General features: G+C 47.4%; 14 protein-coding genes across 38 annotated transcripts; 11 read left to right on the forward strand and 3 right to left on the reverse strand.

The window, feature by feature from the left end:
• The first annotated feature begins 623 nt into the window (after positions 1-623).
• On the forward strand, positions 624-11,657 carry adcy9b (adenylate cyclase 9b). Of its 3 annotated transcripts, none has more exons than XM_085934118.1 (10): positions 624-3,728; positions 4,909-5,030; positions 5,408-5,509; positions 5,586-5,797; positions 5,871-5,973; positions 6,236-6,444; positions 6,545-6,698; positions 6,785-6,918; positions 7,222-7,245; positions 7,480-11,657. In XM_085934118.1, the coding sequence occupies exons 1-10, from the start codon at positions 1,958-1,960 to the stop codon at positions 8,690-8,692; spliced, it is 4,044 nt and encodes a 1,347-aa protein (XP_085790244.1). In that variant the 5' UTR covers positions 624-1,957; the 3' UTR covers positions 8,693-11,657. The 3 variants fall into 3 exon arrangements, with proteins under 3 accessions (XP_085790244.1, XP_085790245.1, XP_085790246.1); XM_085934119.1 differs by having other exon boundaries at positions 5,895-5,973; XM_085934120.1 differs by lacking the exon at positions 5,408-5,509 and having other exon boundaries at positions 5,664-5,797.
• A 798-nt stretch (positions 11,658-12,455) lies between these two features.
• crebbpb (CREB binding lysine acetyltransferase b) lies at positions 12,456-29,437 on the forward strand. Its single transcript, XM_085934888.1, has 31 exons — positions 12,456-13,318; positions 14,157-14,749; positions 16,218-16,373; positions 16,487-16,751; positions 17,133-17,246; positions 17,744-17,983; positions 18,057-18,153; positions 18,242-18,379; positions 18,722-18,839; positions 18,919-19,057; positions 19,136-19,189; positions 19,291-19,406; positions 20,241-20,420; positions 21,222-21,554; positions 21,627-21,803; positions 21,967-22,132; positions 22,611-22,729; positions 22,815-23,054; positions 23,322-23,410; positions 23,496-23,576; positions 23,661-23,717; positions 23,791-23,868; positions 23,940-24,007; positions 24,076-24,226; positions 24,341-24,487; positions 24,567-24,680; positions 24,774-24,939; positions 26,027-26,194; positions 26,308-26,469; positions 26,693-26,974; positions 27,110-29,437. Exons 1-31 carry the CDS (start codon positions 13,234-13,236, stop codon positions 29,246-29,248), a joined length of 7,032 nt encoding a protein of 2,343 aa, XP_085791014.1. The 5' UTR covers positions 12,456-13,233; the 3' UTR covers positions 29,249-29,437.
• Positions 29,438-30,539: 1,102 nt separating this feature from the next.
• trap1 (TNF receptor-associated protein 1) lies at positions 30,540-48,595 on the forward strand. 3 transcript variants are annotated; one of them, XM_085934890.1, is made up of 20 exons: positions 30,540-30,646; positions 30,683-30,794; positions 30,991-31,161; positions 31,246-31,328; positions 36,242-36,382; positions 36,559-36,630; positions 36,902-37,062; positions 37,321-37,430; positions 37,512-37,585; positions 39,299-39,454; positions 39,545-39,665; positions 39,742-39,811; positions 39,997-40,144; positions 40,220-40,405; positions 40,822-40,960; positions 41,064-41,149; positions 41,224-41,369; positions 41,687-41,759; positions 47,628-47,731; positions 48,093-48,595. In XM_085934890.1, the coding sequence occupies exons 1-19, from the start codon at positions 30,638-30,640 to the stop codon at positions 47,727-47,729; spliced, it is 2,160 nt and encodes a 719-aa protein (XP_085791016.1). In that variant the 5' UTR covers positions 30,540-30,637; the 3' UTR covers positions 47,730-47,731; positions 48,093-48,595. The 3 variants fall into 3 exon arrangements, with proteins under 3 accessions (XP_085791016.1, XP_085791015.1, XP_085791017.1); XM_085934889.1 differs by lacking the exon at positions 30,540-30,646 and having other exon boundaries at positions 30,652-30,794; XM_085934891.1 differs by lacking the exon at positions 30,540-30,646 and having other exon boundaries at positions 30,652-30,794; positions 47,628-48,595.
• On the reverse strand, positions 47,389-50,914 carry LOC147044773 (MAPK regulated corepressor interacting protein 2-like). Its single transcript, XM_085934892.1, has 5 exons — positions 50,469-50,914; positions 50,336-50,405; positions 49,652-49,791; positions 48,405-48,524; positions 47,389-48,217 (listed from the first exon to the last, which is right to left on the reverse strand). Exons 1-5 carry the CDS (start codon positions 50,521-50,523, stop codon positions 48,147-48,149), a joined length of 456 nt encoding a protein of 151 aa, XP_085791018.1. The 5' UTR covers positions 50,524-50,914; the 3' UTR covers positions 47,389-48,146.
• A 5,487-nt stretch (positions 50,915-56,401) lies between these two features.
• Positions 56,402-63,359, forward strand: epn3a (epsin 3a). 7 transcript variants are annotated; one of them, XM_085934290.1, is made up of 11 exons: positions 56,402-56,810; positions 57,613-58,292; positions 59,455-59,573; positions 60,400-60,477; positions 60,869-60,958; positions 61,094-61,177; positions 61,326-61,434; positions 61,608-61,751; positions 61,875-61,937; positions 62,000-62,227; positions 62,488-63,359. In XM_085934290.1, the coding sequence occupies exons 2-11, from the start codon at positions 57,725-57,727 to the stop codon at positions 62,754-62,756; spliced, it is 1,752 nt and encodes a 583-aa protein (XP_085790416.1). In that variant the 5' UTR covers positions 56,402-56,810; positions 57,613-57,724; the 3' UTR covers positions 62,757-63,359. The 7 variants fall into 7 exon arrangements, with proteins under 7 accessions (XP_085790416.1, XP_085790415.1, XP_085790420.1 ...); XM_085934289.1 differs by having other exon boundaries at positions 56,402-56,746; XM_085934294.1 differs by having other exon boundaries at positions 56,402-56,746; positions 60,400-60,450.
• Positions 63,360-64,233: 874 nt separating this feature from the next.
• Positions 64,234-66,749, reverse strand: arl16 (ADP-ribosylation factor-like 16). Its single transcript, XM_085933066.1, has 5 exons — positions 66,571-66,749; positions 66,313-66,367; positions 65,898-66,014; positions 65,703-65,818; positions 64,234-65,280 (listed from the first exon to the last, which is right to left on the reverse strand). Exons 1-5 carry the CDS (start codon positions 66,645-66,647, stop codon positions 65,115-65,117), a joined length of 531 nt encoding a protein of 176 aa, XP_085789192.1. The 5' UTR covers positions 66,648-66,749; the 3' UTR covers positions 64,234-65,114.
• A 66-nt stretch (positions 66,750-66,815) lies between these two features.
• On the forward strand, positions 66,816-70,233 carry fn3krp (fructosamine 3 kinase related protein). The gene is made up of 6 exons (XM_085933065.1): positions 66,816-67,258; positions 67,347-67,498; positions 67,580-67,671; positions 69,230-69,312; positions 69,413-69,535; positions 69,889-70,233. Exons 1-6 carry the CDS (start codon positions 67,118-67,120, stop codon positions 70,225-70,227), a joined length of 930 nt encoding a protein of 309 aa, XP_085789191.1. The 5' UTR covers positions 66,816-67,117; the 3' UTR covers positions 70,228-70,233.
• A 394-nt stretch (positions 70,234-70,627) lies between these two features.
• On the forward strand, positions 70,628-89,375 carry tbcd (tubulin folding cofactor D). 4 transcript variants are annotated; one of them, XM_085933060.1, is made up of 40 exons: positions 70,628-70,784; positions 72,270-72,320; positions 72,402-72,499; positions 72,608-72,709; positions 72,780-72,926; positions 74,800-74,855; positions 75,014-75,146; positions 75,694-75,739; positions 76,360-76,492; positions 76,558-76,682; positions 76,828-76,888; positions 76,970-77,044; positions 78,090-78,181; positions 81,784-81,940; positions 82,110-82,247; positions 82,637-82,694; positions 82,763-82,792; positions 82,995-83,080; positions 83,160-83,240; positions 83,342-83,415; positions 83,505-83,622; positions 84,018-84,078; positions 84,149-84,171; positions 84,253-84,284; positions 84,374-84,436; positions 84,507-84,583; positions 84,651-84,732; positions 84,895-85,013; positions 85,097-85,188; positions 85,822-85,962; positions 86,716-86,799; positions 87,031-87,189; positions 87,266-87,404; positions 88,042-88,166; positions 88,384-88,461; positions 88,525-88,611; positions 88,682-88,769; positions 88,837-88,946; positions 89,057-89,141; positions 89,277-89,375. In XM_085933060.1, the coding sequence occupies exons 1-40, from the start codon at positions 70,628-70,630 to the stop codon at positions 89,310-89,312; spliced, it is 3,699 nt and encodes a 1,232-aa protein (XP_085789186.1). In that variant the 3' UTR covers positions 89,313-89,375. The 4 variants fall into 4 exon arrangements, with proteins under 4 accessions (XP_085789186.1, XP_085789184.1, XP_085789185.1 ...); XM_085933058.1 differs by lacking the exon at positions 70,628-70,784 and adding an exon at positions 70,791-71,415; XM_085933059.1 differs by lacking the exon at positions 70,628-70,784 and adding an exon at positions 70,791-71,415 and having other exon boundaries at positions 89,280-89,375.
• Positions 78,194-81,506, reverse strand: znf750 (zinc finger protein 750). Of its 2 annotated transcripts, none has more exons than XM_085933062.1 (3): positions 81,416-81,506; positions 79,267-80,319; positions 78,194-79,167 (listed from the first exon to the last, which is right to left on the reverse strand). In XM_085933062.1, exons 1-3 carry the CDS (start codon positions 81,487-81,489, stop codon positions 78,726-78,728), a joined length of 1,569 nt encoding a protein of 522 aa, XP_085789188.1. In that variant the 5' UTR covers positions 81,490-81,506; the 3' UTR covers positions 78,194-78,725. The 2 variants fall into 2 exon arrangements, with proteins under 2 accessions (XP_085789188.1, XP_085789189.1); XM_085933063.1 differs by having other exon boundaries at positions 81,096-81,431.
• A 13,077-nt stretch (positions 89,376-102,452) lies between the features above and the next one.
• On the forward strand, positions 102,453-108,324 carry metrnla (meteorin like, glial cell differentiation regulator a). Of its 2 annotated transcripts, none has more exons than XM_085934682.1 (4): positions 102,453-102,955; positions 106,006-106,391; positions 107,490-107,549; positions 107,669-108,324. In XM_085934682.1, exons 1-4 carry the CDS (start codon positions 102,906-102,908, stop codon positions 107,986-107,988), a joined length of 816 nt encoding a protein of 271 aa, XP_085790808.1. In that variant the 5' UTR covers positions 102,453-102,905; the 3' UTR covers positions 107,989-108,324. The 2 variants fall into 2 exon arrangements, with proteins under 2 accessions (XP_085790808.1, XP_085790807.1); XM_085934681.1 differs by having other exon boundaries at positions 102,471-102,959.
• Positions 108,325-112,134: 3,810 nt separating this feature from the next.
• LOC147044780 (GTPase IMAP family member 7-like) lies at positions 112,135-113,541 on the forward strand. Its single transcript, XM_085934406.1, has 2 exons — positions 112,135-112,153; positions 112,414-113,541. Exons 1-2 carry the CDS (start codon positions 112,135-112,137, stop codon positions 113,421-113,423), a joined length of 1,029 nt encoding a protein of 342 aa, XP_085790532.1. The 3' UTR covers positions 113,424-113,541.
• A 134-nt stretch (positions 113,542-113,675) lies between these two features.
• Positions 113,676-116,163, forward strand: btr02 (bloodthirsty-related gene family, member 2). Its single transcript, XM_085934005.1, is given in 8 exon segments — positions 113,676-114,174; positions 114,176-114,373; positions 114,815-114,877; positions 114,947-115,168; positions 115,245-115,392; positions 115,462-115,488; positions 115,626-115,811; positions 115,814-116,163. Coding segments are annotated over 8 exon segments (1,281 nt in total). The 5' UTR covers positions 113,676-114,087.
• cldnk (claudin k) lies at positions 115,053-118,180 on the forward strand. Of its 3 annotated transcripts, none has more exons than XM_085934004.1 (2): positions 115,053-115,168; positions 117,238-118,180. In XM_085934004.1, exon 2 carries the CDS (start codon positions 117,357-117,359, stop codon positions 118,002-118,004), a length of 648 nt encoding a protein of 215 aa, XP_085790130.1. In that variant the 5' UTR covers positions 115,053-115,168; positions 117,238-117,356; the 3' UTR covers positions 118,005-118,180. The 3 variants fall into 3 exon arrangements, with proteins under 3 accessions (XP_085790130.1, XP_085790128.1, XP_085790129.1); XM_085934002.1 differs by lacking the exon at positions 115,053-115,168 and adding an exon at positions 116,029-116,624; XM_085934003.1 differs by lacking the exon at positions 115,053-115,168 and adding an exon at positions 116,546-116,640.
• A 1,867-nt stretch (positions 118,181-120,047) lies between these two features.
• Positions 120,048-130,986, forward strand: hgs (hepatocyte growth factor-regulated tyrosine kinase substrate). Of its 8 annotated transcripts, none has more exons than XM_085933405.1 (20): positions 120,048-120,263; positions 121,370-121,454; positions 121,535-121,610; positions 121,711-121,803; positions 122,248-122,371; positions 122,458-122,510; positions 122,810-122,878; positions 123,024-123,148; positions 126,002-126,113; positions 126,198-126,296; positions 126,357-126,467; positions 126,534-126,572; positions 126,698-126,862; positions 128,185-128,398; positions 128,468-128,640; positions 128,852-128,992; positions 129,157-129,337; positions 129,414-129,550; positions 129,669-129,851; positions 130,095-130,986. In XM_085933405.1, the coding sequence occupies exons 1-20, from the start codon at positions 120,227-120,229 to the stop codon at positions 130,209-130,211; spliced, it is 2,334 nt and encodes a 777-aa protein (XP_085789531.1). In that variant the 5' UTR covers positions 120,048-120,226; the 3' UTR covers positions 130,212-130,986. The 8 variants fall into 8 exon arrangements, with proteins under 8 accessions (XP_085789531.1, XP_085789532.1, XP_085789534.1 ...); XM_085933406.1 differs by having other exon boundaries at positions 128,188-128,398; XM_085933408.1 differs by having other exon boundaries at positions 126,369-126,467.
• The last annotated feature ends 4,237 nt before the right edge of the window (positions 130,987-135,223 follow it).

Genomic DNA, 135,223 nt, shown 5'->3' on the forward strand with positions numbered 1-135,223 from the left:
CAGACCGATGGAGTTATTTGGATCTCGGCCGTCCCTTCCGGGTCCGCTGTCGTCTGCTCTGCAAACCTGGAACCAAAGAACTAGACAATAAGTTGGAGATGTGTGTGTGAGAGCGCTTACCGCCCTCCGAATCCGCAACCGGAAGGGTCGACGCAGGTCCCGGAAAACAGTGTCCGTTCTTATAGGGTCTAATCAACGCAGGCTCCGTCCCCCTCCTTCTTGGGACCTTCAGCCAGAACGTTGGAGTGGTCTGGACCTCGGTCCTTGCTTCCGTATCCGCAGTAGTTTGCTGAGCAAATCTTTTCTGCAACCTTTGCAGTATTTTGAGATGTTTCTTCTGCTCCTCTCATCACTGTGTGTTAAATTCTTACATGTCCTGTTAAGACTCCAAAAACAATTACATTTGACAAAACATTGAATCTTCCATTAGGCAAAATTATTCTACTCCCCCCCCCCCCCCCCCCCTTTTGACACATTCACGTAATGTGTCAATAGAGTTGTTGGGGAGCAGACGGGACCAGCAAGGTGTCCCGGACACATTATCATACTCATCCTGGCTGGACCAGATGGTCCCGTTTCCCATTTCCCATTGTCCCATTTCAAACTGGTCACCGATGCCACGACTGTGAAATAAAGAAGAAGAAAAAGACCCGGACCACGAATGCTAACAGAATATTTTCTTGTCATTTCATAACTTTACGAGCCAGCAAGGCAAAACGAAAGCATAAGTGTTTGAATACAGTACCACCAACTTTGGCTTTCAATGCGTCGTCCACATGGCGCCTTACTGTGTAAAGTTTTAATTTGACGAAAATGATCGGAAGTTAGGTGCAGTTTTGTTTTTGCCTCGACTGAATCACCGTTTTAGCTTGAAAGGCAGAGTCGGAAGTGAAACAAGTTCACGTCCTCTTCTCTGTCTCACAGACAAACGCCGTTAAGTCGAGCGGCCACACACACACACGCACGCACGCACGCACGCACGCACGCACGCACGCACACACACACACACACACACACAGCGCGCGTGCACAGACACGTAACGGCAAGATGAAGATGCTTTCGGCCTGGAAGAAACTCAGCATGTCTCTCGCAGGTGTCGCTGCTGTCATGACGGGTTGGATGTGTGCATCAAGCAGCGGAAAGACTCGCGGCGGAGGAGGGAGGGTTTTGATTTGAAGCTGCCCTCTAATTTCGTGTGGGACTGCAGGTATGAACAGAGCACCTCTTTCAAATTCAATGCAAGTGGGCGGACGAAGGCGGTACCGTGCAGTTTTGACCTGCGGGACTGTGGCGTGGTCGGGAGAGACCGCGGGGACCTTCTTCGTCGTCTGCCATTTCCCAGGAAACCAAATTTAAGGGATGATGGGCCGATCCGATGATGCATTGGATTACGTATTTTGTTTTTCCAAGAAGGACACCGTTGGTATCGTTTTCATGGCATTTGCAGTAGACTGGCAAAAAAGTAAGTATTTTGTCGCCTGTTGACCTTGTGAAAGAGAAATGAGCACACAGGCATAATCTGTATAGTCTCCAAGATCCTGTTGAAATCAATTTGGAAGGGCTAAAACATTGCCTTGCGTTAGCGAACTGGAGCTCAACCAACGTATCAAGTCAATGACTTTCTTCCCCAATACGGGTTTGCACGGTTGCATTTTGGAACCTGACCTCAAATCACGGTTGAAGACGCTTTAAGGATTAATCCAGCCTGCGGAGGATGAAGTGTGCATTGCGTCAAAAGTGACGGACGACCGCGAATACTGATGATGGATGAGTCAGTGGCGGTGGTCCGGTCAGTTGAAGTTTCCCCGAGGTCTCCACTGCTAACTGAGCTTCCCTTTGTTCCCACTCTGCCTTTTGGCCACAAAGACCTGGAACAATCATTAGTTTGGCCATAGCGAGCCTTCCCGGGCTTTGGGTGTTTCCCTCCTCACGAAAGGTGTCATTCGGTGATCGCAACATGGCATCCCCGCAACGTCAACAGCTGCTGCCTCGCAGCACAGAGGCGAGCTGCCACTCGAGTGGCGAGGGCGTCTCGGTGAGGCTCGGTGTCGGCAGACACAAGCACGAAGGCGGGCCGCCGGTTCGAGGCCTTGCGGCAGGATCCAAACGCTGCAAGTACAGCATCTCGTCCAGCTGCAGCAGCTCTGGCGAATCGTCAGTCAAGAGGACGTTGGTCAAGAGCTTCCGGTCGCAGAGGAGAGTGCCCCAGCTCTTTGAGAGGTCTGCCAGTCACTTCTGGGACCCGAAATTCGACTCCTTCATCCTGGAGGAAGCATGCCGAGAACGCTGTTTCCCTCAGACGCGACGGCGCTTCCGCTACGTGCTCTTCTACCTGTCGGCCGCCGCCGCCCTTTGGGGCTTCTACTTTGCTGCCAACCCGTCCCACTGCAACAGGACGGCCTTTCTATTCCCCACTACGTCCTTTCTCCTCTTCTGCCTCCTCCTCCTACTGCTCACCTTCACCAAGTTCTACCCGCGCTGCTACGATGGAGCCTCCCTGCTGCTCATTGTCGTCACCCTGGGGCTGACCCTGGTCCCTCAAATCCAGACGATGGGCTTGGGAGAGCGCTTGGACGCAGTTGGCGTCGGTGGGCCTGTGCACAACCTCTCCTGCCTGGACACGGGTGGTCGCACCCACTCCGCCTGTGTCTCGCCTGTCGGCACCTTCTCGCTCTGTGTTCAGGTTCTGCTGCTGCTCTACAGCGTCCTCCGTGTGCGCCTCTTTGCCTCCGTCCTACTGGGGCTCCTCTACTCCCTCTGTTTTGAGACTCTGGGCTGGTTCCACCTCACCCGCACTCAAGGGGGCGCTTTGAGCTTGGTGCCCGACAAAGACCTGGAAAGCCTTTGTTGGTTGGCACCGGCCAAAGCCCTGCTCCACCTGTGCGCTCACGCCGTGGGCGTTCACCTGTTTGTCATGTCCGAGGTGCGCTCACGCAGCACCTTCCTGAAGGTGGGGCAGTCCATCATGCACGGCAAGGACCTGGAGGTAGAGAAGGCCTTGAAGGAGCGAATGATCCACTCGGTCATGCCCAGAACGGTGGCGGACGAACTGATGAAGCAGGGCGACGAGGACACAGGCGAAGGCAAGCGCTACTCCGCCAGCAGGGCGGCCGTCGTCATTTCCAGTCCCAAGGGCGACAAAGGCAAGAAGGCCTCCATCCCCCGAGGTCAGATCATCTTCAGACCCTTCAACATGAAAAGGATGGAGCCTGTCAGCATCCTCTTTGCCGACATCGTGGGCTTTACGAAAATGTCGGCCAACAAGTCGGCACACGCCCTGGTGGGCCTTCTCAACGACTTGTTTGGACGTTTCGATCAGCTGTGTGAGCTGAGCGGCTGCGAGAAGATCAGCACGCTGGGGGACTGCTACTACTGCGTGGCCGGATGTCCTGAGCCCAGGCCTGACCATGCCTACTGCTGCGTGGAAATGGGCCTAGGCATGATCAGGGCCATCGAAAGCTTCTGCCGGGAGAAGAGGGAGATGGTTAACATGAGGGTGGGCGTCCACACTGGTACCGTCCTCTGCGGCATCCTCGGCATGAAACGCTTCAAGTTTGATGTCTGGTCCAATGACGTCAACCTGGCCAACTTGATGGAGCAGCTGGGCGTGGCCGGCAAGGTCCATCTGTCGCAAGCCACAGCCGACTTTCTGGACGAGCGCTACCCCCGTGAAGACGGACGCGTCGACCAAAGGATCGGAGCGGGCGTGGCGGCAGCTCAGCTGAAAGGTGAGTGCAAAGTTTTTGTCACCCTAAACTGAGGCCCATTTGTGGCACTGTCCCGTCTTGAGCGATTTCCCGGCCGGCCAAGTGTCTGCAATGAGGTTCTCTCAAGACTGGCGGCGTTTTAGTTGGCTGTGCTCACCTGGCGCCCTTAAAGATGCTGGCTGGATATCGCCCAAGCTTTCCTCCTTTTGTGATCGAGGTTGTCGAAAATGTTACTGATGGTGATGGCTAGCCCTCGTTCCCGGGGTGACAGAAGGCCAGAGCCCACTCTCCCATTCTGCATTCCCACCCTGGCGAGAGCAATAATTGTGGCTGCAGTGACTCATTAATGTGCATGGCAGGAAGTGTGCGTGAATTTTAATGAGGGGAGACGACGGGTGCAGCTGGCCCGAGAAGCCCGCCTGTACAACCAGCAAGCATGCTCTTTGCCATGCCTCATTTTGTTGTTTGCCTTTGAAGCCCTTGGCCCTCTCGCTTTTCTTTGTGGCATGTCCCGGGGTTTGTTGGCATTCAGATGACTCAAGCGGGAAAGGCAAATGAGATTTAGTGAGCAAGCGAAGTGACATTTTGCGATGTTGCCTGCCGGCGCACGGCCATACTGAAGCCACGACCTCGTCAGAGCAGGGTGTTTTTTTGTATGCCTCAAACGTATTCTGAGGGGGAAAAAAACACACTCTCACTCGAATTACAATTGTATGCGGCCAGATCTCAAGAATGAAAAAAATCAAGCAATTGAGATCCTGCCAGAAGGTCCGCCCGAAGAGGAGGTCAGGGTGGATGGCTGTACGTGGATAAAAAAGTGAGGCCGCTGTTTGATCCCTGCTTGAAGTGTTTCAAATGCTTGCCAGCGCAGGTTTGCATTCAGCATGAGCGAGGCCGTCAAGCCAAACAATGGCAACGGCAGGGCTCGTCCAACTCCCGCTTTGAGTCCTTGGGACGTAGTTGCTGGAAAAGCAAAGCGCTCGGCACGCCACATCATGGCTTGGTTGGCGTAGAAAGGCTTGCCCAATCTGCCAAATTTCTCTTCCTCCTTTGTAAATCTTGTTGATTGACGCTTGAGTTGGCGTCGTTGCTGCAATGTTGAAGTGCTTACAATCGCGTTTGCGCTTATTTTGAGCTAAATGAGAGCCTAAAGCGGGAGGCCAAACGCTGCCTATGAGCTCTTCCAAATCTCTCTTTCTAGGCCTGAGGACCTACCTGATTTCCGGAAGGAAATGGGACAAGCCCCCTCTTTGTAGCTGCTCCAACTCGAGGTGCAGCTCGCTGGGGGCGCCCCCCTCTGACGGAGTCTCCAGCCTTCCCCCGGTGAGTGGCTCAGAAGGTAGAAGAGCCCATCTGTTATGCTGGATTTTTTGTTTCTGTCTTTGCCTGCTGAAGCCGCGTGCGTGTACACTTGTGAGAGTCATGGATTTGCTTTTGCTCATGTGGGCATTGCCGAGGCTTTCATGGTGCATTTACGCACGCCAGACCCTGATGGCTGCTTGCATCCTGGCTTTGTTTGCCGCGATGGCCGCTTATGTCCTGGCTTTTAAAGTCGTTTTGTGCACTCGGAGATGTTGCGCTTCATTCGACATCGGGTTCATTGCTAACCAAAACGGCAGCGGCGTTTTACCTTACGGTTGGCAGCCCCCCAAATGCAATTAAAAAGATTTGGCACCCACGCTTGCTCCCTTCTCCTGCAGCCCCCGTGCCCATCCTGCAGTTTTGGGGAGGAGTGGGTGCCGGAGGAAGGCGACGTGAAGCCGCCGGGCTGCAGGAAAGAGCGCAAGACCGGCAATGGCAAGGTGATGCCGCCGGTTCCTCGGTCCATTTATTGCGAAGCGGACCTGCCCGCCGTCTCTTACCTGGGGACCTTTGAAGGCTGCCTCAGCGAAAGTTCCCAACGGCCTGCTGGGTCCCCGGCTGGAAGCTCTCAACAGCCAAACGTCGTTGCGCCAGATGCTGCAGGAGGAGAAGAAGACGGGGGCCGGAGGAGCTCTAGGCATGGACCACTCGGCGCTCATCCCGCTACGCTCCAAGAACTTCCGTGAGAGAAGCGACGCCCACTTTGTGGACGTCATCAAAGGGGACAGGTGAGGATGGCCCTCCAGAATCAACAGTTGGCAAACTGCAGATAATTTGCACTGCTTGCTCCTTCTTTGACAGCCTGATGAAGGACTATTTCTACAGACCGCCCATTCACAAGCTGGGCCTGGCTTTCCTGGATAAGAGCCTGGAATCGGCCTACCGGATCAGCTACCGAGAGGAGGTGCGTTTGTTGCGCCACCACGCTCGTCCTGGTGTCACCGGGTTGGGACCGCTGAGCTGTCGGCCCGGGAGTGGCATGCAAACATGCTCTAAAATTGTCGACCGCATATTGAGCTGGTGAGGTTGGTGGGTCGCCACTGGCGGAGGCACTCAACAATTTGGGCGCTGGCAATTTTAGTGTGAGGCTGCGCCACCCTCTGCTGGTTGACGATAGAAGTGCACTTTGAGCATCTTCAGACTCGGTGGCGTTTTGTGTACCGTAGGTGGTGGCCCGAGCGTCGGTGCGGACCTTCGCCAGTTCCACCTTTGGTTCCTTCCTGGACGCGCTGCTGTGCTCGTCTGTGTTTCTGGCTTTGTCGCTGGCCTGCTTCCTTCGCCCCATGGTCACCGGGCTGAGTCTACCCGCGCCGGCTGTGATTGTGACCACCGTGGCTGCCTTGCTGCAGGCCTCGGCTCTCATCTTTGCAGTACGGTGAGTAAAGTGCCCCGGCAAGCGCTCCAAATGCTCGCAGACTGACGGATGAAGACCACAGAGAGTTACTCTGACCATACCCTAACACCCCCACCCCCAGTGTGGCCTTCTGGCCGGTTGGCGCAGCCAAGTGCACGCGAAGGCTGATGGAAGCGGCGTCGGGCTGGATGGCGCGTCACTTCATCGGCGCCGTCACCGTGTCGCTGCCCGCGCTGGCCGTCTTCTCACACGTCACCTGTGACGGCTCCCTTCAGGTGGGGTGCCATATTGGGCCCTTGCGACGATGTTCGATAATCCTTGCCTCTTTTGCTTTGTCGTGTCCCTCTCCCCTCTCTTGCAGTTCATCTGCTGCGCTTTCCTCATTGCCATCGTTCAGTTCTGCAACGCTTGCCCACTCAGCTACTGGATGCGCTCCAGCTTAGCCACCTTAGTTGGACTGGTACTTCTTTCATTGCTCTTCACGTCTCCCTTCAGGTAGGAGCACGATACCGGCTGTTGGTAGAATAAAATCAGACAAGCCCAATCAAAAAAAGCGTATTGAATGAACTGACAAAAGAAATATTTGAATTCCAGATTTTAATTGACTGACTTTATGCTTTAGTACGTATTTGCTCAAATTGACAACGGAGACAAAAATCGGCTGAGGTTTGTGCGGTGTTACTAATATACTGTTACTATATATACTACACGAGGAAAAATGAACATGTTATCGCAGCTCTGCAATAACCAACATTTGACTTTGTGATTTGTATATGTGTTTTATTTTATTTCTTCTAGAGTTGCTGCAAACCTTTTCCCCTGGTAAGTTTTTTTTTCCTCTTCCCAATCCTCCTCTGCTAATACGCGTGTCCTTTGCTGCTCCAAGTTTTGCTGCGAGCTGTCAATCAGAATGGAAACGTACATCACGGGCCAGAGCTGAAATTTGGGCGTGCAAAAATCTAAACTTAGTTTGCCACTTCATATTTTTTCCAGAGGCCAGAAGACTAAGAGCACATTTTCCAATTGAGGTTGCGCGTGGTCTCTCCTACCCTGCAGGTCAGACAGGAAGAACGGCGGCAGCAACAGCTCGGGCCTCCAGTGGAACGCGCACAGCCAGGCCCGGGACCCGTTGGGCCCCGAGGCCTGTGTGGCCCTTTTCCTGCTCCTCCTCCTGGTCTGGTTCCTCAGCCGGGAATCAGAGGTGAGTTACCGTCTGCATTACCACGGCAATGTGGAGGCCGACCAGCACCGCATCAAGATACAGAACATGAGGGACCAGGCTGACTGGCTGCTGCGCAACATCATCCCCGTCCACGTGGCTGAGCAGCTGAAGGTCACGCAGAGCTACTCCAAGAACCATGACAACGTGGGTGTAATCTTCGCGAGCGTCGTCAACTTTGGCGACTTCTACGAGGAGAGCTACGAAGGCGGCAAGGAGTGCTACCGGGTCCTCAACGAGCTGATCGGCGACTTTGACGAGCTGCTGCGGACGCCCGACTTCGCTGACATTGAAAAAATCAAGACCATTGGCGCCACCTACATGGCGGCGGCGGGCCTCAACGCTCAGCGCTGCGCCGGCCACCCTGGCGCTCACCTGCGCACCCTCTTTGAGTTTGCCCTGGAAATGATGCGGGTAGTGGACGACTTCAACAAGAACATGCTGGGCTTCGGCTTCAAGTTGCGCGTGGGCTTCAACCACGGGCCGCTCACCGCCGGGGTCATTGGCACCACCAAGCTCCTCTACGACATCTGGGGGGACACGGTCAACATCGCCTCTCGCATGGACACCACCGGCGTGGAGTGCCGCGTCCAGGTCAGTGAGGAGAGCTACTGCTCACTGAGCGCCATGGGCTTTGACTTTGACTACCGCGGCACCGTCAACGTCAAGGGCAAAGGGCGGATGAAGACCTTCCTCTACCCCAAGTGTGATGGGGGTGGCGGCCCCGTGCCTCAATACCAGCTCTCTGTGTCGACGGAGATCCGGGCGCAGTTGGATGGCAGCATCGGCCGCTCACCCACCGACGAAATCGAAGCCGCGGTGCCGAGCGCGGTGGCCGGCGGCAACAGCATGGTGCCCAGCGCTAGTGCCGGCTCCACCTGCTGGGAGAGGGGCGAGGGGCTTCAGCGACATGCCAGGCGCTCCGTGTCGCACGGCGGCCTGTCCTGCGCGGAGCTCAACAACCTGGAGGCGGCCACCGAGAGCCAGCTCGTGGTCTCGCCGACGCTCCGCCATGCATCTTGGCAGGGCAAACAGCAGGCTCGCAACTGACTTTTCCACCCAGCGGTGGGGGGACCCTTCGTCCATATTAGGAAGCTCGACCTGCTGCCTGCTTTGTTTCATGCTGAAAACTGCAGCCAGCTCCGAGGAAGACGACGACATGAGCAAGTGCACACTTGATCTGCTCTACCTTTCATCCGTCTTCTCTTAGTGCCTTTGGAATCCAGCTGCTCCTTACACTTAAAGGGAAACCAAAATGCTTTGGATGTGTCACTATTTTGCTTTGGAAGCCGCTTGCCTTTGATTCTCAAAAGACGCGCTTCAAATGATCTCCAAGCTCTGTGTGGAAGCAAAGCAATGCAAATCCAATGGATTTTTGGATTCCAGCAACTCTTGAAATGTTCTTGTGACCCGTCGGTCGCCAGTTGTCTTTCTGCCCCAATGGCGAGCGATTGTGAAATTCAAGTTGCCTATTCCTTGGACTGCCGCTCTTTGCCAGTTGTGAAATCCGCATCGAATTGATGTTTATCGAAATGCAAAGCCTCTGCTGAAAACCTCCCCAAAATGCTCTCAGAGGTTGTCCCGCTTGCTTTCAGCCATCATTGGCTTGCTCCCTCAAAACTGAGTTCTTCACTTGCATGATAGTCATTGATTCTGAGATTGGTTTTAGACGACTCACCTCGCAATGGGCGAGCCAGTCTCCGCCCTACGGTTCTGATGCTCCGGGTCGCAATCTCGGCTCGGGCCTTCCTTGGTGTTAGCCCCCATAGCATATAGAAAGAACTCTCTTGCCCATTTGGCTGATTAAATAACGGCATGTGTGATTTGACATTCATTGGCCCGTTTTTGTAATGTCGTGGGTCCCTTTAATTCTACTGTCCGTACCAATGTGAGAACTAGATTGAATTATTGACGGATATTTTCCATGTATGTCAGTCGTGCCTTTTTGAAGCAAAAGTCATTGTAACACGTTCCACCCACAAGGCACATGGTGACTCATTGTCATATTATTTTTTGCCATGTGCTGTTGTTATTCCTGATGTATTCATTTCCTTTGGAGCGGACTCATACAAATGGAGTCAGAGGGATTTTGTGCTTATAAGCCACACAGTTCTCACCGAAATGTGTAAAGTAGGGATGGGAATCTTCTCCATCAAAGCGATACGATACACAGCTCGATACACTGCCAACGATTTGATGCATTGCCAATGATAAGATGCGATACGATTCTCCCTTCTCCTGCGATACGGTGCGATACAGTACGATTTAATTTTAAAACAATGCGATCCAGTGCGATATGATGCAACTGCATCTTACAGGTTGTATCGATTTTCCGATGCATATCGATGAATCTTCCCAACCCTAAGGTAAAGGTACCGTATTTTCCGGACCAAAAGGCGCACCGGATTATAAGGCGCACCTTCAATGAACAACCCATTTTAAAACTTTGTCCATATATATGGTGCACCGGATTATAAGGCACATAAAATAGAAGCTATACTGGAACAAACTGTAGTTGACTAGGGTTGCGATATGCATCCACTAGCCAATAACCAATGGGCCCTCTGTACAATCGCGTTTCTCAAACTCCATCCATCCATTTTCTGAACCGCTTAGTCCCCACGGGGGTCGCGGGCGTGCTGGAGCCTATCCCAGCCGTCATCGGGCAGTAGGCGGGGGACACCCTGAACCGGTTGCCAGCCAATCGCAGGGCACACAGAGACGAACAACCATCCGCACTCGCACTCATACCTGGGGACAATTTAGAGTCTTCAATCGGCCTACCAAGCATGTTTTTGGGATGTGGGAGGAAACCGGAGTGCCCGGAGAAAACCCACGCGGGCTCGGGGAGAACATGCAAACTCCACACAGGGAGGGCCGGAGGTGGAATCGAACCCGCACCCTCCTAACTGTGAGGCGGACGTGCTACCCAGTGCGCCACCGAGCCGCCTCGTTTCTCAAACTATTCTATGAAATTATCAAAACGGACAAAATTTCGATCTAACACCTTGGTACTGCTTACCTATGTTTCCCTTCCATATCGATCCGTAAATTTACTCGAAGCATTAACAGAGCAGCCGATTTTGACATGAAATAGCCTCGTGCGTATAGCAGCTATCACTATAGCATTAGTCACCCGCAAACTCCCATGAGCCTCGGCAATGTGTAAACTATCGCGTTTCTCAAACGAGGGCTTAAAAAATGATCATAACTGACTAAAGTTCGATCTAACACCTTGGTGCTGCTTACCTGTTTCCCTTCCGTATCGATCCGTAAATGTACTCGAAACATTAACAGAGCAGCCTATTTTGACATGAAATAGCATCGTGCGTATAGCAGCTATCACTATAGCATTAGCCACCCGCAAACTCCCATGAGCCTCAGCTCGCAGACTCCCACGAGCCTCAGCAAAGTGTAAACAATCGCGTTTCTCAAACGAGGGCTTAAAAAAATGATCGGAACTGACTAAGGTTTGATCTAACACCTTGGTACTGCTTGCCTATGTTTCCCTTCCGTATCGATCCGTAAATATACTTGAAACATCAACACAGCAGCCTATTTTGACATAAAATAACCTCACGGGTACAACAGCTATTCAGTGACGCCCCCTGACCACGGTTGCCGTAATGCTGGTAAGCGATGCGACCTTGTAATTTCCTAGTTGTACTAAAACGTACTGACAATTTTGGCAGAGCACTGTGTACAACCAGTATAGATCAACAAATTTATAAATTTATCCATATATAAGGCGCGCCGGACTATAAGGCGCACTGTCGGCTTTTGAGAAAATTTTAGGTTTTTAGGTGCGTCTTATAGTCTGAAAAATACGGTATGTTTCAGTAATGAGCCAATGAGTATTTAGTATCATGTAAACTGTATATTCATGTGCTCTTTATGAAATTGACACTGTTTTTTTAAATAAATGTGTTTTGTTAGACTTTAATCTGAATTTCTGTCATGAGCATCATATTTGAATAAGTCTCATAAGTAGACAATTGACGTTCTCAGTCGGTAGAATGGCATGCTGGGAAATCTTGATGCCAAAGTCACTGCTGTCTCGTCTGCATTAAAAAGAAATCTTGCGTGTCTAATTTTGGTGAATGCCTTTATAATAGTTTGTCTGTAATTTCACTGCTTGCACTTGGTACTGTGCTACATGCTCGGTTTTATGAAGAGTATGACGTTGAATTGTGTAATATTTACATATGCACGTGTATTGTATAACAAATAAGTAACTCTATAGTAACTCTATATAATGATGTATAGTGTATAGTTTGCCTGCACGTGTTTTCCCCCTAAATTCCCTTTCCAAAATATTTCCAGTGATTTTTGTTCTAAAGTGCCAACTAGCAAGTAGACACCTCAGAAGGACGTCGCTAGAATCTGAACAAGAAAATTGATCTTCAAGTAATTTCATTTTCATTGTTTTATTTAATTGGAATATGAACACAAAAATGTCCTGCATAATTTTCAAGCAGCAAAATGGTGTATTTTAAAGTTGTTGGTTTTTGCCACACGCTCATGTGACAGGTATTTCCCAAATTCCAAGTACAATGTTGTTTGGCGCGAAAAATGAAAGATTGTCTCAATCTTTTCCTGAGCTGCAAAAGTGCGTTCACGTGGATGATAAATGTGAGCTTGCGTCTTAATTTTAAAAATTTTATTGTTTCAACGAAAATAAATCCCATAATTTCGATTTTTTTTAAAAACGTATGAGGAAATCCAGTATTTTTACGGCAGCAATGGGGCTTACGTCCACGTGACTGGTACAGGTTTACGTCATGACGTCATATACCCCCTCCCCTGACAGTCTCCCTGGGAAGAAAAAAAAACTTTTTGTATCGTAGAAATCAACAGCCGCCGCCATCTTGACGCGGCTCCGAATCGGGATTTCTGGGGGAGAATTAATTGTCGAAAAATCGAGCGCAGCCAGCCCCAGCGGACCATGCACGGCATTTTCTCGGGCCAAATGGAAGTGCGAGCTCTTGCGACGAGGATTAATGCAAATACATAAGGGCGACTGGGCATTTTGTCGTGCCCAAAGCTCGCCGTGTATTTGATTTCCCTTTTAGAGAGCGGCGCTTCTCGCCGTCCGTCCATCCCCAGACGCCGTATTTTCCAGCGCGACAGCCAGCGGAAAAATAATCCGCCTCAAAGGAAATATTTTTCGAATTTTGTTCTTTTTATCGGAGACGGAGGTGGATTTTAAACCGGCTCGTTTGGACGGCGAAAAACAGTGACTCCGCTTGGACACGTCTCCGGCGAACGTCGCCGAAATGTCCTCACGTTGGCTTGGTACAATATTTCCTGATTGCTTTTTACTTATTGCTATGGAGTGGAAATAATTTTGCATGCAGTTTTTGGGGGGAAATTATGTGGGTGTTGGATGTTGGATTGTCATGGGGTGATCTCTGGCGGCGAAGAGGGGCGCTGTTGCCTTTCTTTTGAAACCTCTCACCGGGAAGCATTTTGCCACTCAAGGGAAAAAAAATCAATCCAGTGCCATTGATTCTTTTTGACGTGCTGTCATAAGAGAAGGTTAGCAATTAGAATAAAAGAAGCCCGGGACCACCCCAGACTGAGCCCCCAGAATGGCTGACAATCTGCTTGATGTCGGACCTCCCACTGCGAAGCGACCCAAACTCAATTCATCGCTTTCGGCGTCGGACGGCCCAGGTGAGTGCTGCTGCTTGTCTTTATGTTTGATTTGTCGCCGTTGAGATGGGAGGAAGATGCCACAGTCAAGTTGCTAGGCCATCCTTGTCTCTGTCATACAGAGGGCTCTCCAACATCTTAACTTGCGTCAGCTACTTTTGACACAGGGAAATTGACAAGTATACATTAATGAGCATTGCTCATTTCCATCGCACAAGTGACAGTGCTTGCTTTGCGCACAGCGCATATTCATAAGTGATAACCGAGGACTCACGTGATAGACAAGGATTTATGCGCTTTTACTTTGGGGATACACCAATACGCTCTGCAGTGATTTGAAATTTAAGCGGGATCGTGATTTTTGTCAACCACGATTGAATTAATTGTAGGCGGTACAGTATTTACATTTTAAATGTGGGCTCTGCTGCATATCCAATCAATCACATTCTCGATTAGTCAGCCAACCACTAGGGGGCAGACACTTGGGTATTTCTTAGCAAGGCTGCCTAAATTACAAGTAGGTGTATGTGGACCCTGCAGCGAAAGCTAAAAGTCAGTGGATGTCGAGTGATAGTTGATGTAGACAATTTTGCAGGGAAAAAATGCAAGCGTCTCTTTAATTTGGGTTCTCTGCCCCTTCGAGCCACAGCTGGCATTCGCTCTGTGTGAAAGGGGCCGTTACGGTATGGTGTGGGAAGTGGATCCAGCAGTTTAGCTCAAATCCAAAGGCAGAATCGTCTTTGCAAACAACGTTCTAGCCGCCCCCCCCCCCCTTTGAAAAAGTATGTAAAGATATCCTCGCACCTACCACCTGAATGGTGTACAGAGTCTTAACCCCTTCTCCATTTTTCCTCCTTAGATCTCGTCTCCCTGTTTGACCTGGAAAATGACCTTCCGGACGAGCTCATCCCCAACGGAGACATGTCTCAGATGGGAATGTCGTCGAATGGCGGCGCAGGAGGCCCTGCTCTCAACTCCATCATCCCGGATGCTGCCGCCAAACACAAGCAACTGTCGGAGCTCCTGCGGCCGGGTAGCTCCTCCATCTTGGCTAGTTCTCTCAATTCCACCAGTCCCCTACAAGGCGGCGCGGCGGGAGGCCAGCTCGGAGTCGCGCTGGGGAAAAGTCCGCTCGGGCAGGGCTCCCCTAATCGTCGCTCTCCCCAGGGCCAAAAAGTAGCTGCTGCTATGGGGCAAGGCAACGGAGGCGTGGCCTTCAATCAGGCTCTGTTGAACAGCGACCAAGGACATGGGTTCCCGAACCCAGCTGGGCAGGTGATGAATGGAGCTCTGGGAGCAGCTTGTCGAGGAAGACCCGGCGTGCAGTACCAGAGCCAAGGTGCGGCAGGGGCGCCCGGACCCGGAGCGCTTGCCGAGACGCTCGCCCAAGGAGAGCCGCTGTTGGCCGGACACAACTCGTTGCCTCCTCAGCAAGCGGGACGCGTTAATAAGGTGAGGGTAAAAAAGATTTGGCACTTTCCGACACTGAGTACCGTGCCTTGAAACTTTGGATGCTCGCTCGTTCACACACACTTGCAGCCCTTCTTTGTGGTCAAAGATGTGCAGTTTGCTCATTTAAAGGGGAAGTCAAGTGTGCCATTTTTTCGACAGTGATGTGAATTGAATGCATTATTGTCATGCTTATTATTGTTAATGATCACAATTGCATCACATTAAAAATGTGTTTGTGGAATATGAATGAAGTAGAAAAATGCACTTTGAAAGGGGAAGTCAAGTGTGCTATTTTCTCAACAGTGGTGTGAATTGGATGCATTCTCGTCATTCTTATTATTTTTAATTATCAAGGTTGCATCACATTAAAATTACTTTTGTGGAATATGAATGAAGTAGCAAAATGCACTTTGATTGTAATCATATCATATCAGGGGGTGGCCATTTTGCTTTGGACTGAAAATGACATTGCGGTGCCGGGCGGCCTCGGGTAGTGCCGGTCACCCCTCACCTGTGTTCTGCCTTTGGGCAAGTGACGCTGGCCGGCATTTTGCATCAGCTCGCGGAGCGTTCGTTGAGAGAAGAAGAGCCTTTTTCAACAGACGGAGGCTTGCGGTCACCCACGATGCTGCGAGCATGTGGCGCATGGATGCGTCATCAAATGCCATTAGAAAGTCAAGTGAATTTGAAAGAAACGGCGGCGCACCGATCAACCCTGTTGGCACTGCGCTTTAGTCTTTTGGAACAATTGACACTCAGGCTTTTTCTTTTTTTGCTTCTCCTCCATTTGTCTCTGTCCGGTATAAGCTTCTCTTGCGCCTTTTGGTCTTAAGATAATAGAGCTGTAAATCAAGTTTATTGGGGTTGGTTGGGCACTTGCTGGTGTGGGGGGATGTGATAGAAAACACAAAACAATCCAAGTAGCAGCGTCTCCTTGCATCTCAGTTTTGCCGCATCGACGTGGCTGGCTGACACCCTAGTAAATGAGCATCTTTAAACTGGCAGCAAGATGAAGTGAAAGTTGCGCTACGTGTGAATGGGAGCAAGCGTTCAGGGCGAAGCCCAGAGCTCTGCTCGGCTGTCTTGTGAGCCAGATCTGGTCCGCTTTGGGTCTCCCCTCCCTCGTCTCTGTTTGGAATGGCACGGGCTTGCTTCTTCTGCGTCTGGCCGCTAGGTCGATGCAACGTAGCACACGGTGCCCAAAAGCTAGCAAAAATTATCGCCTTTTTACCTTGCTCGCAAAATCTGCGTGTTGCTCTTCTGTATGAACGGCACCGGCACAGAGTGCTTGACCTTGGTGCCTTTCATGTTTGGACTTGATGAGCCCAACCCTAACAATGATGAAGACCTAACAATCCGTGAACACCAAAAGGGGGACTTTGCAAGGTTTGGCGTCACTGGCTTGAAAGAGAGAAAGCGGCAGACGGATGTTCTGAGCTGCATTTTTTGTACCATCTACCTCTTCCAGATGGGGATATCCGCAGCTCCGTTTGGCCAGCAGTACGCTCAGCAGATCGGGCTTGCGGCTGTCAATGCCCAACAACTCCAGAGGAAGACAGCCCTTCCCAACAGTCTACCCCAGTTTCCATCTGAGCTAAAGGTAGCCCGCAGTGTGGCCAACATGGTGAGACTGTCCCATTCACTTGGTTGCCCAACTGCTCTGGCCGCATTTGATGGATTGTGTCGTCCAGATTGTCCACACTGACTGAGACGAGTGTCACTCTGTCCTAATCCGAGATGCAGCAGCAGGTCACGTCAGCGGGGATCTTACCCGGTGGCGGGATGGGTGGCGGCAGCGGCGGAGCGTCAGCCGGTCCGACGGCCGATCCCGAGAAGCGCAAACTTATTCAGCAGCAGCTGGTTCTGCTGCTCCACGCCCACAAGTGCCAGCGGTGGGAGCAGGCCAACGGCGAGGTGAGGGCCTGTACTCTGCCCCACTGCCGCACCATGAAGAACGTCCTCAACCACATGACCCACTGCCAGGCGGGCAAGTCTTGCCAGGGTGAGTCTTTTGCACAATGGTGTGCTGTTGCTTTTCAAAGCGTGGACAGGGAGCCAGTCCTGCCGCCAGTTGCCAAACCTGCAAGTAACTGATGCCCACTCAAAAAGGCTCAGAATTGTCTCGAGATTTTTTTGTGCTCCGGGCATGAGGATGATGACAAGCAATTCAGTGATGTATTCAAGTTTCTGTGTGCGCTCTGCCATTCATAAAAGCTCTTGTTTATATGCAACACCCACTGCGAAAGCCGGCAAAAGCATTTGGCATTTGAGGCTTCATTTACTGCTTGTCCTCGTCTTAACGGTCAAATTCAAATTGGGAGGAGGGCAAAAGTTCTTTGTCTGCTTGCCAGAGCCACAGCTTATCTGATTTCTCTTCCCGTAGTGACCCACTGCGCGTCGTCCAGACAGATCATCTCCCATTGGAAGAACTGCACGCGGCACGACTGTCCTGTCTGCCTGCCTCTGAAGAATGCAAGTGACAAGAGAAACCAGCAACGTAAGTGCTGGATTTGTGGACATTAAAATGTTGAAACAAACAACAAAAAGGTATCAACTGAAGGGCTGTATGCTTTCTTATTGAGGTGGAAAATGCTCAGTGTCAGCCTCAAGTGAATGTGAAATTATGAGGAGGCGCCACCTGCAGGTGGCCAAGTGCAGAGTGCGAGGGCTGCAACTCATCGCAGGATTCCTCAGGAAAAGCAGGGCTTGTAATGGAATACGCAGGGGAGGGGCTTTGCTGTTTCTTTCTGGTGAGGGGGCGGGGCTTTGTAGGTGAGCCGCTCTCTGATTGGTTCAAAAGAGCCAATGACGAGTTTAAACCCCCCACCGAGACGGCACACTGCCTGAGCGCCGCTGGGACGAGCGCTCGTTGACAACCGTTATTCAACACAAATGGATTTTTTGGTGGACGAATTCAAAGTTTGACCTGGTGTTCTTTTGGAGAATGATTTCAACCTTCCCACCCCAATCCTCTCCCCTCACCTCACACTAAAGCCATGCTAGGTTCCCCTGGGGCCAGCCTGCAGACTGCTATCGGCACAACAGGGGCCAGCCAGCCGAACGCCACGCCCATCAACAGCTCGGCAACACACATCGACCCCAGCTCCATGCAGAGGGCCTACGCCGCGCTGGGGCTCCCCTACGGCAACCAGTCTCCTGCTCAGAACCAGGGCCAGGGTCCTGCTCACCAGAACACCCAGGGGCACCAGCAGCTGCGAAATATCAACGTGCTCGGTAGATGAGGAAGACCAACATTTCTTGTCATCAACAACAACTACGTGCCTCATTTCTGTCTCTTGTTTATCAGGCTCTCATCACATGAAGCAAATGGCAGCAGGCACGGGGGTCCCCTCTTTGGACCAGACCGGCTTGCACGGCGACTCCTTGCCCTCCTCACTCAACAAGTGAGGCGATCCATCATGTTTCCTCTTCTCTTCTGGGTTCGATTGACTTTGTTTGAATCCTGCTGCCTTTCTTCTGTTTGTCCTCCAGTCCACTATTGCTAGATGGGTCGACGGCAGGGGGCCTGGGAAACTTGGCTTCCGCCGCCCCGCTCTCCGCTTCGGGGAGCAGGAAGGCCTGGCATGAGCACGTCACTCAGGACCTGCGCACCCACCTGGTGCACAAACTGTATGTTGTGCGTGTGTGAGTGTGAGAGTGTGAGAGTGTGAGAGTGTGAGAGTGTGAGAGTGAGAGTGTGAGTGTGAGTGTGAGTGTGTGTGTGTGTGAGTGTGTGAGTGTGTGAGTGTGTGAGCGTGTGGGCGAGTGGGCGAGCGAGTTGAGCGAGTTGGGTGAGTTGGGTGAGTGAGTTGAGTGAGTTGAGTGAGTTGAGTGAGTTGAGTGAGTGAGTGAGTGAGTGAGTGAGTGAGTGAGTGAGTGAGTGAGTGAGTGAGTGAGTGAGTGAGACTGCGTCTACTGACACAAGGACATGTGATCATAAAGAGTCTAAACACCCACCTTACTCCACCCCAGAGTACAAGCCATATTCCCAACCCCAGACCCTGCAGCACTGAAGGACCGCAGAATGGACAACCTGGTTGCATACGCGCGCAAAGTTGAGGGCGACATGTACGAGTCGGCCAACAGTAGGGTAAATAATTCACTTGCCGTCTCAATGACAGCCGTGGCAACCTTCTTAAGGCTTTTGTCTCTTCTCTCCCTCTGACTAGGACGAGTATTACCACTTCCTGGCGGAGAAGATCTACAAGATCCAGAAGGAGCTGGAGCTGCGGATCCAGAGGCAGCCTGGCACGGTGCCTTCAGTGACTCAGGCCACGGGCTCGCTGGGACAGCCCGTCCGAATTCCCAGTCAGTCGTCGCATCTAGCACTTTTTCTTTCTGTGGCGCGGCAATCGTTTTTGAGTGACTGATTGTGTTCCACTTCAGATGGACCTGCGCCTATGCCAAATCAGATCATGAACCGTCTGCAGGTGACTCAAGGTATTGGGATTTCTGTTCATGGGAGTACACTCAGTTCAAATGTCACGTCTTGGACTCGTGGCAATGTCATCGACCGACGTATCATTGTTTTCTTTCTTAAGGACTCAACGCGTACAACGCGATGCAAAACGCGCAGTCGTCGCAGGCGGTCTTGGGGCCGCGAGCTCCCTCGCCCATGAATCATCCCTCACAGCTGAACGTGAACTCCATCCCGGCAGTGAGTTTGAGCTCCTTCGTATTCGTTAAGATTTTAAAAGCAACTGCAAGCAGTTGCTTTTAAAATCAACTGCTTCAATCAATCAATTGTTGTCAGAGCCACAACAAGAAATGGTCCAAATTTGAGTCAAAGCAACATTTTCTCAAAACAAAACTTCAGCCATCAGCAAATGTATTGAGCACCCACTGAAATAAAGTCTGGGCTGTTTGTTGACTTTTTTTCTTGTGACGCTGCCATAATACCAGTGGTGACCATGGAGAAAAGTCTGTCGATACCCACGACCATGAACCCCAGCACGGCTTTTTTCTTGTGGCGCCGGCGTAATACTAGTGGTGACCAAGGAGAAAAGTCTGTTGATACCCGCGAACATGAACTAGCTCAGTGCAGTATGCGGAATACAACGTCTTGGAAAACAGACAGCAAATAGGAAACAGATGCGAGTCTCGTTTCATTCAGCACAGTATGCAAGTTAGCACGTCAACTTGGTAGTGGGGAACAAAAAACGTAAACTGTGACATACTGAAGCCAGAATAGGTCGGACCCGCACTACAGTCTGTGGCATGCAAGTAACGCTGCTTCAAAGAGTGAACTCAAGACTGTCATTGTACTTTATTATGCGGCTTTCTACTGAAATGTTAAAATTCTGCTGAAAACGTTGCCTGTTCAGTCACTTAGTTTTATGTTGGGAACAGTTTAAGCCCGCAGAGAATGAGTTCAGTTGACATACCAACAACAACTTGGAAGTCAGTCGGCATGGCGTTCCACTCTACTCAAACCTGGAAGGAAATGAGATGCCTACCAGTACCGCAGTGATGTGTTCTCCCTTTTCCCTAGATGGCCACGTCCCCTTCGAGAACCGCACAGAATTCTGGAATGATGGCTAATCACGCAGGCAACATGCTTCCTCAGCCAGCCAACCAGACTCAGTTCTTGCCACAGGCACAGTTTGCCGCCGCCGGAGCCATGAATGTGAACGTTGGTGTGGGTCGGCCAGCAACGCAACCGGGTACACAGGTGAGATGTTGTCTCTTCTTTGCAATTTCACTCGACGGCAATGGCAGGCTTCCGCCAGGGCCACAAAGCAGAAACTGAGCGAATACGGCATCCTTTGTTCCATTGAGTTGATGTCTGTGGCTTTACAAACCGTTGGGCGTATGGACAAAATTTTGGAGCAGGATTGACCATGGTCAGTCACTATTTTTAGTCTTGGGATTGCAGCAGAAGGCTCAGCTGTGCGTTTGCTGCCCTGGTTTGATTTCATTTAATATTCAGGACTTAGAAAGATGCCACCCAGCACGGACAGAGTGAAAGTTCCGCCTTTGAGCAAGCTATTAGAGCTCCCTGGTGATAGTGTCCGCGAAGCTTTTTATGCCACCATCAACAAATCGGCCTTGTTTGCATTTTCTGTGGTTATCGTTCGCCCAAAATGGCTGCCACATCCCAAAATGCAATGCAGTGTATAGAATGCAATGCAAAATAATGCAATGCAAAATATATAATATAATATATATAATATTTTCTAATTCTAAAGAATAGCGTCAATGGTCTCTGATACAAGCGGTGAATATTTGGATACAAAAGTTACAGTAACACATGTAGACGGAGAATATAAGTACTCGTCAGTTAATTTTTCTCATCCTCTAGAAAAAATAACTGCAGTTTATTGCGTCATATTAATTGAAAGTCTTGCATTCATGAATGTGTTATGTGTTATCGCCCACATCCCCTCCTCCAGTGGCCAAGTCACACATACAAACTCAATGTCCTTTAAATGTCCCATGTCCATTGTAATTTTGTTCATTTCGTCCCAAACAGCCCCAGAACTCCATCCTGCCTCTGAATGGGCCGGGCACCCAGGTGCCCCAGGTGCCGGACACGCCTCCGCCCAACCCTTGCGCCAGCCTCCCAATGCAACAGCATCACCTGCCCTTTCAGGCCCCGCTGCCGCAGCAATCCTCCACTCACGGCTCGATGGGGGGGCCAGCTTCCAACCCGGGCCACCTCGCCGGCGGCCACCTGGGTCCGCCGTCTGTCGTCGGTACGTCACCTGAGCTTTCCCGGCCGCTCACGCCACTACGGTCGCAGCCCGAGCCACCCAGCCAAACGCACCAGCCCACACCGATGCGGGCGCAGTATCCCAGCACACCGGTGAGGCTTTTGACTCCGAATGAAAAAAGGCTTCGATGGTCTGCCGTCACAATGTGCTCTTTCCTCCTTCAGATGTCGCAGGCCGCTGCCAGCGCTGACAGCAGAGCGCCCACTCCGGCCTCTGTGGCCGAGGTCGACTCGCAACAGAACCTGCCAGACGTGACCGCCAATTCGGAAGAGAACGATGATGATGAAGATGATGAAGATGACGGTCATTCGGGGGGCAAGCCAACTGGAATCAAAGTGGAGGTATGTCCTTGAATTGAAGGACCAAGACTGTGTTACCTTGATGTCAGTTCCGTGCATGGTCAAGACTTCAAACAAAGAATCAAAGGCAAACTAGTTCAGTTCGTGACAAATTGCTGAAAAGATTTTGAACCTGACTTATTATTTTTTTCTTGTGTTCTTGTAGCTGGCTGATGAAGCCGAGCCCCCTCTGGTGAAGAAGGAGCCGGATGCAGCTGAGCCAAAGCAGGAACCGATGGACATTGAAGAAAATAAGCCAGCAGTGAAGACGAAACCCATAGAAGAGGCGGAAAGTGGGGGCAATGCCCCCGCTATTCAGAGCCACAAAAAAAGTGAGTTGAGGTGGGGGGACTTGCGTTAGGAGCCGTCTTATTGTCAAAGTTGGTGTTGTATTTTTTTGGGGGGGGTTTTGGTTTTGGGGAAAGCAACTCATGCTATAAAGCTTGAAAGGTTTTTTTTTTGTTTTTTTTGTTTTTTAAAGCAGCTCTTCTTTCTTTCGCTCGGCTGGGTGCTTATTTTGCCCCAGAACCCAATTGTTGAAAAATCTGTCGAAATGGTCTCAAAACAGCAGCCTTTGAAAATAGCTAGCAGTGAATGAGTTCAAATGTAGGCAAAAAATATGTTTTGGGGCAGATGAATGGCATTTCACTCCATTTCAATGGGGAACTTTTTTCATTGGATTCAATTTGCGAGCTTGGCCACAGATTGCAGTGAACCGAGGTAGCATTGTGTTCCAGGGGTCTCTATTGTTGACGCAACCCAAATGTTTTCTTTTTTTGCGTGCTTACGCTGGTGTTGCTGTCTGTGCAGTTTTCAGACCTGAAGAGCTCAGACAAGCTCTAATGCCGACGCTCGAGGCCCTCTACAGGCAAGACCCTGAGTCCCTGCCATTCAGACAGCCCGTGGACCCCCTGCTGCTCGACATTCCGGTCAGTGTCCGGGCACACGTACTAAACGCCCGCGACTTGACCTTTCTTTTCTTTTTTTGTCGCTGAATCTCTGCCTGCTTTTCAGGACTATTTTGACATTGTGAAGAACCCCATCGACCTGTCCACCATCAAGCGGAAACTGGACACGGGCCAGTACCAGGAGCCGTGGCAATACGTGGACGACGTGTGGCTCATGTTCAGCAACGCCTGGCTGTACAACCGCAAGACTTCACGCGTTTACAAAAACTGCAGCAAGCTGGCTGAGGTCTTTGAAATGGAGATCGAGCCCGTCATGAAGTCGCTAGGCTACTGCTGCAGCCGCAAGGTGAGAGCAAGTGAGAGTGCGTGAGCGCTTGCTATAGGGCTGATTCTCCTCTTGCGAGAGAGTGGGCTCTCCTCTCGCGATAGAGCGGGCTCTCCTCTTGCGAGAGAGTGGGCTCTCCTCTCGCGATAGAGCGGGCTCTCCTCTCGCGAGAGAGCAGGCTCTCTGCCGCTTCGGGATGTCCATTGGCTCCACACCTATTGGGCCCTCGCACGGGACACGCCTTAGCAGCCTCACTTGAGCGCCACGCCCTTTGTCTTTGCTCGGCAGTACGAGTTCTCCCCACAAACGCTGTGCTGCTACGGCAAACAACTGTGCACCATCTCAAGGGACGGCGTCTACTACAGCTATCAGAACAGGTGAAGCCGCATCCTGACTGCACGTAACGGTGCCACTGCATTTCCAACCATTTCTTTCCACGCTTTCCCCAATTTTTGCCACCAGGTATCACTTCTGTGAGAAGTGCTTCAATGAGATCCAGGGCAACAGTGTGACGCTGGGAGACGACCCGGCCCAGTCGCAGACGTAAGTTTCACTTTCAAATTGCTGTTCGGATCAATCACTGAAGGCAACTTGAACGCGCACACATATACCTCCTTTGGGTTTCAGCATGATATCCAAAGAGCAGTTTGAGAAGAAGAAAAATGACATGTTGGACTCTGAACCGTGAGTACGGGCCGCTCTTTGGCCACGCTGCGTCTGAATGCGATTGGCGTCAAACGTCCGTCTGTCTTCTCAGGTTTGTTGAATGTCAAGATTGCGGACGCAAGATGCATCAGATCTGCGTACTGCATTACGAGGTCATTTGGCCGTCGGGGTGAGTCTGGGCCATTGGTGTAGCGTCACCGTTGGGGAGTTTCTCTTGATGTGATTGCTTTTGTCCCCTAGCTTCATCTGTGACCACTGTTTGAAGAGGTCTGGCAAAACAAAAAAGGAGAACAGGTTTTCAGCTAAAAGTAAGCCCAACAAATGTCAACATGAAACGTGCGCAGTGTATTCCAAGGAGGTTTGTTTGTGCGCAAAGGGTTGCAGTCAACGAGGTTGGGGACGTACATCGAGGACCGGGTCAATAAGTACTTGAAAAGGCAGAACCACCCAGAGGCAGGCGAAGTGTTTGTGCGAGTAGTGGCCAGCTCTGACAAAAGTGTGGAGGTGAAGCCCGGAATGAAATCCAGGTAAGTGTGGCTGCCGCTTCCACTGCGGCTGCGACCGCTGTGGCTGCGACCGCTGTGGCTGTGACCGCTTTGGGACGTCCAATGGCTCCAAGCATTAGCTTTTGTGCTGCTCAGGTTTGTGGAGTCGGGCGAGATGGTGGAGAGCTTCCCTTACAGAACCAAAGCGCTTTTTGCATTTGAAGAAATTGACGGTGTGGACGTTTGTTTCTTTGGCATGCACGTCCAGGAATATGGGTCGGATTGCCCTTTTCCAAATACCAGGTGTGCAAAGCATCCGAGAAGTTTAAGCTTGTCCTGTTTCTGCTTGAGCACGCAGCCAAAAGCTTTTCTTCCTTCCCAGGCGGGTTTATATATCGTACCTGGACAGTATTCACTTCTTCAAACCACGCATGCTCAGGACTGCCGTTTACCACGAGATCCTCATCGGATACCTGGAGTATGTCAAGAAACTGGGGTACGTGACGTGAGCAAGAACTTGACACTGGAAGCTTTGTCGTGCTTGAAAGTAAACCAAAGTAAAACAAACAAACATGTGGACTTCGTGCAGGTATGTAATGGGTCACATCTGGGCCTGCCCACCCAGCGAAGGAGACGACTACATTTTCCACTGCCACCCTCCCGACCAGAAGATCCCCAAGCCCAAGAGGCTGCAAGAGTGGTACAAGAAGATGCTGGAGAAGGCTTTCGCCGAGAGAATTCTCCATGATTTCAAGGTGGCCGTCTTGTGCTTTTGCAGTCTTTAACCTCGATCGCAAAGATGACGTTTAATAGAAAGATACGCATGAGTGGACTGAATGTTAGTTGACTCACAGATGCTCCCTTGCACTTTATGGCTTTTGGTTTTTTTCACATTTGTGTTTGGCTTTCTCAAAAGCAACAATGACCATGTATAGAACGCATTTGAACTTCACGCATTGGTCCCTCCTTGGCAAGTGTGTCTCAAATTTCAGTTGGGTGAAAAAGATTAATTTCACGAGTTCAGTTCAAAACTTGAAACGCGTACATTTTCAATTCATTACGTGCAGAGTGAAATATTTCATTTGTCCTCTTTTTCCCATCCCTTACTGCAAAGAAAAACCCAATCAAATGAAGTCCAAACTTTAATACATTTCCATTGTTAATTTTCTAATGTGAGTTTCTTTCCAAAGAGAAAAACTAAAGGTGGAGCTTCTCGACCGTATTGGAATTTATCGATACGCATCCGTGCGATGAGTTTAGTTCTTTGTGATATTTTTGCATGCATTTCGTATTGTCCTTGGGACGTTTTTAGAACTAACATGGTTGGTCCCCGATTATGTAAGCTGCTGCTGTTGTCGTTGCAGCTTACGTCAGAAAGATCAGGTGAAATGTTAGTTCACACAATAAGATGACAGATAATCAAGATGTAAAACAAAGTGTTAAGTTGCTACGTGGCATCAGAACATAAGCATAAGCATAAAAATAAGTCGCCCTCATCATCATCATAGCTTGTCACGCCAAACAGCCAACCATTCTAGGGTGTTCTGACCCACTCTCAGCAAGCCAGCGTTGGACATGCTCGAAGGTCTGGGCGCTCCACACTCACACGACTGCTAAAGCATGTTGGTTGGACTGTTTTGGCGTGTAATGTTAGGATTGGTCTCCTTACGGATTAACAGGGTCATGACGAGAACGTTCCTAACTTGTCACCCTTCTTGTGTTTGATGTGTCTGGCCGCACAGTTGTAATGCTTTATTTCCTTGATGTTTCTGTGAACCATTGTTCAACTTGCCAACACTAAAAATGAAGTCACTGTTTTGACTTGGTGTCTTCTTCATTCAGGACATTTTCAAGCAAGCCACAGAAGATAGGCTGACCAGCGCCAATGAGCTGCCGTACTTCGAGGGCGACTTTTGGCCCAACGTGTTGGAGGAGAGCATCAAAGAATTGGAGCAGGAGGAGGAGGAGAGGAAGAAGGAGGAGAACACAGTCTCCTGTGAGACACCAGAGGTGAGCAAATAAGATTGGAATGTATTGTCTGAAAACCTCCAGCAGCTAACGGGGCATCTTTTTGAATCGAGTTGGGTCAATTGTCACATTCTCATTTGTCTTTTAATCCAAAGGGATCCCACGCCGACAGTAAGAATGCCAAGAAGAAGAACAACAAGAAAACCAACAAAAATAAGAGCAGCGTCAGCCGAGCCAACAAGAAGAAGCCCGGGATGCCGAATGTGGCCAACGATCTGTCCCAAAAGCTCTATGCCACCATGGAGAAGCACAAAGAGGTGAGTCATCTCGTTCTCATCTGGCTCTTCACTCAAAAGCCGCCAACAAACAAGCTCGTATTGGTCCCACTAATTATGCAATATCCAAACACACTTGGCACACTTTAGCCGGCTCTCCACTTCTCATTTGTGCACAATGTTTGTTCATTTTGGACTGTATGTTGTTGAGATTGAATGACTCATTTTTCTTGGGCAGCTGATCAGCTGTTTCTTCTCTTTGCAGGTGTTTTTTGTCATCCACCTTCATTCTGGGCCTGTCATCAACACGTTGCCTCCCATCATGGACCCCGACCCTCTGTTGGCATGCGACTTGATGGACGGCCGTGATTCCTTCCTGACCTTGGCCCGAGACAAGCACTGGGAGTTCAGCTCTTTGCGGCGGTGCAAGTGGAGCACCATGTGCATGCTGGTGGAACTGCACAACCAGGGCCAGGACCGCTTTGTGTACACCTGCAACGAATGCAAGCGTCACGTGGAGACTCGCTGGCATTGCACTGTCTGTGAGGTAGGCCACGAAAGAGATGCACATTTGAATTCCTGTCGGGTTGAATGCTTGTACGTTTTTGGTTGCGGTGTCTGTCCCCATCGGCCGTGGATGACCATATGACCGTAACGTCTTTTTTTCCTTTTCCTGCCGCAGGACTACGACCTATGCGCTAACTGCTACAAGACAAAGGGCCATGAACACCAGATGGTGAAGTGGGGATTGGACTTGGATGACGACAGCAACTCCCAGGGCGCAGAGTCCTCCAAGAGCCCCCAGGAGAGCCGACGTCTCAGCATCCAGCGCTGCATTCAGTCCCTGGTCCACGCCTGCCAGTGTCGCAACGCCAACTGCTCCCTGCCATCCTGTCAGAAGATGAAGCGGGTGGTTCAGCACACCAAAGGCTGCAAGCGCAAGACCAACGGCGGCTGCCCCGTCTGCAAGCAGCTCATCGCCCTGTGCTGCTACCACGCCAAACACTGTCAGGAGAACAAGTGCCCCGTGCCCTTCTGCCTCAACATCAAGCATAAACTCCGTCAGCAGCAAATCCAGCACCGCCTCCAGCAGGCTCAGCTGATGCGCCGCCGAATGGCCACCATGGCCGGAAGGGGCGCACCAGTGCCGTCCCCACCTCCTTCGTCCGCTCCTGGCACACCCAACTCTGTGCAGCAGCCTCACACGCCGCAGACCCCGCAGCAGCCGCCGCAGCCGCCCCCCAACGCGGTTCAAGGCTTCCCCAACAACGGCCGCGGCAGCAGCCAACCCCCGACGCCCGTCCCGCAGGGCAAACAGGGCCCCCGGTCGTCCCCACTCCACCAGCAGCAGTCGCCTCTGCCCAGCTTGCCGCAGCAACCTCAGCCCCAGATGACGCCACAGCTGCAACAGCAGCAGCAACAGCAGCTGACAGCCTTGAAAGTGGCCCAACAGATGGAGATGGCCGAGATGGGCACCAAAGCAAAGCAGCAGCAGCAACAAAGTTACGCCATGAACGGGATGCCCATGAACCACCCACGCATGATGGGCCCCATGCAGGGGCAGATGCAGATGATGCGAGGCCCGCCCCAACGGATGCAGGCCATGCAGCAGAGCCAGTGGGGTCCCGGAATGCAGAAAGCTCCTGGCCAGCTGCAACAAGGCGTTGTGGCCCCACAGCAGGCTCAGGGAGCCGCCATGGTGCAGCAAGGTCAGCTCATGCATAGAGCCATGATGACCCAGCCGCAGGGGCTTCAAATGCAGCAGGGCATGACAACTACGCTGCAGCCGCAGCAGAACGTGCCACGAGGGATGCCCAGTAACATTGGGCCCAACGCTTTGCAGGAGCTACTGCGAACTCTCAAGTCTCCCAGCTCGCCGCAGCAGCAGCAGCAGGTCCTGAACATCCTCAAGTCCAACCCGCAGCTTATGGCCGCCTTCATCAAACAGCGGACGGCCAAGTACCAAGCCAGCCAGCCATCGCAACAGCAGAGCCCCCAAAGCATGGCGGCCATGCAGGCCATGATGCAGGTGCAGAGGCCCGGGACCCTGCCTCAGCAGCAGCCTACGCAACAGGTGGGTCTGGCCCCCATGGGACCCCAAGGCCAGATGATCAGTGTGGCTCAGAATGGGAACCCTCAGCTTTACCGCAGACAGCAGTTGTTCCGCATGCAACAGCATCAGGCAGGCATGCCTCAGACGCACGCTCAGTACCAGCAGCAGCAGCAGCCAACGGCGGCGGTAAGCTACTCGCAGCTCCGCATGCAGCAGCATCAAATGGCTATGCAAGGAGGTGTCAAGCCGATGGGCCAGCTCCCTCCCTCATCCCAAATGGGCCAAATGGCCATGGACGGAGCCCAGAAACTCCTACAGCAGCGCATGCTCCAGCAGCAGCAGCTGTTGAAGCAGCAGATGGGCTCTCCGGCGCAGGCCATGAGCCCTCAACCACACATGCTCCAAGGCCAGGCGATGGCGGCGGCAGCTCACCTGTCCGGTGCCCCAGTTATGGGCAACCCTTTGGGCAGCCAGGTGCGCTCGCCGGCCCCGGTCCAGTCTCCTCGGCCGCCCTCGCAGCAGCCCCAGCATTCCAGTCCTTCCCCGCGGATACATCCGCAGCCCTCACCCCAGCATGGCGCCCTTCTCTCCAGCTCCCCTCATCCCATCATCGGGGGCCCCATGGAGCAGGGACATATGGGGACGCAGGAGCAGAGCGCCATGCTACCGCAGCTTAATGCACCCAACCGAGGGGGCTTGAGTACTGACATGGGCATGGTGGGGGACACCACGGGAGACACGCTGGAAAGATTTGTTGAAGGATTATAGCAGAAAGTTGGGAAACTCGAGTTACAAGTTTTGTGACCTTTTGGCTTTTTGTTCCAACACCGGGCCATTTTCTTCATCACTGCTGCAAAGGATGTATTTTGGGTTCAGAGCAGCCATGCAAGAATCGATGCTGTGGTCTTCGTGTTGTTAAAAGTTTATTTTCATTTGTTTATGCTCTGCTATTGACTTTTTAAATTTTGTACCTTTGCAAATAATTGTGTTTCTATTGAGTAAGGCTGCAAAGTTAAAGTGGGATTTAAAAAAAAAAAAAAAATTGTTGCCAGGTTTCACTTCTCAGTTCCAGACTAATTTATTCTAAGATGCCATCATTCAAAAAGGACTGCCTTTTGGGAAAGCCTTAATTTTCTTCCTGCTTGCAGATCCTATGGAGGATTACTGTGTTTGTATAGATTTAGGAACTATTGCACAGGCAGGTGTTCAAAAACCAGAATTATGTTTTTCTACTCGCCTTGGCTCAGTATTTGTCTTGCATATGTGCAAATAATCACTTTGTCTCTTTTTCAGTCCTAATGATTTCTCTGAGTCCTGCTCTTCTTTTGCCTGTGGTGAGAAATGAACATGTTGAAACTGCTGATTTGTGTTCAGAGTTCTGTGCATCATTTTCTATCTTCCATTAAACTTGAATCCACGATGACCTGTCTAATGTAAATCAGGCAGCTCAACAGCACTGTAAATATGCAGATAATAAGAAGAAATCACTGTACAAACCAGTTCAGGATGGCTCATTTCCTACTTATATACCATATTGTTTAATAAACCTGTGAGCCACAGACTCTTGGTCACTTCTCTTTAGACTAACAGTCTTGATCTGTCTTTCTGACATCGTTTTTTTATGTTTTTTTTTATTTTTTATTTCCTGATTGAATTTTCCTTTCAAAATTAATGCTGAATAATTCATACAGTTTTTGGAACCCTAACCCAGTCTTCAAACCATGATTTCAAACCTTAACCAAAGTGCAAAACTCGGTCTTGAAATTCTTCGACTTAAAAAAAAATTAAACCTTGTTTAAGACATTAAATCCATACATTTAAATGTAATAGTAATTTAACAAAAGCTTACATGGTCACATTGACTACTTTGACCTTGAGATGAATGAGGTTAGTCTTTATAATCCGTTTCAAATGCTGTATAAGAATGTGTGAATAAATCGGTATCACTAATACAATTATCAACATTTGAGTAACACAAAAGAACGGCTTAATGTTTTCATATTACAGTTTTTGTTTTTGTTTTTTCTGCATTTTGTGATCAGGCGGTTTGGTAGACACCTTCTCTCATTAGGACTCGAAGGTCTTTCCGCTGTTGTCCGAGGTTAGTGTCCCCTGGTCTTTGGATAGCTGCTATACAGTTTCGTTCTCGCCGTCACCATGGCCCAGCTATACAGTTTCGTTCTCGCCGTCACCATGGCCCACTTCCTCACTTTAACCCGGTTCGGTATCCCGTCTTTATCCGCTCGAACCATTCGGAGGTTTCCACTATGCCAACGAGGCCTGAGCAGTTGGGTCTCGCGCACTTTGACGCGGGGTAAGCATGTGCTAGCCTAGCCTACTTTAGCACTATCGTCTCAACTCAACATGCCATTTCATAACCCTGATATATATGACAGCCAGATTATGCACACGTCAATGTACCGTTAAGAGTAAGCCCCCACGAGTTCTTTTTTTTTTTAAGAAGAAGAATTGTTTGTAGATCTTGACAATGTCCATCCTGTGTTTGTCAGACTCCCAGGTTGAACCGAAGCAGAGATGGAGCAGTCGGCCCAATCTGTGGCGTCCTCAACAGGCGTTCCCTCGGCTCAAGCAGCAGTCTTACTACAGTACGCATGAGGCTGAGAAGGAGCCCGAGGAGGATCCTTTGCACACCATCATCAGCGATGCAGAGACTGTGCAAGGTGCTGAAACGTGTCATTGGATTGTTAGAATTTATTCAACGCTTTTTTTTTTTTTTTTAAAGTAATCTCTTCTGATCTATCCAGGCAGCTTCTCCAAATATGAATTTCAAACTGAGACCAAGAAGCTTCTGGACATTGTTGCCAGGTCTCTGTACTCAGAGAAGGAGGTAAAGATAATTTTTCACAATGACCCCCCCCCCCCGCCCCAAATATTGTAAAGGTCCAGCCGCAACATAGAAATGCTATAAAAACTTTGGGGGGAAAAATGTTGCTGTACATGCTGTAAACACATTTAAAAGTTTTGAAATGTTACGAAACCTATTTAAATAGACATTTTAATGAACACTAATCCTTCGTTCATTACAGATGTAAAAAACCGCAATGTAGTGTCACCCTCTCATTTTTAACATACATAATTTTTTTGTGTATCAAGAAATTTATATTAAACCATATAAGTGCATATGTTATCATGTGCATATGTTATCATTAGAACATTAAGTAATGTTTCAAACATGTAAATACTATATTAATAGTATGAATGACATACTGAAGATAATGTATAAATAATATAAATATAATACGTGTGTGTGTGTGTGTGTGTGTGTGTGTGTGTGTGTGTGTGTGTGTGTGTGTGTGTGTGTGTGTGTGTGTGTGTGTGTGTGTGTGTGTGTGTGTGTGTGTGTGTGTGTGTGTGTGTGTGTGTGTGTGTGTGTGTGTGTGGCGTGAAGGCGCCTTCACTCTTTCTAGAAACATAGATTACTGTTTGAGCCACTCATGACAGGTCACCTTAGAGCAGGCCGGAGCACAGGTGATTAGACCACCTGTCAGGATGGGTTTGGAGTCAGTTAAGTTAAAGTTAACTAGCGCTAGGCTAGACTTCCAGCATGCACATAGCTCCTTGGGTAGACTAAAGCGTAACAGTTTGAATAGTGCTACAGTTCACATGATCGCGCTTTCTACTGAGGTGGCAGACAAATCCAAAAGCTCCACCCCGACCAGTATAGCTGATGATATGGTGACTGTTTCAGATAATATTACGTGTGTACCAAATATTTACTATCAAATTCCTACGGTCGTATCGTCCCACCGCGCGAATAAACAATTGAGAGGTGATGTCAGGCCTAGAGAACACAACCTCACTTTCATTTCGTTCAAAACTCCTCTGATAAATACAAACCCTGACCAACCGATTACACTTAAACTTGGTTTTATGAATATTAGATCGCTTCATACAAAAGCGGTTCTCGTTAATGACCTCATCACGGAACATAATCTAAATATATTTGGTCTTTGCGAGACCTGGTTAAAACCTAATGACTTGCTACCGCTTAATGAGGCCTCGCCTCCAAATTTTGTGAGCTCGCATGTGGCGCGTCCTCGAAAAAAGGGTGGGGGTGTTGCCCTCATCTCAAATTCCGATCTTAGATTTACGCCTCGTTCGATTAACATATTTAAAACATTTGAAGTTCTCACTGTCCGATCCACCGCTTTACCGTCATTTTATCTTGCTGTTATTTACCGTCCACCTGGGGCTTACGCTAGCTTCCTGGATGAATTTTCAGAATTCGTGGCTGATCTAGTGACAAACGCGGATAATATAATAATCATGGGCGATTTTAACGTCCACATGAATTTACCGTCAGAGCCACTTACTTCGGCGTTTCAGACTCTAATTGATACGTTTGGTTTTACGCAAGCCGTACAGGTAGCAACGCATAAGAATGGTAATACCTTAGATTTGGTATTATCCCGAGGACTGGCAACCTCTAATATAACAGTACTGCCTTACACTACTGTTTTGTCTGATCACTACTTAATAAAATTTGAAATTTTAGTTCTTAGTCAAAGACAAGAGAGCAATCAGAATTATAGCAGCCGTAATATTAACTCCATGACTGCGACTGCGCTATCTGGGCTACTGCCACCAGCAACTGCTGTATTGCCTTCATATACCGGCTCTATTGATAATCTTACAAATGAATTCAATGCTACATTGTTAAATGCCATTGACTCTGTGGCGCCGCTACGTCTAAAAACTCGCCGTAGACAGCCTACTCCGTGGTTCACAGATGAAACACGTTCGCTTAAACAATTAAGTAGAAAGCATGAGCGCAAATGGCGTTTAACCAAACTTGAGGTTTTCCATCAGGCATGGCGCGACAGCCTCCTGAAATATAAAGATGCGCTTATTTTAGCAAAAACTCGTTATTTTTCACAGGTCATTAATCTCAATAAGAACAATCCTAAATACCTATTTGATACGGTGGCAAAGCTAACACTACGCCAGCCAACCCCCGATAGCTCCTTTCACTCGGCTGACGAGTTCATGAAATTTTTTGCTCGAAAGATTGAATCCATTAGGGATGAGATCAAGATGACCATTCCGATCACTCAGTCGGGACCGCCGATTACCGGCGCCGACGATCATGCAATAACCCTTTCAAATTTTAAAAGCGTGTCCCTCGAAAGGCTTTCACAATTAGTTAGTGCGGCTAAACAAACAACATGTTTACTTGACCCGCTTCCAACCAAACTATTTAAAGAATTATTTCAAATCTTAGGACCGTCCGTTTCAAATATAATTAATCTGTCTATCTCCTCTGGGATAGTGCCAACAGCCTTTAAAACCGCTATTATTAAACCGCTACTTAAGCGACCAAATCTTGACCCGGACTGTCTCAGTAACTATAGGCCAGTTTCAAATCTCCCATTCATAGCAAAACTGCTTGAAAAAGTAGTAGCGCAGCAGCTTATTGATTACATGGTCGCTAATAATCGATATGAATCTTTTCAGTCTGGGTTTAGAGCTAATCATTCCACTGAGACAGCACTTGCTAAAGTGACTAATGATCTCCTCTTAGCTATGGATTCAAATACTTCATCGGTATTGTTACTACTCGATCTTAGTGCTGCCTTCGACACTGTTGACTTCAATATTTTACTAGAGCGTCTTAAAGGTAGTGTTGGTATTTCGGGGTCAGCACTAGGCTGGTTTCATTCGTATCTATCGGACAGGACGCACCGTGTGGTCCATGGCAATGCGTCCTCTGAGCTCTATAAAGTTACGTGTGGTGTCCCACAGGGATCGGTACTAGGACCAATTCTATTTAATATTTATATGACTCCGCTTGGGAACATAATACGTAAATATAATATTAGCTTTCAATGTTACGCGGATGACACCCAATTATATATGCCTTTATCAATGACAGATCCGTGGGACTGTTGTAATCTTGAGGCATGCCTTGCGGAGATCAAGCAATGGATGTCTCTCAACTTCCTTCGTCTGAACCCAGATAAAACTGAGATGTTGATAATTGGTCCAGCTCGTTATCAACATCTATTTAAGGAAACCGCTATAACTCTAGATAACCGTACTATCACTCAGAGTGATACTGTAACTAATCTCGGGGTAATATTTGACCAAACTCTCTCCTTTCAAAAGCACATTAAGAATATAACCAGAATAGCATTTTTTCACCTTCGTAATATTGCTAAGATTCGCCCAATCCTCTCGACCGGTGATGCCGAAATTATTATACATGCATTTATCACGTCGCGCCTGGACTACTGTAATGCATTATTCTCTGGTCTTCCCAAGTCCAGCATCAAAAGTCTACAGTTAGTACAAAATGCTGCTGCAAGGCTGCTCTCACGGACAAGAAAATTTGATCACATTACCCCAATATTAGCCAATTTACACTGGCTCCCGGTCCATTTAAGATGTGACTTCAAGGTTCTTCTATTAACCTATAAATCATTGCATGGCTTAGCGCCTTCATATCTCGTCGACTTAGTTTTTCCTTATGTTCCGTCTCGTAACCTTCGCGTGTGTGTGTGTGTGTGTGTGTGTGTGTGTGTGTGTGTGTGTGTGTGTGTGTGTGTGTGTGTGTGTGTGTGTGTGTGTGTGTGTGTGTGTGTGTGTGTGTGTGTGTGTGTGTGTGTGTGTGTGTGTGTGTGTGTGTGTGTGTGTGTGTGTGTGTGTGTGTGTGTGTGTGTGTGTGTGTGTGTGTGTGTGTGTGTGTGTGTGTGTGTGTGTGTGTGTGTGTGTGTGTGTGTGTGTGTGTGTGTGTGTGTGTGTGTGTGTGTGTGTGTGTGTGTGTGTGTGTGTGTGTGTGTGTGTGTGTGTGTGTGTGTGTGTGTGTGTGTGTGTGTGTGTGTGTGTGTGTGTGTGTGTGTGTGTGTGTGTGTGTGTGTGTGTGTGTGTGTGTGTGTGTGTGTGTGTGTGTGTGTGTGTGTGTGTGTGTGTGTGTGTGTGTGTGTGTGTGTGTGTGTGTGTGTGTGTGTGTGTGTGTGTGTGTGTGTGTGTGTGTGTGTGTGTGTGTGTGTGTGTGTGTGTGTGTGTGTGTGTGTGTGTGTGTGTGTGTGTGTGTGTGTGTGTGTGTGTGTGTGTGTGTGTGTGTGTGTGTGTGTGTGTGTGTGTAAAACATGCCGATATAGCTAAAGTTTACATACCGTAAATGGTTTTAGAACTCTTATTATTAACTTTTTTATAACAAGGTATAAGTGTACATACTGTAAATATGTTTTTAGAACTCTTGTTATTATAACATTTTTTATAACAAGGTACAGTACTGTAAATATGATTTTATTGTAACAACTTTTTTTTATAGCAAGTTACAAGTGTACGTACTGCAATTGTGTGGGCACTCCCTGCATTTTGCTGGTGTTTGGGCAACTTTCGGGCCATAATTCCTCAATTTAAAAGTTTTATTCTTAATTTTTGAAAAAAAATCTGCGTACTGAAGTTGCAATAAACGAACAAATATCGCGAGGGATTACTGTATTCCTTAGCGCCTGTTGTCTAGTGTGTACAGTTCTCCCAATGAGAGGCAAAGCTTGCTTGACTTGATTTGTCAGTTCAGCTGATTTTTACTCTAAAAACAAAAGAATGTAATATTTTATAAACATTGATTACATTGTATTAATTGTATAACATATGCCAATTATTCACGCAAGGTTTCATATACCCAAAGTCCATTAGCTTAATGCTAACATCCAAAGGGAAACAACGTAGATGTCCCAATGGTTTACCCGCCCACACAAAATGTCTGCATCTGTCTCTTTTTTTCCTTCTTAGGTGTTCATCAGGGAGCTTATCTCCAACAGCAGCGATGCTCTGGAGAAGCTGCGCCACCAACTGATGACCTCGGGCAACCACAAGGCTCCCATGGAGATCCACCTGCAGACAGACGCTGCCAAAGGCACCTTCACCATACAGGTGTCAGCACAACAAATATTCAGCCAATTAACAAATGCCACGTCCAACAAATAACAATGGAGTTTAGCGGGGAAATGTTGCATAAATGTTCCAAAAAAGTATTAAGACAGTTCTGCCACTTAATGGATGAACATCATACAACGTTTTTAGAATTTGTTTTTTTCCATTTTCCACAGGACACAGGAGTTGGAATGAACCAAGCAGAGCTTGTTGCAAATTTGGGAACCATCGCCCGCTCTGGTTCGAAGGTCGGGAGCTGCTCTTTCTATTTTCATTTAGTTAGAGAATTGCACCCGTAGCATTTGACACATCTTAAAGAATTGGCATGTGTTCTCTCTCGCTGCTCTTATATACTGTGGCATGCTTGAGATGATGAAAATGCAAAGAAGAGGACAGAAGTTTGACTGACGATCACTCAGGGTCATCTGTTTGAGACTTGAGATTGATGAGAGGGCAAAGATTTTTCCGATTTGGCTCGCTTTATGTGTGCGTCAGCTGAGTCCTCCGTGCTCTCTGCAGGCCTTCTTGGAGGAGTTGCAGAACCGGGCGGAGGCCAGCAGCGCCATCATCGGACAGTTTGGTGTCGGTTTCTACTCGGCCTTCATGGTGGCCGACTGTGTGGATGTGTACTCTCGCTCTGCCGAGCCCGACTCACCCGGATTCAAGTGGTCCTCAGACGGGTGAGGGCCGCACCCTGTGGACAGTGCCGACTGGTCAGCCTCGGCATCCGACCCGGGGCCACACTTGGCTTGCCAAGTCATTGAAGTTTTGAGCTACTCATGGATTTGCTCTTTTTGTTTCATTTACAAACTCACCTGAACCGCCAAATTAGAAAGTATCCCCTTTTGCCCATGTACTCTGGGATTCTTTCTGTTTTGATTCCGGGGGAAGCGCATTGCCACTCATCCGACATTTCTCCTGATGACACCGCACTTTAGGTCGGGGCTCTTCGAGGTGGCTGAAGCCAGCGGTGTCCAGCCGGGAACGAAGATTGTGCTGCGCCTCAAAGACGACTGCAAGGAGTTTGCCTCAGAGGACAGGGTGAAAGGTGCATGCCTCCTCCGTTCGTGCGTCTCTTCCGTTGTGTGTTTGCCCGGCAAACCAAGAAGCTCTCGTCTCTCCTTTCCAGACGTGGTGACCAAGTACAGCAACTTTGTCAGTTTCCCCATCTTCCTCAACGGTCGCCGGCTCAACACTTTGCAGGTGGGTTGTTAGCTCACAAGCTGCAAGGATGGAAGACGGCATTTGTACAAGCGCTCGCAATGCCGCCTTTTTGATTTTGGCCTTCAAAACAGCACGACAAGTCAGTTTCCCCATCTTCCTTAACGGTTGCCGGCTCAACACTTTGCAGGTGGGTTTTTAGCTCACAAGCTGCGAGGATGGAAGACGGCGTTTGTACAAGCGCTTGCAATGCCGCCTTTTTGATTTTGGCCTTCAAAACAGCACGAAGAGTCAATGAATCTGATTGTACCTGTTGTTGAACCAAACCCTTCATTACTCAATGTATATTAGAATTATGTTTATTACATCATTGTTCTTATGATGATGATAACTTCTCTGCTAGAGCAAAAACAAGCGCAAATCCTGAATCGGTGCCAACCCTCCAGCAAAGGTTACTACTTGCATCTCTCAGGGATGAGAATTTTCCATGGATTCAAGGATTTCTGTTTTTTCATTTTTTATATATACACACACACACACACACACCGTAATTTTAGGACTATAAGTTGATTGGGGGGGGCAACTTATACTCAGGAGTGACTTATATGTGATTTTTTTTTCACAAATTTTCACAATTCAAAAATCCGCGATGTAGTGAAACCACGATAAACGAACCGCGGTGTAGCAAGGGATTACTGTCATTTGAACTGCAAGTGACGTCACCTGTGCCACGCGGGGGTTGTTTACATAAAGGACAAAGGATTCGATCACGGGATGACGAAGGGCCCCACGTTTGAAGGATATAATGATTTGGAGTGACACAAGGTTTGAAAAACGTATTTATGTTATAGTTATTCGATATATTTTATTTCGTGTAGCAACTTGTATATGTTTTTATCGTTACACTTCAGTAGTTGTTGGCTCGTTGAACTCATGTTTTGTTAAATAAAGAGCTGTTTACCATACCCACGTTTTTCTTGTACTTTGTTAACGCTACAATATAGTTATATACTAGATCTGTGCGGCACGCGCGTGGCGATGTTGACATAAAGGATGAGGAATTTGATTGATGGATTTAATTATTAGGAGTGACACAGATGGTTTGATAATATTGTTGTTATATGATAGTTGTTTGAAATATACTTTATATATCGTTATATGGGTCTGTGTAATAATTGGAAATGCAACTTACAACGAGTCCGATGTCAGCGGCGCGGCACAAATTTAATGAATTGGAGTGACACAGATGGTTTGATAAACGTGTTATTTATGTAATACTTATTTGAATAACCCTGAATGTTACGTCAGGCCCGTTCTCAGCTCCTCGTTTGTGTATATGTCACGTTAGCATACTATATCGTTTAGCCTGTTGGTGCTGGTTCATGTCTTTTCTTGGTGTTGGATTTTGACAAATAAATTTGCCCCAAAAGTGCGACTTATACTCCGGTGCGACTTATATGTTTTTTTTCACTTTATTGTGCATTTTATGGCTGATGCGACTTATACTCCGGAGCGACTTATAGTCCGAAAATTACGGTATTTATATTATGATTATATATATATATATATATATATATATATATATATATATATATATATATATATATATATATATATATTTTTATATTCATTTTTATACATTTGCTATTCTCATCCCTGATGAAACAAAATGTTGTACACGCGCTTTCGCTTGATCCAAAAGACCCCAATTGGACTTGCATGGTGAACCAATGTTCTGTACTGCGTCATCCTCAGGCCCTGTGGATGATGGAGCCCAAAGAGATCAGCGAGTGGCAGCATGAGGAGTTTTACCGCTACGTGGCGCAGGCGTATGACAAGCCGCGCTACACGCTGCAGTACCGCGCCGACGCCCCTCTAAACATCCGCAGCATCTTCTACGTCCCGGAAACGGTGAGGGCTTTCACTTCAGATCTGGGTGCCGGCACGACTCACCCACGTGGCTCGCTTGCGCTTTGTCCAACGGTGTCTTTACGGCAACAGAAGCCGTCCATGTTTGACGTGAGCAGGGAGATGGGCTCCAACGTGGCGCTCTACAGCAGGAAGGTCCTTATCCAGACCAAAGCCACCGACATTCTGCCCAAGTGGCTGCGTTTCCTCCACGGTGCGTCACCGCCGCCTGGAGCTACCCGCGCCTACCGTCCTAATTCGGAATCTCATCTCATTTTACCGTTGCACAGGCATGGTGGACAGCGAAGACATCCCGCTCAATCTGAGCAGAGAGCTGCTGCAGGAGAGTGTCCTCATCAGGTACCAGGCAGTCTTTACGCTCACGCACATCGCTATCCGGAGGCGGAGCTACCTCGGCAGCCAGCTGACACGCTCACGTCAGCTTTTCATTGGCAATGTTTATATTTGGAATGAATGAGTTGACTGTGTAAATTCCTCCACGTGTGTGCCCCACTTGCACGTGGCCTTCGATATGTATCTTCCAGGAAGCTGCGTGATGTCCTGCAGCAGAGGGTGATACGCTTCCTACTGGAGCAGAGCAGGAAAGAGCCGGAGAAGTACAGCAGATTCTTTGAGGACTTCGGGCTCTTTGTGCGCGAGGGCATCGTCACCACCCCTGAGCAGGACGTCAAGGTGACTCGGACGTTGCATTAGCGAGCGGCTGCCTAGCGCTCACCGCCCTCTCCGCGTTTGTGCTCGATTGCACAGGAGAACATCGGCAAGTTACTTCGCTACGAGTCGTCGGCGCTGCCCGCTGGTCAACACACCAACCTGAGCGACTACGCCTCCCGCATGAAGGCGGGCACGCGCAACATCTACTACCTGTGCGCCCCCAACCGCCATCTGGCAGAGTGCTCGCCCTACTTTGAGGCCATGAAGCGTAAAGACATGGAGGTCACTTGCCGGTCACCAGGCTGAAATCACTTTCTCAATGTGTACTCTTATCTTCACACAAGAACACTCCAGGGAAAAAATCGACACGTTAATAACCCGCACTGATTCAGGCCCAAAACGAATAACTCACATTCGTCAGGCCAGACGTATGGGTATTACTTTAGCAAATGATTGACTGTCCAGCGTCGCATGTTGAAAATGGCTGGCTCTTTTTCCCCAATGCAATGATAATGGTTGACCAAAGTTGCCATTTTGAACAGCGATGATTTTGGAGATGCCACGCTTCCGCCCAATGCCAGCGACATGGAGGTTTTTGATGAGCTCCCCATGATAGCAATTCTTCTGTCAAGAAGCTTTCATCAAAGGTAAGCGCCCTTGTGACATTTGCCTTGAAAATGTCTGCGTATCCACCTCAGGTGCTGTTCTGCTACGAGCAGTTTGACGAGCTGACCTTGCTCCACCTGAGAGAGTTTGACAAGAAGAAGCTGATCTCGGTGGAGACGGACATTGTGGTGGACCATTACAAGGAGGAAAAGTTTGAGGACAGCAAATCCGGTGTGCTACGCTTCGTTTTCCGTTTGTTGTCTGGCATTCCATGGGATGCACACCTTGACAATCATCTTTTATTTTTATTTTAAACCCCCCCTTTATCGGCCAGCATCAGAGCGCCTGACTCAGGAGCATGCCAACAACCTGATGGCGTGGATGAAGAATGTCCTAGGCCCTCGTGTCACCAATGTCAAGGTAAACAAAAAAAAACTTGTGGTTGTCAGGTCTACGCCACCTCCATTAAAGAAATATCTGACTGTTTTGTCCAGTTGACTCCCCGCCTGGACACGCACCCCGCCATGATCACGGTGCTGGAAATGGGAGCCGCGCGCCACTTCCTGCGTACGCAGCAGCTGGTGCGCAGCACTGAAGAAAGAGCCCAGATACTGCAGCCCACTCTGGAGATCAACTCAGGGTAACTTCACGACTAAACATTTGGTTTTCATACTATCAGGATGGTTGCTGTGAAATGTCACTAGTTTGGGTCCTCCAAAGTCATGTTTCGTTAAAAATCTCAGTTTGGCGCCATCTGCTGGCCAAGCGCGTCTATTGAGCTGAGCAGAGAAGCTCCCTTGCATTGATTCGGAACTGCTTCGGGAGGATGTAGTCCATAGCACACTTTTTGGTCCGGTATTGATGGTCTCTTGAATTTTGACATGTGGTAAGACCCAGATGAGGTCAGAGAAGTCCCACTCTAACAGTGCACAACTTTGGTGTCTTTCTATGTCATAGACACAATCTCATCAAGAAGTTACACGCGCTTAAGGACTCCGACAGGGAACTGGCCGCACTGCTGCTTGAACAGGTAACACTCCCTGCACAAGATTCAACAGGAAACGCACAATGCCGGATGCCTTAAAGATGACTCACTGAGTTTAAGTTGCATTTTGGGGGAAATTTATTTGACAAAATCCAACACCAAGAACAGACATGAAACAGCAACAACAGGCTAAAAGATACGCTATGCTAACGTGACATAAACATAAACGAGGAGCTGAGAACAAGCCTGACGTAACAATAACAGTTATTCAAATAACATAAAAACCCATCTGTGTCACTCCAAATCATTAAATCCAGTGTGTGCGGCGCGCTGCTGACATCAGACTTGTTGTCGTCAGTTGCAGTTAAAATTATTCCACAGGCCCATATCACTAAATATAAACTATATATCAAATAACAATAATGGAAACATTTTATTGAACCATCCGTGTCACTCCAAACCATTGAATCCATTGGAATCTTCGTCCTTTGTGTAAACACTGGCGCCCGGAAGTGTGTGGAGTGCGCCGCTGACGTCAGTTGCAATTCAACTTATTCCACAGGCCCATATAACTATATATAAACTATATATCAAACTATAATACAAACAACAATTTTATCGAACCATTTGTGTCACTCCAATCCATCGAAATCTTCATCCTCTGTGTCACTTGAAAAAAAAACAAAAAAAAACGCTGTTGACTCCGGAACTCCATGCGCCGCTGACGTCAGACTCGTCGTCAGTTGTGGGTCCAATTATTCCACAGATCTACGTATTTAACTACCGTAATTTTCGGACTATTAGTCGCTCCGGAGTATAAGTCGCACCAGCCATAAAATGCACAATAAAGTGAAAAAAAACATATATAAGTCGCTCCGGAGTATAAGTCGCACTTTTAGGGCAAATGTATTTGTCAAAATCCAACACCGAAAACAGACATGAACCAGCAACAACAGGCTAAACGATAGGTATGCTAACGTGACATAAACACAAACGAAGAGCTGAGAACGGGCCTGACGTAACATTCAGAGTTATTCAAGTAAGTATTACATAAATAACACGTTTATCAAACCATCTGTGTCACTCCAATTCATTAAATCCATCGATCGTCCTTTATGTAACAATGCCGCATATGCGCCGCTGACGTTGGACTCGTAAGTTGCATTTCTAATTATTCCACAGACCCATATAACGATATATAAAGTATATTTCAAATAACGATCATATTACAACAATATTATCAAACCATCTGTGTCACTCCAAATAATTAAATCCATCAATCAAATTCCTCGTCCTTTGTCAACAACACCGCGCGTGCGCCCTAACGTCAGCCTTGTCGTTATTCCACAGATCTAGTATAGCTATATAACTATATTGTAGCGTTAACAGGCGGCTCAGTGGCACACTGGGTAGCACACTGGGTAGCACGTCTGCTACCCAGTTAGGAGGGTGCGGGTTCGATTCCACCTCCGGCCCTCCCTGTGTGGAGTTTGCATGTTCTCCCCGAGCCCGGGCACTCCGGTTTCCTCCCACATCCCCAAAAACATGCTTGGTAGGCCGATTGAGCACTCCAAATTGCCCCTAGGTGTGAGTGCGAGTGCGGATGGTTGTTCGTTTCTGTGTGCCCTGCGATTGGCTGGCAACCAGTTCAGAGTGTCCCCCGCCTGCTGCCCGATGACGGCTGGGATAGGCTCCAGCACGCTCGCGACCCCCGTGGGGACCAAGCGGTTCAGAAAATGGATGGATGGATGTATGGATGTAGCGTTAACAAAGTACAAGCCACCGGCGTGGACTTCCATCCCCAGAGGTGGCATTTCCACCCACGGAGGTGGAAGAGAGCTCCATAGAATAGGACCGGTCGTGCGTAGAAGCCATGTCCGAGCCCTATCCACCGTGCCCGGACAGCCATCCGGCTGAGCGCCGGCCCCCGACTTCCATCCACGGAGATAAAAGAGAGCTCCCGTCGAGTAGGACCGGGCGTGCGTAAAAGCCAAAAATAGTTTTTCAAACCTTCTGTGTCACTCCAAATCATTAAATCCTTCAAACTCTTCGTCCTTCGTGTCACTTACAAACAAAGCCGCTAATGATCCCGGTCGTACGTGGGGCCATTCGTCATCTTCGCCATCCCGTGATCGAATCTTTGTCCTTTATGTAAACAACCATCGCGTCACTTGAAATTCAAATTACAGCAATCCCTTGCTACATCGCGGTTCGTTTATCACGGTTGCCCCCCCCTTTTTTCCTTTTTTTTCAATTTTGCAAATTTGTGAAAAAAAATCACATATAAGTCGCTCCTCAGTATAAGTCGCCCCCCCCACCCAAACTAAGAAAAAAAACGTGACTTATAGTCCAAAAATTACGGTATATGAAACCATTTAAGTGCACATTTTATTATTAGAACATTAAATCATTGTTTCAAACATGTAAATTATACATACATCCATTTTCTGAACCGCTTAGTCCCCATAGTATAAATAACATACAGAAGATTTTGCATAAATATTGAAGAAATATAAATATTATACGTGTGTACGTGTAATATGTTAACAAGAAGTACTGGGCAGGCTATCGAGTTAGCGTAAAGATGCTAATTCGCGATCGTGATAACATGCGAAAATGGACCTCTAAAGGAATGTAAACCAACATTTGGAGCAATACTACATTGTTCTAAAGGTTAGACATATGTGATCGTTCATTTCTCTTGTTAGGAGACCCACTTACATACTCAATGACTGCTGTACCACATGTATGTACATGAATGTGAAACTGCAAGGTATCGCCTGAAAACAGCCTTCAAAATAAAACAGCCTCCCTCAAATCAAAGCGCGACTGAATAACATCCTCTTGGCGAATTCTTAACATATACTGTAAATACGTTTTTAGAACAGCTTTTATTATATTCTTTTTTATAACAAGGTACAAGTGTACATACTGTAAAGATGTTTTTAGAACTCTTTTATTATTATAACAATTTTTCTATAACAGGGTACAACACTGTAAATATGTTTTTAGAAGTCTTATTATAACATTTTTTATATAAAAAGGTACAAGTGTACGCACTGCAATTGTGTGGGCACTCCCTGCCTTCTGCTGGTGTGTGGGTAACCTTCATGCCATAGTTCCCCAAATTAGAAGTTTTATTTAGAATTTGAATTTTTTTTTTAATTCTTATACTCAGGAGCGACCTATATGTGAATTTTTTCACAAATTTTCAAAATTCAAAAATCCGCAATGTAGTGAATCCGCGATAAACGAACCCCGATGTAGCAAGGGATTACTGTAATTTGAACCGCAAGTGACGTCAGCGGCGCCGTGCGGCAGTTCTTTACATAAAGGACAAAGGATTCGATCACGGGATGACGAAGATGATGAAGGGCCCCACGTTTGAAGGATTTAATGATTTGGAGTGACGCAAGGTTTGAAAAACTTTTTTCTGTTATAGTTATTTGATATATTTTATTTCGTGTAGCAACTTGTATATGTTTTTATCGTTACAGTTCAGTAACAAAGAGTCGTTAAACCAAACCCACGTCTTTTCTGGTACTTTGTTAACGCTACAATATAATATATACTAGATCTCTGCGGCGCACGCGCGGCGTTGTTGACATAAAGGACGAGGAATTTCATCGATGGATTTAATGATTTGGAGTGACACAGATGGTTTGAAAATATTGTTGTTAGATAAACCCACGTCTTTCCTGGTACTTTGTTAACGCTACAATATAGTTATATACTAGATCTCTGCGGCGCACGCGCGGCGTTGTTGGCATAAAGGAAGAGGAATTTGATTGATGGATTTAATGATTAGGAGTGACACAGATGGTTTGATATTATTGTTATATAAACCCACGCCTTTCCTGGTACTTTAACGCTAAAATATAGTTATATTCTAGATCTCTGCGGCGCACGCGCGGCGTTGTTGACATAAAGGACGAGGAATTTGATCGATGGATTTAATGATTTGGAGTGACACAGATGGTTTGATAATATTGTTATATAAACCCACGTCTTTCCTGGTACTTTGTTAACGCTACAATATAGTTATATACTAGATCTGTGCGGCGCAGGAAGGGTGAGGAATTGGATTTGGAATGACACAGATGGTTTGATAATATTGTTGTAATATGATAGTTATTTGAAATATACTTGTATATTGTTATATGGGTCTGTGGAATAATTAGAAATGCAACTTACGAGTCTGACGTCAGCGGCGCGGCGCATATGCGGCGCACACGCGGCATTGCTTACATAAAGGACGATGATCGATGGATTTATTGAATTGGAGTGACACAGATGGTTTGATAAACGTGTTATTTATGTAATAGTTATTAGAATAACTGAATGTTACGTCAAGCCCGTTCTCAGCTCTTCGTTTGTGTATATGTCACGTTAGCATCACGTATCATTTAGCCTGTTGTTGCTGGTTCATATCTGTTCTTGGTGTTGGATTTTGACAAATAAATTACCTCAAAAGTGCGACTTATACTCCAGTGCGACTTATATATGGGGTTTTTTTTCACTTTATTGTGCATTTTATTGCTGGTGCGACTTATACTCCGGAGCGACTTATAGTCAGAAAAACGGTATCTTGCTGAAATAAGCAGCGGCGTCCATGAAAAATACGTCACTTGGATGACAGCATATGTTGCTCCAAAATCTATATGTACTTTTCAGCATTTATGTTGCCTTCACAGAAATGTAAGTCACCCATGCCATGGGAACCAATGCATCCCCATACCATCACAGATGCTGGCTTTTGAACTTTGCGCTGATAACATGCCACGGGAACTAATGTACCCCCATACCATCACAGATGCTGGCTTTTGAACTTTGCGTTGATAACAGTCCGCATGGTCCACTTCCTCTTTGGTCCGGAGGACACGACGTCCAGTGTTTCCAAAAACAATTTGAAAAGTGGACACAAAACACTTTTCCATTGTGCATCAGTCCATTTTACATGAGCTCGGGCCCAGAGAACCTGGCAGCGTTTCTGGATGTTGTTCATAAACGCCTTTTGCTTTGCATGGTAGAGTTTTAACCCGCACTTACTGATGTAGTGATGAACTGTGTTTACTGACAGTGGTTTTCTTAAGTTTTCCTGAGCCCATTTGGTGATATCCTTTACACTCTCATGTCGGTTTTTAAGGCAGTGCCGTCTGAGGAATCGAGGGTCACGGTCATTCAGTCTTGGTTTCCGGCGGTGGCGCTTACGTGCAGTGATTTCACCAGATTCTCTGAACCTTTTGATGATATTATGGACCGTAGATGTTGAAATCCCTAAATTCCTTGCAATTTTGCTTTGAGAAATGTTGTTCTTAAACTTTTCTACTATTTTCTCACGCAGTTGTGGACAAAGGGGTGAACCTCGCCCCATCCTTGCTTGTGAATGACTGAGCATGTTTGGGGAGGCTCCTTTTATACCCAATCATGGTACCCACCTGTTCCCAATTAGCCTGATCACATGTGGGATGTTCCAAATAGGTGTTTAATCAGCTTTTCTCAGCTTTCTTAGTATTTTTTACCACCTTTCCCAACTTCTACTGGATGTGTTGCAGCCATGAAATTCTAAGTTAATTATTATTTGGCAAAAAACAATTAGGTTTATCAGTTTGAACATTAAATATGTTGTCTTTGTGGTGTATTCAATTAAATAGGGTTTAGAAGGATTTTCAAATCGTTGTATTTTGTTTTTAATCACATTTTACACAATTTCCAAACTTCAACCGAATCATTTGTTCGTGCGTGCTTGTGAGAGAGACAGCTTGAAATCACATCCAAAAACCTCTGAAACAAATGTGGAACTAGAAATTCTCCACAAATTTCAAGGACTGTATGGTCCAAAAGTAGAAACAGTCTAAATTTGACTTGAAGTTTGAAAGTAAGGTTGACCACTTTGATGTGACTTCTGTTTAGATTTACGACAACGCCATGATCACGGCAGGCTTGAGTGACGATCCCCGGCCGATGATTTCCCGCCTCAACGACCTGCTGACAAAAGCACTGGAGAAGCATTGAGGGTCCAAGTACACTTTATCTTACCTTTGCCCTTTGAGGCTCTAAAATGCAAGTGGGTCATTCACGCTTTTCCATGAGCCCTTTTTGTATTTTAATTAACTAATTTGTAAACTCTCATCGTATTTTCGAGGATGGCAAACTGAAGAGGGAATTGTAAATAAGCTGGCAGCGTCTGGAGAACACGGTCCACTTTTTACTCAAAAAGTGACATGACATGTCCTGTATGTTAGACTTCACGTCCAAAGATCGAGTCAAAATGGCCACGGGGAAGTGAGCCTCTGTACTTTGGGGCTCCGGCGTCCCGACTGCCCCTTTCCGTCGCATTTCCAACCTCATCCCAATTTACTCTTCCTGTGTTTCTAGCCGCCGGACCGGTATCAGGATCCGGAAACTCTCTTCAAACCCTCAGGAGAAATGTCAGGAAAGTTTGTCTATGTTAGCGAGGAAGCGCTGCGCCCACCACTCGTCCAGATCTATAGGCACAAAGTCTGAGGAGAAGACAGAAAGGACCATCATCATCGCAAACAGTTTATATATAAACGCCAAGAAAGAAATTCAATATATATAAACGCCAAGAAAGAAATTCAAAGTCTCCATTAAGTTGAGTTTGTGATTGAATAGTTTTTATCGTCAGGCTTAACTGTCATTTTGTCTGCTGCAAACGAGTATACTGACCGTTCATGTGAGTGCTTGGAGTGTCGTCTTTGTAGTGGACTGTAGTGGAGTGTACCGTAGCTGCCACGCTTCCTGTCGTCCGGCCGTTTCCTTGCTCATGCCAAATTGCCTCCTGCCAGGCTGTATATAATACTAAGTCACAAATCCCATCAACCAGAATAATAATAAAGTATATCTTTGATCTTGCTAAATTAGTAGGAGTATTATTCTTTACCGCCAACCCCACTAATCATCATCTTATTGCATAAACGCCGTCAATATGCCATCGTATGATGCAATGATCAAAACCATTGTTTAAAAATGTCCCAAAAACGTAACTTCACAAAATTAAATGTGCAACAAAACCGAATCACACCTCACATCGATGAGGGCGTGCGTTGTTACAAAGTCAGGTTGGTTACATACTAACCAAAATGTCTTTGTTTTGAAATGTCACCCACATATTTCAAAAATCAATGTGCGACGCATCATAACTCCAGGCCATCCAGCTCAGTGGCCTAGTAGTAGAGTGTCCGCCCTGAGACTGGAAGGTTGTGAGTTCAAACCCCGGCCGGGTCATACCAAAGACTTTAAAAATGGAGCCCATTGCCTCCCTGCTTGGCACTCAGCATTAAGGGTTGGAATTGGGCGGTTAGATCACCAAATGATTCCCGAGCGCGGCACCGCTGCTGCTCACTGCTCCCCTCTCCCCCAGGGGATGGATCAAAATCACATGGGGATGGGTTAAATGCAGAGGACAAATTTCACCACACCCAGATGTGTGTGTGACGATGATTATTGGAACTTTGACTTTGGGACTTTGACTTTGAGCCACGCTCTCGATGAGGACTTTGCAGTCATTTTGTCAGAACACCCAAAAAGAAGGAAATAATCACTCCAGATTCGCAAATGATAATGAACGAAGATAGAGACGTGGTTTTCCTCCAAATATACATGGTTGGTTTTCTATCACATCGATTTGGTCTAACAATTTTTATGGTCCAAACACGGGGAAGGTGCCTGATGAAATACAACTGTGTATTTTGTCCAAAGTTTGTTATTTTGAAAGAGGTAGAACGCAAAAGTGCTTGAAGGGGTGGGGGGTTGCCTATCAGAGTAGGAGCAGCTGTGAGGGTGTCGCCCTGTAGTGAGGCAAAGTTGTGCTGATACAAAACACACGAGCGTGTGTGTAGATACCGTGTAGCTCTTGTTACGAGGTCTGACTGGAAAGACTAGAGTGTGCGTGCGTGGCCGGCTGCCTGCCTTACCCTCATACACAAACTTTACGTTGTCCTCGTGTGCCGCCGCTGACTCCCACTCCTGCCGGGGGTCCGTGGGCAGACTCAGGGAGGGCTGGTGGTACTTTTTGCCATTGGGCCAGTTAAAAACAATCTTGGGTGCCGGAAGACTGAAAGAAAGAGCCATGATGGCAAATATGTCGTTTTAGTAGGGAGAAAAAGTCAAAGCAATTTGGTCGACAACAGCTGAGTGGAGGACCATGTGTCACCTTTGCACAAGGTCACACACATTTAAGGCAGGGTGTCAAAGGTTGTGCGACATGCACGTACATACACGAATATAAATATAATTAAAAGACGCCCCCTCTCCCAAAAAAGCAATAGACCTTCATACCATTAACCATAACCATTTTTTAACTGCAGATAAAAGCTTCTTTTTTTGGCATTTGGGAGTTATGTTGTCTGTAGATTGTAAAATGAAACAAGTGTTCTTTTTGCTGTAAGATAGTATATACCACCAAAAGCATGGATCATTTATTTAGCAGTGGTTTCTTATGTTTGTGTTTGTATGAGATTAGTGAATAAGCTGCCAAAGGTTCGTCCAGAGCGAACACCACTTGTTAGTGACTCATTGATAACCCCAGAAATACACTAAAAACATTGTGGGGTCATTGGCTTTGTTTCTTTCCTAATGTCCATGAACGCATCACTCACTTGGGCAAACTCCAGGTCGTCTGCTTGTGCTTGAAGTCGCTTGTTTTGCTTTCAAGCGGCTGCGTGGGCCCTAAAAGACCACAAATTAATGGTATTATTATTATTCAAATAATATTATGTTTGTTGCGCTCACCCGTGCGCCGCTGGGTCACCAGTTTGCTTGGACCTCTGGTGATAGTGTACATCATTGAAAAAGTCACACGATTCTCTACGGAGTTAAAACTCACGCTGGAACTCCGTCGGGTGAAAAAGTTTCTTAACAGACCAACATAAAAAACATTACAACACTGGAGAGTTGAAAATGTGTCCTGTCGAGACGCTCAATGTCATCCATGCTGCATTCGTAAGAGTTGAGACGCACGAGTCGTCAAATGCAACATTGACCCACGTGCCTCTAACGCCTTTTCACACTTAAAGGCACAGTGCCACTGAAATTGGAAGTCGAATGGCACAGTAGAGTCGTTAATCGTCGTGGCTTTTTAAATTCGTTCCACTCAAGAGTTGTAACTTGTAATGTTGTTGTTGTTTTTAGTACTGTAACATAATGTTATATGGTATGGTGCAAGCAAAATATTGAGGAAGACATGAGTCCAGTCTACGTCTCAGGACCGTAGTTTGTATGTGTATTTGCACAAAGGTGTTTACCTCACCACCAAAGAAGGGATGCTGATTTTTGGCCTTTTTTTCATGCTGCAGGTAGGAAAGTAACCACACGTGACACAGGCATATTATAGGTGAGGGCTCTGTGGCTGCCACAGGGTGGCGCAGTATGTCAATACAATCACCCTGTAACACATAACGAGTGAGATGGCAGCAGTCGAACCAGCGGGGGTCGCGGCCGCGCTTAAGTCACTTCCGCGTATGCGGCGGCAAGTAACCACCGTGGACCTGCCCCTGACAGTCATTGTTGTACCGCGGTATCGTCCGTGTTCATTAACGACTTATTTTTCTTCGTGCGCTTGGCCTTTCTCGAGGGCTTTTAGTGTAAATCTACTCTTTTTTTTTTCTTTTTTGACGTTTTACCTTTTCGAGTTGCATTTTTCTGTGAAACTCGGTATTCGTTGTGACTGTGAATTGCGTTGTCAACTAGGGCGGTTAAAGCACAAACGCAGATGAAGCACACGAGGGCGGCGGGACGTGTGCTGGCAGCAGGCGCCCGTCAACGCTGCTTCTCCGGGCTTGCTATCAGCAGACAATTGTCAACAGAACCTCAGGACGCGTGGGAATCGGCTCAAGACGAGAGTCTGACGAAGGAGGCGTCCCCTACATACATGTAAGATGCAATAATTGATGTGGCTTTGAAATATCCACAATTCAAACGAGCAAAAGCTCTGTTAAGATATAGCCTAATTGTACGTGCTGAGACGGATATACTAATACTGCTGTTGAGGTGCAGTGATTTGTTTGACATGAGGGGGGCGCAAGTGTACCTAATAGAAGTTGAGAAACCTTCATTTATAGCAGGGGTCCCCAAACTTTTTCCAGTGAGGGCCACATAACTTTTACCTTCTCTGATGGGGAGCCAGGGTCAGTTTCTAACAGAAAAGTGTGGCAATCGCAGGGCTCCCTAAATGTAATAATTTATTGTGTTCCAGAAAACATGCTGACACTCCTTTCTTCACAGAATAAAATAACGCAGAAAATATATAAGCTAATAACACTATTTATTAGTGATGGGTCCATGAGGCGTCATGTATCATTTCGACATATGGCCAAACTGTATTGATACTGTGTCGCTGATTGCTGACACCCGCTGGACCTTAAAAATACTACAGGCAACCAGTTGACAGCCTCGACTGACACTGATTTGATGACTTTGTATATCCATCCATCCATTTTCTGCACCGCTTTGTCCCCACGGGGGTCGTGGGCGTGCTGGAGCCTATCCCAGCCGTCATCGGGCAGCAGGCGGGGGACACCCTGAACTGGTTGCCAGCCAATCGCAGGGCACACAGAGACGAACAACCATCCGCACTCACACTCACACCTAGGGGCAATTTGGAGTGCTCAATCGGCATGTGGGAGGAAACCGGAGTGCCCGGAGATAACCAACGCAGGCTCGGGGAGAACATGCAAACTCCACACAGGGAGGGTCGGAGGTGGAATCGAACCGGCACCCTCCTAACTGCGAGGTAGACGTGCTACCCAGTGCACCACCGAGCCGACCCCAAATTATTTGTATTTCATTTATTTCTATATTTTACCTTGATGAAAATGTATGAAAAAAAAGCTTATTAAATGCAATTTTCTTTCACTGAACAAGAAAAAAAGCCACTGGTGTCTTGACTTAAAGTTTAATGTGTTCCACGACTCAAAACAGTCCTTCCTGTCAAATTATTGTTACGCATTAAAATGAATGTAATGTTCATCTGTTCGAGGATTGTTAAAAAAATAGAGCTCTGCTCGCCTATTGAATATGTTTAATTTTAATGACAATAATGTTAATACAATATTTTGCAGACGCAACTAAAGTCGTCGTTTGACACCCTCCATCCCCCCTGCAACGATCACGAAGCGCGGAGAAACAGCTCACTCACTGCGCTATGATTCACTGAAAGCAATGAGCTCCACCCCTACGTCAGACGTCAGTCAATAATTTATTCAGGAAGCCATTGTTGCATAATGTTGGTTTGGGTAGAATTCAGAGGACGGTTTTAGCCGTGAGGAAAGGCTGCGGGCAGGTGGAAATGTCCTCAAGTCTCCACAAGGTGCAGCAACTCTCAAGCGGGCGACTCTCTTTTCAGACCAACATGAATCGTTTCCAAACGTTTTTCGCACTTTGTCTGACCTGGAGGGTTTACAACTCAATTGAAAAATCTAAAGGGGGCAAGTAAGGAAAAACAACTGAGATTGCACAAGTGTGCTCGCCTTCCTATTACCCTCCCCCCAATTTTGGGAGATTTTGTTAGACTGCGCCTCTGGACAAGGTCGAAAATGGATTGTCGTGACTTGGCATGACTTTTTGGGGGTCTTAAACTAGGGTGAGCAGACGTCCTCTTTTTTACGGACATGTCCTACTTTTAGCCCTAAACAATTTCCGGGTAGAATTTCAAAAATAGTCTGCGATTTTGTTGGACTGCCTCAAACATCCCTGCGAGCATTTTGACGTCTAATAGACGTCTATTAGATACGTCTATATGCTACCCAGACGTCTTGGCTAAAACACATCTAAAAAACGTCTCAAGGTGAAATGTTTATAGACGTTTATGCCGTAAACGTATATAGCATAGACCAGGCATGTCCAAAGTCCGGCCCGCGGGCCAATTGCGGCCCTTGGTCAAATTTCATCAGGCCCGCAGCCTCTGTGATAAAATCTTTAGTATGTGGCCCGCCGCCATTGTTGACCAGCGCTTTAATACACACGTACCAAAGCTATTTTATATTTATGCCGCAGAAATGTAATCTCGCGCGACCCGGCGTGATTTCACAGCGAGAACATGACTCCAGCTGTTCTGCTATGCGGAGCATGCGCAAGTCAAATGCGGAAAAAAAACTGTTGTAAAAAGGGTACGCGCGAACCGGCTGCGTGAACCCTGTGTGAAATGTTCATGAGGTGAAAATAATTTTAAACTCATGTAAATTTAAGGTATTTCATACAGTTTGTTCAATGTTATCGTATTTTATGTATTACTTATAACTCCTGTTTAAAATGTTCATGAGGCGAAAATAATTTTAAACTCATGTAAATTTAAGGTATTTCATACAGTTTGTTCAATGTTATCGGACTCTTCAGATATGAATGAAAGGCAGAATTTGTGTTTTTAGAGTTGTTCACATCTGCCCGAGTGGCTTATATTTGGTTATTTTGTCATTTAAAAAATAAAGACAATTGGGAGAATGAAATTTGTTTCATAACAGTGTTTATTTGGATGAAATTGTAGTTAAAAAAATGTCTGAAAAAACTACTGGCCCCCGGGCCCCTTCACTTTATCAAATCTGGCCCTCCTTGCAAAAAGTTTGGACACCCCTGGCCATAGACTATAGCATCTAATAGATGTCTATTAGACATATATACTATAGAAGTCTACGGGATAAACGTCTATTAGATGTCTACATGTGAAAGTTTTTTAGACGTCTATATGTGAACGTCTTTTACGTCTTCGGGATAGACGTCTTAGACAACTATTAGATGTCTATATGTGAACGCTTTTTAGACATCTACGGGATAGACGTCTATCAGACATCCATCCATCCATTTTCTGAACCGCTTAGTCCCCACGGGGTTCGCGGGCGTGCTGGAGCCTATCCCAGCCGTCATCAGGCAGCAGGCGGGGGACACCCTGAACTGGTTGCCAGCCAATCGCAGGGCACACAGAGACGAACAACCATCCGCACTCACAACCTAGGGGCAATTTGGAGTGCTCAATCGGCCTACCAAGCATGTTTTTGGCATGTGGGAGGAAACCGGAGTGCCCGGAGAAAACCCACGCGGGCTCGGGGAGAACATGCAAACTCCACACAGGGAGAGTCGTAGGTGGAATCGAACCCGCACCCTCCTAACTGCGAGGCGGACGTGCTACCCAGTGCATCACCGAGCCTCCTGGATTCAGTTATCGTTTTGGTTAATTTTAACATCAAAAGGTGTATTTATATCTGCAGGTACGTATGACTGTTACTGAAACCTATTTCTGTCTTAAAAACTGTAAATTTTCACACCTTGGACCATCACTAATCAAATGCATTTTCACAACATCCTGGAACTACACAATGGTAAGGATCAGCGGTTAAATGTATTGAAGAGAACCTCAATGTTGAATAGACTAGCGCAATTAGCACTAATCGCGCTCATAGCTATTAGCCATCATTTGAACGTCTACTCAAACATCTAAAAAAAACTTTCACATATAGACGTCTAATAGACGTCTATATGTGAAAGTTTATTTTTAAAAGACGCCTATAGCATAGACATTTAAAAGACGTCTACAGCATAGACGTCTACTAGACGTGTTTTAGACGTCATTTAGACGTTTATGCTATAGACGTCTATGGCATAGACGTCTATATTTGTTACGCTTTTAGACGTGTTTTAACCTTGAGACGTCTGGTTAGCATATAGACGTCTAATAGACGTCAAAATGCTCGCAGGGTTGTGTCCTTTCCTCCGTCAAAGCGCGACCTTCCTCCTTTGTTGGATTGCTCAGGCATCTCTTTGGAGGAAGAAGAAAAGCCATAGCGGAGGGCGTGTCCGGACACTAGCTATGAAGTCGAGCTTGACCGACCTGATGGACGAGAATTAAAACGATACCGTAGGCTGCAACAAAAGGACTTGTCCCCCCCCCCCCCTTGTGCTCGTCGAGGCTTCTGCACCATTTCACCACATGACGTTAGTGTGTGTGTGTTTTAAAGAGAAGCTGATATTTCCCGTCTATCCTGCTTCGCCGGCACTCAGGCCAGTCGCTCACCCGTAACGTTTCCGCAACTTGGCACCACAAAGCCAATAATGGCGCGGTCCTGTCTAATGCAGGAGGGGCTGGCTTCAGACAAGGCGCCATTAGTGCTGCTAAATAAGAGGCTGGAGTTTCTGCTGCAGAACCAAATGAGGCTCTCAGTTGAACCCCCCACGGGATGCATCGCTTTTCTAACTACACTACTATCTATCGTATCTATCGAGTCCAAAACGAAGTTCAGCTTCGGCATTTGCTTAACCCGCTTGCATATTGATTCTTAATAGACATCGGCACTCATATTTCAATATTGCTTGTAATATCCATCCATTTTTTAGAATGTTGTCTCCATCATTGTCACGCGTGACGTTCCGCGAAAGACAGGTGACACATTGCCTCGAACTGATTGCCAGTCAACCCCCCCCGCCCACACACACACACACACACACACACACACACACACACACACACACACACACACACACACACACACACACACACACACACACACACACACACACACACACACACACACACACACACACACACACACACACACACACACAAAATCATTAACAGGCGCAGTCACACCTGCAAACAATGCAGAGCCTTGTATGAACTCGTGCCAAGTTGTCCAAAAAATATTATTTGCACTCAAGTCAATGTCAAATCTGTACGTCTGTTTTGCCATTTCTTTCTACATAGCAAGTATTTGTTCTCAGGTGACTTCCCGGGCAGTGAAAGGGTTAAGCAGTCTGACTTGGCATGAGGGCTGCAGGCGGGCCGGCCGGCCTCCCTCCCTCGGCAGCCCACTCCGCCCACCCGGCCTGCACTTTGCTGTGCTTTCGGCGGAGGTGCAGGGGGCCTCGCCTCGCAGCCTCTTACTCACCACCGCGTTAGTACTCATATTAACGAAGGAGTTTGGAATTCACGTTTCCTCCGTGATTTTTAGTCTAGAGGCGGAGGCACATTTTGGTCTTTCTTCCGCCTACTCAAGTTGGGACGCCGACGCTGCCATGTCATGAAGGTAAAAAAGCAGGCAGGGGAAGAGGACAGCAATAGTTATTGTATAGTTACGTCTTTATGTCCAGGTATTATTTTTATTTTCTTTGAAATCACAGAAGCTGCACGGTGAGATAGTTCACCGCCTCGTCCCGTTAGCGTACGTTCAATTGATTGAAGATTGCCACGCCAATTTGTACTCAAATCTGCTATTTCAGTTTTATTCTAAGTGAAATTTACCGTTCATTTATATTACGTGAGGTGACCGGTAGTTAAACACTAGGTTATGTTATAATTGAAATGTAGCTAAAGAAAGGATTCGTGGAAAACATTCTCGTTTACATTTCGTTGTGTCGAAAGTAAAGTAACAGGAAGTGCACTACCTAGTCGTCATCACATCAGGATGCGTCATTATTTCAAGGTGACGGCAGGTATTTTTAGTATGCAACATTTCAAAACGGCCGCCGTAATTCCGGGCGAATTCACTTTTACTTGACGTGAATGGAAAATGTCCACGGAAACAATGGGTTGTTTTTTTGCGCCGTCATCACTTTGCATTGTCACGTAGAAAGAAAAGCCCAGGTGGCGGGTTTCGTTTGGCACGCTGTAATTTTGCCTCCGCTTTTCACTCCTCCTTTTTTTTTTACTTGTGCTGGGCCAGTCCCCTTTGTTCTGCCAAAGTTTGTTGTCATTTTGGACAATTTGATGTTTCCTGTAGTGGTTGCTACGTCCGTCTAACAGACGTATGATCCCCAAATAAGCACATAGTGTGCTCCTGTGCATTAAATTGGTTTTGTTTCATGTTTTGACCTCTCCAGGTCCTACGTATGTCCCAATGCCTTTTGCCCAAGTGTTCCCAACTAAACGTCTGGTTGTCTTGCTCCCCAACAGGAAAAAACCCGCACATAGAATTGGAGTTTGGATCTGTTTTTTCTGCACCGCTGCCTAGAGAGCTTTGCCCGTTTTTTTTTTTTCATTATCAACTGGATCACCGAACGCCAGCATGCAGACCTCTTCGCTGCGCCGGCAGGTGAAAAACGTGGTCAACAACTACACTGAGGCGGAGATCAAGGTGCGCGAGGCCACCTCCAACGACCCGTGGGGCGCCTCCAGCACGCTGATGGCCGAGATCGCCGACCTGACCTACAACATGGTGGCCTTCACTGAGGTCATGGGCATAATCTGGAGGCGGCTCAATGACCACGGCAAGAACTGGCGTCACGTTTACAAGGCGCTCACCCTGCTGGACTACCTAATCAAGGCAGGCTCGGTGCGTGTGGCCCAGGAGTGCCGGGACAACATTTACTCCATCCAGACGCTCAAGGACTTCCAGTACGTAGACCGCGACGGAGAGGACCAGGGCATCCACATCCGCGAGAAGGCCAAGAAACTGGTGGCTCTACTGAAGGACCCGGAGAAGCTTAAGAAGGATCGGGCCCAGGCCTCCAAGACCAGGTCGCGCATGGTGAGGCTCTACGGCGAATATGGGGAGGTGCCTCCTCCGTACCCGGCCACCCACGCTGCGCACTACGAGACGTCCGAGTCCAGAGGTTCGTCCTCGTTTCTCCAACGTGAGTAGCCGTGAGCACCTCGTCTGTCTTTTTCAAGCCGACAAGGATCGCTCTGACGTGTGACAAAAAGAAGGCCCGTGGATTTGAGGAGAGCCGGCCACGTACGTGGCATGACATGGCTTTCCTTTCCGTGTGGCTGGCTAATCATGGAAATTTGCACGTAGCCTATGACGGGTCGCGCATTCACAAGTTTCTTGTTGCGTTTTCAGCCACGTTCCTATTTTGCCCTTCCCCCATTGGCGCACTTGAGCCTTCTTGTCATCCTCCCACGTACAGTCACGTCAGCTGATCTGTCAAAGTCACGAGGCCCCCGCACACCCCTCGCATGCACGCACGCACACATCCAAAACCAGGCAAACTGGTACAAGCGTCGTACATACTGCCGCTTATTTTGAAAGCAATGTTTCCTGTTGCAAATCTTCAAAGTTACAAAGTGGCACTGTTCTCTTGACAAAACAGTGTGGCATTATTATTTCTAGCGGATGGTGTTAGCAGGTTGCTGTCATATGTGTTATTACCAATTTTGGACTGTTTTTTTTTTGGGGGGGGGGGGGGGGCGGTATAGAATAATTTACTATGTTCACTGAAAACGAAACATGGACCAACTGTGGTGCTTTTACTCTGGGCCTCGCACCAGGAAGGCATGGCAGCAGAAGCACACGGCCGCTCAAGCTGGGAAGCTCCCGCTCGCGTGTGCTGACAAAGCCAATGCCCGTTCTCTCACTGTTGGAGACTTATTCTTTGGTTGCTCCTGGTCCAATCCATAATAATGAATAAATCATCTGCTCAAGCCCGTATGCTGCCCGACGCTTTGCAAACCCACCCTGAGGATTTATGCTATTGCCGCGGTCGCCCATCCATCTTCCTTGCCCATCCATCTTCCTTGCCCCCCCCCCCCCAGCCATCCCCCTTGCCCCCCACCCCACCCAAGCTCCTCGCACAGGCACAACATTGTTCTCGTTGCGGGCCCGCTGAGCAGCAAGCAACGGCAACAAAGATCCCAAGCAAGGAGCGCCGGCTGATCAATTAACATTCGGAGCCAGCACCGGCGCCTTTCTGACCCGAGAACGCAAGCAAAGAGTTTTGTTTCTGTCTCTCAGTGTTTTTGGTGCTTGCCCAAACACTCAGTCCCCTCTTCTCTGCACCGCTCTCCTTCCTCCAGCTTCCTCTTCCTTGCCTCGGCTGGCGCCGGACTTGGAGCAAGCTCGGCCGACCACCACAGGCGAGGAGGAGCTGCAACTGCAGCTGGCCCTGGCCATGAGCCGCGAGGAGAGTGAAAAGGTATGCCGGCCCGTAACACAAGACAAAGTGCATTGTGGCAAAGTGTGAAGCGGATTCAAAGTCAAAAGTCAAAGTCCGCTTTATTGTCAATTTCTTCACGTTAAGGCACACAAAGAGATCGAAATTATGTTTCCCACCGTCCCACGGCGACTAGACACAGTACACAACACTCACAATCAAATAGTACAAGGAGTAAAAACGAATAGACAAGAGCAACGAATAAGTAATAACAGTCAACGGCGGGCTTCCTGTAACTTGACATCTTTGTGCATTTTGTTTTTCACGCCATGTTTGCTCAGGCTGCCCAACTCCACGGAGTTTGTATCATGATTACAATTTTGGTGACCATGATCAAACAACAACTGTAGGGTTTGTTGTTGGTCTTGTTGCAAATCTCATCTCAAGTATTCTCAACGAGTCATCTTCCGAAGACCTGGACAAATATCAAGCGCGCAGGCGGAGCGAGTCCTGTGCACACAAGAAAGTCCCACTACAAGTGTGCCATGTCGACGTCTTTTGATTGCACTCTTCAATAGCATGTTCATTTCATTAGCAGTTTTTTTTCAAGTTTCCTTGAGCGTGATAAGTCATTGCGATGAATCATAGTGATCACAATACGGAATAAAAAGAATGGAGCTACGAAGCCACACGTGTCCGACTATGTAACGATGCCTTCCGGCCAAACGAGAAGCGGGTTATAGAGCCGCGGCCTGCCCGCCCACCTTAGGAAGGGAACGGTCAGTTGGTTGGACGGACGGTTGAACGAACAAACAAATGTCCTCAGCTTGGTGTTCCTGTCACTAACCATTGATCCCCTTGACCCCAGCCCGTCACTACAACGGTGGTTCTCGACGAAAAGACGGCAATGCAGATTGCGGTGAGCCTGAGCAAAGAGGCCAAGAAGGTAGAGAGAGCCATTCTGTGGGGCCAGGGACAAGAAGGAAACTTTGTTTTCTTTCTCCTCCTCCTCTTAGTAGCTACATGGACAAGCGTATTGAGGCATGCTCATCAAGGGAGCCTTAGGTGACCCTGACCAAATTCTTGCTTTGTGGGACCATTCCATGAAGCTGTCGAAAGTGGAAAACCTCTTCTAGCTACCACAACAACCCCAATTTAACCTCCATTTGTAGATGTTCCAATACAATTGTCCATCGAGCCTACTTTGCTCCTATTGGCTAACTTTCTCCCCAGGTTTTTATTGAACAAAGTGCTCAATCTGCTCTTCTCGATGGTGTGAGGTGAGGAACTTGAGGTGGCACACGGTTGTTGACAGACATCTTTGTTCTTTTTGACAGTCTGTCAAGCGGCCACCCACAACGCTGGAGATAGATGAGGACTCTCAACTCAAGTTAGCGATGAGCATGAGCAAGGAAGCGCACCAACAGGTAGCTCGGCCAGACGACAAATCGCTTGATTTGAGCAATTGATAGAAATGGCGTTCTTTAGCGGCGGCACGTTGAACAATAAAATGTCAAAAATTCATCAATGAGTGGTGACGATCCAAATGTGCGCATCGACAGGAGCAACTCGGTCGCCAAGGAGACGACTCGATGCTCAAGAAAGCTTTGGAGGAGAGCAAACGCGAGATGGCGTCTAAAGGCGGGGTATGAAACTTTGGGGTATGCGAGAGCAGTTTGGGGGAGGAGGGGGGGGTTCAGTTCGATTCGGTTTATAGCAGTCAGATTTGCTCTAATATGTGTCAACTACAATATGCGAAAAACTACTTATGGATCTTTTCGTTCATGTCGTCAGACTGCCTTCATGGACCTGGTCGATGTTTTTGCCGCACCCAAAGAACCTCCTCCAAAGGAAAAAGTGTGGCCTAGAAGCACAGGCGTCACGGAGCCCTGGAACCCCTTGGGTGAGTGTCGGAGCGTCATGTGCTCAAGGCTTGCCTCCGATAATCTCAAGATGACATCCATTCACAAGCAGAGAAATAATGTGGAGGTTTAAGCAGGCAACTGCGTAGATGTCGATTTAGCGTGCCGCTTATGGAATATATTTTAAAAAGTGACATGATTGGCATTTTTAAAGATGGAAGCGGCGGCTCGCCGGGAATTGCCGACGCGGCCTGGAAGATAATGCCCGCCTCAGACAGCCCTCCTCCGCCCTGGGAGCCCAGCCCGCCGCCCGGCAACCCTTGGGACCCCTCGGTCGCCGCCAACCCGTGGGCCTCAGGTGGGTGTACATGGCTCGCAGCTGAGTTAGGATCATTGCATTGTTTCTTCATACGCGGCATTCAGCCATTGACGTCAGTCTTGCTTGAGGACGTGTGCTCTCAAATGCTCTTCAATGTTTCAGGATCGTTGGCGGCCGATCCCTTCACGACAGCCAAAAAGTCTCTCAGAGCTGTGAGCCCCTCAGGTAATGGCAACAGTCTAACACTTTGTCCCGATACTTGTGCCCAATCCAAGCGCTTCTTTTAGATGATGATTTGTTCGACGCGGCCATGGACGGAGGTATGGCCAACGGGCGGAGGGTGGGCAGTCCCGACATGTTTGACATGTCCAAGCTCGCTAAGAGCCTGGCGGAGCCCCAGCCTCATACGTCGCACAGCCCTGAGTCGTTCCTGGGCCCCGCCGCAGTCTCTCTGGTGGACCTGGATGCGCTGATTCCTACCAACCCCCAAGCCTACCTCAACCCTTTCCTAGCAGGTAGGCTGAGTGCTTTAAATGGAGGTGACAACACTGACATGAGCTCTGCTCTTAACTTTTGAATGTCTGCGTGTCAAATCATGCTGTGAATTATATTCCCGAGAGAAAAGGGGAGGCACTTGTTTGCTACTATTTTGGTCTGCAAAATGATTCAAATGGGGCGGGCTGTCAAAAATAGCCTCACTGAATTGGGACACAGCTATGGCTACAGAAGCAAAGTCCTTCCGAGAAGGTTCAACGATCACGCCTCTGATCTTTAGGTGCGGGCCCTTCCACCACCGTCAACCCGTTCGATGCAGAACCGGTCCGACGCACTCTGGGTCAAATGGGCTCGGCCACGGCACGGCCTTCCCTCTCCTACAGCGCCTCCCTGCCACTGGCCGGCAGCCAGCAGCCAGCCAGCCTGCCGTCGTCCTTCAGCCACCCTGCCCAGAGCGGCCTGGAGCTTCCCCAGCCTCTGTTGCCCTTCTCCACGGGTACCGCTTTGGCCTCACAGCCCGCGTTGAACAATCAGAACCCTTTCCTCTGAGTAACCATTCAACATGTCACAAAAAGGGAAATGGAACTGCAGCGAGCTCCAAGGAATCAAGTGAAACCCCATTTTTTTCTCCCCTTATGTGTTCTGCTGCCTTTGTGAAGTCAACAGTCCCGTCGCACACTCAACTTTGTCACCGTCTCCACCTGCTGCTGCTGCTGCTCTTCACCATGGACTCAAGCAGCACCGTTCAAAAACCCCCCGTGGCTTTTACAACTGGAAGATAATGCAATGCAGTTTGGGTGGGATGAAAGCGCTTTTAATTTTAGTCTTAACGTGACCTTAGTAGAGTGCAATGGAAGCGCTCCATCGGTTGCTTCTACTTGTGTAGCCAGCGGTATTTGCTCAAATCTGAAATATGCCCCCTTAAAAATAGATAATCAGTGGGAGAAATAAACACCTTTAAATAAATGCCTGCTTTTCCCTTTCCCGTGTCAGTTTACATCCGCTTCCATTAAAGATTAAATGGCTGGGTTCATTTTAAACTACTGCTTTGTTAAGCAATATTCGTGTCACCTCCAACTCATTCTCAGGCATAACTGAAGTGTGGAAACTTGACTGGATGTTGTAATAAATTCCACTTCACGCGAACAGAAATGTTGGCATTGTCCAAGCCTCGCCCATCTTGATTCCCTGCACGCCCTTTACGGCAGCGATCCCCAACCTTTCTAGCATCACGGACCGGATTTTTGTCACAGTATTTTTACGGACCGGTATTTGATGACTTCACGATTTCTGCGAAGAAAACTTCTAAAACAATTCTAGTAAAAACAAATCAAATGATCAAAGACTCCACATTGTTTTCATTTTTTTTCCCCCCCAAATTCGCTCGTTTGGACAACAATGCGATTTCCGCAAAACAGACCAACCACAATCTTAAACGTCACTGTACTTATAGGTGTGGCGGATAAATACATAAAAATAAAACAAGACCAACATAAAAAACAACGGTATTGTAGCGCCAAAGGAATGGAGACGCGTTGCAAAAAAAAAAAAAAATACCGACCATACTCGTAAAACGAGGAATAGAAAGAACACACACTACGGTCCCAACACACCCTTCTACCCCGAGTTCCATGGTGGAATTCTGTATGCGAACACCTATGCAACTTTACTCGCAGCGTCCTCATAACAGGAGTAATGTTATGTTTTGTTCATGTCATGAGCTGTGGGAGAGAAACCGGTCAATTTTTCAAAATAAAAGATCATTCAAATAAAACGGAAATAATGCAAGTTTATACTTTCTTGTGCTGCCCGGTACCAAATGATTCACGAACTGGTACCAGTTCACGGCCCGGGGGATATAGACTACTGCTCTACAGGATCATCCTAAAGCAGGGATGTCCAAACTTTTTGCAAGGAGGGCCAGATTTGATAAAGTGAAGGGGCCCGGGGGCCAGTAGTTTTTCCGGACATTTTTTTAACTACAATTTCATCCAAATAAACACTGTTATAAAACACATTTCATTCTCCCAATTGTCTTTATTTTTTAAATGACAAAATAACCACATATAAGCCACTCAGGCAGATGTGAACAACTCTAAAAACACAAATTCTGCCTTTCATTCATATCTGAAGAGTCCGATAACATTGAACAAACTGTATGAAATACCTTAAATTTACATGAGTTTATTTTAATTATTTTCGCCTCATGAACACTTTAAACAGGAGTTATAAGTAATACATAAAATACGATAACATTGGACAAACTATGAAATACCTTAAATTTACATGAGTTTAAAATTATTTTCGCCTCATGAACATTTCACACAGGGTTCACGCAGCCGGTTCGCGCGTACCCTTTTTAAACGGGTTTATTTCCGCATTTGACTTGCGCATGCTCCGCATAGCAGGACAGCTGGAGTCATGTTCTCGCTGTGAAATCACGCCGGGTCGCGCGAGATTACATTTTCTGCGGCATAAATATAAAATAGCTTTGGTACGTGTGTATTAAAGCGCTGGTCAACAATGGCGGCGGGCCACATACTAAAGATTTTATCACAGAGGCTGCGGGCCTGATGAAATTTGACCACGGGCCGCAATTGGCCCGCGGGCCGGACTTTGGATATACCTGTCCTAAAGCATACACCTTTTTGTATGTGTATACAAAGCAGGCCCCATTAGAAAGAAGAAAGGGTGGAAAATGTCAGAAGGTGTGGATGCACAGTTTTTGCCTTCTTCCATCCAGTGCAAGAGCATGCATCATTTTCTGCCTGACACCATCTGTGGCTGGCTGGCTGCCATCCATTAAATTTTTGTAGCACATCACCATGTTCAGGCCTGTGTTCACCCAAAAAGATTTCCTGATTGACCGAATAAGAGACACTGTAGCGTCCTTTTTCCTGCCGGCTGTCACTTGATCGCGATGGATTCCATCCAGGCCAACACCTCCCGCAGTCCCATCCCGGAGCGGGCGCTGGTTTCCAGCGTGACGATGGGCTGAAGAGCGCAGGCCGCCACGTCATCCAATCGGAACAGGGAGCGGATCTCCGGCAGGCTTATGGTGCAAGGCATGTCCCTGGAGGAGAAACAGCAAGAGCAGAACGGAGCGGCCATGTTAGTTCTCATCTCTTCAAGCCGGTATGCTGCTTCCCTGCATCTTTTGAATCCTTCTGTTTGGCTAACTTAATGGCCATGTGGAACCACACTGACCCGTCAACGCGCCCTTGCATTGATGATTAACAACACACATGCTCTGGTTCAATTTCATTGACGGACGGAGCTGCCCCGCCCCCTTTGTAGTCAGGTACATGATTTGTCAAAGATTAGCAAGAAAATGACAAAGTCCACAGCACCATCTGTTCCCTGAAGCATCCATCCAGTAATATGACATATGTACCTCCCGAGTTCCTCCCTGAGTTATTATTGTGAAGCATCTTTGGGGCCCTTGAGAAGTGGTTCTTATTATGTGCATTCAGTATAACACATGTGCCTTTTTACCGCTTGTTAAAGATGATAAGCACAGAAGCGTTTTGCAGAGGCTCGGCAGAAAGCACCGACAGCAGCTGGATGCACGATGCCGACACTTGAGCCACATTGGACGAGTCCACCACAAACTACGCAGACAACAAAGCATCAAATAGACGAGTGTTCTGGAGCGGCTTTTTTGCTTTAGTAAGCGGAGGCGGCACTGACTATGACCGACGAACAATCGTTGAAGTAACTGGACCAGATTGGGCCCATGCAGCCTCCCAACTCCCTCACCGTCAGCTTCTTTCGCCTCAGTGTCATGTCCGTCAGGTTGGTTCCCACCTGAGGAGGCATCACATAGCCAACTATGTGGATTTTTTTTAAACATTATTTATTTTTTTAATTAAATCTAATTATGATCCATGCAGGTCTAATATAGCATCAAAAAGTGCAAGTCCTTTTTAATAAACATTTTCAAAACCAAAATGTGAAGAAACGTGAAAAAATATAGCACGTAGAACAGAATACAATTCTTCCGTATATAAGAAAAAAATGCTTATAAAATTCTTGTTGAGTAAGTCGAACATATAGAGGGTTTGTAATGTAATGAATGTAGACATGATTTTTCCTTGTAATTTACAGTTGGCAGAGTATGCGGGGGGCTATCCACTTCAACAGTGCCACGCAAACTGAGCTGTGGACGAAACGTTAAGAAAGCAACTGCAGCAATGTTGAATGAAGTACGTTGAGTTCGTCAAACAGCAAATGATAATTCCGGGTCGAGTCGCACTAGCAATTAGCAATGCTAATCATGCGACACTAGTGAGCTGTTGCTAAGGTGTGCGTAAAACATTGAAACTCGCATCTCGTTTAATTATTCCAAATGGGTAAAAGGATATTGAGGATTCGTTTGAGGAGCAATGTTTTCCCGACGCCCGTCGCTCCGAGGAGCAAGCACTCTTCATAACAGCTCATTTTATGTTCAGGAGCCTTTTTTGGGCCTTAGCATGGAGAAACGTAGCTTCAAGAGGAACCATGGTGACGGTCACGTGATCAACCAACTCGACCATGATATGAGAAAGCTCCGCCCGATTTCCGATTGGTCCGTGTGATGCCAACACTACGGAAAGCAAAAGCAAACAAAACAAGGAACTGTCACAATAACAGCAAAGAGATGATTGTTTTTGAAAGCGCGTATATAACACGTAAACCCTTGAAACATTCGAAACACGTGATAATATATTTGGATGTAATCTAATATATTGGACGAGTCAATATGTTGTATAAATCAATTATCCGTCAATTAATGCAACGACGGACTTTAATCCGTTAGCTGAGACGTCACACAATTTACGTCGTTCATTCTAAAACACGGCTGCAGGCTATTGGTGAGTGCGCGTTGTATCGTGGTTATACGATAGACTGCATATAATCCTTGCTGAGCAATGGAAGATAAGTTAAAGAAAGAGTTGGGTACAACCACGCTAAAGTTAGCCGGCCACGCCGAAGGTGGATGCATCAGTCAGGCCCAGAGTTACCACACGGACACAGGCAAAGTGTTTGTTAAAACAAACCACAAGAGCCAGGTAACTCTTGACTTTCTTGTTTATTCGATTGCTTATTTGTTTCAACCTACTCGTACATTTTTAAACATGGCATTTTTTTTATATCCAGGCCAAATTAATGTTTGACGGGGAAATGGCCAGTTTGGAGGCTATAATCAAAACGGGCACAATTCAAGTGCCCAAACCTGTAAAGGTGATCGAGTCGGCAACTGGAGGATGTATGTTTGTAATGGAGCATTTGGTCATGCGTCCCCTAAGCAAGTGAGGCAATGTCGCGCTGGTCGCATGGTCCCAATTCATCAAAAAGGATCTTAGAAACTCATGTCGACTTGCAACTTGCAGATATTCCAGGCAGCTAGGAGAGCAGTTGGCTGATCTGCACCTTCACAACAAGAGACAGCTGGAGAAAGTGAGCAAAGAGCAGCACACTGTTGGTAAGTGTTGTAACTGCAAATATTGACAAATTTGTATTTTGCATGACAGCATATTTGCGTGCTGTATTTTAAAACGTTGTCGGCGCCAAGCCTTTTTGCAACTGAAAGCATGGTGTTTTTTGTTAGCATTTTCTATTTGCTGAACTCGTGGCCAGGGCAGTTTGTGGCACCTAATGCAAATCTACAGTGGAGCCTCGGTTTTCGACCACAATCCGTTCGAGAAGGTTGTTCGAGAAGTGAATCGTTCGAATTCCGTATCATATTTTCCCATTACAAATAATGGGGGAAAAAATCAGTTCCCAATAAAACAAAACGCCTTTTTTAAAGCATGTTTTCATTTGTGCATTTCTGTCCGATCGTGCAGCTGCAACGCACCTCCGACCGCGCAACCGTTGCGCGTCACCGACCGCTCAACTACACCGCGCTGGTCGCATTATTGTGACAGAGCCGTCGCTGAAATTTAGGAAATAATTTGAGAGTCCTGATGTACTTTCTAAGATTTAAGTTTACCTCAGTGCGCAGGAAGTTTAATTTTGTCCGATCGCGCACCTCAGAACGCGCAACCGTAGTGGGTCACCAACCGTGCAACTACACCGCTGGTCGCATTATTGATGTTACTGAGCCGTCACTGAAATTTAGAAAATATTTTTAAAGTTCTGATGTACTTTCCAAAGTTTAAGTGGACCTCAGTGCGCAGGGAGCTTAATTTTGTCCGATCACGCAACTGCAGCGCACCGCCGAACGCGCAACTGTTGCGCACCGCCGACCGCGCTGGTCGCATTATTGTGACAGAGCGGTCGCTAAAATTTAGAAAATATTTTTAAAGTCCTAACGGACTTTCTTAAATTTAAGTGGACCTCAGTGCGCAGGGAGCTTAATTTAGTCCGATGGCGCAACCGCAGCGCGCCGGCCGGGCGCTCACTGTCGCATTGCTTGAGGAGCGTCTTTGTGTTTTAGGATGGCTTTACTGCTCTCAATTGCTTCATTTGGAGGCATGATTAGAGTTGATGCAATCCTCAGAGTAACGAGAATGTAATAACGAATGGAATCAGTTGGCATGCGGGTCCTCTCGGCTCATCTCGTGAGGTTAGACAACCAAATTTCGTCCGACATCCGAAGCAATAAAATCTAGAATTTTCTGTTCAAATACCAAATTGTTCGAGAACCAGGATGTTCGAAAACCGAGGCTCCACTGTATTACGTTTTACGAGGAGGCCTTTATTTGTCTGAATACTTGTCTGAACTGGCTGCTTTCTATATGCCAGAATACAGAGAGAACAAGAAAAGTATTTGAAGTGAGGCATTTAATTATACAATTACCTGTGTCTGACCTGAAGACTTTCACAACTGCAGTGAGTTCCAAGCGTCTATCTGAGAGAATTTGAATGGATTCTACTGGCACTTGGCACCTGTTTATTAGAAGCAGGGTGTTTGTTCACTGCTGCAATTTACCTGTGTATTACCTGGCTCTCTGTATGGATGACAAACATGGCAATGAAGAGAGTGGTGCTATTGGTGACATGCAAGATGCATTTAAGTATGGTTTTTGTGTGAGTAGGAAAAGGAGCCGGGCAGCGGGAGGGCACTTACGTGGACAAATTTGGCTTCCCGACCATTACGTGTTGTGGCTATATCGCACAGGTAAAAGCAAACAGCATTGTGGCCATGCAGATGTGCGATGTGTCATCCTTGAAGCTGACACGGCATTAGCGCGGCTTCTTTTGTTTCTTGTTGCTTCCAGGAAAACGAATGGCAGGATGACTGGGTGACCTTTTATACTCGCCAGAGGCTCGAGTGTCAGCTAACCATGCTGGAGAAGTCGAACGGGGACAGAGAGGTCCGAGAGCTTTGGGCGGCACTGCAGGTACGCTGATGGGCGTAACACCAGGGGTTTCTTTGAAGCAAGGCATGCATTGGAGAGGAGGGCGCTATTATTTTATCGTAAAAGCTTGATTGTTTCCAGAAGTGAGGTGTGTGTGTGTGTGTGTGTGTGTGTGTGTGTGTGTGTGTGTGTGTGTGTGTGTGTGTGTGTGTGTGTGTGTGTGTGTGTGTGTGTGTGTGTGTGTGTGTGTGTGTGTGTGTGTGTGTGTGTGTGCGTGCGTGCGTGCGTGCGTGCGTGCGTGCGTGCGTGCGTGCGTGCGTGCGTGCGTGCGTGCGTGCGTGCGTGCGTGCGTGCGTGCGTGCGCGCAGCGATAACCCCAAGTGCGTCTTTGACAGCTGAAGATCCCGGAGCTGTTCCAAGACGCGCAGGTGTTCCCAACTCTTCTCCATGGCGACTTGTGGGGAGGCAACGTGGCAGAAACCGGCAAGGGCCCGGTGATCTTCGACCCTTCTTCTTTCTACGGCCATTCCGAATACGAGTTTGGAATCGCCAGCATGTTTGGAGGCTTCGACGGCTCCTTTTACTCGGCCTACCATGAGAAAATTCCGAAGGCGCCCGGCTTTGCCCACAGAAACCAGCTGTATCAACTCTTCAACTATTTGAATCACTGGAATCACTTTGGCGGTGGCTACAGAGGCTCGTCAATAAGAGTCATGAAGGACCTGCTCAAATAATTGGACTCAGAAGTGTTGCGCATGTGCAGAATCTTTGACCAAGGCCATTCTAAAAGTTGTTTCTATACATTACACCAAAACATGTTGAGATTTTGAAAACAGTATGGAATGAAACAAATAACTAGGTTATGACTGTCTCATTTGAATAGGACTGTGTGCCCGGTTATGTGTTTACAAAATTAATTCTTCTGACTTGATTTGAGGTAAGGCACATACTGAGAGGAAGCAGACGGTTATTTCAGAGGCTCTCATTTGCACAAATGCTTGGACAAGTTCTGACTTTCTTTGAAGCAAGGCATTGAATTGAGACAAGTTCTCTATTCGTTTGACTTTAACTATCTGTTTCAGGTTATAAATGGCATAAAATGAAAGAACTGTAAATACGAGTGTTGTAGCTGTGATGGCTGGACGTCAGCATTTGATCGCGTTGTTTCGTGCATCAGGGACGCATACAGCAACCGCACGCACCATCACAGACCTGAAAGACTTTCACTGCTCCCGTGTGTCAATCACAGTAACGTACGAGCATCCATGGAAAAGTCATGAACGCGAAAACGGTGAGCATTTAGTGATGGCGGTTGGGGAAAACATGCCGAGTTTCCCCAAGCCCCATTTGGAGTTGTCCGTTGTTTAGTTATTTGGTCATCTCAATTGGCGCATGCGCGGTAATGTGGCACGAACCGAGCTTTTCCGCTTGCCGTATTGGGGCAGGGCTAGCAAGACTTGCTAACAAGTGTAACGCTCCGCTTGGGTGCGGTTTACTTGGTAATATTTTAGTTCAAACTAATCGTGCAGCCATTGTCTAATTAGTTTTACACTACGTCCGTACAAGAACGTACACGCAGGAGCTTCAACACGTTCTGTTTGCCAGCCGCGAGTGCTAACACAAGCTAGCCTATACGTCACACCTATCGGAGCCTGTAAAACAGAGAGAAATGGCTTCATCGAGGACACAAGATGCGTGTCCAGGCGATGACGGTGGCGGAATGGGGTTATCAGAAACGGAGAACGGGTGCGACGATGCGAGCCAAGGCGAGCAAATTGGCTCCTCTGGGGACGGAGGAGAGCTAAAAACGTGTGTGTTGGAGGGCTTCAGTGAGCGGGACGAAGTCGAGGCTCTCATCGCGGGTCTGCCGGACGTCCACGGAGAGCTGACCGGTCGGGAGTCCGCCACGGAGAAGTTTCAGAGTGAGCATCACACTAGGATGACCACATTTGGGTTTCTGAAAAAGAGGACACCTTTTATTTTTTGGTGTGTGTGTGGCAGTCATTTGTGTCATATGTACAAATGACATGGTGTCTGTATAGCAATTGCATTTATTGTCCCTAATAACCCAAAACTCTATATATATAGACTAAGTAAAAAAAAAAAAGGAAATTCGGCCATCGGTGCAGCATTTGAAGCAAAAAAAAAAAAAAAGTCGTCCAAGAGGACGTGCGTTGGCACATTTATTAGCCACAGACACGTAAGTGCCTGCCTTGCATGTCAAGCACTCAGCTTCATATGGATCACGGCCCTGGCGAAAGCAAGGGAATTTTTTTTTATTCAACTCCTCCGTGAGTTGCCTACCCTACTTCGTAGCAAAGTGACTAGATTTGAGGAGAAGGGTCTGACTTATTTGCGAACGATATAGAAAAACCTGGAATTGAGTGAACTGGAATGGAGTGGCAATTCTATTGACAATGTACTGTACATGTAGTATGTTTGAGGTAGTCCAACAAAATCCCGGACGATTTTGAAATTCCACCCCGGCATTTTTTTAGGGCTCAAAAGTTGGTCTCGTCACCCTACATCACACATTTCCCTGCTCCTCAGGCCTAAGCACATCGTTCTCACGGTAGTGGAAAAGCTCACCTGCTCACTGTTCACGTGCTCAGCCCACAAATGTTCTTCCCCAAAGTCACTAATTTGTTTTTTTATTTGGGGACCAACCAATTTGTTTTTTAAAAATACGCATACATTTTACTGAGATTTTGCCAAGTACTCTGAATCAATTAATCATAAATAAATAGTACTATTTTTGCTCATGTCCACTTAACAGAGATTCTCGACCGATATCAAGATCAACCTCATCTGCTGGACCCACACTTGGGTAAGTTTGTAAAAAAAAAAAAAAAAAACCTCAAATAGGCCCCAGAAGAAATACAATTTAAATGCATTCATTATGTTTTAGAGTGGATGGTGAACATGTTGTTGAAGCCAGTGAGGTGTGAGGACTGCCCTTCTTCCTTGTTTCATTTGGCCTTCAAGTTTCTCTACATTGTCTGTAAGGTCAGTCTGTTGTGCATCTAATTTATTGGGTCTCAAAAATACACGCTGCGAAAATGTGAACACGAGACCGTTGGTCACTTCTCTTGATTGATTTTTGTCTGTGCCCAGGTGCGAGTTTATAAAATCTTCATGCGGCGTTTGCCTCACGAGGTCGCCGACATGGAGCCTGTTCTGGGTTTGCTGTCCGAGCAGGATCCAACAGACACACAGGTTCCATCGGCACGAGACGGTCCTTCCGTTTTGGGGTTGGGAAAGGGAGTTGACTGTTTTGCCCTTCTAGACATGGTCGACACGCTACATTCTGCTGCTGTGGCTGTCCATGACCTGCCTCACGCCCTTTGACCTTTCTCGCCTGGATGGCAACCTGCAGTCTGAAGACGGCTGCGCCAGAGAGCCCATCATGGAGCGCATCCTCGCTATTGCCAAGGCAAGTTGAACTCATTCCGATGCATCGCCAGGTGCTACAGTTGAGAACGCTCTAACACGCTCGATAAAGGACAGACCTACTACACTTCACTAATGCTCTTTGTCCCTGCAATTGAAATCAGTTCCTAGGTTTTAATAAAAGCGGTCTTCCATTAAAATGCAGATGTATGGCGCCCTCTCAAACTAATTTCCAAAGGCCCGTATGCAGTCCATTTTAGAGGTTTACTTTGGATTTAGGTTGACTTACTTTCAGTACAGTGATCCCTCGCCACTTTGCGCTTCACCTATTGCGGCCTCTGTGCATTGCGAGTTTTTATGAAAAACAAATATTGCGGATATATTCAGTGCAAGGCGGCGCACTGCTTAGCGTTTGCCTCACAGTTAGGAGGGTGTGGGTTCGATTCTACCTCTGGCCCTCCCTGTGTGGAGTTTGCAATTTCTCCTCGTGCCCGCGTGGGTTTTCTCCGGGCACTCCGGTTTCCTCCCACATCCCAAAAACATGCTTGGTAGGTCGATTGAACACTCCAAAGTATAAGTGTGGATGGTTGTTCATCTCTATGTGCCTTGCGATTGGCTGGCAACCGGTTCAGGGTGTCACCCACCTACTGTCCGATGGCTGCTGGGATAGGCTCCAGCATGCCCGCGACCCCCGTGGGGAAAAGCGATATAGAAGACGGACGGGCGGGCGGGCGGACGACAGATGGATGAATGAAATATTTAGTGCTTCGTGGGTTTTTGCAAGGTCACTTGGAACACGGGGCTTTGTCTGTCTTTACAGCACGCTATTGGCCGGTAGAGAAGACAAGACTAATGGACTAACTAAGACTAACTAATTTGTATCCTTGCCGCTGATTGGCTTAGAGCTGTAAGAGCAGTTCTAACCACGCTTTAGCTCAGTCTCCCACTACTTCACCACTCTTCTACTTCAGCAGAATCAGCTGTATCTCTTATTTGTGTTTCATTTTGTCACAAACAAGGCCGGACAACTAAATGCGGCTCTTCAGTTTAAAGGAGCTAAGGAGGGGTGGAATGCCGGCAGAGCAGGACAACGAGGCAAGCTGATGAGCCGGTCCGTGAGGGCGTCATTGAAGCAGACGGGCATAGCATGGTCAGGGACGGGCAGAAAGTTGAGCCAAACAAAGTCCAGAGCAGATAATAAAAAACGGCTTTCATTAAACACCGAATTAGAAAACGGGCATCGCGCTACACAGCGGATTAGGCAAATGCGAATCACGTAGCTGGCATACTTATATCGAGGTAGACAAACCACCGCAGATTGATCGGCTCGCGGGGTTTAAATACATGCCCCCTAATCAGCGGGTAACAAGGGCTACAGGTGGCAGTGATCAACACTGATTAGCACGAGCAGCTCAGCATTGGATATGCGCGCCCCTGCGGACCAGCGTGAGGACCCGTCAGTAGGCCAGCACAGCGAGAGCAGAGCGGAGCCGTGACACGTTAACGATAGTTCTTTTGTGCCATAAACGTTTTAATGAAGCCCTGAAGAATGTTTCTAAAAGTCAGTTTAACTTTCAAATGTTTAAAAGTGTTTAAAAACACAATAAAGTATTTAAAATACAAGAAACTGTTATAATTTTTTTTATAAAAGTCTTGTACGGATGTAGAAAAATGTACTTCACATTGCGAACATTCACCTATCTTGGACCCAATTATCAAGAATAAACGAGGGATCACTGTATGTGAATGCTTGGGTTTTGATACTGCTAATACTGCTCATGTTTACTCTATAGCCTCCTTAACAGGAAAAGAAATGGTCCACATATTTGCGACGTTGCACGTTTACTTCATGACCTTCTCACCCGCCAGAAAAGAAACGGTCCACATATTTGTGATCAAGTCTTTTCTGTGTGCAGTCCTATCTCGGTGTCAGCGATAACTGCAGGCTTGCTGCTTCCGTCTTGGTGTCAAAGTAAGCATGGTAAAATTATCTTCTGCAAAAGACTCTTACGCAGAAGAGTATTCCTGACTTTTAACTGGAGTGTGTTCATGTGGACCGCTAGAGGACGGTGTTGTGCTGCCTGGCCCATAAATGTGGTGCTCCATTGATGTTATTTGTTTGCTTGAGAGGTTCATGACGCGGCCAGATGTGCTCAAGAAGCACCTTGGAGACTTCCTGGACTGGAGCCTTAACACGATAGAACAAAATAATGACCAGTCCCTGGACTCCATCAGGCTTCTGGATGGTGCTCTTCAGTCTCTGGTAAGCATGGGAATAACACACGCACGCATGAACAAGTGGGTGAAACCTTTGATACGTTGTATATATTCATAAATGAATCAATTTTGTCATAAGTTAAAAGCGTTGCCAGGCCTATCAATAACCTATCTGTGACATGCTTCTGTCAAAAAGGAGGATCAAAAATTATATCTCGTTAGTTGCATACTACTCCACAAATACCTCTTGCGGTATTTTTTCTGGATGTTTGGGTGGCGTGTTTGGTTTTGAAAAGGTGCAGTATCCATCAAAGTTGTCACGTGACACAGCAACATTCCTCCCACCAAATCTGCACGTTGTGTCCATGAGGCCTTTGTCACATTATTGCTGGTCACGCAAGCAAGCCGACGCCTTTAATGGCACAGGAAGATCTGCTAAACATGAAGAACACATTCCTGCAACGTCTCAAGGCCTTAAATGAATGAAACTATTGTTTTGTTCCCTGTCACGGGCATTGAGCTTCGACTGGTACATATGGTGAAATCTCACATGCATAGAATTTCTCACTGACATCTGAATTGTGTTCTGACAGGCGATGCTTTTCCAGCACGGCAAGCGGGAGGATCTCTTAGCGCACGGTAGGTTCGGCTTTGGCACAAGTTTGAATGGATGTGAAATGAAACGAGTAATCACATTCATCAAACTAGTATTCACATTCATTTCCAGGGGATTGGAATTGACTATATGACCAAGAGTGTTTCACTAAACTGTTTGGAGGTGAAATTACATTTGGCTGTTTGGTATTGCCACCCACTGCCACCCACAAACACACACACAAATACACACACACACACACACACACACACACACACACACACACACACACACACACACACACACACACACACATTTTGTGGAGTTTGTTCTTCCTCAGTAGAGGTTAACGCTCTACTTTGCCTGCATGGGCTTTGTTCCATTCAGTTGCCTTTGCCTGCGGCAACAAAGAATTGTGAATAGAAAAAAATTCATCAAGAGGACATATTTGCAGGCAGACAGGTTAGGCTTCTCTCAATCGGGTGGGGGAGCCTTTTCCTCTTTTTATAAAGATCCCCTCGGGCCAGGCTAAATTGAGGATGGAATATCGTTGCGACAAAGAAATAAATGGGAGCATTTGAATTTACAACGTAATGTACAACACTTTCCTGAGATCTTTTTCCCCAACTGTGCAATCATGAACATTGTCTTTGTTCCCTCCTAGCTTGTCGGGTTTTGCGCTGTCTTGAAGCAAAAGGGCTCTCAGAGAGCAGCCAAGCCACTCTGAGGAAGCTCAACGTCAAACTGATCCAGCGACTCGGCCTCACCTATCTGAAGCCTCGCTTGGCCCCTTGGAGGTGAGATGCGAGAGCGACGTCGCCTGTGATCCGAATCGGCAACGCATGATGTGAACGCATCCAAGGTACCAGAGAGGAAGCAGGTCCATAGTATCCAGCCTTTTGAGCAGCCCAGCCGCCGACACCCTCCCAGAGACCACGCGAGGGGAGGACCACTATGATATCCCACAAGAGTTAGAGACTGTTATTGGTAAGTGGCCTCTGTTGTTTTGCTTTTGAGCACCGCACTTGGGACATGCAAATGCGATCCACAGCAGCCGCAATCGGGCTCGGTCGTAATCTTGACTGCCCGTTGAGCAGATGGGACAACGTTTTGCCCACGTCTTTGTTCTCAGAGCATCTACTGGCCGGGCTCAAGGACAAGGAGACAATCGTGCGTTGGTCTGCGGCAAAGGGGTAACGAGTTGTCATACACGCAAGACTACCCGCTGCTTCATGCTCCCTGTTGACCGCAAGTGTGCCTTTGAACCCGTTCAGTGTTGGCAGAGTGACTGGGAGGCTTCCCAAGGAGCTGGCGGACGAGGTGGTGGCCTCTGTGCTGGACTGCTTCAGGTAGGTTAGTTCAAAGGGAAAGCCCTTTCTGCCTGAGCCTTACGCCTCACTCGGACCGGGCGCAGAACGACTGCGACTATTTGTAAACAATAGCCATCTTTTCGTTCACATTTATATGCTTTTGGACATTAAGCATGTCTTGTGTTTAATGTTTTTGTGTCAAGTTACATTATTTTAACTTGTTTTTTGCCTTTCAAATGTCCGACTCGTGCCAAGCTATGTAGTTAAAGTTGAAGTCCCAATGATTAGCTGCTTAACATCTCCAGAATCAAACTAGATGGAATAGTGCCTTTTGGGATGTTGATAATTGGTCCAGCTCGGTATCAACATTTATTTAAAGCCCCAAAGTTAAAGTTGAAGTCCCAATGATTATCGTCATACACACATCTGGGTGTGGTGAAATTTGTCCTCTGCATTTAACCCATCCCCATGTGATTTTAATCCATCCCCTGGGGGAGAGAGGAGCAGTGAGCAGTGCCGTGCTCGGGAATCATATGGTGATCTAACCCCCCAATTCCAACCCTTAACGCTGAGTGCCAAGAAGGGAGGCAATGGGTCCCATTTTTATAGTCTTTGGTATGACCTGGCCCGGGTTTGAACCCACAACTTTCCAGTCTCAGGGCAGACACTCTACCACTAGACCACTGAGCTAGTTAACATGAGCATTAACTGAAATGAAAGGTCTATAGATTCTAGATATGTGATGTGGAACAAAAAATTTAGTTCAGCAAACTGTTTTATTTTTAAATATACCGGATCCACCTAGTACGCCGATGCCCAATTTTCTATATAAGTATGTCTTCGGTCGGCTTCATGAAAATATGCTTGCGGCATCCGGAAAAAATAGGCTTGCGGACGGTGAGTGAACGGCGGCGACGTTCCACTGGCGCGCCACAGCCAGTGTGAGTTGACTCATCGACTCCAATGCTTTCTATTCCTTGCAAAGTGCAGCGCAAGACTGTTCTGCACCCAGTGTGAGCGAGGCATTAAGCCACCGCGTGCGTGTGTGTGTCTGTCTGTGCATATGTGCGTGCGTGTATAAAAGCTTCCAGGAGACGGACAGCTGGCACGGCGGCTGTCTTGCCCTTGCCGAACTTGGCCGGAGAGGCCTCCTGTTGCCCTCCAGATTAAGCCAGGGTGAGTCATATCTTGATTCATGCTTTTATTTGCCTGAAAAAAAAACATGCCCCATCATCATTCACTGCCCCATGCCTCACCAGGTACTTTATTAGGTACACCTGCAAGAGCTGTATCTTTACTGATGATATCAGCACATTTTTATTTTCGTGTGGTCAATGGGGTGGCGCGGGGTGGCGCGTGGCGGCATGTGGATGCGTTGTGCTGCCCGATGCCCAAGCACAGCTCCTAATGGGGAAGTCAAATTTGTCTCACACAGGTTTTTTTTTTTTTTTAACTGACATAACATGCCAGGCAGAGCAACCACACGTTTCCTTACGAAGCTATCAGCATCTATCTTTCACTGCTTCAGTAATGTCCATGTTCAAGAGGATGATCTCATCATAACAAAGAATACAGTCCATGTTGTCCCTTCTTAATCCAGAAAAAAATTGCATTCATCTCAGATCTCGAAACGATGCATTTTGGAGCGAAGTACAGAGGAAAACCAAATCAACAAAGGCCCGAGCAGTCGCGATGAAAGGCGAGCGTCGCTATTCTTTGTTCAGTAGCGTCGAGGCCTCCTCACGGGCCGTGCTGCCGCTTTTCTCCTCTTTGGTTTGTGCGGGTTTTGCAGTTTGACCTGACTGCCGCCGGGTCGCTCAGTGCCTGCCGCATTCCTGCGTTTGCTCTTTTCCCTCAAAGCTGGCAGCCGGTCGGCAGCAGTGGAATCTTGCGCTGGCCGGCGCAGCAAGGCGAGCTGACAGAGTGCCAGCGCCGCCCTTTGCCTCTGCTCACATGCTTCTTCGTCCGTGGATTCGACATGAGGAGAGCGGAGGCTGAGGTTGAGCGGCACCTCGGCACCCTGTGGCTCGTCCGCACCTGAGCTGTCCAGGTGCCTCGTCGAGAGGTTTAGCGGTGCCGCGGCGCCTGCGTTGTCCTCCTTTTCGGACACCGCTTCCGAGCAACGTGCGGGCATACCACAATTTCCAAACCTCTTGGCCCATCTGTTGACAAGATCCGTCCAGCAATTGGAGTCGTGCAAAATGACAACAAATATAAACGTGAGTGCGACGGACGGACAAATGTAGCGGATCATTTCTTACCCCCCGTCGGCAAGCAGAGTTCCGAGCTGCAGCAAGCTCTCAGCTGTGTCCTTGCGGCGGGCGTCGCTTTGCTCTTCTTTAGGCGAGCGGCGGCCCTGCGGGCCGGTGTCCTGCTGCTTCCTCCGGCTGGGTCTATTGGGGGAGCCCAGGGCGGAGCAGCCTTCTTTGGGGCTCAGGCCAGTCTCCTTGTGGCCGCTTTGCCCTTCTTCAGCCAAATGATTGTAAGCAGACGGCATGTCAACGTGCTTATCTCCAGCAGCCGGGCTTTGCCAGTACCAGTGCAAAGGGAGATACCCGGAGAGCTGGCGGGCTCTGTACAGGCCGCAATGAAACGGCCCTCCCGTGTCTGTCGGGTGGTATGGGTACGTGGTGGCCAAGACTGAACCGGAAGACGGGGCAATAGCCTGCAGTATCACCGGCCTCTGGGGATCCGCAAAGTCAAGGTGCAGAGTAGAAGACTCGCTCGTGTGATGCCTTGTGGTGTGGTAGTAGGGAGAATAAAAAGGCCCAAAGTAAGGCGTGTAGTCAGGACCCACAGGTGCGGGGAGTTGCCGTAGCGTCCAGGGGAAGGGACAGTCTGACAGTCGCCCTGACGACGTCTTTGCTCGGGCTCCATCGGGGTTGGGCGTCACCAGGGAGAAGGCAGACGAACGAGGCCAGTCTTGCGTGAGCTCCTCGACCGCCATGTTGCTGGCCTTTGTTAAGGGGCCACTTTCCCTCACCGCCGAGCTGTCGCTCTCTGTGTCAACTTCCTCCGCCGTGTGGCTTCTTTCCAGCGCCGCGTTCTCCTGCACTCCTGGCAAAGTGGCCCCACTCTTTGATTTGTTGGCGGGGGCCTTGAGCTGGCGCGCTGTATGGCCGTTCTTCTGCGACACCAGGGAGATGGAGTTTTTGCACAAGTTGTATTTCATGTGGTTGAAGAGGTGCGACTTCTCATTGCAGGTGAAGGGACACTGGAAGCACTGGTACTTGAAGGGTTTCCCCAGCGGGCGCGGGATGTAGTGCGGCCTTTTGGGCTTGCGTTCTTGGGTGCTGGCCATTGCCATCCAATTCCTTCATTGACAGAGGGGGGGGGGGGGGCAAAATGTGACACCCAACGCAGCACTTGAGAGCCCAAACATTTCTCTTCCACTCTTATGATCTCGTATCGACTCGTGTCTTTAGTCGAGCGTTTTTTAGCTACGTGCGACTGAAAGTTAAGTGCCATTTTTCAGTGCGTGAGTCATTGCTGTGGTCTCTAAACGTTTTGTACATTTTGTTTCTAGCCGCAATCAGAGCTTTGAATGCAAACGACAAATGCATTTCCGCCCAACTTGTCTGAGGAGTAGACAAGTTGGGCGGAAATGCATTTGTCGTTTGCATTCAAAGCTCTGATTGCGGCTAGAAACAAAATTGAACGGCCGTCCATCGAGCGGGTGCATTACCCCCAAGCCCACCTCGTTTTCAGCTTAGCCATCAGACATGTGAAGGGACCAACTGGAACATCGTTTGGGAGGATGAAAGCCAACAAATAATGTGTTTTTTTTTTGTTTTTTTTGTTTTTCTGTTTGCTTATAAGTTTCACCCTGGCCCAAAGGCATTGGGACATATTTGTTTTGAATAATATGAGTGTATGAGCAGGCGCTCCAAAATCTCAAGCCGCCCAAAAGCGCGCAGCCTGAGGCGAATGGATTTTCTACAACTGCTGGCGCAAACAGGTCGGATACCAAACAGATGCACGCTTGCATATGCAAACACATATGCAAGCCGTGCATTTGCATGGCTGCAAATGCCGTGGAAAATACCCACTGCTGCCAGAAATACCATGAGTGCGCATTTTCTTCTTTTACCTGAGCCTTTTTCCACATTGTATTTTTGAAAGCGTACGTCAAGCTGTGGTGACACCTACGCGGAGGAACTTGCTTGTCGTTTGCTGTCGCAAGAAGTTGTCGCTCAAGTTTGGCCACTCCCTTGCTAAGAATGCCAATTAGCTCTATAAAAAAAAACAAGGCTGCTACATCCAAAAGAAAATCTCTTTGGATGTATCGGTTTTAACGTTGAGTCAAGCTTACAACCTGAATTCTCGAAACATCAAAGGAACAACAACCGCCCGCCAATCGGCATGCTGCCAATCATCATATGCTTGTCAGACAAAAGCCATCACCATTACCTGCTCTGGAAGTGGAGGTGGCTCCCGCTCCTCTGCCTCAAGTGACTGTGCGAGCCAGCGTGCTTGAAGCCCATTCACCTTCGCTTGAGCGGTTGTAGGCGGGGCCTCCGTAGTCCCAAGAGCGGCGCCCTCGGGCAACATCAATGTTGCTGATATTAATCGAGCCTCCAGCAACAATTTGCACCATGCGCCCCCGCTCACCCCGGGTCTTCCTTTTGACAAATAATTGTGGGCACGCTCGTTTATCGCTCGAATGTGTCCATTTTTTTTGCCTTATCCATGTTTGTGAGCGAGCAGGCGCCCCGTGGGAAATGCTTTGAGGGTTTGTTTGCCTGATGCTGAGAAGAGGGCCGCTTTGTTTTGTGCAGTGGTGCCGCTCATCACCCGGGCCCTGACCTACGATGAGAAGAGGGGCACATGCAGCGTTGGCTACAACGTGCGCGACGCCGCCTGCTACGTGTGCTGGGCCTTCGCCAGGGCCTACGATCCCAAAGAGCTGCGGCCCTTTGTCAACCAAATCGCCAGGTCAGAGCAAAAGACGGCTGACCGTGAGAACCGGACACAGTTCGGGCCGGGCCGGCGTGAGTCGGAGTGGTCGATAACGCTCGTAGCAAAGACAAACGTGTTGGAGCTCGCGACTCAGCAGCCCGCCGGCCTCAGCAACACCTTTCCCTCTCTTTGCCCTCATGGACAGGATTGCCGGGTTTTGCCTGTCAGCTGTGGGTTTCGGTCACCGCTTTGACAAGCTGGTTCCTGCTCCCTTGGAAGGGAAACTGACTCACTGTTGCGTGTGTGGGAACCAGGCAAAGCGTTTGTCTCACAGACCCTGCCGGTAACTGGTCGATCCTGCCTTGTGAGCAACGACTTATCCGGAGTAGAATCAGGACTCGTGTTTTTTTATTCACCTATCCCGGGGTGGGGGCAGTTGTTAAAGGCCAAAGTGTCTGCAAAACACGCTGGTCGTGTTGGTAACAGCATTCATCTTAGCGTTTTCTTTCTTTCTTTCTTTCTTTCTTCGGGTCGTGGTTTGCGATCGTGGCAAGCATGGGTCGATTGACATGATCATCTAAAAAGATGAAATTGTTCCACTAGCAGCAGCTTCATGAGCTTTGGAATGAGCTCACGTGAATGCATCTATTTGGTGAAGTGGGTGGCACAAAGCAGAATTTCTGAATTGTGAGCCAGCTGAACTTTGGTTCTCATGCTTGTTTGGCTCGACAGCTCTTTGCTGGTGGCGGCCACGTTCGACCGAGACATCAGCTGCCGCAGGGCCGCCTCAGTGAGTGCCTCCTGGCAACCTTCGTGACTTGTACGTCTTGCTCATGAAAATGTTTTGCTTTGTCCCAGGCTGCTTTCCAGGAAAACGTTGGCAGGCAGGTTGGTGATCACATTTCTCCTCAATATTGTGTTTTTTATTTTCCGCTTTTTCCTCTCCAAGCTCATTTGCTACCAAGTGCTTATCTTGCAGTGCTAGTGAAAGCCTTCCAACAATGGGGCAATAGTCACAAAGGCAAGCCAAAGTTCAGGCCTGCCCTTTAGCATTGCATTTTTTGTTCAAGCATTTTGTTTTTGACCGCAGGGGACGTTCCCTCATGGCATCGACATTGCAACGGCGGCGGACTTTCACGCTGTGGGCATTCGCAACCGCTGTTACCTGAACACCAGGTAAGCAATTGTCAGCCGAGGGAAGAAGCGCCACTGTGGCTCAGGTGGCCATCTTCAGACTTTGCTTCTGGCTTTGCAGTGTTTACATTGCCAGTTTTCCTGAGTACACCAAAGCCATGATTGACCACTTGGTCATCAAGAAGGTCAACCACTGGGATGGGTAGGTCATGTGTCTTGTTTTGTGTCATGTTTTATTTTCTTTGAGTTATCTCTTCACGTTTTACCAGCAACAAGTAAGCAATTGTCAAACGTGTTTTCCAGTGCAATTCGAGAGCTCACCTCCAAAGCGCTTCACAACCTGACGCCTCAAGCACCTGACTACATGGTGGCTTCGGGTAAACCCTTTGCACAGCCTTGCTCAACTGTTCCAGGAGCATTTTTTGCATTTTTTGCCGTACAAAGCTTTACAAAGCCTTTGCTGCAGTTCTGCCGCAGCTGTTGAAGATGGCGGCGGCGGCAGACCTTCAAGGTCGCCACGGAGCCATCTTGGCGTGTGCGGAGGTGACCTATGCGCTCTACAAACGAGGCCTCCACACTGGCAGGTAGATGTTTACAAGCGCCACCGCCAAAACACCCGCCCGGAGGCGTCTGGGCGCCTTTAAGCGCACAACCACTCGCAAGTCACCCGGGTTGTAGCTGTCGCTCACATCTTCAACATGCTATTTTGCCGTTCATCTCTTTCCTACCATCATTTTTTGGAGAAATCGTGACCACAACTGATAACATGGTCATTTTGTATGTGAAAGCGGCAGCCCTTTGCAATTCCAAGTAGCACTCCCTTGCAAAAAGCTTGCTGCCATTGCAATGAGTGTTTTGTTTCTCTTCACTGAAAGACGTGTGTTAATGAGTTGAAGTGTTGCGTGCTGCCGCAAATCCTAATTGGAACGAGCTTTGGAAGTTCTTACAATTTTTGTTATCTCATTGTTCCAAACAACAGGACCGTCGTGGACATGGTTCCCTCAGAGTGTGTGGCGGCTTTGAAGGATCTTCATCAGAAAGTAAGACACGCTGCACGTTGACATGTTCAATCGTTTTTGGGCTAAATTGGATGTGTTGACCCACTTTTAGCTCCAAGACAGGAAACAGTACAGGTAAGCGGACAGGAAGAAGTCAACATGCTGCTCATGGGCATCCCTCATAATAATGACGGCTTTGATGGTTTTCTTTTGAAGGGGCTTTGGTGGAGAGCTGATGAGGCCAGCCAGTGAGTCACTCTCCCAAAAAATATTTTTAAAATGAACGTCATTCTTCCGGCCTGCAAGATGACATCCAAGCTCCTTGTTTGAATTGCAGTGTGCCGATTTATTGAGACGCTTTCCTTGTCCAAAATGCCATTCAAGAACAAGCCGGTCATCGGTGAGTCAGTTTGCTAAAACCCGCCTGAAATGTCGCGACAGACGCGTGAGCTTGCAGCTTTGCCTTGCAGCCGGCTGGCAGGCGCTTGTTGACGACACCATTGGGTCACTTCATCTGCTCTCCGGCCGTGTCAAGGACGGCGTCTTGGTAATGCGTCCGCGTGGGCACCATTAGTGCGCTCAGCTTTGAGCAGTGTTCTGGTTTGCGCCTGCAGGATGCCGCACTGCGTGCCCTGTCTGCCTTGTGTGAGGAGTACTACCAGGCTCAGCCCGGCCAGGCTGACCCAGAGCAGCAGAGTGAGTTATTTTTCAAGAGATTAATTTGTGACATTTTTCATGCAACGACAGGTCTCTTTTGTTGTTGTTTTGTAAATGTCTGCTAGCAAACACTTGATGAAGCCGGCCGGAGGCACCGCAGTTGTCCAATTTGCCATCCAAAAATAATGTGTGTGTGCTTAGGTGCGCTCATCACTCGCTATACGGAGGGGCTACGGAGTCCGCAGATGCTCACCCGTTGCAGCTCTGCCCTCGCCCTCGGCTGCCTGCCGAGCTTTATGAGCCGCGGCAAGTTCAAGCAGGTGCGCCTCAAGTCAAGGTGCCCTTCGTACTGCACGCACTCGCTCGACATCGTCATCGTTAAGTTGCGCTTGCGTGGCCCCAGATCTTGGACGGCCTCGGCCAGATGCATGCCGCCTGTCTGCGTGAGCACCGCTTCCCGGAGGCCAGGAGGGACGCCGTCCGAGCACTGGCCCAGTGAGCGCCCTCTTTTTCTTCCATTATTGGGTTGTGATTTTCATCTGTTTGCTTTTTGCCGGGGCCTTGTTCGTCAAAGGCCCTCTTGTGTCTTCATTGTTGTTTGTTCTGCCGTGCGCAAACTTCACTGAGGGCAAGATAAGCACCCGACTGGCTCTACCTGCAGGACCTGAATGTCATGTCACTCAAATGGGAGCCTACGTTTTCTTTTTTTTCCTCATTTATTAACATGTTTCCTGACAGGGCTCCCACGAGGGTTTCTCAAACAATTGTGCTGTTTACTTGTTCCGGGGCCCCCTCCCGCTGGCCCTGCAAAAGTCTTCAGGATAAACTCAAGATAACTTTATCCATCTAAAAACAAGGCCTCAATTGGCATTCAAGTGTCTTACAGAAAAAAGAGGGAATGTGAGTTGAGTTGACGTCTTGGAGAAGAGAAATAAAGATGTAGCTGAATCAGTCCTGCCCTGTTGGTATAATTTTGAGCAAGGAAGGCACCAGAAAGTACGCACTGAATACCCATTATGAACCGCCAACCTTTGGCCCTGAAGGCCAACAACTTTTAAGGATTACACATTCAACGTTTTGAGCACAGCTGCAGGGTGTTGACGTGACGTGGGTCTTCTTTCTATTCAGAGTATGCCTGAAGGCGGGCGTTTGTACCGGCGGGTCCCCGGCGTCCTTTCTGTGCTCGGAGAACATCGTCTACGTGTACGCCGTCCTGCTGGACAGCATGGACGACTACGCCACCGATAGGAGAGGGGGCGTGGGTGCCTGGTGAGTGGCGCTCGCTCGCTCGCTGCCTTTTTCTTCTCTGCTGCCTTTCCCTCCTCTTCTGCCTTTTACTCTTTTGTTGACAATGTTGCCCTCCCTTGGGGCCTGCCTCACTTGTTCCCCTGCGCACACTTGATTGTCTTAGCAATACCCCGAGGCGACGCTTGCCTCCTCAGCAGGCAGGAATGCCACCCGCCCGGCTCGTCCGTTGTCCTTTTTTGTGACATGGAACAGGCGCGTTCTTTCTCCCTCTTTTCAGAAACATAAGCCCTGCAGGTGCATCTTCAAAATCTCCAATGTGATCAAAACGCAATTCATTTTTGTAGTTTTATTAAAAAATGCATGTAAAATGCATGTAAAGTGCATGATTTATTGTTTTCTTTTTTTCCATCATCAGAATGGTTACTATACATTTTGATTAGGTTTCAATTTAATTAGTTTTGGGATTAGTTTTTTCCAAAGAGCCAATGACTGAAGACGTCATTTCTAAATTAAATGTGCCCTTTTGTAAATCAAAATTCGATAGAAAAAAAGTCTTTAACCTGTTTAATGAATCTATTCTAATATATATTAGATGTTTAGTTTTTTTCTACAATATTTAACTTTATTGAGATACACCTGTATTTGAAAACACCAGTCACCTTCCATTTTGGTTTGACAATTTCAATGTACGCCACCCACTTTAATGCAATCTCACCATAACCGTTTCGCCCCCCGCCGCCTTCTTTTTATTTATTTTTATTTTTTTTTAATTAGGGTGAGAGAGGCAGCAATGACGAGTCTGAAGGATGTGACAATCCTGGTAACCAGAACAGCTCCAGATATCCTCCTCCCAGAGCAGTGAGTAGATGCCAAGGGTCCAAGTCAAGACCCTTCCATCGCGCCTTCCTTTGAGATTGTTTGTTAACGCCTCCTTCCATGACACATTTTTAGTTTGAAAGAAAAAATAAGTGATGGTTCGTCATGGCACTTTGCCTGTACTTTTCCAAATGGTTCAGCCCTCTCAGGCAGCTCGACGGCACACCCGCAGCGGCGTTTTGTTCTGCTGGAAGTTGTGATTGTTGCTTGCAGGGTGAAGTGCATGATGGGCAAGCTGGCGCGACAGTCGGCTGAGAATATCGACCGCTACAGAGCGCACGCCGGCGCCATTTTCACGCACCTCCTGCACTACTCTGACCCGCCGATTCCGCACATCTCCCACAAGGAGGCGCTTCTGAGTATCTTTCCACCGTGAGTGTCTGACTGTTGCCTGCCCAGCTCCCATTGCCTTGTCACCTTCACGAGGCGCTCTTCCTTCCTGTTTCAGGGATGTCAAATCCAGTCTGAACTGGAAAGCGCCATCCCAAGCCTTTCCATATGTCACCCGGCTACTAGGACTACCCGAGTACCGCTACCAAACCTTGCTGGGCCTCACAGTGTCAGTGGGTGGGATGGCCCAATCCACAGTAAGTGTACCGGCAGCACGCTCCTCTTGTGGACTGTTTGTGACCGTCATCATTGGGCTCAGTCAAGTGTCACCCCCTTCGTGCTCTCCCTCTCCCTCGCTCTCTGTCTTTCTCTGTCTTTCTCTGTCTTTCTCTCTGTCTCTCTGTCTCTCTGTCTCTCTGTCTCTGTCTCTGTCTCTCTGTCTCTCTGTCTCTGTCTTTGTCTTTGTCTCTCTTTCTCTATCTGTCTGTCTCTCTCTGCGAGGTCATTAGCAAATCAACCGCGTTGCCAACGAGGTCTGTCCGAGTCTGTTTCTTTTTCCACACATAGATGCGCAAGACTCAAAAATGTTGGCGCGGGGCCGCCTGCAGAATGAGCTAGACACAAGTCAGCACACATCAATCATGGAGCCAAAGCGTACGCTGGCCTTCCACTAAGCGTCCTGTGGCGGAACGTCAGCTAGATCCCTATCCATTTAGGGACCTCAAAAGAGGATTTGATGTCATCGACAAACGAACAAGCCATCGCAAGGCTCATAATTTAGCGCCGATTGGAACATGGTGCTGGACTGCGAGCTCCAGCAGAGTGGACAGCGGCGAGATTTGGAATGTGGCCCGTTTGTGCAAACAAACCGCTGAGTTGCTGTGCTACTTCCAGGTGACGGCCTCCTCCCAGTCCTTGCTTGACTTCCTGCGTGGGATCCAAGGTGACCGCGCCACCCTGGAGAACTTTGCCATGGATGTCCTGATTCAAATCTTGAGAGAAAATGTGCGCAATACCAGGTACGAACGACAGCTCTTGGTCTTTGTTGTCACCCAAAGCACGTTGAGTCAACCATTTGCTGCTTTGTGATCAAATCTAATGATCTAATGATCGAGTCTAATGGAGCGATGGACGAAAGAATGAATGAGTGAATGGATGGATTGAATGGTCTTAGCCATCTTCCTCTACTTTGACTTGTCTGGGTTACAACTGATTTCAACGGGATGTCCTTTTCAGGATCGCCCTCCCTTTCCTCAAGATGTCGAACCTGCTGTTGTCCAACGGCTGCTTTGACATCTTCACCTCGGAAGAAGAGTGAGTGTCACCGCGGTATTTTCACGCGTGGGCTATGGCGCTGATGCACCTTTTGCCCCCAAGTCACCCTTTTTGCGTGAAGCTGCTGTCGCTGTGCCGAGCGGTCAGGCGGTCCAAGGACGTGTACAAGCTGCGCGCCTGTGTCGCTGTGTGAGTAGCTGCACACAAAGCAAATTGCAAACGTCCACGCTGAATCGTCCCACTTGGGCATCTCTGCCAGCTACTGCGGCCTCATCCAGTTCCCGGGCCAGGTCCGCAAGGAGGTCTTGGAGGAGCTGCTGATGCTGCTCTGCAACTCCTTCCTCTTGGTACATTCCAAAAAAACAACAGTGCGCTCGTCAGTCACCTCCCTTTAATTCTGTTGTCTCTCCGCAGGTGAGAACGACAACTGCCAGGCTGATGTACGAGATGCTGCTGACATACGACGACGTCGTCTGTCCTGACGTATTGGAAGACGTCATGAACCTGCTCAGCGATACCGACTGGTAAGGAGCCACGTTTTGAGAGACCATACCTTTTTCACCTCACGTCTCCAAGCGAGCAAAGAGGAAGGATCCTTTTTTAATTTTATTTATTTGTTTAAATTTTATTTAAGGGAGCGTGAACCTGCCACTCTGCACCCCGCCAGAAATGAGCTACATCATTTGCTGGGAGTCCCCATGAAGCCTCCCATTGCTCAGGTAACGCACCACACAGAGCTGATCTTGACCTCAACGACATGTCATCTGATCCACCAATCAAGACTTGCGTTGATATTTTGCAAGCGCATTACACACAACTGTCTCCATGTGTGTCTCTTTCTTCCCCTCTGGCAGAAGATGTCCCAAGAGAGTCACAAAATGGACGGATAACATTGCGTATGAATCCATGAGTCTTCCCTTAGTCAGCCAAATAAAAGGGCCAAGTCATCCTTTGCACTGCCCTTTTTTGTCGCATTCAAACTGTTGTAACAATCTCTGGCTCGAAATGCTGCATTTTGCTCTTGCATTTGTGCTCACAGTGTCAAGCAAGTGCTCACACTAAGCATGTTGTCATTCCAGCGACAGTCTTTGTCCTTTTGTGAAATGTCTGAAGGAATAACAGATGTGGCATGATTGAATTTGAATGTCATCCTGCGTTGAAGGTCTCGCTTAGCTACTTTTGCCCTAGCGTGGCCTCTTGACAAAGGGCCGCCTGTTGCGTCACGCTTGTGGACCGTTTGGCACCCGATGCCGAGACTTCAGCCTCGCGGACATCTTGCCTTGCATTCTCTGTGCTAATTGGATTTCATTTCATAAGGTTTCTTCCTTTTCCTGGGGGAGCTGTGCCTTGTATGGAGTTGAACTTTGCTTGCCTTTTCTGTTGTTTGGCGTTCAAAGGCCGCGTTTGAACAGGCAAGCCACGCCATTTAGACATAAAGTCAAACGTTGACAATAAAATGAGAATTTGCGCATTGAATAGGAGTCATGGAATCCTAACTAGACCCTCTGCTGCTAGCATGTTCTTTCCAAATGAGGACAAAATGGATGGATGATTGAGAATTGTTGAATCCTTGAAACCAGCTGTGCCTTTTGAGGTCCGTTGTGCTTTGGAGATTTCGGAGCTCTCTGTGACGTTTCAACAATAGCAGCCACAAGGATTGATTGTGGCTATGTTAGGCCAGTGTATAAGCGCTGGCATTGTTGATTGTGCCAGCCAGCCACATTGACGCCCCGAGTCTTAATATCTATCGCCCTGCCCGTAATTCCACTTTAATTCAATCCCAGCCCCAGATGGACATTCCTGGAGTGGTTTTATTTGTGTGTGTGTGTGTGTGTGTGTGTGTGTGTGTGTGTGTGTGTGTGTGTGTGTGTGTGTGTGTGTGTGTGTGTGTGTGTGTGTGTGCGCGTGCGCGCGTGTGTGTGTGTGCGCGTGCGCGCGTGTGTGTGTGTGCGCGTGCGCGCACGTGTGTGTGTGTGCACACACGTCTCACTGCGGCGAATTGACGGTAAAGTCAGCAAAAAGCTTTCAGTACAATGCCAAGAGCCTGAGATGACATTGTTCAAAGGCTTACAGTTGGCTCACGTACAAAGTCGGCCTTGTGGAGCGAGTCGGAGGCTCGAGGAGGAGGGGGCTCCTGCTTGGAGATGAGCAATCGCCTGTTTAGATCTTTGCAACAAACAGCGGTCTTGGGAAATAAATAAATAAAATAAATAAATAAAAATTAACATTTGGTGTACGTGCTGCCAAACCAAATAGAAGACAAAGAGAATGCCACACGTGCCACATCGGTTTGCCTTCAAGCGCGCTAGCCTCATGCTAGTGCATAATCGGAAGCCCCGCAGGAAGGCTAACAAATGGCATCAGTGTCACCAGCCCTACTTGGAATATTATCTTCTCTATGCTGACATCATTGAGGGCCCGCCGTGCAGCCCCCGTCCCGTCAGGACCTATTTGAAAAACACAGTTGGACCGGAGCACGTGATTTTGAAGGAGCTTGGGCAGATGCACTTGATGTGGCAACACGTGCAGGCTAAAATTTGATTGGACAAAAACATCTCAAGTCCACATATGTATCCCGGAAGCGCTACGCCAAGAGAAATGCTGCAAAAGGAGGAGAATTGATCAATATGATACCAACAAACACGATTGGGTTGAAATGTGGGTCAGTCTGTACTCGGCGTCTAGGCGACCAGCATTGTGTAAAGACACTTGAATATCTCCAAACCTGCAGCAGCGTGATTATCATCATTCCCCATTTTCCAGTCACGCATCGAGTCATCAGGCCCTCGCGGGGACAATGGCGGCGCTTGTCTGGCTGCTGGTTTTATCCGGACGGCGGCTCAGCGCCGGCCTTAGTGCACAAATGAGCCGTGTTTTTTCCGGGCCTCATGACGCTTGGACGTGGAAGGAGATCACAAGTTACTAGAATGGGTACGCGCTTCTCCACTGGCAATCAATGAGCGATGCAGCAAGCCGCACCATATATAAAAGGTGGCCGTGGGTCGGGGATAATGACACGGCTGAGAAGACTCCGGGCCGCCGATGGAAATAGCGTGGCGGACGCTATCATTATGAGCCGCAGCCTTGGCCAGAGTTGTAATCTGCTGCCGACAATTATAGTCATTTGGGAAGCCCGGCACCCTTTAACTTGTGGCTTCATTGTGAGCTTGCTCTCCTTGCCCCACCCACTCCCCTTTCAGTTTCCTTGTAGTTGCTTTGGCTAATTGAGTGCCAATGGCCACACTCTGGTAGGAGATGCATTGATGATGTATTGACAACGAGCCGCTAAAGCGGTGTACGGGCAAGCAGCATCAGCAGGCAAACATAGCTTCGGTTACGACTGGATGCTGCGCTTGTGAATGCGAGCTCATCTGTGACACCGAGTCCAGCTGCCCTCCCGACCCGTGGAGATGGAAAGGATGGAGATGGGCTGGTATTTTCCCACAGTCACCCGCAGGGACTGAGCCATGAAATGCGGGCTGCTTGGTGGCGCCACCTCAGGCCTCTTCTGACAACAGGCTCTCTTTATTGTGCGGATGAGCGCAAGAGGGTTAGCGCCAGTGAGGTTGCCACGGCTTTAGGGTTATCATCATTTGTTCAAAGGTCACTCCGATGAAGGTCACTCCAATGAAGTGCAAAAGTTTGGATCATTTCCTGCAGCACTCCCCATGAGCTCTCAAAATCGGCGGACACTCCGCTTAGTTTTACTTGCTGCTATTGAATCCTTCCTGAGACCGTTGAGTCTTGCAGGACCTTTGGCTGGCATGGCCTCCTACCCCTTTTTGCCCAGCCGTCACGCCACCTGTGCGTGAGCATTTGCGAGCTGCGTCGGTGGCGCAAAACGCTTGACCGGTGGCCCACCTCACTGCACCAAAGTGCTGCTACTGTCATTAGTTAGCTATCCAGAAACCTTCTTTGTGGCCTTCCCACGTCATTCTGCCGCAGTATGCCAGTGTTTTCTTTTTCCCCCACCTCGTCCGGAGCTCTGAAATAGCACACATCTTGTTATATTTGTCAGACATTCAAGGAGAATTTCCCCCTCCAGTCTACAGCTGGCTCAGGAATGCCCCCCCCCCCCCAAAAAAAAAATTCACCCACTTCAAGTCTCCATTACTTCATCAACTCCACATCCCAGCCCACCACCTCATCCTTTTTAGCTCCCGTCTGCTTGCCTTTATTCCTGAAGGGGCCTAACTGTGGGCCACTCAAAGTGTTGCCACAGAGACGGGAGCCCACGTTATCTGAACTGTCTATCTTGGAAAAATGATCATGTCCATAATGGCTGAAATTTTATATGCTTCTGCTGCCCGCAAAAGTACAGCAAAGAACTATAAAAGATGGTCTTCGGGATTATTTTCAAGCAAAATGAGCCAAAGAGAAATGCAAAATGAGCAATATCATGCAAAATCCAATTTTTTTTGCTTTTATATTCATTTTGTTGTGCACTTGGAGTCTCCAAAATTGTAGAAAAGTGTAATCTATCCCTCCAGGTGTTGCAGAAATCTGATTTGGGGACTATTATATACTCTGTTCAATTTTCTCCATTTTCTATTACGTATTTTTGTCTTTTATGTTACATCCTTTGGGGCAGGACTACCAAACAAGGTAATGTGTGTGGCCAAGTGGTTTTGCAAATCTGACTTTTGTAGTCCAAACAACTCAAGGATGCTGAAGTGGACCAATCAAAATGCTCCGTTGTTGGCCGCATAAATCCACACAACTCTTCCCTCAGCAACAGAACCTCAAAGAAGTGCCTGGTCAAATTTCATTTTTCAAGCACTGTTCCCACATCTGTAGGCAAAGTGTTTCTGAAATCTTTTGTCAGTATAGAGAAGGACTCGCCAAAAGACTTCGTTTCGTTGATGGTTCAGTTCCTTAACTCAATGGAAACAACGGACACAGTAAAGTGGTAAGCTTGAGATGACACAAAAATAAACCGTATTTCTCTTTGTCTATGCACTTATTTCAGACCATTAGTGTCAGTCTTTCTGCTGATTTTGGAGCTGTGCGCTCTCTGTTTTCACTTCTTGTGGGTGTATTTTGAGTAGTTGTATCAAATGAATTGCATCGAAGATGCTGTATTATTCTTGGGGAATACAATAATGTGTTAAATGCATTCGTTAGCTTCTCGCTAGCGCTAGCTTACTTTGTAGCTTGACTGCAGTGCTTGTTTACATGTTTGTAAATATTGTGAGGGGATTTATTTGATTGTGTTATGTATGGTTTTATGGACAAGTATTCTGCCGTTGATATCCTTTAATCAATCAAAAAGTTTGCGGCGTAAGTAAAGGCTACCACCTGCTAAAAAAAAAAAAAATATGTCGACCAGAAAGGGAGGCCCACGTCTTGCGGCCTGGGGGGTGTGGAGTGTGAAGTATCTCATTAAAGAGACCACACCAAAACGGCTTACTCTGAGCCACACCTCAGAACAAGTAGAAAAGAGGGACCTGTGATGCTATCAAAACGAGAAATTCAATCAAAAGCATCACTGTTCCACCTTATATAGACCACAACTAAATGAGTAAAACAGTAGAATTTGTTACCGTAATACTTGGGCTTTCAAATTTATAACAAAAAATAGTGTTTTTTTAGGGCCTGGAAGAAATTCATGGCATTTGAATACATTTCATTGGCCAAAACAAATAAATGAAGTTTGAATGTTGTTATGGAGACCAACGCAAATGTTTCATCACTGACATAAAAAAAGGCAAATTACAGCCTGTGAGCGGCAGCAGCAGCAGGGTCGTCAGCTTGAAAGTCAGTCAACAAGACTGAGCGACGCGAGGCCTGCTGGAAAAACAACAAGCGTTGCCCTTCCCCCAGCGCGCACACATGAGCGCCAAAGTCCTCCCTGTCGGCCACGATTCCACATGAGCTCTGCCCTTCAACGGCCCCTGAACAGTCCTCCAAACTAAGCCAAGTTTGTTTCCAAAGCAGCAGCGTGCTGGATGAGGAGTAACACTCTTCTGCCGTTTGTCATCCCGTTTATGATGACAACCATCAGGTGTGCACCCCCCTGACCATCGACATGATCGGTGTTCCACAAGGCTCGATGGTAGGTCCAGAGATATTTACATTAGAACATCACATACATATAAATGCCACAATGAGTTGCCATTAAACTGGGTGGTGTTCTCTAGGGTTTTCTACTCTGGGTTTTGACATTATTGTCAAACGGGGAAACATTGTAGTTTCAAACGGGAGGCTGCGAGTTTTTTCATCCTAGACTGAAGAAAGATGCGGCAGATGTCATGTCGCAACACGCTCGCTCTTGTTTGCTCATCGGGGAGTCGTTTGGAGACAGCCACTGGCACAAACCGCCGCAAAGGCTTGATGAATCAAAGAACGTCTTGTCAATTGGAACAACAGCCCGCACGGGTGTCGCCGGCCAAGGTGGGGCACTTTGACGACGCACGCGGCCCCGAGCCAGAATTGTACGCCTTCTTATTTGTCGTCATGTGCTCATCTTCATCTCACTCTTTGTTTGTACTTCTGCCCTCTAGGAAGAGATACAGATGCCTGCGCTCCCGCACCACCAGACTCAGGGACAGCTTCGTGCTCCAAGCTGTCCGGATCCTGAATTCCCTCCACCCTCTGCTACATGACGTCCTGTTCTTTTGCGCTATGATCTGGCTGTCTGCTATTAGCGCGCTTGCTCCATTTTACTGCTCTTATTTGTCTATTTATTTATTTATTGTTTATTATTTGGGTTATTTGCTTATTACTTATCTGTTGCTCTTGTCTGTTCGTTTTTACTCTTTGTGCTGTTTGATGTGCGTGTTGTGTACTGTCTAGTCACCGTGGGACGGTGGGAAACGTAATTTCGATCTCTTTGTGTGCCTGGCATGTGAAGAAATTGACAATAAAGCGGACTTTGACTTTGACTTTTTGACTTCAGCCAATCGCAAAGTACCAGTTACAAATGGATGGTTCTGCTTCTTCTCATTGTGTGGCTTTAGGTCTCCTAAGTCCGCATTTGTTGAGTTTGGCAAGAGTGCGATGCCCGCGATTCGTGGAGTGAGTGAGTGAGTGAGTGAGTGAGTGAGTGAGTGAGTGAGTGAGTGAGTGAGTGAGTGAGTGAGTGAGTGAGTGAGTGAGTGAGTGATTTTGCTGTCCCCTCATGAACCGGCGTTATTTGCAAACCTATGTGATGTACTATGTCTGCCAAATGTCATTATACGGGGATGAATGTTAAGATGTGGAACGTCACAATTTCTTTTTTGGGAAGTTGTGCAACATGAATAGCAACGTCACCAGCCAGAAGAACCAAGTTATCTCATCAGGACACCTCCATGAACGTTTCTAGGTGCATTAGCGTTAGTCCAAATTGAGCCTTTGGTAAAGGCAGATATTAGATTAGATCATTCTCTTTTGAAAAACGACATTGAATTGTGTCTACTTTGTTTTAAAAGAGTCTTCCTCCTCGGCATAAATGACCACTATACAAGTCAATAAGAGGGGAGCGATTTTGGATGCCCTTTTTCACCCTCACTTTTTCGAGTACTTGTCACACCCCTTTAATTTAAGGACACGTGTTTGATTTCAGCAAAAACTATGAGCTTGAATTCTTGAACGCATCTTTAAGGGAGACGCAAGAAGGAAGTGAAGGGGGCCCCGCCCGGACTCGCACTGACACGTATTCGAGGAGCGTTTGCTTGGAACTGCACAAAACTTGTATGGAAATTCTTCCAAAAGAACCTAGGATTTGAATATTTCGAAGGTAGCGAGCCAGTTATGGCGGCGCTGGGCTGAGGGGGAAAGGAAAAAAAAAAATAAAAATTGCGCCATAACACATTACGCCTGCTATTATTCTCTTCTCTGGCCATGGCTGGGTCACAGGAAGGTGGTAGTTGGGGTATGGATGAGGGGGATAAGGAAGAGGAGGGGAGTGGGAGTTGGGAAATGGTGGGGAGTAGGGGAGTGAAGCGTCTCAGGGAAGTTGCAGAAAGGCAGAGGAAAGAGGAGACATGGAGGGTTGTAGTGAGGTTTGAAGGAGAGGGTGGAGTGAAGGGTATGGATCCAGTTAAATTGACCAAAGTAATTGGAAAACAGGTTGGAGAGGTGGAGTTTGCGAAAGTGTTGAATGACGGCAATCTGTTGCTTGTGTGTACCTCTGAGGAGCAGGTTGCAAAAGCTCAAAGGCTGCAGGTAGTTGGGAAGAGTGTGGTGGAAAAGGTGGCGAGGGTGGGAGGAGAAGGGAGTAAAGGTGTGATATATGGGATTCCAGTGTCTATGGATGTGAAGGAGATTGTGAGGAGCCTCAAGATGAAGTGTGATGTGGTGCAGGGTGCGCAGCGGTTGACTAGGGGGGTTGAGAAGAGTGTCACTGAGTCTATGCTAGTGCTATTCAGTTCGAAGGAGATACCTGAGGAGGTGTATCTCGGATTCATGAGGTACAGGGTGAGAGAGTATGTGCAGAAGCCAATGAGGTGTTTTAAGTGTCAGAAGTTTGGACATGTGGCAAAGTTCTGTAGAGGGGTCAATAGATGTGCTAAGTGTGGGGGAGGGAGTGAGTCCAAAATGCTGCAATTGTGGTGGGAAGCACAGCGCGGCGTACTGGGGATGTGAAGTGATGAGAAGGGAGGCGGAGATTCAGAATGTAAAGGTGAAGGACAAAGTATCCTATGCTGAGGCAGCCAGACGGGTGGGGGGAACGGGGAGGAATGGTGGAGGGAAGGTCGGAGTGGAGGTTGGCTCAGGGAATGCTGGGAGCCAGGAGGAGAGGCAGGAAACAAGCAGGGATAAGGAGTCCAGGGCACAGGGAGAGAAGAAGGATCTGGTTATATTCATTGCAGGGGTAATTAATGCTACAACTGAGGTTAAGTCCAAGACTGAGAAGATTCAAATAATCACGAAGGTTGCTATTCAACATCTAGGCTTGGTAGGATTAAAGTGGGAGGAGATAAGGGAGGGGCTGAATGGACAGCCAAACCAGGAAGCAGGTAGTGTAGGATAATCTACTGATTATGTTACTCTTACAATGGAATGCTAGGAGTTTGGTGGCAAATGGCCAAGATTTTAAGAAATTTATTGACAGCAGGAGTGTGAAGCCAGATATTATATGTGTACAGGAGACATGGTTAAGACCTAACCTGGATTTCGTTTTGAGTGACTATGTTGTCTTCAGGAGGGATAGGGATCACGGTAATGGAGGGGGGTGTGCAACATTTGTAAGGAAGGGAGTGCCGTACAGGGTAGTGGGTCGAGGGACAGAGCAGGAGTATGTGGTGGTGGAAGTTTGGGCGGGCAGGAGGAAAGTAGGGATAATAAACTATTATAATCCAAGTAAGCAGCTGAAGTTGAATGAGTTGGAGAAGGTAGAGGGACAGGATGGTGATAGTGTTATATGGTGCGGGGATTTTAACGCTCATAATACATTATGGGGAGGGGAAAAAACAGATAATAATGGGCAGGTAATCGAAGATATGTTGAATGGTAGAAACTTAGTGTGTGTTAACGATGGTAGAAAGACTAGGATAGATGTAAGAACTGGAAAGGAATCCGTATTGGATCTTACTTTAGTGTCTGGTAGACTGGCGCCGAGGTGTGAATGGGAGGTATATGAAGGAGGGACCACAGGGAGTGATCACTATCCCATTCTGTGTAAAATGGACGTTAGTGTGGCGTTGAATGTAGAGGATAGGAGTGGAAGGTGGGTGTTCAGTAAGGCCGACTGGGAAACTTTTGGGGTAGTGAGTGATGCACTTCTCAGTGCAGGGCGAGAAACTAGTGATGTGGAGGAATATGAATTAGAGGTGCGGCAGTTTATTCTTCTGGCGGCAGAGACTACAATACCCAAAAGTACAGGCAGGAATAAGAGGAAAGCAGTTCCATGGTGGAATGATAAGTGTGGAGAGGTAGTTAAGAACAGAAATAGGTCTTTGAGAGTACTGAAGAGGACTCATAATTGCCAACATCTGATTGAGTATAAGAGGTTGCAGGCAGTGGTCAGGAGGACTGTTAGGGTTTATAAACTATCTTGATCGTATGATTATGTTGGGATGTAGACTAGAATGAACTTTGTTTGAACCTTTTACCTTCCCGTGATTCTGAACAGTTGAACCATTCAGTTGTTGAAGCTCTCCAGGTGGTGTGGAGGCGTCCTTGTTTTGCTCCACTAGAATTTATGTCCACGGCCTCGTGGAGAGATAGACTGGGACCCTCCCAAGTGGTTAATCATTTGTTGAGGTGCCCACTACACATGTCAAATGTCACCCCCACCTTGGCTGACTCTCACCCCCACCCTTCTTCTCTCAATAAAGACTCTCTTGCATGACTGCAACGGCAGACTTTGTTCGGACATTGCTGTATCTACAGTAACGAACAAATTCTCCACTTGCAAGTGTTCAAAGGGCATACTGTCTCTCTGTGTGGTTCTTGCAAAATAAGTTAGAGTTAGAACATCCCTAACAAGGACTATCAGAGAAACGAAAAGGGCGTATTGGAGGGGGTACTGTAGTTCTATTGGGAGCACAACCACAATAGGTGAAGTGTGGGGGATGATTAGAAAAATGGGAGGTAATAGGAGGGAGTGGGGTTACCCAATCCTCTTGGATGGGGGCCAGGTAGCTATAACAAATGTGGAAAAGGCAGAAATGATGGTGAACACTCTGAGCAAAGTACATAGTCCCAATAACCTGGCAGAGGAAGAGAGTAGGGGCAGGGAGGAAACTAAAGGTGTGTATGCAGGGGCTTTTCACAAGAAAGGGTTATTGGAGGATAGGTATAATGTCCCATTCACAGTAGGGGAATTGAGGAGGGCACTGGCTAAATGTAAGAACTCGGCTCCGGGTAAAGATGGTGTTTGTTATATCATGTTAAGGCATTTAAGGGATGTGGGATTGCGGAAGTTGTTGAACTTGTATAATAAAGTCTGGGAGGAGGGGAAGATCCCATCAGGATGGGAAGAAGCGGTGATTATACCCATTAGAAAGCCGGGGAAAGATGCAAGCAATCCGGCAAATTATAGGCCTATAGCCTTAACATCACATATGGGTAAATTAATGGAGAGACTGGTGAATGGGAGACTGATGCATTTTATGGAGGAAAGAGGACTGATGGCCAGTTGTCAGAGTGGATTTAGAAAAGGGAGAAGTACTACTGATTCACTGGTATGCTTGGAGCATGAAATCAGGACAGCTCAGGTAAGGAAAGAGACGGTTGCGGCAGTGTTTTTAGATGTAGAGAAAGCGTATGATATGCTGTGGGTGGACGGTCTTTTGATAAAGTTGCACTTACTGGGGGTGGGTGGAAGTATGTTTAATTGGGTAATAGAGTTTTTAAGTAACAGAAGTATTCAGGTTAAGATAGGCCTAGAAATCTCCAGGAGGTGCTTTGTTAAAAATGGGATCCCGCAGGGAAGTGTGATAAGCCCATTATTGTTCAATGTAATGATTAATGATGTTTTTACAGACCTGCACCCAGGAGTAGGCAAGTCATTGTTTGCAGATGATGTGGGTTTGAGGAAGAGGGGAAAAAATATGAAACATATTGTGAAGAAAGTGCAGGAAGCTGTAACGCAGGTAGAGAATTGGGGAAGGAAATGGGGTTTTAGATTCTCTGTAGATAAGACTAAATGTATGTTTTTTACTAGAAGGAAGGTTGAGGAGAGTATGCAGGTGCAGCTGTATGGAAAGAGCCTGGAGAAGGTGAAGTGTTTTAAGTTTCTGGGAGTGTTTTTTGATGTACGGACCACGTGGAGGGACCACATTACATACGTGATTGATAAATCTAAGAAAGTTTTAAATGTAATGAGATGTCTGGCTGGAACAGAGTGGGGAGCAAGTAAGTCGTCTTTGAGGCAGATATACGTGTCCTTGATAAGATCCAGAATAGAGTATGGGAGCGTGGTTTATGGGTCTGCGTCAAGGTCCCAGTTAGCTAGGCTGGATGTGGTTCAAGCGGCAGCATTGAGGGTGTGCACAGGGGCTGTGAGGTCTTCTCCAGTGTGCTCACTGCAAGTGGAGGTAGGGGAAATGCCACTCAGTTTTAGAAGGAAGCAGCTCCAGGCTAATTACTGGGTTAGCCTGAGGTGCCAAGGGGATGACCATCCAGTTAAGTCGGCATTTCAGGCGAGCTGGGAGAGAGGGGCAGGGAGAGGGGAAAGCTTTGGGTGGACTGGGGAGACAGTGGCGCAAGAGGTGGCTGTTTACGGCATGAATTTCTGCCCAGTGGTATTGTGGCCAGTGACTCCTCTGTGGCAGCTGAGGGCCCCAGAGGTTGATCTACAGCTGCTTGAAGTCAAGTTGAGGGACAAAGAGGCAAATCTGGTGCATGAGTTTCAATGCCGGGTGGTGGAGAACTACACTGACCATATACTAGCCTTTACGGATGGCTCAAAGGACCAGGAAACTGGGGCTACAGGGGCAGCATTTTACATAAATAAATTAAATGTGCAGTCATGTAAGAGAACATCGGACAATCTAAGTGTGTTCACTGTGGAATTAGCTGCTATCCTGATGGCAGTGCAATGGGCGGAGCAACTTGTAAACTGTAATTTCTTGGTATGTAGTGACTCTGTGTCTGCAGTTAAAAGTATTGGGAGGGGCAGTTCCCTGAGCCGACAGGACCTTATTCAGGAAATTCTTTTGGCTGTTAGGGATGTCGCAGCGAGGGGGGTTAAGGTAGCACTGATGTGGGTTCCAGCACATGTGGGTATCCTGGCGAATGAGAGGGCTGACAAACTGGCAAAAGAGGCAGTGAAAAAAGAGCGAGTGGAGATCAACATAGCACTGTCTAAGTCTGAGGGTAAAAGTATTGTGTGGAGGGAAGTGATGCTGCAGTGGCAACAGAGGTGGGAGCAGGAGAGCAGAGGGAGGCACCTGTTCTCAGTGTGTAGTAGAGTGGCTGAGTCAGTTCATGAGTGTGGGAGAGGAGGGTGGAAAAGGAAGGATGAAGTCATTATTGCCAGACTGAGGATAGGTCATACTTTTCTTAACAGCACTCTCCACCTTCTGGGGAAGCACCGGGATGGGCTGTGCCCTGAGTGTCAGGAGGAGGAGACGGTGCAACATGCGCTGCTTTCCTGTAGGAAATATTATGGGCAAAGGGTTGTGTTGGTGGAGAAGCTGCGGACAGAAGGGCTTGAGGGAGTATCAGTGAAAACCATTCTGGAAGTAGGGTCAAGTGGGAGGGGTAAGCGCTGTTTTTTTGAGTTTTTAAAAAGCACTGGTCTGGTGAGGAGAATTTAGAGTTGTAATGTGAAAAAAAAAAAAAAAAAAAAAAGTAGGGGCGGCAATGCAACTAATAGGATGCAAGCTGCCGTTAAACCCCAACGAAGAAGAAGAAGAAGAAGCTGCCCGCCCATGCTATCCTGATGGCAGTGCAATGGGCGGAGCAACTTGTAAATTGTAATTTCTTGGTATGTAGTGACTCTGTGTCTGCAGTTAAAAGTATTGGGAGGGGCAGTTCCCTGAGCCGACAGGACCTTATTCAGGAAATTATTTTGGCTGTTAGGGATGTCGCAGCGAGGGGGGTTAAGGTAGCACTGATGTGGGTTCCAGCACATGTGGGTATCCTGGCGAATGAGAGGGCTGACAAACTGGCAAAAGAGGCAGTGAAAAAAAGAGCGTGTGGAGACCAACATAGCGCTGTCTAAGTCTGAGGGTAAAAGTATTGTGTGGAGGGAAGTCATGCTGCAGTGGCAACAGCGGCGGGAGCAGGAGAGCAAAGGGAGGCACCTGTTCTCAGTGTGTAGTAGAGTGGCTGAGTCAGTTCATGAGTGTGGGAGAGGAGGGTGGAAAAGGAAGGATGAAGTCATTATTGCCATACTGAGGATAGGACATACTTTTCTTAACAGCACTCTCCACCTTTTGGGGAAACACCGGGATGGGCTGTGCTCTGAGTGTCAGGAGGAGGAGACGGTGCAACATGCGCTGCTTTCCTGTAGGAAATATTATCGGCAAAGGGTTGAGTTGGTGAAGAAGCTGCGGACAGAAGGGCTTGAGGGAATATCGGTGAAAACCATTCTGGAAGTAGGGTCAAGTGGGAGGGGAAAGCGCTGTTTTTTTGAGTTTTTAAAAAGCACACGTTTGGTGAAGAGGATATAGTGTTGTGATGTTGAAAAAAAAGTAAAAAAAAGTAGGGGCGGCAATGCAACTAATAGGATGCAAGCTGCCGTTAAACCCCAACGAAGAAGAAGAAGTGAAGGGGGCGCAGTGTGGGAGGAGCGCTCACGGGCACAGTTGCAACTCGGAGCTCCTAGCCTTCGAGCTCGTTTGACGGAGAACCCAAGACGACGGAGAAGCAAATCCTCGGCTCGGCTCCGACAAAGTTAAAACTTTAAACGCCAAAGTGACGACTGAAGGAGAAACAAGCATCGTACGCCAGGGGTGCCCTATGCCGAGTGGGCGGCTGCGAGGAAATGTGGCGGCGGACTTTGAAGCCACTTTGAGGTGAAGGAAGACCAACATGCTTAGCCAGCTTCTGCTAGACTTCTCCTGGCTTCCTCGCCTCGTCGTTGTCGTCGTCTTCGTTCTCAGCCGATGTCGGACCACTCTCTGCCAGTATTCGAGCGACCAGTGCAGCTGGAAAGGCAGGTGAGCAATAACCATGATAACCAAGAATGAGGACGAGAATAATTCATCCAGGCACTTTACACTTAAACACTCTGGCGCAGTTAGTTGCCACTTTAGGTAGCTAAATGGTACACAAGCATCACAATTGGCCTACATAGCAATGGATTAAAAAATATCGTCATAGCAATGGATTACAAAATATCGTCGTAGCAATCTCAGCATCACACTAGAATCCCCTCGTGTGGGTTTAAAAAACAACAACACTTGATGCAAAACTGATGAGTATGGCAGTGCCATTGAAAGAGCTCCTCTTCAGTGCTCATGCGGGGTGCGTTGGCATGTTTATTTGCCACAGATCTGTAAGTCCCTGCTTCTGATCACCCTAGGTATGTTGCTCTTTATTGACACAGTACATTGATCGCTCGCAAATGACGTAAAATGTTCGTGAAAGTTAAAGGGAGCATTTAGCTGCTAACAAAGACACATCACATCGCTCAGCTGACATCAAGTTTGGGTTTAAAGCAACATGGTGAGCTACATCAGGAGCCTGACTTGGTTGCTTAGCCTGCATGTGAGCTTATGGGCAGGAGTTGTGGCCTACAACAGCTCCCGGTGCCTCTTGTTTTATACAGGGTCCGGCAAAATGATCTGACATATTTGTAGGTTTAATAACATGCAAATTAAAACAAAAATTTTATTTTCGAAAAGTATATACCGTAATTTTTGGACTATAAGTCGCTCCAGAGTATAAGTCGCACCAGCCATAAAATGCATAATAAAGTGAAAAATAACACGGATATAAGTCGCACTTTTGGGGCAAATTTATTTGTCAAAATCCAACACCAAAAACAGACATGAACCAGCAACAACAGGCTAAACGATACGGTATGCTAACGTGACATATACTCAAACGAGGAGCTGAAAACAGGCCTGACGTAACATTCAGAGTTATTCAAGTAACTATTACATAAATAACACATTTATCAAACCATCTGTGTCACTCCAATTCATTAAATCCATCGATTGTGCTTGATGTAAACAATGCCGCGTATACGCCGCATATGCTGACGTCGGACCCTTGTAAGTTGCATTTCTAATTATTCCACAGACCCATGTAACGATATATAAAGTATATTTCAAATAACTATCATATTAAAACAATATTATCAAACCATCTGTGTCACTCCAAATCATTAAATCCATCGATCAAAGTCCTTGTTCTTTATGGCAACAACGCCGCGCGTGCGCTGCAGAGATCTAGTATATAACAATATTGTAGCTTTAACAAAGTACCAGGAAAGACGTGGGTTTATATAACAATATTATCAAACAATCTGTGTCACTCCAAATCATTAAATCCATCGATCAAATTCCTCGTTCTTTGTGTCAACAACGCTGCGCGTGCGCTGCAGCGATCTAGTATATAACGATAATGTAGCGTTAACAAAGTACCAGGAAAGACGTGGGTTTGGTAAACGGCTCTTTATTTAACAAAACAAGAGTTCAACGAGCCAACAACTACTGAACATCCAGCCACGGAGGTGGAAGAGCGCTCCATAAATAGGACCGGGTGTGCGTAAAAGCCATGTCCGAGCCCCATCCACCGTCCCTGGACAGCCACCCGGCCGAGCGCCGGCCCCCAACTTCCATCCACGGAGGTGAAAGACAGCTCCGTAGAGTATGACCGGGCGTGTGTAAAAGCCATGTCCGAGCCCCATCCACCGTCCCCGGACAGCCACCCGGCCGAGCGCCGGCCCCCGACTTTCATCCACGAAAGTGAAAGAGAGCTCCCGTCGAGAAGGACTGGGCGTGCATAAAAGCCATAATAGTTTTTCAAATCTTCTGTGTCACTCCAAATCATTAAATCCTTCAAACTCTTTGTCCTCCGTGTCACTTACAAACAAAGCCGTTAATGATGCCGGTAGTACGTGGGGCCCTTTGTCATCTTCGTCATCCCGTGATCAAATCCTTTGTCTCTTATGTAAACAACCCCCGCGCGGCACGGGTGACGTCACTTGCAGTTCAAATGACAGTAATCCCTTGCTACATCGCGGTTCGTTTTTCACGGAATTTTGACAATTTTTGAAAAAAATCACATATAAGTCGCTCCTGAGTATAAGTCGCCCCCCCCCCCCCCACCCCCCCCACCCAAACTTGTTTCTTTAATTTATTTGCATTTTATTAAACCTACAAAAGTCGCAGATCATTTTGCCGGACCCTGTATTTGCGTGTTAAGCAGCATGGGATTTCATGTAGATGGGGCATAGATACATTTTACAAGATCAAGTGAGTATGTTAATCACAAGTGTGGTCGCACACCCTTTCTGTCAGACAGTTGCTGAAAAGTTTTAACCTTAAAGTCTAGCCTGCATTATGTGGTTTAACCCTAACACCCCACCACCACTAATTCTCCTATCTCTCTCTCTCTTTCTCTTTCTCTTTCTCTCTCTCTCTTTATCTTTCTCTCTCTCTCTCTTTATCTTTCTCTCTTTATCTTTCCCTCTTTATCTCTCTCTTTATCTCTCTCTCTCTCTCTTTATCTCTCTCTCTCTCTCTATAGAGAGCGAGCGCGAGCGTCTTGTCACCGTGGGGGTTTCGATCTCTGTGCGTCTTGACACGTGAATAAGTTGACAATAAAACAGACTTTGACTTCATTAGCAGGCTGTTGAAGGATCTTTAATTGCATGCGGAAACGATGCAAGTGGGACCAGGCTTGAGTTAATGCCACTCAGCCGCTGACAGCTTCCTTCCTCCGTCCGTTTTGCTGCAGAACGACTGGCTGAAAGACGGTCCGTGTTTTTTTTCCCAGCACCGTTTAATACGGCAGGCGGGCAGCGGGTGGTCCCCTTTCCATTGCAGCAGTTTGCTCAAGTTCTTCCATTTTCAAGCACCAAGAAGCAAATCAGAAAAAAACAGTTTTCAGCCCTTGATTCAAAATGACAACTTTATTTCAAATTGACTGCAGAAATGTGTGTGTGCGTTTGTGCGTGCCACGCGGCGCGCGAGTAACTTATGGGAGCTCAGCCACGTCCCGCTAACGCCATGCATGTTTTGTGCGGTGCCATAGCGGGCTGACTCACGAGGGGCACACGCGTGACGTGGAGCAGGTGTACCTGCGCTGCGCCCAGGGCACCCTGGAGTGGCTCTACCCCACAGGCGCCCTCATCGTCAACCTGCGGCCCAACGGTGCCGCCGCCGCCGCCCGCCTCTCTGTCTGCGTCAAGCCCGCCGCCCGCTCCAGTGGAAGTAACATCTACCTGGATCTCGACGGCCGTCTGCGCTTGCTACTGCGCGAGGAGGAGCCGCCGCCAGTCAAGGTGCGCTGCTTCAGCATCTTGGAGGGCGCGCTCTTCATCGAGGCAGTCCCCCACGCCGACATTGGCCGCCGTGTTACCGCCTTGCAATACGAGCTGGTTGCTGAGGTTCCAGGAGCTGAGGACACCATGCTCAGGGGTAAGCGGGACCGTCGCCCGTGCCTTTCCGCCTCAAGGTCCGGCACAATCCGCCGCTTCCTGCTGCCTATGCTGTCTGTCTAATTGCACAGTTGCGGTGTGCATGCGACAGCTGAGACGGTGTTATTGTAGATGTAAAATGGCAGCACGTGTTTCCATGCCGCGTACCTGCTGAATCAGCCACCTCCATTTGTGTATTGGCGGCCGTCTGGCCTCGCGTATCCACATCCTGCATCATGACGGCCGTCATAATGTGGCCGCTGCCAAGGTTCTGGCATGCTTCTCAAAGCCATTGTCCTCGTGCGGGTTAACGGATGGACGACTTCCTCTCATCTAACTCGCTCACCCGTGCAAGCTGGAATGTTCTCCCGTGCAGCTGTTCCTCTGTCACCCCTTCAATGGAAACCTTTTTCCTCCTTTCCTTCTTGCTTATTGCAACCTCGTCATCTCTCATGACTTTTTGAAGTGGTTCCCGGTTGACTAGGTGCTATTCGTGATGGACGCTGTTTGGGTCTAGATGTTTTGGTGTCTTCTTCCAGTCTGTCAAGTGGTCTATCAGATTTGACCAGAGCAAGATGCTGATGTGGCTCTCGCTTTCATTCCTGCGGTCAGGTTTCACGGTCAACACGCGAACGTGCTTCGATTCTGCCTTTGAAGGCAACAAATAACCAAATCAGACACACCAGAGGGTTCTGATTCAAATTGCTGCAGTTGCAGTTTGCCATTTTAGTACAAAACTGGTGAAGTTCAACCAGAGCCATTACCCATTACGCAACACCACCCGAAATACGCTAGCTTGGAAATGACATTTTGCGCAGGCCCCAGTCCACTCCATATGTTACGTTGCCTCAGGAATGTTTTTAATACGCTTTGCAGCATTGTTTGCCTATTTTCAACATCCTTCGAAAGTAGAACATTGAAACAAAATTATACTCCCGCGCAAGATTGTGCAAATTGATGTTGGTCATGGAATTTTCATTTGTTCCTTTGACCATCAAAACCAATTTGTTTTTTCTTATAAATTATTTTTAATTGTCTCTTTTTCAAATTATATTTGTGGAATTGTGACATGAACCTTTTCTTTTTCCATCTCTTTTAGCACCCTGTCAGCCGTGCAGTGATGCCGAGGTTCTTCTGGCAGTCTGCACCACAGACTTTGGTAAGGATGTCTTTGTGGAGCTTTTAGCACAGCAGTTTACTACACAACTCTGTGTCTGTGTGTGTGCGTGTGTGCGCGTGTGTGTGTGCGCGCGTGCGTGTGCGTGCGATACTGTTTAGTGGCCCGCGGCATCATCAGGGAGGTGCAGGAGGAGGTGGCTGACAATTGCTGGTCCGTCAGCGTGGACGTCAGCCGCTTGCACAGACAAAAGACGCGGGTGTTTGTCCCCGGGGGTCCGAGAGCACGCCGCTGGTCGGGACGCATCATGATGCCGCTGCGGTGTGGCATAAAAGCCGGCGAGGGTGATTTCCTCTTCACAGGGACGCTGCGCTTCGGCGAGGCCTGGATGGGTTGTGCGCGGCGTTACAAGGACTTCCTAAGCTTGTACAGAGAAGCACAAAGACTCGGGAGCAATCCTTGTCACCTGGATGTGGACTGAAAGGACTTGGAGGAATCCATCCACTTTGTAGATTCATTTGAGACTGACCGTAGTCACCTTTGACCCCCTTTGGATGAAATGTAGCAGAATCCCCACCCCCTCTTGGTGTACAAAATGTGAATGAACAAACCAAAAGTGTATATTTGTGGCAGGCAGTGAGGCGTGCTTTGTGAAAAGCAGGATGTACAGAAGTTATTTCTTATCACAGAAATAGATGAAGTCAAGATTGTTTTATTTTGTTTACAAAATGCCTAGATGTGAAAACATTTAAATATTTCTGCCCTTGTGCACTTTGATGACACTTCAGTTGAATAAATATTACATTTTAAATTATCAGCCCAATGGGTGTAGTTTTCAATAAAGTAAAAAAAAAATACAGCTTAAAAAAATAAATTTCACCAGTCTGTCAATTGTCAGTCCATCAAAAAAAAAATCACTGGTACAAATTGCCATCTACTGTACAAATCTAGTCAAAGCAGTCTATTCAAAAACACCTGCCCTTCTAACCGTGACCGTTTCTCTTGACAGTTGTCAGTCCAGCAGTGTCTGACGGACTGAAAAGTTCAGAACTTGACCGCTTCGTAACGCTTACACTCGTAGGCAAAGTGAGGCGAAGGCCGTGGCTCCCATCCCAATCAATGGCAACCCCCGCCCCACCCCATGACGGGAAAATGATTGACAAACGCGGCCGGGTGTTGGTGTTGCGGAATATTTGTTTCTGATAAATAACTGCAGTTTCCGCACTCATTATACTGACCGACAAATACAAGTTACTGCGGCAGAACCCAGTTGCCAGCACAGTTCAGCAGAGCAGAGCTTCCCGCAACGGCAGTGGCAGCTTACAATTTATAGTACTGTAATTTTGGACTATAAGTCGTTCCGGAGTACAACTTGAACCAGCCATAAAATGCACAATAAAGTGAAATAAAACATGTAAGTTGCACCGGAGTATAAGTCGCACTTTTGGGGCAAATTTATTTGTCAAAATCCAACACCAAAAACAGACATGAACCAACAACAACAGGCTAAACGATACGATATGCTAATGTGACATATACACAAACGAGAAGCTGAGAACGGGCCTGACGTAACAGTTATTCAAGTAAGTATCACATAAATAACACGTTTATCAAACCATTTGTGTCACTAATTCATTAAATCCATCGATCTTGCTTTATGTAAACAATGCCGCGTATGCGCCGCATATGCTGACGTCGGACCCGTTGTAAATTGTAAATATATAACTATTGTAGCGTTAACAAAGTAACCAGGAAATACGTGGGTTTGGTAAACGGTTCTTTATTTAACAAAACAAGAGTTCAACGAGCCAACAACTACTGAACTTCCAGCCACGGAGGTGGAAGAGAGCTCCATAAAATAGGACCGGGCGTGCATAAAAGCCATGTCCGAGCTCCAGCCACCGTCCCCGGACAGGCACCGGCCGAGCGCCGGCCCCCGACTTCCATCCACGGAGGTGAAAGGAAGCTCCGCAGAGTATGACCGGGCGTGCGTAAAATTTTTTGAAAATCTGTAAAAAAAAATCACATATAAGTCGCTCCTGAGTATAAGTCGCCCCCACCCAAACTATGACAAAAAACGCTACTTGTAGTCCGAAAATTACGGTAGTTTATTTTTACAATCTATGGTAGGTTTTATAGTGACGCGCTAAAGCAGTAAAAGGGTCCCATGACAAAGAGGAAACCCGATGGGCTTCACGGAGACAAAAGCGTTGTGACAAACGTGAAAGTGATTTGTTGGACGCATGCCGCCCCCTTCTGGAGAGCCTAACAAAGCCAAGTTGAGACCTTTCCCTACCCGCTCGTCAGGGGAAAGAGTTGCAAAAAAGGATCCAAACGATGTATACGTTTTATCCTTCTGTTAAGAATGAAGGCAGTTATCACATTGAAAGGCTAAAAAAAAGCAAGCACAAATGTAGAGGTGCTTTTTCTGATTTTGACTTGGTAGTGGTAGATTGAGTCGAATGATTTTGACTTAGTAGTGGTTTGACTTGGTAGTGGTGGATTGAGTCGAATGAGTCCAAAAGCATGCCATACCACGGGCAACTTGCATCCAGTCCTCCCAATAACCAAGTTCATTTTTGAGAGAAATAGTAAGCAACCATTCCAATAGACTCTTTCCCCATTGTGTTTTACTTTTTCAATCGAAGGGTAGTATGGGGTGAGGTCAGGGCTCCATGGGGCCCTAGGCAAAATTATGTCAAGGGGCCCCCCTAACTAAGTCGTCCAAAGAGAGAGAGAGAGACAAGTTTCATGTGAAATAAATGAATGATTACTCAGTTTTAAATAACCAGTTGCTCCACCTCCTACTCAGTAACAGCATCTCCACAAGTGTACAAGTACGACAACAACAAATACAACTTTAGTCAATAAAACATCTGGTGACAAACAGATTGCTCCTCATTGCAGCGTCCACTCTGTTAATCAGTCTCACACAAACACACGCGCACACACGGCACAACTTCCTCTCTCTCACACTCCCTCCGTTGTTTCGTTTGCACTGACGTATTATTGGCTAAACGAATGGGTAGTTGGCTGATGGTTCTCAACTACTACAACTTTCGAACCAACAGCAAAACGGTGACAACAAAACACCCTTTCCTCTCATATGCTCTCTCCTGTTTATTTAATTCCACAGATTTAAGATGCACAGGCTAAACGAACACAAAACGTCAGTCAGCTTGTGGTTCTCAACTACTGCCTTTCAAAACAACAGTAAAATGTTAACAACCCTAGTTTACAACGTATTTGCGTACTTACTGTATCAAAGACATGGGCACGTTTTAACATTGTGCAAGATTTTCACTCATGTTCCATACAAAATTAACCACAGAAGAAGGGTAATGGGTAGCGTAACCATAAAAGAGAGGGGTTACGTTGCCTCGCTTACCTGACTGCTGTTGTCTTTACTCATTGTCGTAAAGACGCCTTTCTTTTTTCATTTCCCGATTTAAAATGCCATAACATCTATGCTGCAATTTGTCTCCGACACGTTGCTGCAAGCCGTGCAGCACTACTAACCTACAACACACATGACAGAATCAATAACGACGTCACGCGCGGCGCGCGAGGCCCAACGCTTAGTGCGCGTATTGGGCGCATCGACACGAGGTGAAGTGCACATGAAATTTCGGTGCTTACGTATTATCGGGAGGACCTTTAAAAAAACGACTCAAAAATTAAAGTAAATTATTTATTGAAACGATAACATTACATTTGTAATTCCGGAGGCCAGAACGTCGCAATTGCTTCCAAAAGTGACTCAAAGACATCAGTACAGGCAACATGCTTCCGCCACATGAATTCGGCCAAATACGACTCCAAATGGTGACGTGCAGTGCCACAGTGCTTCTTGTTTCGCCACTTTGCCGATCCCCATAGGCGTTCCACTGTCTGCGTATGAGCCCCGGTGTTCGGATCCACAAAGTTGTACTTGTGGTTGACGTTGAGGTGATGAAAGCCTGATTTTTCCATGTGAAAAAAAAGAAAAAGTAAAAATCAAAGGTCCTCCCGATAATACGTAAGCACCGAAATTTCCCTCCAACCCTATATTTTGCTTACATAATGTGAGGCAGAGAGTCCAATTAAAATGTTGAGCCTGTGTAACCATGTCTGGATTTCCACGCGGTGTCATTGCGTGTCACTGCGACGCCACTCCGAAGACCGATCTGTATTTAGAATCCCATTTGAGTTGCACCCGGGCAGGATCAAATTTCATTTAATGAAGTATCGATTTTCCAGAGCTGTCTGCTGAACGGATATCAAAGAACTGTGCCGCTAAAACCAATGGCAGGGAAATACGCTCATTTCACTTAGTCTGCGGTCAAATAGGAATCAAGTCCGAATCAGTATGCGAAAAATGGGTGAAATGTTGATTGTCAAACAACACAGACCATTGTGGTCATAATGAAAAAAACGATGAAACGTGCAAGCACGTTTGCTTGTACTGTGCACCCTGAGGCCATTTTCCACTTGATATAAAATCTGGCACCCAATTACCCAATACGGCAGATCCAGAAAGAGGGTCAGAGGAGGGTGGATGGTGGCGGTGTGTGCGTGTGGGTGGGGCAACGGTCTCAGACACATTTCATTTGCATGGTTATTTGCCAGATGAGGCTTGACAACACAAATGGAGAAGAGGAGAAAAGGTAAGGTTGCACAAGGGCTGCGGGGGCAAAATGGCTTGCCAGTTGTCTTTGTAACATCAGCAGACACGTCTTTGCTGCGTGCCTGCGCTTTATTTGAGTATGTCTAGATCCACGGAGGAAGCGCCTTTCCGACTTGAGCTGAAAACCTTTGAAAAGATGCAATTTGACAATTTTCTGAGCTTTTGTACTCTTACACATTCGGCATCAAGAGGAAGATGCAAGTGCTGATTTGTGACCGCCCCCCCCTTCCCCTTCTACAGGGTCCTCCCCGGAGTTGAGGCTGATGATGGTGGGCAGCAGCGGAGCGTCTCAGTTCCAGCTGGCTAACGTCATCCTGGGGCGGGAGGAGTTCCCTAAGGACACCGTCAGCATCTCTGGCAGCCGCAAGATTTTGGGGGAGCTGTCGGGGCGACGGGTGGCCCTGATTAGCGCCCCCAACCTTTACGATAAGGACATAACTGGCGTCAAGAGGAAGATGGAGCTGAGGAGGTCCAAGTGCTTGTCGGTGCCTGGTCCCCATGCCTTTCTGGTGGCCTTTGACATGGAGAAAATCTCACCCAACGACATCAGGACCCCGCAACTCATGATGCGGCGCTTCGGGAGACACTGCTTGAGGCACTGTGTGGTCCTGCTTGCCTGCGACAAGAACCCAGATGGCGCCGCCTCGGCGGGCATCGTGCAGAACGCTGACTGGCCCCTGAAGCGTCTGATCGAGGACTTTGGCGGCCGATTCTACATCTTCAGCAAGAACTGGCGGGACCGCAGCTATGAGCTCGAGCTGCTGCGTAAAGTCGAGTGGACGGTCGCCTCCCTGGGCGGCGCCTGCTTCTCCAGCCGAACCTTCTGCAAGGCCGAGCGCAGCGTGAAGAAGGAGGAGAAGAGGCTGATGAAGAAGGCGGCGGCTGATGACCAGAAAGCCCAGAGCGAGCCGGAGAGCCTGTCACATGAGTGGTACTGCCGTAAAGACGCCCACGCCGGCGCTGAGATTAGGGCCAAAGCCGAAGTGGATAACGACTGGCTGCGGACGTCCTTGGCAAGGGGGGTGGGCTCCGGCGTGGTGGCAGGGGCCGTCACGGGGGCGCTGGCCGGCTCTATCGAGGGCCCAGGAGGGATGCTGTTGTACGGCCTCATCGGCGGGGCACTGGGCGCCTCGGCGGGGGCTTCCGCTCAGGTGGCCACCAAGCGCATGGAAGACAGAGTGGTGCCACCTGCCAGACTCGACTTCAACTCCATCTTCATCAATCGCTTCTTTGCCACGCCTCGGCCCTGACGGCGTGCAAAGAAAACAATGCCCAAATTTCATTCCCGTAAAGTGAAGGCAACTGCACTCACCACAGCCAAGACTCTTGTTAGCAAATTGGAACTGGAGAAATGTTTAAAATGATCTTTCAAATCATGGAAATTCAAGCCGCCCCCCCCCATTTCACGTGGAGTTTGTTCTCGTCCAGAGCGGCGCTGTTTGACGAGGCCCCTCCCCTCATTGTTCTAGTTCAGGGCATTGTTGTTTGTCGAGGTCCCTCCCTTCATTGTTGTAGTCCAGAGCGCCATTGTTTAATAAGGCAACACACCTTGGAAACTTGAGAACTCGACTTCCTTCTTTGCCTCGAGCCTGCGGGGAGGTATGAGCAGACGTGAGCCAGACTTGTCAACCAACCATCACACGAGCAGAGCAGGTTTTTGTCATACGTTGCCTCGCATGTGTGGCATGGACCTGTTGGTCCACATGTTTTGTACATTCTAAATAGCTGTGGCCCTCTATTCTTTGTTGCTGAGTGGGGAGCAGCTCGATTAGAACCACGGCAGTAGCAGCACAACGAGGCGTCCGTTGTCAGAGCGCGACCGAGGAATTACCAGTAGGGGGCCGTCGCAACATTATTTGGAGGTGACGAACAGCAAGGACTGACAACCTTTTTGGACCTTTCCTGGCGGCAGCCATGGCGTCGCCTGTGGGACTCCTCTCCGAGAATTCCCTGCTGTGCTCTCTGTGCGAGGACGTCTTCAGTGGTCCAGTCACCACCCCGTTGTGGGCACAGCTTCTGCCTGGCCTGCCTTTGCCACTACTGGACGCAACACCAGTCCAGGTACTGCCCGCGCTGCAGGAGACTCTTCGCCAACAGGCCCGACCTCAGCGTCAACCGCGTGTTGGCCCAAATCTCTGACAGTTACAAGAAGAGCAGACCGCAAGAGCCGCCGCAGGAGAAGGTGCCTTCTTCTTTTCCAGTGCGTCTTGGCCCTTTGCATGCAGCTTCTTCCCTCACTGGGGTGAGAAAGCCGTGGAGTGCAAGCTGGACTGCTTGCCAGCCCAATGCAGGGTGCACGTCAACCAAAAGCACTTTCCCCTTGAGAAAAACACAAAAGAGCAAAATAAAGTGCAGCATCTTCTGGCGGCTCCAAAGCCAAAGAGCGGACGCACTATTCTTCCTGCTCAAAACTGGGACATTCCTGTCATCCTGATGACCAATTGACGCAAATGCAAAATTTTTTTTTGCCTTCTCAGACTGCCGGACCCCGGTCACTTAGTGTCGTCCTCTATGGACTAGAAAGTGGCCAGCTAGTGTACTGACAGACAAAAGTGACGCTTGGATTTAGTTCAAGTTGTTGTTCCACCTTGTTGTCAGGAACCCATCTTTTGTTTCTTGCTCTAGGCGATCAATGTTGAAGCAAATGATTGAGGAGAGGCTGCAGAAGATTGACAGATTGAAGAGTTCTCTTGAGCTCCAAAATGTTAAGTTGAAGGCCACTGCCAAATAATTACTGCATGGCATTTCTGATGCTTCTGTGCGGACCAATCAGAGCTCTTACCTCCGAGAAGTGCGCGAGAGCCAGAGAGTCTTCTCGACCCTGGTCAGCGCCATGGAGAAAAGCCAGAAGGTGATGGCGGCGGCCATCAAGGAGTGCCAAAGGAATGAGCAGAAGAAAGTGGAGAGCCTGGTGAAGGAGCTGGAGCGGGAGATTGTGCAACTGACAAAGGAGACCGCCGAACCCGACTCCCTGACTCCTGAAAAAAAATCCACGGTAAGTCTTGCCGGCCGCCATGAGCGAACCGTGACATTTGTTGAGCGCCTGCCCAAAACCCTTGTGTCTCTTTGAGACCGTTGCGTGTCCCGGCCATCCGGTCCAATTTAAGGATTGGTCCATGGTTACCCTAGAAAGTGACCCTTGTCTCAGGGTCACCAGGAGAGCGGTGTCGGAAATGATGGCCAAGATAAAGGTGGAGGTCAACAGGCTATCCAAATCAGGTCCGTTCTGACCGCACCTATAGTGAGCATCTGATGGTAAGCTGACATAGATCTTGTTTTTACTTGCAGAACTGAAACGAATTGAGAGATACTTTGGTGAGTCTTTATCTCCATGGACACAAATTTGTGTTCGAGTCTTTTTCAATCAGACTCCCCAACACCACCACAAAAAAAAAACCCTGATACGTTTCTTTCCCCTCCACAACACTTTGACCTGTCTACCTTTGTTCCAGTGGACGTGAATCTAAGTGCCCGGACGGCCCACTCCACTCTGTGGCTCTCTGACGACAGAAAAGAGGTGCGGCAAAGTGACAAGCGCCGCCGCGAGGTGGCGGACCACCCCAAACGCTTTGAGTGCGTGGTCAACGTCCTCGGCGAAGAGCGTTTCAGCGGCGGGAGGGCCTACTGGAAGGTGGAGGTCGCGAGAAGACAGAGTGGAGCTTGGGCGCCGTCCGCAGCTCCATCAACAGCTACGGCGTCTGACCCGCCAATGGCTTCTGGACTCTCAGCCTCAAGGCGGATGGGCGCTATGTCGCCAACAACTCTCCGGCTGCCGTGCTGGCGTTGGAGCGGAGGCCCCGCAAAGTGGGCATCTTTGTGGACTATGCCCTAGGTCATGTCTCCTTCTACTGCACCGAGACGGGCGTCCACATTCACACCTTCAGCGAGACCTTCACAGACAGCCTGCACCCCTTCTTCTGTCCTGGCCGGCTGCATGCTGGCAAGAATGCCCAGGCGCTCGTCATTTGCTCGGCTTTTTGCAGCATCTGATGGGAATGGCGGCAAGAATCCTTTGCCGTCTGTGGCGCCCACACCATTCATTCATTCATTAATTTGTTCGTTCGTTCGTTCATTCGTTCATTCATTCATTCATTCATTCATTCATTCATTCATTCATTCATTCATTCTATCTATCTATCTATCTATCTATCTATCTATCTATCTATCTATCTATCTATCTATCGGGACAGAAGGCGAGGGCGAGCCATGCTCGCCAGCAGCCAAACAGCACCTCATTGTGCTCGCACACCAGGCACCGGGAGACACATTAATGTCTTGACGCACACGCTTGTGCCCACGGCCACACCGCTCGAGTGCCAGCGTCTCGTTGCCACTAGACGCCGATCGAGGTTCTGACGCCTGCTTGCGGAATCCAGTCGACCCCCATCCCCGTATTGCAATTCAAGGACGTTGGACCGGCTGATCTGCTGAGCCGTTGACGACAGGACAGGGTGAGCCCGCTTTAAGGTAACCAAGTTGAGGTTATCCTTTTTTGTTTGTCAAATGACAGCAAGTTTGTTTGGACTCAGACAAACATCATCGATGATGATGGATACCAAGAGCTTCTTCTGACCTGGATCCACTTGACTAGATTTTGCTTCAGATGTCATTGTTGATTGTTAGGCAGAAATCGCTTTCACCAAAGCATTCAAAGGCTTTGATGAGGAACGCAATTTGACGGGTCGAACGCGGATGCTGACTGAGGCACTCCTTGTGCGGCCCACTCCAAAATGTCTCCATGAAAGCCGGCTTGTTTGCCAAGCGGCTCGCTGCTTTTTGTGAGAGTAGCCGCTTAGCTCGACACCCACAGGCTGCCTGTCAAAGACTGCCTTTCTCTGTGCTACTCCCTGGAATCCACAAAACCCGGGCCTGGGAACTCCAAATACTTGCGACAACCGTATGCCGTGAATCCCACCATTTTCTGCTGCGCGTGTCCTCGGCGGATCCAAAAGGTCCCCCCCCCCCCTAGGAAGTAAAAAAATGAGACGTTCAAAATTCAAACGGGAGACCTCACCGTAGCGTGCTTCAACGTCGTGAACCATTTGTTTCTGGGCTGCTTTTTAGATCACCCGTGCAGTGACCTCATCACCTGAAGGCAAAGGACTAAGCAGGGGAACGCCTTTGAAGACGTACACTTGACAAGCGGAGACTTCTTTCCAGCGCGGTGGGTGTGTTCGAGCGAGATGGCCACAACGGGCATGCAACTGGTCGGCCTCATCATGTCCATCCTGGGCTGGGTGGCCGGGGCGGTAGTGATCCTAGTGCCGCTGTGGCGGGTCACCGCCTTCATCGGCAACAACTTGGTGACCGCTCAGATCATCTGGGAAGGCCTGTGGATGACTTGCATCGTGCAGAGCACGGGTCAGATCCAGTGCAAGGTCTACGACAGCATGCTGGCTTTGCCCAGCGACATGCAGGCCGCCCGCGGCCTGACGGTGCTCTCGGTCATGCTGTGCGCCGTGGCCCTGGCTTTTGGGGTGCTCGGGGTCAAGTGCACCAAGTGTGTGGGGGTCAGCAGCCTCAAGGCGCGCATCGCCCGCATCTCGGGGGTACTCTTTGCCGTGGCCGGCTTTCTCTTCCTGGTGCCCGTCTGCTGGACCGCCCACTCCATCATCCGGGATTTCTACGACCCGCACGTGGCCGCTCCGCACAAGCGTGAACTGGGCCCGGGGCTCTATGTGGGCTGGGGGGCCGCAGCGTTGCTGCTGGTTGGCGGCTCTCTGCTGTACGCCGGCTCCAGTCCGCCCAGCACACCCGGCTCACCTGCCTTCAGTAGCGGAGAAAGCAGCCCCCGTCGGGCACCCGCCTCGCAGGTCAAAGGCTACGTCTAACACCGTCGGCCGGCCAGCTGGCTGGCTCCGAGGTCAGCCCATCTCGTGACGATAAGCCTGTTTCACCCCCCTCTTGATATTTAATATTTCCCAGCAGGCTTAGAGAAAATTGAACTCCACGTATGATCAAATAACCCTTTCCTCCATGTATGCCATCGTGAAGTACAATAAAACATTTGGCCTTTACTCGTATAAAACATTTTTCTTGTGCCATTTTTGCCTAGCACTTACTACACTAACATTCAAAAGGCTTGAGATACGTGCTTAAAAACAAAAATCACAATGTAAAAACAGAAGTGCCTACTAAAACCTAGCCTACTAAAATGAAATTAATCTGACATTATTTTTGCGGTGGAGGTCATTAACAATCTATTGACAACAGTGTGTTTTCATCGTCTGTGAAATGAAGCCATCCTCGTAAACATAATTTTTTCTTGCTTCTTTCGAGTACGCAACACTGGCTTTTGCCCTGGCCCACGAGAACCAATGAATAATGCTTGTCGTGCCATCCTCCGCCTGTACATAGGGAACAGAATGCAACGCAATCTTATATTCTGCTTAAAGAAAAATCACATGTGCTCTTTTGCATGCCGATGACGGCAGCTGGAAAAACACAATTCGAGTTGATGATGCACCAGATAAACAATGAGCCCCAGTGTTGCGGGCGGGTGCCAGGTAGTGACTCGCACAGGACTGACGTCAGCCTGGAACAAAGCGGATTGGGGCTCACTGTTGAATACAGTAAGGCAAGTGAGTCATAACTCAAGTGACAATAGACAGTAAGGAGGTGCCAATAAATCGTTAATCGAGGCAGCGCTTCGACCGGATCTACACAAAACTGGTGAAGCCAGTGAATGGGATTTTGAATTTGAAGATGGACCTTCCATTTCTCAGCCCATTTAAAATATATATTTTTATATTATCGTATTCCACTAGGCGGCTCGGTGGAGCGCTGGGTAGCACGTCCGCCTCACAGTTAGGAGGGTGCGGGTTCGAGTCCACCTCCGGCCCTCCCTGTGTGGAGTTTGCATGTTCTCCCTGTGTCTGCGTGTCTTTTCTCTGGGAACTCCGGTTTCCTCCCACATCCCAAAAACATGCTTGGTAGGTCGATTGAAGACTCTAAACTCTCCCTAGGTATGAGTGCGAGTGCGGATGGTTGTTCGTCTCTGTGTGCCCTGCGATTGGCTGGCAACCGGTTCAGGGTGTCCCCCGCCTACTGCCCAATGACGGCTGGGATAGGCTCCAGCATGCCCGCGACCCCCGTGGGGACAAAGCGGTTCAGAAAATGGATGGATGGATGGATGTCACTACAACATGCAGTTTGAACATGGGTGCTGCACTTCTTTACAGTCAAATAAACATCTATCGCACTCACACCTAGGGGCAATTTGGAGTGCTCAATCGGCCTACCAAGCATGTTTTTGGGATGTGGGAGGAACCGGAGTGCCCGGAGAAAACCCACGCGGGCTTGAGGAGAACATGCAAACTCCACACAGGGAGGGCCAGAGGTGGAATCGAACCCGCACCCTCCTAACTGTGCTAGCCAGTGCGCCACCGAGCCGCCCAGTCAAATAAACCTACCAATTAAATTAAAATACACTGCAAATGATTTTTATTTTATTTTTAGAGGGTACTTTGCATAAAAAAATTAGAAATCCACTAATCTATGTAAGTCCATAAAAAAAAGAACTGAAATAAAAATACACTAAAAATGGCCTCAATTCTTGTGTGGTTTGAAGGTCCGGGGTCAGGTGCATATATATATATATATATATATATATATGGTAGGTCCCTCGTGACCTTTAATATATATATATATATATATTTTAATGAACAGCTGCGTGGCATGCAGACATTCACAGTTGTCCATTTGCAGCTAGGATAAAGTTACAATGCAAAACATATACGTTAATTACCCTTTTTAAAGTTAGATAAATATATTTTATATTCATTTTTTTTGTACGTCACTGACTCGTGAGTCAATGTTGTTGTGTTGTATATGTACGCTAGAGGGCGCTAACCCCTTCGGCATGTTGACGTTTATGCAGCGGAAGTGGGAGCCAGTGGACAGCTGTGTGTTGTATTTCAGTGTGCAGTGGCTACTTCAGGCTAGGTGTTAGCCACCGTGCTAAAAGCCACCGTGCTAAAACGGTGAGAAGCATAGTGAGTGGGGAAAACACACAAACACACGCACGCATCGACTTGAAGACGTTCGGTCAACTATGGGCAAAGGCGGAGGTACATTCGAAAGGCTCCTCGGTAAGTCGCGCTCATGTTAGCAGTCGACTTTGTGTGGTCAAAGTGCGTTGATTTTAAACAGTGTGTCGTTACTCACTTGCGCCGTGGCGCTAAGGCTAACCTAATTTTATCCTGGCTGCTAACAAAATCGGCCGCTGAAGGCCCAGATTAGCTCGCTCATGTTCATAAGAGGCGATACAATCCAAGATTGTGTGAACCGACGTTCGAAGAGAAAAATGGCGTCCATTTTATTAAAGTGAGTCGTACGTGCGACAAGATGAACACTAGTCAGTTTGAGCAAGTAACGCAAACACACGCATCATTCGCTTCCTTATGGAAATAAAGCAACGTCAACATGACGACCAAGCTGTGATTCAAAATGATTCGTGAAGTTCGAATTCTTCTTTTGACCACGTCAAGCTTTCCTTCTGGATCAGATTGTCTCACAATAAAGACCCCCCCACACACACAAACGCACACGACCAAACTCTACCTAGAGCCATACTTGGCTCTCTAAGTACCACCATCATGGTCAAAATAAAGTCTGTCTCAGTGGCAAGACGGTTTACAGCAAATGTCAGTGTGGACTTATGTCCAGCCACAAACAGAACAATGTCAGTAGTTTTCCCACCGAAGGAGTCAAGTGTCAAACTGGCTTTTAAAAGTCAACAGAGGCCTGTTTAAAGCCCAGATTTGTGTGCTACCCAAAATATGACACCAAGATATGTTTTTGACAACTTGAGATGCTTAGTCATCTTATGCAAAATTAAGGCATTGCTGTTCTTTGATACTTGGCCTCGTGACCTTTAAAATTGTCTAAATCCCCCTCTCTTTAGGTAAAAATCAAGATGGCCTTTGAATTTTGGTCACGCGTTTTAATAGAAACACGTATTCACGTTACCATCAGGCAGCGTTGAATAAAGCTCGCAATCCTATTGCCATTGCCATTTGACAATCCAAAGAGGAGCCTCCAATGGAGCCGCTCGCTCCCGATGGAGCCGCGCGCTCGCGATGGAGCCACTCGCTCCCGATGGAGCCATTCGCTCCCGGAGATGCTCAACGTGCTCATCAACGATAATCACAATTTGTCGGTTCGTTGCGTCACGCCCCTCTGTGAATATTTTCAGATAAGGCCACCAGTCAGCTGCTGCTGGAGACCGACTGGGAATCCATCCTGCAAATCTGCGATCTCATTCGACAAGGAGACACTCAGTCGGTCACTCCGTCTTGAGATGATTATCTTCTCCCACGTTTTATTTTCTGATTGAATTGGTCGATGTCCTTACCATCAGGGCCAAGTATGCAATTGGCGCTATCAAGAAAAAGCTGACTGACAAAAATCCACATGTGGCCCTCTATGCACTTGAGGTAAGATGTTTCCGTTTGAGGGAAAAAGCACACGTGAAAGAATATTTATGCGCCGTGTTGCTGGCAACGGCGTAACAAATGATGCTTCCTCCCTCTTCAGGTCCTGGAGTCCGTGGTTAAGAACTGTGGGCAGACTGTTCACGATGAGGTGGCGAGTAAACAAACCATGGAGGAGCTGAAGGAGCTCAGCAAGGTGATGTGTGCATTTGATTCAGATGCAGGCGAGCCCCAGTGCAGCATTTTGTCCAAACTCCTTGCCAACATTTGATGGGTTGTCACACTGTTTGGCGGCACGTTCGATGGAACGGCACTTCCATCCGTTTTGCGACAGTACGGTGGTTTGAAGTAACACCACCATCATGAACATTGCAGCAGCTAATGAAGAGCAATGTGAAAGCGCCAGGAAAGCCGAGCCAGGTGGCCTTTGCGCACTTGACGCACAAACAAATCAACACGGCATTGGTGTCGTGGCCCAAGTGCTGTGAATTTGCCAATGCTATTTACCATGGTAATTGTGTTTCATGCCAGCGAGTGAGCAGACCCAACACTTTGGCCAAGACCCTGTGTGTGCATGTGCGTGCGTGTGTACATGCGCACGTGTGCGTACGTTTTGAAAATGTCGTTTTCCTTGCACCAGAAACAGACGGAACCAAACGTCCGTAGCAAAATCCTTTACTTGATCCAAGCTTGGGCCCACGCCTTCCGCAACGAGCCCAAATACAAAGTGGTGCAAGACACTTATCAGATCATGAAAGTGGAAGGTAGGTGGCCGTCTCGGAGCTCGATCGACCTGCTTTTGTTCTGCATGGTAGCGAGCGGATGACATCACAAAGCTTCTCATCCATAGGTCACGTGTTCCCTGAGTTTAAGGAGAGCGACGCCATGTTCTCCGCAGAAAAAGTAAGATTACCTCCATTTGGGAAGGCGTGTGTTTGTTTGGTTGTATGCTTAGCAAAAAGCTGCGTAGCAAAGTGCGAGGCATTTGCCTTCGCTTTCGGTGCATTTGTTTGGCCTCAGGCGACCGCGGGTCGCATACACTTGGGTGGCACGGAGAAAATGGCAGTGAACCAATGCGCTCGGGGACCCGATTCGGCTTTTGGTTTGAGGGGGCGCCGTATTCGTTTAGGCTATTGTAAGAGAAAGCTCCGTTTTGTCTCGTGCCTATATCAGACATAGCATGTGCCTTTTTGTCGCATCAGGCCCCGGACTGGGTGGACGCTGAGGAATGCCACCGGTGCAGAGTCCAATTTGGAGTGATGACAAGGAAGGTAGGCGGGGCGTGCCTGTAAACTGGCCATGGCGCCACATGGACTTTGCCACGGCTCTTTCAGCCGCTGCTTGTAATCAGAGGCATTGATGACCTGCGCTCGCAGCCTGACTCGGATTTTGCGCTCTCTCTCGTCTTTTTCCAAGCACCATTGCCGAGCGTGTGGCCAGATCTTCTGCGGCAAGTGTTCCTCCAAGTATTCCACCATCCCCAAGTTTGGGATCGAGAAGGAGGTCCGTGTGTGTGAGCCCTGCTTTGAGCATCTCAACAAGTGAGTACCTGTCTTACGTGGACGCACACTTGAGGTTTCGAGTTTGCAAAAGACCCGACAGCCACAGCGTCACAATATGGCCTCGTGCGACATGAGAAGGCATGCTCAGCGATTGCCAAATTTGAGTATTTAATATTTTCAAGTGCATCCAGTAAATAAGACGATTTGTTGTTTCTCTTTCTCTCTCTCTTGTTGCGGCTCCACACTTTGGCCCCTTTTAAACGGGAGTGCAAATGTCAGAATCAGGAATGAGAATTTTCTGCGGATTTCCGTTTTTTTTTTCCCCGTCAAATGTATCATTTTTGTGAATTTTGTTAATCCGTTGAGAATTATTTTTTTTTATATATATATGGGGGGGAAGCGGCCGAACAGCTGGCTGGGCAACGTTAGCCTCCGCGACTCGCGAGCATTCGCCCGCCCGCCGCGACGGCATCTTTTGGCACATCTCAAGGCAAAATTAGTTAAGCTGTGAGTACAGAAATCGTCTTCCTTCTGTAAACCTAACTCACTGGCAGCAGTGATGCGACATCCAGCTTATTTATGTCAACAATGCCGTCCGGGTGCGCGCCGCTGACGGCGCTTGCACTTCAAAATATCCCACAGGCCCATATAACGATATATAAATTATATATCAAAAAACTATTATATAAGCAATAATATTATCAAATCATCTGTGTCACTCCAAATCATTAAATCCATCGATCGTCCTTTTTGTCAACAATGCCGGCTGGGTGCTTGCTCCTGACGGCGCTTGCACTTCAAAATATTCCACAGGCACATATAACAATATATAAATTATATGTCAAATAACTATGATATAAGCAATAATATTATCAAACCATCTGTGTCACTCCAAATCATTAAATCCATCGATCAAATTCCTCGTTCTTTGTCAACAACGCCGCGCGTGCGCCCTGACGTCAGCCTCGTCGTTATTTCACATATCTAGTATATAACTATTGTAGCGTTAACAAAGTACAGGGAAAGACGTGGGTTTGGTAAACGGCTCTTTATTTAACAAGAGTTCAACGAGCCAACAACAACTGAACTGTAACGATAAAAACATATACAAGTTGCTACACGAAATAAAATATATCAAATAACTTTAACATAAATAGTTCACCGCCACACGGCCCCAAGCACCGGCGTCGACTTCCAGGCGTGTGGCGCCGTGGACTTCCATCCCCGCAGGTGGCTTCCATCCCCGGAGGTGGCACTTCCAGCCACAGAGGTGGAAGATAACTCCATAGAATAGGACCGGGCGTGTGTAAAAGCCATGTCCGAGCCCCATCCACCGTCACCGGACAGCCACCCGGCCGAGCGCCGGTCCCGGACTTCCATCCACGGAGGTGAAAGAGAGCTCCCGTCGAGAAGGATCGGGCGTGCGTAAAAGCCATAATAGTTTTTCAAACCTTCTGTGTCACTCACTTCATTAAATCCTTCAAACTCTTCGTCCGCCGTGTCACTTACAAACAAAGCCGCTAATGATGCTGGTAGTACGTGGGGCCCTTCGTCATCTTTGTCATCCCATGATCGAATCCTTTGCCCTTTATGTAAACAACCGCCGTGCGGCACGGGTGACATCACTTGCAGTTCAAATGAGAGTAATCCCTTGCTACATCGCGGTTCGTTTATTGCAGATTTTTGAATTGTGAAAATTTGTGAAAAAATTCACATATAAGTAAGTCCCTCCTGAGTATAAGTCGCACCCCCACCCAAACTATGAAAAAAACCCGCGACTTATACTCTGAAAATAACAATATTTAGTTATATAGATCTAGGGCCTACTCAGTTTTCATCAGCATGGCTAAAGTTTTGGAGAAAAAAGACGAGGATCGTGCCAGTGAAATAGAAGGGGATCAAGAACTGCTTCAGATGAGCATGGCTCGAGAGCAGCGCCATTTTACAACTCGGAGCACAGTCCGTAACCGCGTGCCTGATGGAATATATCCGTAAAGTAGATGTCCCGGGGAAGGTTTTGTGTATTCTCTGTCAAGATCGAGGTCGTGGCGCTAGGAAGATTAAGGAGCACATCGAAACAAAAAAACACAAAGGCACCTTTTAAAAAAATTTTTACAAGGATGTGGGTTTAGAAAGTAACATGATGTTACATGTAAGCTAATGTTAGGCTATTGTCATGATATCGGTAAAGAATAAATCTTCAATATATATATATTTCCCTCTCGCGCTCTATCTATCTATATCTATCTCTATCTATCTATATCTATCTCTATCTATCTCTATCTATCTATCTATCTATCTATCTATCTATCTATCTATCTATCTATCTATCTATCTATCTATCTATCTATCTATCTATCTATCTATCTATCTATCTATCTATCTATCTATCTATCTATCTATCTATCTATCTATCTATCTATCTATCTATCTATCTATCTATCTATCTATCTATCTATCTATCTATCTATCTATCTATCTATCCATCCATCCATCCATCCATCCATCCATCCATCCATCCATCCATCCATCCATCCATCCATCCATCCATCCATCCATCCATTTATTTATTGGATATATCTATCTATCTATCCATTTATTGGATATATCTATCTACCTACCTATCTAATCGGCTCCTCAGACTCCCGGCTACTTTTCAGTGTTTTTTCACGTTTGTCATTCCCAACCCTGCAGCATTAACACAAAATTAAAAATGTGAGCCTGTAAATCTTGTGCTCCTAAAATTTCAGGGAAGTGAAGTTTTTTTTTAACTAGGAGCACACCTAGTTAAAAAAAAAAGTTATTTGTGTCGTGCGGGCTGTCACCCCGCAAATCTTTGTCTTTGCCCATTCACAAATCTTTCCCCCCCCCCCCCCCCCCCCCCCACCCAAGCAGCCACCCTTCCTCTCCATCGCTTAGAAAAGCAGAAATCAAACCGGTGTCCGCCAACGCTGCAGAGCTGCCTCCTGAGTATCTCACCAGCCCGCTCTCCCAGCAGTCGCAAGTAAAGAAATAAATTATGGGAGCGCTCAGTATCGCCGGACGAAGCCAAAGCGAATCTTCCCTCTTGGTCTCTCTCGTCACTCAGATGCCTCCCAAAAGGGATGAGGCGGCACTCCAGGAGGAGGAGGAGCTGCAGCTGGCTATTGCCCTCTCCCAAAGTGAGGCCGACGAAAAAGAGCGAATGGTAGGACGCCGCGCGGCCGCCTTTCCTTCGCTGCCCATTATGCACAAGTGTTTTAAGAAGCCCCCTGTGCAGAAACAGAAGAACTCGTACCACCCCACGTATCTCAAGGCGGAGCCCACCCCGGTCACCTCCTCGGCACCCCCAGTTGGCACCCTCTACACTGCCCCTGTGGTAAAGCGTCGCTGTCTTTTGTCTTCGCAAAGCTGTGCATAGCTTTACTGACTTTCTTTAATTTAGAATTCCTCTGCTCCGACTGCTGAGGAAGTCGACCCTGAGGTAAGGTTATGTTGCAGATTCAGGTTGGGATTGAACGTTGAGCTGACTCAGGCTTCATGAATTCAGTTTTCCTTTCTTTTGTTTGAAATACACACATCAGTTTCCTCTGTGTGATCTCGTTTTAGCTGGCCCGTTACCTCAACAGAACGTACTGGGAGAAGAAGCAGGAGGAGGCCCGCAAGAGTCCCACACCATCGGCGCCAGCCCCCGCGCCGCTGGCTGAGCCTGTGCTGACTGCTGGCCAGCCTGTCGAAGCTCACGTGCCCGTACAGCCCGTCAGCATCGTGGAGGTATCCAGCCATACTTTGTTTGGCGGGATTGATCACGAGTTGTCTACTTTAAACCGGGTCGAGATGTGACCGTCATGAACTCGGGTGCAGCAGCTGGAAACAGGGATGAGAATCTTCACGGATCCGCAGATTTCCTATTTTTTCCGTCGAAAGTATCATTATCGTGAATCGTGTAAATCCATTGAGAAAATGTTGTTTATATCTATCTATCTATCTATCTATCTATCTATCTATCTATCTATCTATCTATCTATCTATCTATCTATCTATCTATCTATCTATCTATCTATCTATCTATCTATCTGTATGTGTATATATATATATATATATATATATATATATATATATATATATATATATATATATATATATATATATATAAATAAGTCACACTGAAGTATAAGTCGCACTTTTGGGGCAAATCCAACACCAAGAACAGACATGAACCAGCAACAACAGGCTAAACGATACGGTATACACAAACGAGAAGCTGAGAACGGGCCTGACGTAACATTCAGGGTTATTCAAATAACTATTACATAAATAACATGTTTATCAAACCATCTGTCACTACAATTCATTAAATCTATCGATCGTTCTTTATGTGAACAATGCCGCGTATGCGCCGCTTACGTCGGACTCGTCGTGAGTTGCATTTCTAATTATTCCACAGACCCATATAATGATATATAAAGTATATATCAAATAATTATCATATAACAACAATATTATCAAACCATCTGTGTCACTCCAAATCATTAAATCCATCGATCAAATTCCTCGTCCTTTATGTCAGCAACGCCACGCCTGTGCCACACAGATCTAGTATATAACTATATTGTAGTGTTAACAAAGTACCAGGAAAGACGTGAGTTTGGTAAAAGGCGCTTAATTTAACAAAACAAGAGTTCAACGAGCCAACAACTACTGAACTGTAACGATAAAAACATATACAAGTTGCTACATGAAATAAAATATATCAAATAACTATAACGTAAATAACAAGTTTTTCAAACCTTGTGTCACTCCAAATCATTAAATCCTTCAAACGGCGGGCCCTTTGTCATCTTCATCGTCCCGTGATCGAGTCCTTTGTCCTTTATGTAAAACGTCACTTGCATTTCAAATTACAGTAATCCCTTGCTACATCGTGGTCCGTTTATCGCGGTTTCACTACATGAAATTTGTGAAAAAATTCCCATCCAAACTATGAAAAAAAAAAAATTCGATTTATAGTCCGAAAAATGCGGTAACAGTTTTCATTAAAAGGAAAAGCTCCAGAATTGATTGCTTTACTTCCCCGAATATGTCTGCCTTTCCAGCAGCAGTACCAGAACGGGGAGTCGGAGGAGAACCACGAGCAGTTCTTGAAGTCCCTGCAAAACGCCGTCACTACCTTTCTGAACCGCATGAAGAGCAACCACATGCGCGGGCGCAGCATCACCAACGACAGCGCCGTGCTGTCTCTATTCCAGTCCATCAACAACATGCACCCGCAGCTCCTGGACATCCTCAACCAGCTGGACGAGAAGCGACGTGAGTCATGTGGCCGGGCTTTTCCCCTCCTGCTCTGCACGTCGTTCATTTTTTGCACGGCACCCGCAGTGTACTACGAGGGGCTTCAAGACAAGCTGGCTCAGGTGCGGGACGCCCGGGCGGCCCTCAATGCGTTGAGGGATGAGCACATGGAGAAACTGCGACGCGCTGCCGAGGAGGCCGAGAGGCAGAGGCAGATGCAACTGGCGCAAAAACTGGAGATCATGCGGCAGAAGAAGCAGGTACCGGAGATAGGACACCTCAGCACCCGCTGGGATGGATGGATTGGATGGATGGATGGATGGATAGATGACTATGAATAATTACCACCAACAGCATCTTCAAATGGCATAACACGGAACAATGGAAGGCCTTTTCCATTGCTCCGGACGGCCTTGTCTTGTGAAAGCGCGCAAGTTGGCGAGTCGTCACTCTTCTACCTGTGTCCCGTAGGAGTACTTGGAGATGCAGCGGCAGCTGGCCATCCAGCGCCTGCAGGAGCAGGAGAAGGAGCGCCAGATGCGTTTGGAGCAGCAGAAGCACACCATCCAGATGAGAGCTCAGATGCCCGCTTTCTCTCTGCCCTACACACAGGTGCGTGCACACGCATAGCATTCCTTCACATAAGACTCCAAGTGTGCTTGCTTCAAGCTGCTTGTGATAAGTTAACTGTGAAACAAAATAGTAAACGGCTTCTGTTCAAACACGAAAACGCTCCAACACAGCAAAGTGTAAAAGTCAGCGTAATTCTTCGACAGATGCAGTCTTTGCCCCCCAACATAGCAGGCGGGGTGTACCAACCTGGAGCTCCGCCCAGCTACCCGGGCACCTTCAGTCCAGCTAACTCAGTGGAAGGTTCCCCTATGCACAACCTCTACATGAACCAGGCAGGCCAGGGCGTGCCGCCGCAGTACCAGGCCGTGTCGGCTGCTGCCTCAGGTAACCTGAGGATGCCTCGCTTTTCACCTCCACTTGATTGCTTTCTCCTCATTCATTCACTCACGTTTTGGTCCAGATCCCAATTTGGTGAATGCATACTTGTACCATCCCGCTGCCAGCAATGGACAGCCGGCTCCTCCTCCTAGTCAGGCTCCGCCGGCTGGCGCTGCGCCTTACTCTAACTACCAGCCCACACCCTCGCAAGGCTACCAGGTCTGCTCAAATCAAGACAAATGCATTTTAGTCAGGTTCTGGAACAGTCCCTGCTCGTTCCCAATACCAAGCAGCATTTGGCTTGATTGTGCTTCCCCCCCTCCCCCCCTTTGCTTAGAATGTGGCGTCACAGGCGCAGAGCTTGCCCCCCATGTCCCAGGCTTCGCCTGCCAATGGCATGGGCTACATGGGCTACCCGCCCTACAGCATGCAGAACATGATCTCAGCACTTCCGGGGCAGGAGCCCAACATGGCCGTCCAACAGTCGTACATGTCCGGCCAGCAGCCTATGTACCAACAGGTCAGTTCTTTCTTAGCATTGCAGCCCCGCATCATTTTTTGGGTTTCACTATGTAGCAGCCTAACTGCAAACCAGCGTTAGCTTTTGGGAACAGAGATACAATGAAAGTTCTCAAAGTCAAATCTTGCTTTAAAAAGTTGGAACATCTAAGCTTTGTCCCCTGTTGCCATGTTAGGCGTAACCCTATGCACTTGTTTTTAATTCTTAAAAAACAAGCACAATGTCTGGGTTTAACTGCTTTAGGTGGCTCATCCCAGTGGCCCTCAGCAGCAACAGCAGCAGTCGCCATTGCCGCAGCAGCATCCCCCTCCCCAGGCAGTCCCTGGTAATGCAGAGGCGCAGCTCATCTCTTTCGACTGAACGTCGCCGCCGTTCGTGATGAGGCGACTCACATACTACGACCCCACACACACTCACGCACACACCCCTCTCGGTCTCACTGTCTCACCATCCTAGTGATGTGAAATATTGTGATGATCTCTACTTTAGTGTGGGAGTGAGTGAGCGAATGCGCATCTCATGACCTCTTCCTTGTATTTCCTCCTTCATAAATATAGTCTCTCAGTAGCAAAATGAAAAAGAAAATAACAGGGCAAAAAATTGGCTTGGATGCGAACATGCATGTTCACTTTTTTGTTTGTTTTTGTATTCCAGAGTGTAGCCTGAATACTGAGTTTGTAATACACTGAGAGGTGTTAAAACAAGCGCGTGTCTTCGAGAGGCTCAGAATGAACGGCACAAAGTCAAGATCGCAAGCTTAACATTCCGCTCGTTGCTTCTTTCCTCTTCGTCCTTTTCATCATCCACTGAAACTAACATTGAATCTTCTGTTTTGGCATTTCCTTGTCCTGAATTGTTTCCAATATTCCAAACGAGTTGGGAGAAGGTTCACGGTTGAAGCGCTAAGGCTGAGCAAAACCGATACTAGAATTCACACACGTGACAGCCCTCGCACCATACGTGCCCGCTAAGACGCCACCACTTCCGAAACAAGTGGAAACGCTTTTGCTCCATCGCCGGCCGCTAACCAATCAGCTCCCCTGTAATTTTGTGGTCCTATTTAACTCCATTGAAGCCATCTGTCTGGCTTGCAAGTCATTTTAAATTTATATTTAATAAATATCTTCTTACTGTCCACTCATTTCATTCTTGTTGTTCCATGTCGTTGGGCTCAAGAACAACATGCACAGTTATCACTATACCTTTTATTCTATTCTGCTCAATCAAGAGTCGAGTGACTTATTTGGGTTATTTTTCTGAAGGTGAAAGATATTTGTAGCATTCTTTCATCTCCACCTGTATGAAAAATATAATAATGGTGGTTTTGGAACCGAGCACACTTGCTCCCAGTTCCTTTCTACTGAGCACATTCGCTCAGAGTTCCTTTCTGTCTGTGGAGATGGCAGCATGGCCTGCGGGACGGATGGCGGCCATGAGAACCCCAAGAGATGTCTTCCATTGTGTCTGACCCTCCGAGGCTTCCAATCACCTCGGGTAGAAGAATTGAGGATGTGACATGATGACCGAGGTGGGATGCGAGTGCAGGTGATAGAGTGCAGATTTGTGCTTAAGAGCATTCGCCTGTGTTACGTTACACTTGATAGGTGGGTAATGGATTATATACTGTGTATACTGTACTTAATTGCACGTGTAATTATGTAGAAATTTATGTGTATTATGTAATTATTATTACTCAAAATGTGAGATTTAACGCAACCTGGTTTGGAGTATTTTTGTAAAGAAACATTTTTTTGTGACACGACGCTACAGTCCCCAGGCTAGTCATTAGCCTTCGCCTTCACACTATTGTTATTCTACTTTTTTTTTTTTTTCTTATTATTAGTGTGAAGGCGAAGGCCTTCACACTATTGTTATTCTACTTTATTTTTCTTCTTCTTATTAGTGTGAAGGCGAAGGCCTTCACACTATTGTTATTCTACTTTATTTTTCTTCTTCTTCTTCTTATTATTATCCTACTTTATTCCTCCCACTTTTTTGACACCTAACTACTCCCACATGCATTAACCGATTCACCCCATTCCAACTTTCACACGTTCCAAAAATTCACGGCATGATTGCTAGTATTTTATTTGTTCATAACATTTACCGTTTTTGCATAATTAGCAAATTTGTGCCTTAAAATCCCCCATTCTTTCTTAATGGCGCATTAGACACGAGCGACGTTCAGGAGTGAGTTCAAATTTTGACATCTGACAACTTTTTTCATGATTTCTTTCCTTAACTCATTTATTTAACTCTTTTATTTTTTATTTATTTATTTTTCATTCATTGATTTAGTTATTCATTTAATTTTAAGTTAAAAACATCATTTTACCGTTTTAACCGTTTTTACCGTTTATTTCTTGTTTAATACCATCATTCCACCGCACCAACACTAAGTCGCTGTTTAGCTCAGTAAGAATACAATGATGTTTGGAACACAAGCCACTTCCGCGAGGGAGTTCGATCCCGGTTGGTGATAATTTTTTTATTCATTAATTTTAACACATTTTAGTAATTATTTTCATCATTCATTTAGTTTTTCATTTAATTTTAAGTTAAAAACATCATTTTACCGTTTTAATGGCATGTACCATTTTTATTTCTCGTTTAATAGAATCATTCCACCAGAATAGCACTAAATCGGTGTTTAGCTCAGTAAGAAGACAATGATCCTAAGAACACGAGCCACGTCCGCGAGCGAGTTCGAGTCCCGGTTGGCCATAATTTTTTTATTCATTAATTCTTCATTCATTCAATTTTAACACATTTTAACAATTATTTTCATCATTCATTTAGTTTTTTTTCATTTAATTTTAAGTTAAAAACATCATTTTACCGTTTTAACGGCATGTACCATTTTTATTTCTCGTTTAATATCATCATTCCACCACAGCAACACTAAGCCGCTGTTTAGCTCAGTAAGAAGAGACTGGAATTTGAAGCACGAGCGCTGTTCCCGTGCGAGTTCGAATCCGGCTTGACCAATATTTTTTTTTCATTCATTCAATTTTAACACATCACTTTAATAATTATTTTCGTCATCATCATTAATTTAACATTTTTATTTTATTTAATCATCAATTTACCAATTTTATGTCATTTAATCATCATTTCGAGTCCCACAATAGTGTGAAGTGCCTTCGCCTTCACACGCAATTTCTCCAGAAATTGCCAATTAGTGTGAAGGCGAAGGCCTTCACACTATTGTTATTCTACTTTATTTTTCTTCTTCTTATTATTAAACAATTTATTCCTCCCACTTTTTTGACACCTAACTACTCCCACATGCTTTAACCGATTCACTCCATTCCAACTTTCACACGTTCCAAAAATTCACGGCATGACTGCTAGTATTTTATTTGTTCATAACATTTACCGTTTTTGCATAATTAGCAAATTTGTGCCTTAAAATCCCCCATTCATTCTTAATGGCACATTAGACACGAGCGACGTTCAGGAGTGAGTTCAAATTTTGACATCTGACAACTTTTTTCATGATTTCTTTCCTTAACTCGTTTATTTAACTCTTTTATTTTTTATTTATTTATTTTCCATTCATTCATTTAGTTATTCATTTAATTTTAAGTTAAAAACATCATTTTACCGATTTAACGGCATTTACCGTTTTTATTTCTTGTTTAATATCACCATTCCACCGCAGCAACTCTAAGCCGCTGTTTAGCTCAGTAAGAAGACAATGATCCTAAGAACACGAGCCACGTCCGCGAGCGAGTTCGAGTCCCGGTTGGCCATAATTTTTTTATTCATTAATTCTTCATTCATTCAATTTTAACACATTTTAACAATTATTTTCATCATTCATTTAGTTTTTCATTTAATTTTAAGTTAAAAACATCATTTTACCGTTTTAACGGCATGTACCATTTTTATTTCTCGTTTAATATCATCATTCCACCACAGCAACACTGAGCCGCTGTTTAGCTCAGTAAGAAGAGACTGGAATTTGAAGCACGAGCGCTGTTCCCGTGCGAGTTCGAATCCGGCTTGACCAATATTTTTTTTTCATTCATTCAATTTTAACACATCACTTTAATAATTATTTTCATCATCATCATTAATTTAACATTTTTATTTTATTTAATCATCAATTTACCAATTTTATGTCATTTAATCATCATTTCGAGTCCCACAATAGTGTGAAGTGCCTTCGCCTTCACACGCAATTTCTCCAGAAATTGCCAATTCTAGTTCTAGTTATTATCCTACTTTATTCCTCCCACTTTTTTGACACCTAACTACTCCCACATGCTTTAACCGATTCACTCCATTCCAACTTTCACACGTTCCAAAAATTCACGGCATGACTGCTAGTATTTTATTTGTTCATAACATTTACCGTTTTTGCATAATTAGCAAATTTGTGCCTTAAAATCCCCCATTCATTCTTAATGGCGCATTAGACACGAGCGACGTTCAAGTTCGAATTTTGTCATCTGACAACTTTTTTCATGATTTCTTTCCTTAACTCATTTATTTAACTCTTTTATTTTTTATTTATTTATATTTCATTCATTCATTTAGTTATTCATTTAATTTTAAGTTAAAAACATCATTTTACCGTTTTAACGGCATTCACCATTTCTATTTTTTGTTTAATACCATCATTTCACCGCACCAACACTAAGTCGCTGTTTAGCTCAGTAAGAATACAATGGCGTTTGGAACACGAGCCACGAGGGAGTTCGATCCCGGTTGGCGATAATTTTTTTATTCTTTAATTTTTCATTCATTCAATTTTAACACATTTTAATAATTATTTTCATCATCATCATCAATGCCGTGCCATTTTTATTTTATTTAATTCATTTAGTTATTCATTTAATTTTAAGTTAAAAACATCATTTTACCGTTTTAACGGCATTCACCATTTCTATTTCTTGTTTAATACCATCATTTCACCGCACCAACACTAAGTCGCTGTTTAGCTCAGTAAGAATACAATGGCGTTTGGAACACGAGCCACGAGGGAGTTCGATCCCGGTTGGCGATAATTAGTGTGAAGGCGAAGGCCTTCACACTATTGTTATTCTACTTTATTTTTCTTCTTATTAGTGTGAAGGCGAAGGCCTTCACACTATTGTTATTCTACTTTATTTTTCTTCTTCTTATTATTATTATCCTACTTTATTCCTCCCACTTTTTTGACACCTAACTACTCCCACATGCTTTAACCGATTCACTCCATTCCAACTTTCACACGTTCCAAAAATTCACGGCATGACTGCTAGTATTTTATTTGTTCATAACATTTACCGTTTTTGCATAATTAGCAAATTTGTGCCTTAAAATCCCCCATTCATTCTTAATGGCGCATTAGACACGAGCGACGTTCAAGTTCGAATTTTGAC

The sequence above is a fragment of the Syngnathus leptorhynchus genome, chromosome 16 (genome assembly GCF_054491065.1).
Source record: "Syngnathus leptorhynchus isolate UIUO chromosome 16, UIUO_Slep, whole genome shotgun sequence".
In the NCBI taxonomy this organism is placed as follows: Eukaryota; Metazoa; Chordata; class Actinopteri; order Syngnathiformes; family Syngnathidae; genus Syngnathus; species Syngnathus leptorhynchus.

Excerpts from the sequence above, each read along its gene's own strand:
- epn3a (XM_085934290.1), top strand. The coding sequence starts at position 57,725 with ATGCAGACCTCTTCGCTGCGCCGGCAGGTGAAAAACGTGGTCAACAAC. Across the intron at positions 58,293-59,454 it reads TTCGTCCTCGTTTCTCCAAC|CTTCCTCTTCCTTGCCTCGG; the intron begins GTGAGTAGCCGT and ends TCCTTCCTCCAG. Across the intron at positions 61,178-61,325 it reads AGATGGCGTCTAAAGGCGGG|ACTGCCTTCATGGACCTGGT; the intron begins GTATGAAACTTT and ends TCATGTCGTCAG.
- tbcd (XM_085933058.1), top strand. The coding sequence starts at position 71,163 with ATGGCTTCATCGAGGACACAAGATGCGTGTCCAGGCGATGACGGTGGC. Across the intron at positions 72,927-74,799 it reads GCATCCTCGCTATTGCCAAG|TCCTATCTCGGTGTCAGCGA; the intron begins GCAAGTTGAACT and ends TTCTGTGTGCAG. Across the intron at positions 77,045-78,089 it reads TCTGTGCTGGACTGCTTCAG|CTTCCAGGAGACGGACAGCT; the intron begins GTAGGTTAGTTC and ends CGTGTATAAAAG.
- adcy9b (XM_085934118.1), top strand. The coding sequence starts at position 1,958 with ATGGCATCCCCGCAACGTCAACAGCTGCTGCCTCGCAGCACAGAGGCG. Across the intron at positions 5,798-5,870 it reads GACGTCATCAAAGGGGACAG|CCTGATGAAGGACTATTTCT; the intron begins GTGAGGATGGCC and ends CTTCTTTGACAG. Across the intron at positions 5,974-6,235 it reads GGATCAGCTACCGAGAGGAG|GTGGTGGCCCGAGCGTCGGT; the intron begins GTGCGTTTGTTG and ends TGTGTACCGTAG.
- metrnla (XM_085934681.1), top strand. The coding sequence starts at position 102,832 with ATGCTTAGCCAGCTTCTGCTAGACTTCTCCTGGCTTCCTCGCCTCGTC. Across the intron at positions 106,392-107,489 it reads TGAGGACACCATGCTCAGGG|CACCCTGTCAGCCGTGCAGT; the intron begins GTAAGCGGGACC and ends CATCTCTTTTAG. Across the intron at positions 107,550-107,668 it reads AGTCTGCACCACAGACTTTG|TGGCCCGCGGCATCATCAGG; the intron begins GTAAGGATGTCT and ends GATACTGTTTAG.
- LOC147044773 (XM_085934892.1), bottom strand. The coding sequence starts at position 50,523 with ATGATGTACACTATCACCAGAGGTCCAAGCAAACTGGTGACCCAGCGG. Across the intron at positions 49,792-50,335 it reads ACGACCTGGAGTTTGCCCAA|TCTTCCGGCACCCAAGATTG; the intron begins GTGAGTGATGCG and ends TCTTTCTTTCAG. Across the intron at positions 48,218-48,404 it reads TCCAAGCACTCACATGAACG|ACTTTGTGCCTATAGATCTG; the intron begins GTCAGTATACTC and ends TCTTCTCCTCAG.
- znf750 (XM_085933062.1), bottom strand. The coding sequence starts at position 81,489 with ATGGGCTTCAAGCACGCTGGCTCGCACAGTCACTTGAGGCAGAGGAGC. Across the intron at positions 80,320-81,415 it reads CACCTCCACTTCCAGAGCAG|GAATTGGATGGCAATGGCCA; the intron begins GTAATGGTGATG and ends CTGTCAATGAAG. Across the intron at positions 79,168-79,266 it reads ACTCTGCTTGCCGACGGGGG|ATGGGCCAAGAGGTTTGGAA; the intron begins GTAAGAAATGAT and ends TCTTGTCAACAG.
- crebbpb (XM_085934888.1), top strand. The coding sequence starts at position 13,234 with ATGGCTGACAATCTGCTTGATGTCGGACCTCCCACTGCGAAGCGACCC. Across the intron at positions 14,750-16,217 it reads AAGCGGGACGCGTTAATAAG|ATGGGGATATCCGCAGCTCC; the intron begins GTGAGGGTAAAA and ends TACCTCTTCCAG. Across the intron at positions 19,407-20,240 it reads ACGTGAACTCCATCCCGGCA|ATGGCCACGTCCCCTTCGAG; the intron begins GTGAGTTTGAGC and ends CCTTTTCCCTAG.
- hgs (XM_085933404.1), top strand. The coding sequence starts at position 120,227 with ATGGGCAAAGGCGGAGGTACATTCGAAAGGCTCCTCG. Across the intron at positions 126,863-128,184 it reads AGCCCGTCAGCATCGTGGAG|CAGCAGTACCAGAACGGGGA; the intron begins GTATCCAGCCAT and ends CTGCCTTTCCAG. Across the intron at positions 128,641-128,851 it reads TCATGCGGCAGAAGAAGCAG|GAGTACTTGGAGATGCAGCG; the intron begins GTACCGGAGATA and ends TGTGTCCCGTAG.
- arl16 (XM_085933066.1), bottom strand. The coding sequence starts at position 66,647 with ATGAGCTGTTATGAAGAGTGCTTGCTCCTCGGAGCGACGGGCGTCGGG. Across the intron at positions 66,368-66,570 it reads CTCCTCAAACGAATCCTCAA|GCTCAGTTTGCGTGGCACTG; the intron begins TATCCTTTTACC and ends GTTTCGTCCACA. Across the intron at positions 65,819-65,897 it reads ACGATTGTTCGTCGGTCATA|TTTGTGGTGGACTCGTCCAA; the intron begins GTCAGTGCCGCC and ends TTGTCTGCGTAG.
- cldnk (XM_085934004.1), top strand. The coding sequence starts at position 117,357 with ATGGCCACAACGGGCATGCAACTGGTCGGCCTCATCATGTCCATCCTG.
- fn3krp (XM_085933065.1), top strand. The coding sequence starts at position 67,118 with ATGGAAGATAAGTTAAAGAAAGAGTTGGGTACAACCACGCTAAAGTTA. Across the intron at positions 67,259-67,346 it reads AAACAAACCACAAGAGCCAG|GCCAAATTAATGTTTGACGG; the intron begins GTAACTCTTGAC and ends TTTTATATCCAG. Across the intron at positions 67,672-69,229 it reads CAAAGAGCAGCACACTGTTG|GAAAAGGAGCCGGGCAGCGG; the intron begins GTAAGTGTTGTA and ends TTGTGTGAGTAG.
- trap1 (XM_085934890.1), top strand. Across the intron at positions 36,631-36,901 it reads TCGCCCGCTCTGGTTCGAAG|GCCTTCTTGGAGGAGTTGCA; the intron begins GTCGGGAGCTGC and ends TGCTCTCTGCAG. Across the intron at positions 41,150-41,223 it reads CTCGTGTCACCAATGTCAAG|TTGACTCCCCGCCTGGACAC; the intron begins GTAAACAAAAAA and ends TGTTTTGTCCAG.